Source organism: Mytilus trossulus, chromosome 8, assembly GCF_036588685.1.
Source record: "Mytilus trossulus isolate FHL-02 chromosome 8, PNRI_Mtr1.1.1.hap1, whole genome shotgun sequence".
In the NCBI taxonomy this organism is placed as follows: Eukaryota; Metazoa; Mollusca; class Bivalvia; order Mytilida; family Mytilidae; genus Mytilus; species Mytilus trossulus.
This window is the reverse complement of record NC_086380.1, coordinates 76746132-76889642: the sequence shown is the minus strand read 5'-3', so window position 1 is coordinate 76889642 and position 143511 is coordinate 76746132. Positions and strand designations below refer to the sequence as shown.

Genomic DNA, 143511 nt, shown 5'->3' with positions numbered 1-143511 from the left:
CTGACATCATAGTAACGGATTGTCATGAGATAAATCTCACGGACAAAAACATGAAAAGTTCGCCAGAAAAAGTCGTTGTACCATCATCATAGGGCATTGGCATGAGACAAATCTCACGGACAATAAGTTCAAGAAAAGCATCGCTATACAGAGATTAATAAATTGTCATGAGATAAATCTCACGGACAAAAAGGTCCAGAAAAGCATCGCTGTACAGAGATTAATGAATTGTCATGAGATAAATCTCACGGACAAAAAGGTCCAGAAAAGCATCGCTGTACAGAGATTAATAAATTGTCATGAGATAAATCTCAAGGACAAAAAGGTCCAGAAAAGCATCACTGTAAACATCCGGGTAACTTGTCATGAGATAAAACTCAAGGACAAAAAGGTTCGAAATAAAAATCCTCGTCAAGCATTAAAGTATAAATTGTTCAAATTGGCAATTGTCTTGAATTTTACAACAAAATTCGTTTAATATGTACAATATGAGCATTCCATAAAATTAAACACTGAATAAAACATTAAAAAACGGTGTATCATGAGGTAAACCTCACGGACACAAAACGACTCATAGAATTTGTGGAGGTAGTCGGCGTTTTATCAAATCACGGGTTTTCTTGTCAAAATCGGTCTCCTTTAGCCAACGGACGTTTTGAGCCGGTTCTCCAATAAAATAAACTAAATAACTCATTGTTCCGTCCATAATTTTCCTGGCAAGTATTCGTTTAACTTTGTAAAAACGATTATCATCACTCGAAACAGTTTTGTCTCCTGGATCGGTGAAACTTTCATCTTCAAACCGAGCTGGTTTCTTTTTTAATCGGGTTGATTTCCGGATTGGAAACTGAATACTTTTCCCTTTTCACTTTTTTGTTTGTTCGTCTGTCGCATTGTTTTAATTATTATTCATCAAATGTTTTCCTGTGTCGTTCTCTGTATCATTTGAATCATTGTCATTAAATGAAAATGTTATTTCTAATAATTCGGACACACAAAAATATTGTCAATGAAAAACTGTCTATTTTCGGTATATCGGGCACAGAAAAAAAATTTGACCACCCGCGTGGTTTTCCCACTTCAGTGAAAATTATGGGAAAAAAATGTCAGTTCACATGGTTTCAGTTCAGTTTTACACAAATAAAGTCCTTTGAAATTATATTTAGGGTCCTCCGTCATGTAATAATCCTGTGTTGGGATACTAGAGGCAAAATATTAGGAACTCATAAAATTACATCCTTTAATGGCGCTTGCAAAACGAAAAAGAGACAGTACCTGTGATTACGATTACATAAATGTATATAACAAAATCATATACGGACTGAACAGTATTTCCGGAAACGCGGATTCAACCCCCTATATATTACATCGTTCTCTTATATATTCAAAAAATTGTCATCAAATTAAATGTGAATTTTTACCTTTTATTTATTGTCTTATCAAATTTGTGACATTATTATACGTCCAGTGACTTTCGGTCCGTTAACCTAAAATAAGTAGTATCATTGATGTCATTGATTAAAATAAACAAGTAACAAACGCAACAATTTTCTGAATTTGTTGATCTGAGGAATGTTTCTCATTTTTGTTAATTTCATGTAAGGTAAATTATCATTCAATTGGGTTGTTATTCGATCGTGTCTGATTTCTCAAGTAATTAATCGGTGAGATTCTCATTCTGGCTCGCAATAATTAAAGTGATGTCACGATGTTTCCAATTTTATGTATATATGTGTATAGAAAATTGAGAATTGAAATGAGGAATGTCTCAATGAGACAACAACCCGACCAAAGAGAAGAACACAGCCGTAGCACATCAATGGGTCTTCAATACAGCGAGAAAATCCTGCATCCGGAGGCGTGCTTCACCTGGCCCCTAGGCAAAAATATGTACTAATTCAGTGATATATGTCTATTACAGAAATATATATATTGAGATTACTCAGTGTTTACTTCATTCATAAGATAAATTAAATTTTGTCAAGTATCTAGCACATGGGCCACAAACAAAACCTGAAGATTCATTATGTTTGAAACAAATATGCTGATAGGCAAAGGTCTGTCTTTCGTCAGATGATTTAAACAGTACTTTGCTATCCTGTCCATCTCTTGATATTACTATTATTCTATCAGACTCATAGTCTGCTACAATCACGTTACCATAAGAATCTGTGCAAAGTCCATGCGGTCCTAATAAATCCTGTTTATATTGCCAGATCTGTTTACCTGATACATTGAAGCAGTATACGGCCTTTTCTTCACTGTCACTATAAACAACTCTGTCATTGCAGTAAACAAGGTGAAAGATTTCGTATTTGCTCTGAACTTTTATTGATTTTATGGTATTGCCTTCCAAGTCTATGATATGGATTTCATTATTATCCAAAGCTACAGCCAGAGAATTGTTAGAGAATGATATACCGTAGCCAGATGTGATCAAAGTGATAACTTTGGTAACTTTTTCAGTCTCCATATTGAAGATCTTAATGGCTTTCTCATCAGGATAAGTTATGGCAATAATATCCTGATTGATCTGTGTAACAGCCCATGATCTTTCAGATATAGGTAACGTTTTAAAATGTTTTCGATCCGAAGTCAGAAGATAATGGAAACTAATTCCCATTATTAGAAATCTTCCATCCATCAGACAAATCATGTCATTTACATTATTGCCAAAGTAGATCTCTTCCTCTGCCTCTATATTCATTGTCATGTTGTTTATGTTGCATTTTTCTCGCGAATGTACTTGTGCATCTTTGCTGACAGTTGTTTCTCTGGTCATTGTTACTTCTGTTTTCTCAACTATTATTTCACCTAAGGATTTGACAGATTCTAAATTGCTTAGTAACTTTTCAATTTCACCATTTTGTTTCATTTTGATCATAAAATCTTTTGATTTATCATCTTTATCCAAATCCTCAACATATCGTTGACATTCGTGTACTCGTTGTTCAATCTTATGTACACCTAGAAATGATTGGAGATTCGAGTCATGTGCTATGACAGTATCTAAGTTTTCTGACATTGTTTTTAACTCTTTTTTTTGTCGTTCAAATTCCGTTATAAAATCTAAAGCTTTTGTTTTTTGCTGAACCCAAATTGTATCTATTTCTAGACATAAATTTGTCTCGAGTTGATCGAGATGTTTATTAATTTTCTCTCTAATCTTAAGGATTGATTGTTTTATACCTTCACATTCTTGTTTTCCAGTTTGTATATTTTTTGATTTGTTATTTACCATTTCATCTATAAAATGTAAGACATTTGTGATTACTTTCTCTACAGATTTTTTCGATTTTTCAAACTTTGTTTTCTCCACAACACTAGTTAAGCTCTCAATTCCTGTACATCTTGAATGACTAGTTGAAATACATTTATCGCAACATGGCATTAAATGATCAGGACAGTACAATTTCAGCTGTAGTTGATGCTTACCACATTCAGTTGGATGGATTGATGGTTTATAATTTTTTATGTTAATTGTCTTATGATGACGTTTTCCTTTTGATTTTTTGTGAAGACCAGAACATTTCAAGCATAACCCTTCGTCACAGTTATAACACCAGATGTCAGCTTTAGTCTTCCTTTTTATTTCTTGACAAGGTCCACATGGTATTGGATTACTAGATGCCATAATCTAAATGAACAAAAAATTAACTAATGTAATTATCATTGTAGACAGAGTCAATACGGTATAGGTCTTAGATGCCATGATCGGAAAAAAATTAATATAAATATTTGTGGAGAACAAAAACAAAGAACTCAGCATTTTTATGATTATAAAAGGCATAACTTAAGAATAGTAAAAGTGACGCCATCCAATTTCAAACCTGATCTGTATTAATTGGTAATAAGCATTGTGCATAAGTTTTATAATATTTGGTTGAGACTAAAGTGCACAAGGATAATAGTTACGCTGAACGGTGCCCACTGGTCACCTGAACAGAAACGGTTAAAATTGAGTCTATACGCGACAAAAAATAGTACAGGATTTCCGGTTTAAAGTGAAAGTACGTTACTAAGGGGATACAAAGTTTATAATTGCTGCTATGTAATACGGATATTAGCTTAATGCAAAGTTACGGAATTACCATATTTCAAAGGATTCTGTTGAGAGACATACAGAAAGTAAAGAAAATACACAAATAATCAATTATCATAATGATTCACTCAAACGAAACAATTGAAAATGAATAGAAGAGTCACCCTTTACTCTATTAATATCTTAAAGCGAGTGACATGGCTTATTTTTTAGAAAAAAAATAACCTAATGGCCTATATTGCACTCTCATGACATATAACTAAAAAGATGGTATGCCTCGCACTCAGGCTACTTTAAACTGCTATTGGTTACCTCTGGTCTCCCTACACAGAAACTAATTGTGCTTACAGTTACACTGGTCATTTGATACAAATACATAGTTACTTTATTAACCTTACTCCCTTTGCAGATAAATTTATAGTGGTTCTTCCAATTACCTGACACAAATATAGATATTGAATGCCCCCCTACACAGATATTGAATTTCGTTACATCTTGTCACCTTTTACATAATTAATTGTGGTGACCTCTGGTCACCCTACACATATATTGAATTTGGTAACCTCTGGTCACCCGTCACTTTTATTGAATTTACCTACAAATTATAAGATACTGAATTTGGTAACCATTGGTCAACCTCGCCATCCTAAACATATATTGTATTTTGTTACATCCTGTCACGTTTTAGATAATTATATGTGGTGACTTCTGGTCACCCTACACATATATTGAATTTGGTTAACTGTGGTCACCCAACACATGTATTGAATTCGCTTAAAAATTATAAGATATTGAATTTGGTTACCTCTGGTCACCCCGGCAACCTTTCACAGATATTGAATTTTGTTACATCTTGTCACCTTTTTTATTATTAATTGTGATGACCTCTGGTCACCCAACACATATATTGAATTTGGTAACCTCTGATCATCCTTTACATATATTGAATTTACCTACAAATAATAAGATACTGAATTGATAACCTCTGGTCACCCTTCACATATATTGAATTTATCGACAAATTATAAGATAAAATTTAGATGGGAAATGGGGAATGTGTCAAAGAGACAACAACCCGACCACATAAAAAAACAAAAGGAGAAGGTCACCAACAGGTCTTCAATGTAGCGAGAAATTCCCGCACCCGGAGGCGTCCTTCAGCTGGCCCCTAAACAAATATATACTAGTTCAGTGGCTTTTACTACCGTGTGTAACCCTAAATAGGTCTTGATTTTGGTAATCTCTGGTCCCTCTACTAAGACAAAAACAATAAAAACCGAGGAGTAAACAGATATACCAGAAGACATTTACAACATTAAAAAAGTAAGGAACAACAGGCATCGTCTTAATCATGTGAATGATGTTAGATGCCTTGAACGCTCCCATCTTGTGAGTTTTTTCGTAAGTCCCGTAATAACGAAAGTGTACTGATGACTGTGGAGTTTTTATATAATTAATTATACATGTTTTACTAAAATATTGAATTTGGTGACCTTTGGTCACCTTATACATATATGAATTTTAAATACCTCAAGTGACCATACACATATATTGAATGGGGTTACAGTACCTCTGGTCACCCTTCACATATTTTGAATGTGATAACCTCTTTTCATACACAAATATAAAATTTGGTTACCTCTAGTCACCGTGCATCAATATTGAATATGGTTACGTATATTTAGCCTACTTATATTTAATTTTGTAAACTTCGGTCACCCAACTCATATATTGAACGTTGTAACCTCTGATCAACCTTCACACACATTGGAAAAGGTAACCTCTGGTTAACCATTACAGATATCGAATGTGATTACCTCTGGTCATCCTTTACATATATTGACTATGGTCACCCTACAAAGATATTGAATATGGTGACCTCTGGTCACCCAACCAACATTTTGAATATGGTTACCCCTGGTCACCCTACACAGATATTGAATGAGGTTACCTCTGGTCACCTTACAAAGATATTGCATATGTTTATCTTTGGTCTTCTAAAAAGATATTGAATGTGGTTACCTCTGGTCACCCTACACATATATTGACAATGGTTACCGCTGGTCACCCTACACATATTTTGAAAATGGTTACCTCTTGTTACCCACACATATATTGGCTATGGTTACCTCTCGTCATCCTTCAAAGATATTGAAAATGGTTACCTTTGGTCAACCTTCAATAAATTGGCTTATGTTACCCTTGATTACAATTTACAAAAATTGAATTTGTTTATCATCGGTTATCTCGATTCACACTTTTTGCGCTACTTTTATAATAAATATATTTATCTAGTAACTTCTGGTCGCTGTACACATATATTTAATTATGTTGCCGTTGTCAACAAATATATATAGCAATTGGCTTTTTTGGAATGTGGTTACCTTGGATCACCATACACAGATAAAAAATAATTGCTTTAGACATCATGCATAAATATTGAATTTAGGTACCTTTATTTACCCTTCTTAGATGTTTAATTTGGTAATCTCTGGTCCCACTACCAAGATGTTGAATGTGGTTAGCTCTTGTCATCCTACAAAGATATTGAATATTGTTACCTCTGGTCACCCTACACATATATTGACTATGATGTCCTCTGGCCACCCTACCAAAATTGTGAATATGGTTACCTCTGGTCACCCTACACAGATATTGAATAAGGTTATCTATGGTCACCTTACACAGATATTGAATAAGGCTACCTCTGGTCACCTTACAAAGATATTGAATATGATTAACTCTGGTCACCCTAAACAGATATTGACTATGGTTACCTCTGGTCGCCCTACATATATTTTAAACATGGTAACCTCTGGTCACCCACACATAAATTGGCTTTGGTTACCTCTGGTCATCCTACACATATATTGAAAATGGTTACTTTTGTTCACCCTACAATAAATTGGCTTATGTTACTTATGGTTACAATTCAAATATAATGAATATCTTTGGTCAACTTAAAAGATATTGAATGTGGTTACCTCTGGTCACCCTACACAGATATTAGCTATGTTTGTATGTTTCCCTCCGGTCCCCTTACACAGATTTCGAATTTGGTAACCCTTTCATATTATTGAATGAGATTACCTCCGGGCATCGTATACATATATTAATTTAAGTTACCTCTGGTCACCCTTTACAGATTTGGAATGGGGTTACCTTTGGTCAACATACACAGATATTAATTTTAGTAACCTCCGGTCACCGATTAAACATATTTGCTTTGGTAACCACTGGTCACAATGCATGATTAATCAACCTTTATTGGAATATAATGATCATGGTATTTGGAAAATGTATGTTTTATATATTTCATGTTAATCTAGTTGTTTGCATTTTCTATTGTGTATTTTATTCTAAACTCTTAGTATGTAATAAAGATGCCAAGAAGACGATTGCCTTTGTAGCCATTATAGATCCAATGTTCGTAAAATCTGAACAATTGAATTCCCCTCAAACACTTACTTAGTTTTTTCAATGTCACTCTTTTTTGGGGCAGATATCACTTTCATTTTTCGGCATACAGCCTTTTTGGTTGATTCTTTATCGACAAGAGTCTCGGTTAAAGTATTTAACATGTTTAACTTGATAGTCAACTTCACCTGAAAATGAAGTGAAATACAGTTGTGATCTTTTCTTGCAGTCAAGCTAAAACAATACATGTAATAAGACATATTAAGCATCGTTATGAATATTCTTACAACTTAAAAAAATGTTTTACAGATTGGCAAAGCGACATGTATATGATTCACAGTAGACATATGATTTCTAATGATACAGTAATATACCAAGGGATCCTAAAATCTAGCATGAAAAATATTATGGGCACCGCATAGGGAGCTAACCATTCTAGGTAACATGAGACCACCCTGGTTTTTGGTGGGGTTTATGTTCCTCAGTTTAATTTTTCTATTTTGAATTATAATGATTGCAATTTGAATTTCAATCTTTTTTTTTTTTTTTTGCCCAGCTTTGTCAGTTTGTTCTCCAAATTTCAGTTTGATTGTTCCTTTCGACCCATTCACCATTCCTTACCTACTACTCTATAAATGAAATATAAAAAAAAAACACGAGATCACCAATTTATGTATTTTAAACAACTTACACTGTTTTCTTTGAGAATCAAGTGTATTCACTAATATACAATAAAGTTTAGTCATGCTGAACCAGTAATGTATATCAAACCTGTTCTTGTTCTTTTTTCCTGCTCTTCGATTGTCTTACATTTCCTACAAATGATAAAAAAAACATTACCTGACTAATGTTTTTATGACCAGAGGTAACCAAATCTTAAATCAGCATAACGTGACCAGAGGTAACCAAATCCAATATTAACATGATGTGGTCAGAGGTCACCAAATCTGATAACATAAGGTAACCAGATGTCACCAAATCCAATATATGAATTTGGTGACTAGAAGTTACCCCATTCTGGCATGTTAAGGCCACCACAGGTTAACAAATCCCATTTCTGATTTAGATGTAATCAAATTAAATATTTATGTAAGGTTATCAAGAAACAAACAATGATTTGTTATATCAAGCCTAAGTGGCCATTTTACCAGAAACGATTGCAAGATTTAAGTTCAAAAAGAATTATATTTGCAGCATTATATAAGCATAGTGCATTTTTCCATCATATTAAAGATTTGTCACCATAAATTAAATGCATGCATACCGCTCTCGTCTACATTTTCTGAGGACTTCTGAAAAAAGAAGATAAATATATGATAAATGTATTAGTAAATTAAATTTTATTTATCCGGAAGTATCTTATGAGGATCAGTATTATTTTACTTAATTATCAACTGTCAATGATCTTGACAATGTTTGCAAGGTCAAGGATTTTCCTAAGATTTGTTTGAAGATGATCATGAAAGATAATGTTCATTGTGTAAATTTTTTAGGCATATCAAACTTAATGTAATAATATTATATATTCTTGCTGAACCCAAAATGTATATTAAACCTGTTCTTCTTCTTTTTTTCTCTTTCTTTGATTGTCTCAAACTTTCTACAAATGATATAAAAACATCAACTAGTTGTATGTAAATGTTAATTACCAGAGATAACCAACTCTGAAATCTGCATAAGGTGACCAGAGGTAACCCTAATCCAATATTAACATAAGGTGACCAGAGGTAACCTTCATCCAATATTATCATAAGGTGACCAGAGGTTACCTAATCCTATATTAACATAAGGTGACCAGAGGTTAACAAATCTAACATTAACATAAGGTGACCAGACGTAACCAAATCCAATAATAACATTGGGTGACCAGAGGTAAACAAATATAATATAAGCATAAGGTAACCAGAGGTAACCAAATCCAATATAAACATAAGGTGACCAGAAGTAACCAAATTCAATATTAACATAAGGTGACAAGAGATAACCAAATCCAATATAAACATAAGGTGACCAGAAATAACCAAATTTAATATAAACATAAGATGACCAGAGGTAACCAATCCAATATAAATATTAGGTGACCAGAAATAACCAAATCTAATATAAACATAAGGTGAACAGAGATAACCAATTCCAATATAAACATAAGGTGACCAGAGATAACCAAATCCAATGTAAACATAAGGAGACCAGAGATAACCAAATCCAATAAAAACATAAGGTGACCATAAGTCGTCACCAAATCTAATATTAACCTAAGGTGACCAGAGGTAACCAAATCTAATATTAACAAAAGGTGACCAGAGGTAACCAAATCCAATATAAACATAAGGTGATCAGAGGTAACCAAATCCAATATTAACATAAGGTGACCAGAGGTGACCAGAGGTCACCTTATCTAATAGTAACATAAGGTGACCAGAGATAAGCAAATCCAATATTAACATAAGTTGACCAAAGGTAACCAAATCTAATATAAACATAAGGTGACCAGAGGTAACCAAATCCAATATAAACAAGTAGGTGCCCAGAGGTAACCACATCTAATATAGACATAAGGTGACCAGAGGTAACCAAATCCAATATAAACAAGTAGGTGCCCAGAGGTAACCAAATCCAATATCAACATAAGGTGACAAAAGATAACAAAATCCAAAATAAACATAAGGTGACCAGAAATAACCAATTCCAATATAAACATAAGGTGACCAGAGATAACCAAACCCAATGTAAACATAAGGAGACCAGAGATAACCAAATCCAATAAAAACATAAGGTGACCATAAGTCGTCACCAAATCTAATATTAACCTAAGGTGACCAGAGGTAACCAAATCTAATATTAACAAAAGGTGACCAGAGGTAACCAAATCCAATATAAACATAAGGTGATCAGAGGTAACCAAATCCAATATTAACATAAGGTGACCAGAGGTGACCAGAGGTCACCTTATCTAATAGTAACATAAGGTGACCAGAGATAAGCAAATCCAATATTAACATAAGTTGACCAAAGGTAACCAAATCTAATATAAACATAAGGTGACCAGAGGTAACCAAATCCAATATAAACAAGTAGGTGCCCAGAGGTAACCACATCTAATATAGACATAAGGTGACCAGAGGTAACCAAATCCAATATAAACAAGTAGGTGCCCAGAGGTAACCAAATCCAATATCAACATAAGGTGACAAAAGATAACAAAATCCAAAATAAACATAAGGTGACCAGAAATAACTAAATCTAATATAAACATAAGGAGAACAGAGGTAACCAATCCAATATAAACATAAGGTGACCAGAAGTAACCAAATATAATATTAACATAAGGTGACCATAGGTCACCAAATCTAATATTTACATAAGGTGACCAGAGGTAACCAAATCTAATATTACCATAAGGTGACCAGAGGTAACCAAATCCAATATAAACAAGTAGGTGACCACAGATAACCAAATTCAATATAAACATAAGGTGCCCAGAGATAACCAAATCTAACATATGAATAAGGTGACCAGAGGTAACCAAATCAAAAATAAACATAAGGTGACCAGAGGTCATCAAATCTTATATGTGAATAAGGTGACCAGAGGTAACCAAATCCAATATTGACATAAGGTAACCAGAGGTCACAAAAAATCCAATATATGATTAGGGTGACCAGAAGTTACTAGCATGCTAAGGCCACTAGAGGTTATCAATTTCCATTTCTGGTTAAGACGACCACATGTAATTGAATTAAATATTTTTGTAAGGTAAGCAATAAACAAAAAATGAATTGTTCAATCAAGCCTAAGTTGCTATTTTACCAGAAGTAATTGCAATTATTAAGTTCAAAAAGAATAATAGTTGCAGTATTATATAAACATTGTGTATGTTTCCATCATATTAAAGGTTTAATACAATAAAGTAAATGCATACATACCTCTCTTATCTACACTTTCTGACGACTTCTGAAAAAAGAAGATAAACATATAATAACTGTATTAGTAAGTTCAATTTTATTTATCCAAACGTATCTGATGAGTATAAGTAGAAATTGACTAAATTATCAACTGTCCATGCTCTTGGCAATATTTGAAAGATCAAGGATTTTTCTTAGATTTGCTTGAAGATGATCGGGAAAGATAAATGTTCATTGTGTAAATTTTTATCGATATATCAAACTTTATGTAATAATTTTCTATATTCTTGTTGAACCCATAATGTATATTAAACCTGTTCTTCTTTTTTTCACTCTTTCTTTGGTTGTCTCAAACGTTCTACAAATGATATGAAAAACATCAACTAGTTGTATGTAAATGTTAATTACCAGACATAACCAAATCTGAATTCTGCATAAGGTGACCAGAGGTAACCAAATATAATATTAACATAAGTAGACCAGAGGTAACCAAACCCAATATTGACATAAAGTGACCAGAGGTCACATAATCTAATAGTAACATAATGTGACCAGAGATAATCAAATCCAATATTAACATAAGGTGACCAGAGGTAACCAAATCTAATATTAACATAAGGTGACCAGAGGTAACCAAATCCAATATTAACATAAAGTGACTAGAGGTAACCAAACCAATATAAACGTAAGGTGACCAGAGATAATCAAATCCAATATTAACATAAGGTGACCAGAGGTCACCAAATCTAATATTTACATAAAGTGACCAGAGGTAACCAAATCTAATATTACCATAAGGTGACCAGAGGTAACCAAATCCAATATAAGCATAAGGTGACCAGAGATAACCAAATCAAAAATATAAACAGAAGGTGACCAGAAATAACCAAATCTAATATATGAATAAGGTGACCAGAGGTAACCAAATCCAATATTAACATAAGGTGACAAGAGATAACATAATCCAATATAAACATGAGTGACCAGAGATAACCAAATTCAATATTAACATAAGGTGACCAGAGGTCATCAAATCTTATATTTGAATAAGGTGACCAGAGGTAACCAAATCCAAATTGACATAAGGTAACCAGAGGTAACCAAATTCAATATTATCAAAAGGTGACCAGAGGTTACCAAATCCAATATATGATTAGGGTGACCAGAAGTTACCCCATTCTAGCATGCTAAGGCCACTAGAGGTTATCAATTTCCATTTCTGGTTAAGATGACCACATGTAATTGAATTAAATATTTGTGTAAGGTAAGCAATAAACAAAAAATGAATTGTTCAATCAAGCCTAAGTTGCCATTTTACCAGAAATATTTACAATTATTAAGTTCAAAAAGAATAATAGATGCAGCATTATATAAACATTGTGTATGTTTCCATCATATTAAAGATTTAATACAATAAAGTAAATGCATACATACCACTCTTATCTACATTTTCTATCTTATGAGGATAGTAATATATAAATATAGATATATCAAACTTGATGTAATAAAATTCTATATTTGTTGAACCCATACTGTATATCAAACCTGCTCTTCTTCTTTTCTCCCTTTCTCTGATTGTCTCAAACTTTCTTCAAATGAGATGAAAAACATCAACTAGTTGTATGTAAATGTTAATTACCAGGGATAACCAAATCTAAAATCTGCATAAGGTGACCATAGATTACCAAATCCAATATAAACATAAGGTGACCAGAGGTCTCCTAATCTAATATTAACATAAGGTGACCAGAAGTAACCAAATCTAATATTAACATAAGGTGACCAGAGGTAACCAAATCCAATATTAACATGAGGTGAGGTCACCTAATCTAATAGTAACATAAGGTGACTAGAGATAAACAAATCCAATATTAACATGAGGTGACCAGAGGTAACCAAAATTAATATTAACATAAGGTGTCCAGAGGTAACCAAATCCAATATAAACATAAGGTGACCAGAGGTATCCAAATCCAATATTAACATAAGGTGACAAAAGATAACCAAATCCAATATAAACATAAAGTGACCTGAGATAACCAAATCTAATATAAACATTAAGTGACCAGAGATAACCAAATCAAAATATTAACATAAGGAAACCAGAGGTCACCAAATCTTATATATGAATAAGGTGACCAGAGGTAACCAAATCCTATATTAACATTAGGTGACCAGAGGTCACCAATTCCAATATTATCAAAAGGTGACCAGAGGTAACCAAATCCAATATATGCTTAAGGTGACCAGAAGTTACTCCATTCTAGCATGCTAAGGCCACTAGAGGTTATCAAATCCCATTTCTGGTTAAGATGACCACATGTTATTGAATTAAATATTTGTGTAAGGTAAGCAATAAACAAAACATGAATTGTTCAATCAAGCCTAAGTTGCCATTTTACCAGAAACGATTGCAATTATTAAGTTCAAAAAGAATAATAGTTGCAGCATTATATAAACATTGTGTATGTTTCCATCATATTAAAAGTTTAATACAATAAATTAAATGCATACATACCACTCTTATCTACATTTTCTATCTGATGAGGATAGTAATATATAGATATAGATATATCAAACTTAATGTAATAATATTCTATATTTGTTGAATCCATACTGTATATCAAACCTGTTCTTCTTCTTTTCTCTCTTTCTTTGATTGTCTCAAACTTTCTTCAAATGAGATGAAAAACATCAACTAGTTGTATGTAAATGTTAATTACCAGAGATAACCAAATCTGAAATCTGCATAAGGTGACCATAGGTAACCAAATCCAATATTAACATATGGTGACCAGAGGTCACCAAATCCAATATTTACATAAGATGACCAATATGAATAAGGTGACCAGAAGTTATCCCATTCTAGCATATTGAGGCCAACAGAGGTTATCAAATCCCATTTCTGGTTAAGATTACCACAATTAAATGTGTGTGTAAGGTAATCATGAAAAAAAATTGATTTGTTCAATCAAGCCTAAGTAGCCATTTAACCAGAAACAATTGCAAATTTTCAGTTCAAAAAGATTAATAGTTGCAGCTTTATATAAACATAGTGTATGTTGCCATCATATTAAATGTTTGATACAATAAATTAAATGCATACATACCACTCTTATCTATATTTTCCGGTCTACGGTATATTGCTAAATGGAAAGAAGAATTGTCTATTTTTAGTTTTCTATTTTTAGAACTACAATATCACTACATAGAAGAGTACTATTTATAGGGTGACCAGTGGGCACCGTTCAGCGTATCTATTATCCTTGTGCGACTAAAGTCGAGACTAAAGTTAGAGGACGGAAACGAAAAAAATCAGCATTTCCCCTTCGTAAAGGGGCCTAACTCTAAAACAGTTATAGTTATGCCTCCAAAATTCTAACTTGATCTGTATTATGTGATTGTGTATGAGTTTCATAATATATGGTTGAGACAAACTAAAGTTAGAGAACGGAAACCAAACTTGAATAGATATAGGAAGATGTGGTGTGAGTGCCAATGAGACAACTCTCCATCCAAATAACAATTTAAAAATTAAACCATTATAGGTTAAAGTACGGCCTTCAACACGGAGCCTTGGCTCACACCGAACAACAAGCTATAAAGGGCCCCAAAATTACTAGTGTAAAACCATTCAAACGGGAAAACCAACGGTCTAATCTATATAAACAAAACGAGAAACGAGAAACACGTATATATTACATAAACAAACGACAACTACTGTACATCAGATTCCTGACTTAGGACAGGTGCAAACATTTGCAGCGGGATTAAACGTTTTAATGGGCCCAAACCTTCTCCCTTTTTCTGAAACAATAGCATAACATCACAACATATAAAAACATACGATAAAATATCAATTAGCAGACTTAACTCAATCAAAAAACGTATGATTACACAAAGAACGAATAAATTTGATCTGCGATATCTGAATACAAATGCACAGTTAATTAAATATTAGAGACAAACAGTCATGACCAAAAGGCTATTGAAGCCTTTTTCAACTGATTTTTATAGTTCGTTCTTTTGTTGTACTGTTATACCACTGTCCCAGGTTAGGGGAGGGTTGGGATCCCGCTAACATGTTTAAACCCGCTACATTATTTATGCATGTGTCTGTCCCAAGTCAGGAGCCTGTAATTCAGTGGTTGTCGTTTGATTATATGTGTTACATATTTGTTTTTCGTTCATTTTTTTTTTACATAAATAAGGCCGTTAGTTTTCTCGTTTGCATCGTTTTACATTGCCTTATCGGGGCCTTTTATAGCCGACTATATGCGGTATGGGCTTTGCTTATTGTTGAAGGTCGTATGGTGACCTATAATTGTTAATGTTTGTGTCGTTTTGGTCTTTTGTGGATAGTTGTCTCATTGGCAATCATACCACATCTTCTTTTTTATATTTGGTACGTACAGACGGACAAGGATAAAACATAATTCCCCCTCCGCTACGGCCTCCCACTCTGGATGATCTGGCTACTTCCCCCTCAGGATCTGCCACTGCCTTATGTTCTACTTTGAGATATGTCGGCCATCTTGTTTTGTAGGCGATGTCATCTGCCATATTGTTTAAAACAAAATACCCCAATGATGTTTTTGCCCTTGAAGTTTCAGAGGGGAACATTTTTGTCAAGTTAACGACGGACACCAAGAAAAGCTCCGTTGGTCATTTGGGCTAGGTCAGCTTGAAAAAGACGATGAAAATATTCTGTTCTAATACTTGATACATTAACTTCATTAAATTATTATAAAGAACGATATATAACCGGTTCGCCATGACGTTCATATTTTTTCTAAAATGCCATGTTTTCTTCATGAAAGAAGGCCTGCATAAATATTGTAGTCAAGTATATTTAATAAGAGGTGTCAATCTGTTATGTTTAGCATGATGTGAAGGAATCTATGAATATAATTTATTTTACTTGATAATTTTGTTTAAAGCACATCAAAAGATATATTTTTCTGCATGTGAAAATGCATTTTTTGTTTTTGCTACATAAAAATCTGCTTTTCTGTGCAAATTACTCAGTAACTGGCCAATACAATGATTCAGTGAGTTTTCATATTACCAAAAATAACAACTTTAAAGAGACATACCTTTCTATTTGATAACAAAAGACAATTCAGATCATTTTGTAAAAAATTGTTCTGTTTCCATAAATATCTGCTATCCAGTCATTGTGTTCACTTTAGGTAGCCAGGTGATTCAGGTAAACATTGTTTTTTAAATGACATAGAATATTATGTCTATTGATATTACCTTTAAATTAAATTGGATCTTTTATTTGCCAAACATGTGTATGGAAATAACCAATAATCGAAATAGATCTATCGCATACACTCACGTTGACTTTAAAATCAAATGTATAATTTGACTAAGTTTTCTTTTCGAGGCTGTCGTCGGGTATACTCAGATTTTTTTCCGTAAAAATATCGTCAAATATTGCTATCGAAATGTATATTATACTATTATTTAAAAAAAAAAGACTATTGAGGGGATCCTTCAGTATTTTCTAATTTGTATAAGACTCAAATAAAATATCAATATCAAATGGAACCAGGTGCTCCGCAGAGCGCAGCTTTATACGACCGCAGAAGTCGAACCCCGAACAGTTGGAACAAGTATGGACACATTATTCAAGCTTAATGTAGCTCTGAATTTGGATTGCGATCGAAATTTTGTCATAATATGAGTATCTGACACAAAACAAATGTCAAGATCTTACAAATATATTGAGCAATATTGTGCAATTAAAGATTTCTTCTTTAACTTTTCAAAAATTTGGAATTTGAGAAATTTGAAAGAGAAAAAAATTTAAAACAACTACTACCCTTTTTTTTTGCAATTAGTCCAAAACCTGACATTTCTTTACTTTAACATAATATACAAGTAGTGTAAGGGAGGTAAATCCTAACATACCCAACATTGTATGTTAAATGTTTTAGAATTACCTCCCTTACCCTGCTTTTAAATTGTCTTAAGTGTCCATTTACCAGAAATACCTAGTTTTTCCCCTTTTTTGCCCCTAATTCTGAAACATTTTGAACCATAACCCATAAAGTCATAACTAACCATCCCTTCATGGTATGAAAACTTGTGGTTTAATTTCAGAGATTCATACACTTAAACATAAGTTATTGTTTGAAAACTACAAAAAATATTATTTTGGGCCCCCTTTTCGGTCCCTTAACTATTGGGACAATAACCCCAAAACTTCTCCTAACCTTCCTTTAGTGCAATCTAACTAAAATTAAATCTCTCACTCGCTCATTTTTAATGCTAGGTCGCTGCGAGTGAGAGATTTAATTTGAGTTTTAATTAGATTGCCTTTAGTGGTATTGAACCTTTTTGTAAAAATTAATTGAGATCCATGCACTTTTAAAACACAAGTTATTGACTGTAAATTAGAACCAGATGCTCCGCAGGGCGTAGCTTTATACGACCGCAGAGGTTGAACCCTGAACGGTTGGGGTAAGTATGGACACAACATTCAAGCTGGATTCAGCTCTAAATTTGGATTGTGATTAAATAGTTGACACAGCATAGGTTTCTGACACAGAATGAATGTGTTCTAATGAACTTAAAAATTTTTGTTTTCTCTTAGAGCAATTAACTACTGTTGAATATCAATCCTCTCAAAAAAATGTTTGAAGAAATTTTCTTTTTATTTATGAAATTTCAAATGAGAAAAATTGAACCCAATTTTTTGTAATCACATCCCCCTTTCCCTTATTCCAAAAACTAATCTCAATTAAAATTTCTAATGGAGTTTGCAACAATAACTACTCATTTAAATACATCATAAAATATTAAGATGTAAAAAAACTGCTTGTTATCACTGAATGGTAAAGATTATTTTAATTTATCAGTTGGTAGTAAAAAGTGAATATACATTGTATATTGTATATAACAAAGATTGAAGTTGATTCTGGACAAAGAAAGATAACTCCAATTAAAAAAATTTCTTCCTATTGCACAATATTGTGCAATTAGATATTTCTTGCTTACTATTCTGGACAAAGAAAGATAACTCTAATAATGTTTTTTTAGCTATTTCACAATATTGTGCAATTAGATATTTCTTGCCATTGCGCAATACTGTGCAATTGAAAAGACTTGCTATTGCACAATACTTAATATAATAATTTTAGATCCTGATTTGGACCAACTTGAAAACTGGGCCCATAATCAAAAATCTAAGTACATGTTTGGATTCAGCATATCAAAGAACCCCAAGATTTCAATTTTTGTTAAAATCAAACTAAGTTTAATTTTGTACCCTTTGGACTTTAATGTAGACCAATTTGAAAACAGGACCAAAAATGAAGAATCTACATACACAGTTTGATTTGGCATATCAAAGAACCGCATTTATTCAATTTTTGATGAAATCAAACAAAGTTAAATTTTGCACCCCGATTTGGACCAACTTCAAAAATGGGCCAATAATCAAGAATCTAGGTACATTTTTAGATTCAGCATATCAAAGAACCCAACCGATTCATTTTTTTTCAAAATCAAACGAAGTTTAATTTTGAACCCTTTGGCCCTTAATGTAGACCAATTTGAAAACGGGACTAAAAGTTAAGAATCTACATACACAGTTAGATTCGGCATATCAAAGAACCCCAATTATTCAATTTTGATGAAATCAAACAAAGTTTAATTTTGGACCCTTCGGGCTCCTTATTCCTAAACTGTTGGGACCAAAAGTCCCAAAATCAATACCAACCTTCCTTTTATGGTCATAAACCTTGTGTTTAAATTTCATAGATTTCTATTTACTTATACTAACGTTATGGTGCGAAAAAACAAGAATAATGCTTATTTGGGTCCCTTTTTGGCCCCTAATTCCTAAACTGTTGGGACCTTAACTCCTTAAATCAATACCAACCTTCCTTTTGTGGTCATAAACATTGTGTTTAAATTTCATTGATTTCTATTAACTTAAACTAAAGTTATTGTGCGAAAACCCAGAATAATGCTTATTTGGGCCCTTTTTGGCCCCTAATTTCTAAACTGTTGAAACCAAAACTCCCAAAATCAATCCCAACCTTTCTTTTGTGGTCACAAACCTTGTGTTAAAATTTCATAGATTTCTATTCACTTTTACTAAAGTTAGAGTGCGAAAACTAAAAGTATTTGGACGCCGACGACGACGACGACGACGCAGACGACGACGCCAACGTGATAGCAATATACGACGAATTTTTTTTCAAATTTTGCGGTCGTATAAAAATGCTTCTTTTTGGCCCCTTATTATAGGATTAAGCAGATTTTTCTAGAGGCTATTGATGTGTAAACCGGGGCGGTTAACACACAAACTGAATAAAAGTCCGAAGAATAAAAGTAAGAACTGGTTTAAGATTGTGGATCTCGACCGTTATAAATTCTCAAACAGAAAGGGGTAGCGTGGGCCCACGAACTCCATCTATATTTCATATGAGTTGTTATATTGTCCCATACATGAATATACATGGTTTCGGGGTGGGGATCTTAACTGTTACCAAGTTTTGGTCATTTTGGTTTCTTGTGGATCATTGGCAATCATACCACATCTTTTTTTTATTTAAGAAACTCCGAGCTATTTTAACTGACCTATCAAAATTGAGAAGAACAAAATACCCCTTGAAATTGCAGTAATATGTTTAACTTGAAAAGCATTTAACATGGATTACCAACATTTATCACTGATAAAAAAATTATACTGTTACCAGGAACATATTTATATATATTGTTGGATTAACTGTTCCCAGCTGTCGCTTGCATGACTTCAAGGACGTATAACTAACATACGTCCTTGATGACTTGAATTGGATTTTGACATTAAAATTGGTGTACAAAATATTTTCTGCTTTTTCTTTCTTTTAAACAATTTTGGTTTTCAATTCTAGTGTTTATATTTATTTACCATGCATAGATGTATTTTGTCACCTGTATGGATTTTTTTTAGTTGATAGCCTCAAAACCCGGGATTACCCTTATCTGCATCCGGAATCGGATCCGATATTGTAATCTCGCGGCAGTCATTTTGTTTACGATGTTAGTTTAAACATATTTATTTATAGTGGATTGGGAAACAAGTTATGCAACTTATATAAATCCCTTTCCACTTTGCGGGAGTGAGTGCTGTCTTGTAGCGGCATTAGCCTACTCTTTTTCGAAATCTACAAGGGTGTCTTTAACGTGCAAGAGATATGGCTCTCATGTTTACGATGTTGTTTTTGACAGAAAGTGAGATACGATTTTACTCGGATCTAAACATTATTTATCGGCGATTTTCTGTATAAAGCTAGCGGTTGAACAAATTGAACATCGCTGTCATGAATAGTCATGATGAAAATAAGTTTGAGATATTTTTTTAGGAAACTTTGGTAAAAATGTTTGCAAAGTTATTTTTTTTATTTTCTTTGAAAGTCCGTCGGGCGTAGCTAGTAATTAAATAGAAAGTCTGACTACAAAAGTGGAAGGTCACAGACCTCGAACTACCGCTAATTTGAACCCCTGCGTCCAAATTAAAAAGATACGAAAATTTACTCTTCTAATTCAAAATTGCCGCCAACAGAGTGATCAGTTGAACTTATATTATAGACTACTGACGTATATATACGTAGTTGGCTACGTATTGACGACAAACAATATTCCTACGAGTTTTGCAATTGTGAAATCTTAACTACTTGTTTTTAGAGATTTTCGGCGATTGCATATTTCATACATTTGTTCGTTGACATCTTAGCCAAAAGTTCAGGGGAGAATAAACTACTTAAAAATTCGAATGTGCTCTACTTCCTATGTGCAACTTCAAAACTTTTGGGAAAATCGACGATCATTTCAGGATTTTCTGGTCATATTTTTTGTAATCCAGAATGAAAAGTATGAAAAAACTGTCCAATAAGTTTTAAATAATATAGTAACCAGCTAGATGATAACAATGGCACGTATTTCAGCATTTATTGGGTAGCACACAAATCCAGGGTGCTCGCATAAGGCTGCTTAACTGCCTAACAATAAAAATATGAACAGGGCAAAATGTTTTATTCTGTGAATAAAGTATGTAAACTGGTTCCCGGTTGACTACTACACATTAATGATAATAGGCCACAGACCACAATTAATTTCTCTATTAGTTCTTTCAGAGACATATAATACAATTGTATGTCTCCTTTATAACTTTTTGTCCCATTAAAAAAATTGCACCGAATCTTTTTGTCCAATTTTTTGTGTGTGTAATGTATAGTTTAAGTCCAAAAATATATCCAAAATTCAGAAAGATTGCTTTCACACATCTTACAAACTTAGCCAATACACATCCATACCCCTATTGACAAGTCAAGAGATGTTCCGAAAACTGTAAATATTACCTTTTTGCACTTGGCCTAATCACTCATTCCATATCAAAATCAGTTTAAATACAACATCCAAAAACTTATTTCACCTCTCTTCTTCCATTTCCACCCATAAAAATCTAAGAAATGAGTGAGGAAGTGAAAGATTTTTTTTTTTTTTAAATACACTCTAATTAAAAGGAACTATATTCGTGGACAACGGAACATTTGTTCTAGGTCGGGCTATGCCCGGTTCGCCCTATCAAGTGACCGGGTTAAATATGGCTGAAAATAAAACGAGTGGAACCGGCTGATTTAAAGATGGCGACAGGAGTTCAAATTTATACTTTTTTGCTTTCTAAGCTAGGGAATATAAAAGATGAACCTATTAACAATAAATATATATTTTTAAGATGCAGACTTTTTTTCATCACAAAACGTTTCTCCGAGATAATTTTATGAATTTGAAAATAAAATATAGCATGGCAATTTTATATCGTCGTAGTGGACTAATTTAGTATCATGTATCATACTCGTCTCATTGACAAAAATCAATATTCACCTTTTAAATTCCGATAATTTATCTAAAATTGCACTTTCCGCCATACTGTTATGACCGGCCGATTACTTGCCGGTTAGTGTACACCGGCGAGAGCGGCGTATGCCTATTTTCGCCGGCGGCTGATTTTACAGCAAATGAAGCGACTGTGCCTATACCGGAAGCGTCAACCGGGCTAAGCCGGACTAAGCCGCTGTGGCAAATGAAGTACTACCAACGAAAAGCGGGGTCATTAATTGTGGTCTTGGGCCAATACAAGCAGATTCCAGTCTGGCCCAAGACCACAATTAATGACCCCGCTTTTCGTTGTCCACGAATATAGTTCCTTTTAATTAGAGTGTATTTTGCCTTAAATTTTTTTCTTTCCCTTCCTCACTCATTTCTTAGATTTTTTTGGATGGAAATGGAAGAGAGGTGAAATACATTTTTGGATGTTGTATTTAAACTGATTTTGATATGGAATGAGTGATTAGGCCAAGTGCAAAAAGGTAATATTTACAATTTTCGGAACATCTCTTGACTTGTCAATAGGGGTATGGATGTGTATTTAACTGGACCCCTGCTGTTGTTTCAACCTTATCTACACAAAGTCGAAGTATCAATCAGCGGGTGGCCAGTTAAGATGTGTATCGGCTAAATTTGTAAGATGTTTGAAAGCAATCTTTCTGAATTTTGGATATATTTTTGGACATGAACTAAACATTACACACACAAAAAATTGGACAAAAAGATTCGGTGCAATTTTTTTAATGAGACAAAAAGTTATAAAGAACTAATAGAGAAATTAGTTGTGGTCTGTGGCCAGTATGTAAAATATAAATACGAAACCAAGCGCGGTAGACGGATAAATGTAATGGAAAGTAAATACGAACCAAGCGCGGTAGGCAGAGAAATGTAATGGAAGTTCAGGTCAGCAGTATCGGAAACATGCATGCCGCTGAAAGCAAAATTTTCCAAAAATTGCCAATTAATTTAAAGTCATAGGCCATGTCGTAGTGGGCAATAGCTAGGCATCAAAATAGTCATCAAACTGGCATGTACTGATAGTAATAAATATCAATGATTTATCATCAAACCAACATCTGAATCAGCAGAAAACCTAACAATTGTTGAAGCCATTGATGAAAAAACAATCCCTTTGACCGTAATTAATACCTTTCAGAAACTTTCATTGCAGCAATGCAAGACAAAAAAAGTTTCAAATAATAATATATCCTTTCAAAATTTGTATACCTCATTTTCTTCATTCTTGTCATTTGATTCCTCATTGACAATCATATTATATCTAATTTTATAACATTTTCTTCATTTTGCAGGTTGATTACAGTCACTTAACATGCTTCATGAGGCTCGTGGGTATAAACAATTGAGCAAAAAATTAAACATTTGTTTTTTCATTACAAATTTTATTTATTACACTATTAGTTATTACTTTATAATATGGTACAAAAATCACCAAGACAAATCGATTTGGTTTGGCCGCAGATTACTTTAAAAGTGTTGATATCATTGAAAAAGCTCCAAATTATCTCCCTTTGGTGCAAAAATGTCATTTTTTGACGTTTAAATTAAAATATCTTTTAAAACTCATCGGTGACCTATATTTCTTATTGTTGTTTTCTAACAAGATGTACATACACTAATTAATTGTAAAATTTAAGCGATTTCTGTAATTTAGTTCTTTTTTTTATTTCGATATACATGTATATTACCAATATTTCTCCTATTTGTTCAACAGAAAAAAAGGACATTTGCAAAAATGGATCATGGTTCTTTCTGAGCAAGATTGTGCGCTTAAATGAACGGTGACCCCATATTATTATTTTATATTTCTTTAAGGTACATGTATAAGATAAAGTTTAATCAAAGAAATAAATAGCAAAATCCTATATTAGAAAAAAGAGTTGATTCATCTTTAGACCTTATATAGCTGACTATGTGGTATGGGCTTTGCTCATTGTTGAAGGCCGTACAGTGACCTATAGTTGTTAATGTTTGTGGTCTTTTGTGGATAGTTCTTTCATTGACAATTATACCACATCTTCTTTTTTATATTAGACCCGTGAGCCCCCTTAAGCATTTTATTTCAGAATTTGATGACCATTTTCTCGAAATCTTCACAAATATGTAGCCATTGCACACTTCATTTTATTTTTAATCTTAATATTTTTCTTCGATTTTCAACATCACAAAAGCATGGAAGAGATTGGTGAACCTTTTATGAAGTGTTTTCCCAGTTCCTTTAGTTTTATTTTTGTCTCAATTACAACACATATTGGATAAATTTATTCCAAATTTATTCAATAAAACATCACCATTATGGAATATTCTGAAAACATGAAAACCTGTGGTTCATTGCAGATCTTACCATAGGTAGGCTAAGACTTGGCAAAACAACCCCACACCCACAAAAGACAGCAGCTAAGTAAAGGGTATCAAGTTGGGAAATAAAGAAAATGTAAGACTTATCTATGGCAAAATTAAACATGAACCATGAGATATTATGCATTTTTTTAATTTAAAAAAATAAAATGCACCAAATACATATTCCTATTCATTTAAGCTGGAACAAAGCTGCAAACATGTCTTGACTATTTTATGTAAAAACTTATTGACATGATTATAGTGCCATCAATTTCTGTATTTCAAGATCCTGATGATTAAGGTTGTACCCGACACCTTCACTTATAAATTAAATTGGGTCGTTTAATTTTCATAAAATTTTGACAAAGACTTTGTCAAAGTGTTATAGTAAATACTTTAAAAGTATTTACTATAACACTTTAACAAAAATATAAAAATTTCAAATCATTTGAACCAACCGTTTTATCAGAAAAATTACATTGATTATATAGCAGTTTGAAAAACACTAGTTTTGATCAATGAGAAGCTTAATATTCCCTTAACAACACAACGTAATTAAAACGTTTAACTGATTTTACGTAATTAAAACATTTAGCTGATTTTACAGAGTTATCTCCCTGTAGTGTTAGGTACCACCTTAATTGCGTATTTTCACTATTTTGTCATGGAATAAATCATGAAAAGAAAATACATGTTATTTAAGAATTGAATGCTTCTTTTTGTAAATTTATTGGGTGGTAAAAGCGTTGACCGAAGTACATTTTGTATGAAGCGCGGAAGCGCTTCATTCTAAAAATGTACGCACGGTCAACGCTTTAACAACCCTATAAAGTTTCAAAAAGAAGTATTCAATACTTATAATTACATTTTTTTAGCTAAAATCATCAAAACACGATTTTTATCCAGTTTTATTTAATTCACCTGTGCACTTTTTTGTCGGACCTCGTGTCATCATGCATGATAAATGTTATTGTCTGATGCAATTGTTTACGGAATAACATGTTAGCCAATCAGAATAACGTATTATAATGAAACTTACATCTAATGTAATTATATATATATATATATATAAATAATACTGATTTATTATATTACCCAAACCAACATATTTAATTAAAGTAAAATGTATTTAATACATGTATTTAAAGTAAACTATATTTGATTAATATTAATTAAGTAACTATACAATAGATGTAAATTCAATAATGTTTTTATTCAAAAATATTTTCTTTCAGAAACAAAAATGCATAGTGACGAACTGACTGAGGGAAACTATGCTCTCTATTATGAATAAGCTAGATAAAGGACGTGATTGAATATGAAAATGAAATAATTCTAGAATAGTAAAAGATATGTTTATGTAAAGCAAAAGAGAGTTGTTTAAAAAAATTTAAGTACACAATTTTAAAGCTCTTTATACATGTACAACCACTTGGTGTACGGTGGGTAAAATACCTTAAACATCATCTTGTTAAACATGTTAAATGAAAATATAAGTACGCCCAGAAAACTTTGATCAGACACAAGCTCAGCATAAAACAGTATTACAAAAGTTAATACTTTTCAATATAAACAGACAATAATTAATACATCTACTTCCAAATCATACAAATGTACATGTAAATGATGTAGACAAAGGGCACTTGAGGACAAAAATCAAAATTGAAAATAACAATTCATATTTGTGCTAAATCAACAGTACAAAATCTAGACTAGTAGCAAAAAAACAATTCATGGATCAAACATGTCAACTGTACAAAATAATTATCCAAGAATGTACTCAACAAAATCAGTACATCACTTAACATTACCCTGATTACATTTAACATTTTTTTCAAAAATTATACATACAACCTTTGAGCTGACAGAATTATTTGAATAAGTAAATTTGTGTAAAACTGCATGTTAAAAATCAATTTAGAAAATAAATAACTTCTTCATGTTCTTAATCATGAGCAATCATGGTTATCATTTCTAAATATCAAAATTAATGCTCTTTTTCCAAACATCAATACTTTTTGTGTGTAAACAAATTGTCATCTAATAATGTCAATCAACAACAACGAACAAGAATTATTCAATACATAAAAAAATGAACAATGCCAATACAAAATGACATATTTTAAGGAAAGTAATAGCTTGATTATAAAGAAAAAGTAATTGTTTCCCGTACAAAATTTGATTGTTGAAATGATGTGCAATGTTTGGTGTACTTTGTCTTTTTGAATCTGAAATACAATCTATACATTGCAAGATACTCAAATACTTATATAATAACATGATTAATAGAATCATTTCCTATCTTCATATTGGCAAATCTTGCCTCTATGTCTTTTAAGTGCAAGAGTTATCTCTCTTCTGAAAAGGTATTTTGGAAAGTTAAATATATGTATAGTAATAGTAATATTTTATGATGAAATTGTAGAAAAAAAATAAAATTAAAGCATAAATAAAACTGCTGCATTAGTTATGGTAGTATTTGGAATAAAATAAAATTCGAAAAAAAATGTTATATATATATTATTTATAATATAAACTACATGTATACATACAGTGACATCTATGAGAATATACAATGTATCCCTACCCCAAATTAAATTATTTAACTATTCTTACTGAATTTCTCTTTTTCAAAACTGAATAGTAAAAAAAATCAATAGGCTTTGAACCTTTCGTTTGGAACTGGAATGTACATGAATTGTCAAGGCTTTTTGAAATTTCATTCATTGGAATAAACTTGAAATCTAAAATACACCTGAATTTCAGAAATGCTAGTGTGCATTTATGACTAGAATGTTGAACAATGAACAAATCAAGTTAGATAAATTATTAAGCTAGATTTCAGTATATGCTGCATACAAACAATGCCATCAAAATATAAAATGTTATTTCGAGCTTTTGTCATGTTTGTGAAAGCTATTCTAAATACAACATGCCTCCCCATCTTAGAAATTACTTTTTCCACAAAACATCTCCTGGCCATCTCTGAGCATTTTCTGGTTTAAGTTGAATTAGTGGATTAGCTTTGGGATTGTATGCTTTATAATTCCGTTTCAGAAAAAAATCCAACAGCTGTTGTAGATCGTGAGCTCCTTCGTGCCAGCGCCATTCCATAAGAACCGCTTTTACATCTACAGTATCAAAAAAATTGTTTCCGCCATTAAAAACTTTGGTTTCATATCCTTCTACATCTATTTTTAGAACAACTTTTTTTAAATCAAAATTTGGAAGTTGAAGGATATCATCCAATTTGGCTGTCATGACAACATCTTTGTATTTTCCAATAATTGTACTACCTTGAACTTTTTTCTCATTGCTATCTTTCAAGACGTATGTTCCACCAACATTTTGAAAATCTTTCCCGAGCTCTACTTTTTCACGAATATCTGAAAGAGCATTGTGTATAATAGTGACTTTTTCAGAAAATGGCTTGCCGTCTGATGAAACACCAGATTCGACAGACTTACATAATCTCTGTAAATTAATTGACAATGGTTCAACTGCTATCACTTTCCTTCCTAGCTTTGCTATAGACAGCGCAAATACTCCAATGTTCGCTCCTAAGTCTACAAACTGTAAATCGTTGTCTGTTTTGAGAAGTCGTGACACTAGATTCACTAATTCTCCTTCCCAATGTCCACTATTCATCAGGTCCTTACTGATCCATTTGTCATCAAGTGGACTATGAATATAAATTGGTGTATAACCCCAGGAATTTACCAATGAAGCTTTTATGAAGTGATCTTTTGTTTGACAAATGCTGTTATCAGGAATCCAATCTTTTCCATTATGAGAGTACACTTTCAAACCATTGTTTACATTGACATCTGTGACAACAGGCTTAGCTTTTCTTATTGCTTGTTGAATGTTTTTGGCATTAGGCTGCATTTTAGCTTTTACAGCTGATATAAAAGAAGGCTTTTTATTTGTTTTTCTTCCCTCACTGATTTTAATACTGTTAATAACCTTATCATTATTTATAACAGTGTTCATCAAGGCATTTCTATTATTTCCAGAAGATTTTTGATTTTGTTTTACAGAGAGCTGTTGATTTTTATCTAAGTTACCTCCCTTTGTGGTAGATATTTGATTTTGTATAGATTTATCTCCCTGTTTCAACATTTTCTTTTGTTCAACAAAGCTGGTCTTTTCCACCACTTGTCCATTTTCCGATTGACCAGTTTCGTTGTTCGCTCGAATAAGTGTATGGTGTCCAATAATCCATCCTGCAACCGTACAGCATACAACGACAACAACAAACACAATGGGCCTCACGTTCATATTTAAAGCGTAATAAGACTACAAAAATAAAAGACTAGTTTGTAAATTTGAATGACTATATTCTTTGAGAAGATAATGTTATATCCATATGGCACATATAATATTTAAAATGAGGAAGCTAAATTGACTTTGTATGTTAACTGAGGTAGAAATGGCTTTCAATCATATAATACTTGTACTGGAAACGATGGTTACACAAGTCTCACATTTAAGGATTACATCTCTTTTGTTTCAGTTGTAAAGCTGACTGGCAGCTATACCAAACCATCTTTCTTGCTTTTCTTTACTTCACATCACTCAGACATGTCAGACTAAGCCAAGTAATCTTCTAAAGATGTTCAAATTCTGTACAGGTACATTGTAATGACTGTGTAATTTATTCAACTGAAATCAGAGAAATAAATCTGAATAATTTTTTTTTAAACTAATTTTTTCAAAAGAACATAAACATGTTATGATGTAGTAAATGAGGAATGAGATTTTTAACAATAATTTGTTTTTTGTCATTGTAGTTTTTAAAACTATAAACAATTACAAAAGGTACATGTGTACAAAAGGTACATAGTAACATAAATGTATATCATTTTGTGACAATAACATTTATAAATGGTTATGGTTCTCAGGTGACTGAATTCCAACCAGAAATGAACTCTACTTCTACCATTTAGTAACAAATTGAAAATTATGTCAAAGGAATTTCGAAGACACTAACAACATGTACAAAAAGACATATATTAATAAATATATATACATTGTATATATATACAAATTAAAAATACAGGAAAATGCAATGTGTAATTAGTTTGATGTAATAGTTGAGTTGATATTTTTCGCTTTGAAATTAAAGATTACTTTTAAAAAAACACCAGTTATAATTATTATTATAAAAAAAATGTATGCACAGGCACTTGAGTACAAAACTTGAATATATTTTTCTTGTTTACAAAAAGCAGCTAATTGAATTTTCAGTGCAATCAAGGGAAAAAATTCTGAATTGTGTACACATTTTAAGGAATCCCCATCTGTTCGTGTCCAATCATGTTTGCGACCATTCAGGTTCGCCCCCTTTCACTTTTGCACCCAAAGTTAGTTAGCACCCTACACGTTCACACCCAATATTTATTGGTTTTGGGTGTTAATAATTTGTAAAAGAGCTTTGGTAAGTGTAATGTTATAAATATGTTTTTATGCCCCACCTACGATAGTAGAGGGGCATTATGTTTTTTGGTCTGTGCCTCCGTTCGTCTGTTCGTTAGTCCCGCTCCAGGTTAAAGTTTTTGGTCAAAGTAGTTTTTGATGAAGCTGAAGTCCAATCAATTTGAAACTTAGTACACTTGTTGCTTATGATATGATCTTTCTAATTTGAAACTTAGTACACTTGTTGCTTATGATATGATCTTTCTAATTTTAAAGCCAAATTAGACTTTTGACCCCAATTTCATGGTTCACTGAACATAGAAAATGATAGTGGGAGTTTCAGGTTAAAGTTTTTGGTCAAGGTAGTTTTTGATGAAGTTGAAGACCTAACAACTTGAAACTTAGTACACATGTTCCATATGGTATGATCTTTCTAATTTTAATGCCAAATTAGATTATTTACCCAATTTCACGGTCCATTGAACATGGAAAATGAAAGTGCAAGTGGGGCATCCATGTACTTAGGACACATTCTTGTTTTTTCCATTGTTTCTAAAAAGTGAAATTATGTCATTTTTGTTTTTTTTGTGTCATGGTAAGTGTTGCTTTAAACATTTTTTTTAATCAAGTCAAATTCTGACTACCAGTATTATTTTTTTTTGTGTTGAATAATTCTTAATCATGTCAGCATGTTTCGGTTAGTTTATTGTAATAAATATTTTTTTCATTGTTTCTAGTAAATAACATGAACATCAATGAACATGATGAATAAAGTGCGAATCTGACAATGTTATTTTGGTGTTGAAAAAATGGTAAGCACGCATGGTATAAGTGTATAATATTGCTATAAATTATATTTTGTTCATTGTTTCTAAATACTATAATGAATATAATGAGATTCTGACAAGTTCTTAATCAAGTTAATGTGTTGTACATGTTGTATAAATATATTTTTCCTCGTTTTCTAAAAAACATTTACCTACATTCATGACATTGTTTTCACTAGTAATATATATATGTTTAAGGTTCATCATAACCTTTTGGATAATATGGCCGTATTTACACAACAAATTTTACTCTGAGTACAGACAAACCTAGTCACTTGCAAAAGTTTACAGGGACACTGTACATATATTTTTTTTAAACACAAAGAAAAGTATGATTTAATGGTACAATATGGCATACACATTTATTTATATGTTGCTAGTCGGATATCATGAAACATGACCATTTCGATACATTGGTGAAATATACTTTCTTATTTCATATCGGTTGAGAATAGGATTCTCTTATTGGATAAAAAGGGGTCACATGACATTCATTAATCTTCAGTAATAAATTCCATCGGTCATTAACAAAACAATACGGACCAGAAAACCGGTCGTTAATGAACTTTTACATGATATGGACCGGTGGGGCGTGGTTTACGTCTGATAATGACCGTTTGGGGCGTGGTTCCCATTTGATAATGACTGTTGGGGCGTGGTTTCTCTGTTAATGACCGGTGGGGCGTGGTTTCTTTGTTTAGAAAGATGTACCTTTTATAAAACATGTTCCTGTTTTTAATATTACATTTAAGTTGCTGAATTGTTTATTACATTTTTTCGTTAATTGTGAAATTAAAGAGAACTTAATTAAGAATTTATATACTGAAAAGTTGCACTAAAATAAATGGCAGTATTACTACGACTGGTCTTCACTCTTTGCTATATAAATCGTACAACTACTCGAGTTCGCTTTAGGCGTTTTGAATTTATGAGAATTTTCCAAAACATGGTTTCTCAATGAAATAAACATAATAGTTCTTGAAAAACTGGTCAGTATCGTGATACATGGGCAGTCCATATATCACGATAATGACCAGTTTTTCAAGCACTATTATATAATTGTGTATTAAAATGTGTTTCAAATCTTAGATAATGTAAAGTTCACAAAATGATTCTTCAATTTTTGAAAAAAAGATTGCCAAATAAATTGTTTTATAGGAAAATGTAGGACATTAATAGAATAAATACAGTATATATAGGGATATGATGTGAAAATCCATGGATGGTTCTAGCGGGATTCGAACCCTCAATCTCGGGATCTAAAGGCAGCGCTCTAACCAATTGAGCAAAAGAAGATCTTCCCTAACTCAACTAGCTGGACTACCTTTATATCTCCAGGTCTACAACACTCCTCCCCTTTTTCTTTTTTTCGGGCTGCGTACCATCCATCCGAGCAAATCACAGGTCCACTACCTGTACAACCCCGAGATATCTACTCGGAAATCCTCAGGCCAGTTCCACCTAGATATGTCATGGTCATCTTATGACCGCTGGTCAACCACCATGACCCCATATCAAACTGCCAGGCACCTATATACACTTGTTAGTACAAGTAGTAATTGCTCGCAGCGCCAATGATGAGAAAATCCATGGATGGTACCAGCGGGATTTGCACCCTCAATCTCAGGATCTAAAGGCAGCGCTCTAACCAATTGAGCCAAAGAAGATCTTCCCTAACTCAACTAGTTAGACTACCTTTATATATCCAGGTCTACAACAGATAGTAGATCTTCCCATGGGCATGGATAGAAAACAAGTGCCTGTGGTTTTACTCATATACGAAGCTAAATACATGCAGTGCTTACATCAAAGCAATTTAAAACAACAATCATGATTTTCAAATTATTCAACTGGAACTTGTTTTTGAATTGGGTGCGAACGTGCGAGGTGCGAACGTGTAGGGTGCGAAAGAGTATTGGGCGCGAACGGACCTGATACCGAGTTTTGTATGGGGGTTACTCTGGATACTCCAACTCAGTGTACCCAAAAGGTATCCTTTCCATAGCTACTTTGGGGTAGGATTTGTAAACTCACTATATTAAGTTCGTTGTAGAAACCAGCTGTGTTGGATTTTCAAAACAGGAAGTTAACAAAGATATCAAATTTTTATCAAAGAAATCGGTCTCGGTTAACTTTAAAAATCCGGATAAGTAAAAGAAAACAGAAGTTGATACACTTTTATAGGTGACCCCGTGTCACCCAGGGGTGGATCTAGATAGGGGACCCCAACCCAGGACAAAAGGGCATAGTCTTAATTATGTGAAAGACATGTAAAGACATGGGAATCACGTGATGAATGGTGGTGGTTGACACATTTTTGCGGTGCAGGGAATATTCTATGATTTTTGTGTTGTATAGTGTGTTATTGAACATATAAAACAAACAATCTTGTGACATTTATGAAAAACTACAAAACAAGCCAATATATATACACTTTTTATCTGAAATAGAAGCAGTTGAGACGAATATCACACAACTCAATTTGACTTTCGCGGGGTCCGTGCACTTCCTGTCCGCGAACTTCAAAACAAAGTTAAAGTTACTTCATACCTTTATGATTACAATACCATAAACAGAAACATATATATTCTATATTATATCTCAACATACATGTTAATTCAAAGAAAATTAACCAAATTTCTGCAAAGGAGCAGGCTCGCCCCCCTTGGGACTAAAACATATACTCCCATTATAATCACTGACAGTAAGGGGTATAACTTGGAATCCCAAGCATCAACAACTACAGAGCGAGATTTTACTTGGTTTTGTAGAAAAGGTGCTAGAATTAGAGAGTGTAGAGAGTGGCTGGAGAGCTCCATAGACGACCTAATACAAGAAGAGGGAAATATATGGGTATATGTATGGGCTGGTACATGTGACTTTACTATAAATATCATTAAGAACCCATGACGATTCAGTTGTAGACGATATAATAGCCGAAGCTAATTTAATTTCACAATGCATCAAAGCACACCCAGGGTCTAAAGTAACGATACTGGAAATACCTTTATATTCAATTGTCAATTGGAATTGGGCTGCTGGAATAAGTAAAAATCAGATTCAAAGTTTCTATCAACACGACAAAGATTTAGAAGAACAAATAGTCAGTGTTAACAGAAAAATCAGAGAAGTTAACACAAGCAATATCTCCTACTCTCCAAAATTTAGCTCTGATCTTACATTAATACAAAAGCACAGGAAAGGTGATCGCCACAGAGTCACAAGACGGGTGCAGCATAGGTTTGAACTGTACTTTGATGGTGTACATCCACGACAGCTACTGTCAAAAGTTTGGTTAAGAAAAATTGAACAACAAATAATTAAGGACTGTTGGGAAACTTCTAATTAAACAAGCTGTGTACCTGCATTGTACAATACAGTAAGCGTGGGTTACGCCACACTACACTGTATAATATATTTTAGATACAACCAATAAATACAACATTTAGTTATGCTGCTTCCTTATTTATAGTAAGCGTGGGTTACGCCACACTGTATTGGTACATGTTCAAAACTGTTATTAACATCTGTATCCACACTTGAAAGATTTTATTGCTATATATATATATGTGTGTACATAGTTTTTAGTCTACCAACAGGAGTTTGGTCAATAGATACTTTTGCTGTAAGCTATATGCAAAGCTGTGAATAACCTTGAATTATATTCCCTATTCGTACTTTAGAGCAGTGAGCGTAGGTTTCACTACACTAAACTGCAAAACGACAGAACTGGTGCAAAAAAAAAAAAACCAAAAAAAAAAACCAAAAAAAACCAACAAAATAAACCAACAACATAAAGTAAGCGTGGGTTATGCCACACTTAGCTGAATAAAATTATTCTACTTTGAAACAGGTTACTTATCAGAATGGCCTTAGTCACTAATAACAGTGAAAAAATAGTTGGTGATTCAAAAACTATACAGGATAACAACCATGTCAATCAAGTACAAAATCAGACTAAAACCAAAACATACTCTCTTGATATAGATAAAGTTCTACAAAACAAACTAGAATCAGCAAAGAGGACTGATATCTCATATAAAATGACTAGTGGAGGGCTCACAGTTACATTAGATCTGGCAACATTCGAGTTATTTATTGCTGCAATATCTAGCTATTATCAATGCTATCCGATTTCGACAGGTGAAGTTACATTTCAATCTGAACACGATAGAAGAGGTGTATTAGTCCAAAAAACATTTAAGGTTCAACTAAAAAGCGGTCAATCCTATACCATAAATGCCTATACAACAAAAGCTACCTTATTGATTAATGGAAAATCCATAACTCATTTTATTGAAAATGAATTACCAATAATCCACGGCATGATATGTAATACCTATGTAAATAACCAACAAATGAATACTAGTACTATTAATAAATTGCTGGAAGATCAATTGCAATACATATTAGATAACAGATCAACCGATAACAACATGAAAACCAGATGTAGAAAATGCAATAGAAATGTTGTCACAAGGGCTGTACAGTGCAACAACTGCCAAATGTGGGTGCACTATATGTGTGAAGGTCTTAGGCGGATTGATATTGACAAAATTGAAAGTAATAACAACACGTCATACATATGTTCATCCTGTCCAAATCCAACTAGCACTGCTATTGAAAACACCTGTTCAAGTACATCACTCCAAACTAATACTCATGAAATTGACAACATTAGCATGATGAATACAACACAAAAATGTTTAGCCTTAATAAATTCACAAATACCAACCAGTGCAGAGATACTACTGAATGAAGAAAGAATTGAGCAAATATGCTCTAATTGTGACAATAATATATTAGAGTCAGATGAAACTGTCTGTGATAGCTGTAACAATATTGTACACTTAACATGCATAGCTACAAACTGCACAACACAAAAATGTCAAGCATGCTTTGGCCTAGAAATACAAGATCAGCAAGTCAAGAAAGACTCAAGTTATGATACATCAAAGGAACTTGATAATGAGCATGATGAAACAATCATCAAAACACCATATGGTAGTCAAACTGAAACTCCATTAATCTGTATTGACAATGATATGACAGTAGAAAAAGCACAAGTAGACAATATTTCAAGAACAAAAAAAACAAAAAAGAACTCAAATACAAGCAGCAAACCAAAAAAACAGCACAATTGCTGAACAAAGTATAATACCTAATAACAAAACAGAAGATGTGTGTACAAATCAGAACAAAGTGTGTACAAATCAGAACAAACCTACTGATGACCAACAAATTAAATTTAAAGACTTAAGACAACTAGAGTTAAAATTAAAGAAACGAGAAGACGACATCCGATTGAGGGAAATGAGAAATTCAGAACTTAACGCTGAAAATATCCGCCTTCAATCTACCATTCTCATGCAAGAAACTAAAATAAAAGAACTAGACAACACAATAAGAATTCTTAACAGAAAAATAGTTGTACTAGAAGATACCGAGTCTGAAGCCAAAAGAACAGATACCAACTCACCAGTACAAAACTGCTGTCACCAGAAATGTGTCACTGAAACAGATAATTTACTACTAGCTATGCGAGAAAGAATGACAAAGCTCATACTGCAGAAAGTAGATGCTCAAATAAACCAACTCGAAAGCGAACAAATACCTGTACAGTCAACCGTAATAAATGATATGCTGCCAAAAGGGAACACAAATCAAACACTTGCAAAGGAACATGTGTATACCAACACAAACACAGTACATAGAGGCACTGTTGGAAATTCTGAGGCTACTCCTCTGGCAATGAATGTCATACATCAGCCTCCACAATATCATGTCTCTCATCCACCACCGACAATAAATAGAGCACATCAGCCTCCGCAGTATCATGTCTCTCATCCACCTCCAGCAATAAATGTCGTACAACAGCCTCCTCAAAATCGGGTATATCAATCATTGCAATATAATTATTACACACCAAGCAATAAAGAAGGGAAAGCAATGCAAAAACATCAACCTTCTTTAACGAATAACTCAGATATGATTACACCGGGTATGATAAATTTGCAAGATAGATCGAAACTTGTTCATGGTTGTCCAATTTTATACACACCTACCGAGGTCCCCAGGGATCAAAATTTTTTTCATCAGGAAAGACTTTTACACAACGGAAGTTAGTACCTACAGCAACGAGAAATGTAAATAGCGATTTTAAAGTTTACCATTTAAACATTTTATCTTTTAACTGTAAAAATATTAAAACCTGTGATCCACTATTCTCTGAAATTCTTTTTAACTATGATATTGTGTTGCTGCAAGAACACTGGCTATTCGACTGTCAGCTAACACTTTTAGAAAATATTCATGTTGATTTTAATGGTATTGGAAAAGCAGTTGATTCCGATGATCCGCTACCACCTACCCACTTACCAAGAGGATACGGTGGAGTTTGCATATTATGGAAAAAGACTATCGATCACAAAATCACTAAGGTAGACTGTACTAATAACAGAATCCAATGTATTGAAATAACAAATACATGTGGTAAAGACATTCTAGTGATTTGCGTTTATATGCCATGCAAGGATAATAGAGTTGAAAAATTGATTGAATTTCTAGATTGTACTGAACAACTTCATTCGCTCTGCTCTCAATACAATAACACACATCATATTGTTATAGGTGGCGATATAAATGAAAACATAATTGACAAAAGTGAATCAAAACGCTACGAGGCAGTCAAAGCACTAATGGAGGACCATAGCTTATATACAAAAGATCTGGGCCGAACATTCATAAACTACAAGCATGAAGAAATATCTTCTATCGATTTCATATTACTAGACAAAGAGCTGTTTGAGAACCATTCCAGTTATCTTAAACTTGACTCCTGTAGTTCTTTAGTCTCTGATCATTATCCTATAACCTGCAGACTAAACGTCAAAATAGAACATAGGCAACAAAGTACAAAAATATTGCCTACCAATAGAAAAATTAAATGGAGTACTATTGACGTGAATCTATACGAGGAGAATATTAACAAGTCACTAACAGCCATTTCAAGTGAGATTCAATCGGGTGATGAGCTAACTAAAGTTATGACACAAGTTAATACCATTATGAAAAATGCAGCAATAGAATCAGCTCCTAAACCCAAGGTATACAAGAGAAAGAAACAAAAACCTAAGATAAGATCCTTTCAAACAAATCAAGCAAGTAAAAGATGTAAAGAAGCTTTTGCAAAATGGAAAGCAAATGAAAGACCGACATCACCAAACAACAAAATATACTGTGATATGAAATCTGCGAAATATCAACTTCGAAAAACATGTAGAATAGAGATAGCGATGGAAGTCCTCAATGATAGACAAGAAATTTTAGATGCTAGAACTAAACATGATCAAATATTTTACAAGTTACTTGGTAAAAAAAAAGGAAAGCTGAAGAATTGTATATCCGAACTGAATGTACAAGATAATATCTATAAATCTGACAATGAAATTATAGTTGGATGGAAACATCATTTCAACAAATTAGCTCAACCAGCAATTGATCCTGAATATGACGACGAATATTACAAACAGTTAGCATTAGATCTAGACAATATAATTGATATATGTAACAATCAAACTAATACCATCTCTGTAACCGAAAAAGATGTTCAAGACGCCATAAATGGATTGAAAATAAACAAATCTCCAGACATTTATAATATATCCTCTGAAAATATCAAATATGGTGGGGAAAAGCTGCAAACAGTAATAACAAATATGATAGTATCATCATTTAAATTAGGATTAATACCTGAAATACTTATAATGGGTCTCCTCACTCCTGTATTCAAGAACAAAGGAAGTAACAAGAATGCTACCAACTACAGAGGGATTACTATCATGCCAATACTGCTGAAACTAATTGAGTCTGTAGCAAAGGCTAAGGTCCAACCTAAAATATTGAAAGAACAAAATAGGCTACAAAGAGGATTTACTGAGAACTCAGCTCCAATGAATTGCTCCTTCTTCATTGAAGAATTTATTAGAGAATGCAGGGATGCTGGTAAAATAATATATATAGCGCTTCTAGATGCTAAATCAGCATTTGATGTGGTAACGCACGAGAGTATCCTACGAAAGCTGTACATAGCAGGTGTAGATGGACTACTATGGAAACTTATACATAGTCTTCACATGGACTCTAGCAGTGTAGTTAAATTTAATGGTCTAATATCTGAACCATTCTCAATATGTCAAGGCGTAAAACAAGGTGGTATACTGAGCGCTGACCTGTACAAGTTGTACATCAACAATCTCCTAACAGATATCGAGTATTCTGGATTAGGAGCAAAAATAGGATCTATTTGCTGCGCAGCTCCAACTTGTGCAGATGATGTGGCACTAATGAGTGACAACCCCGAGGAACTACAGGTACTCATTAACATGGCATACAACTACAGTCGAAGGGAGAGATATAAGCTTCAACCAGTGAAGAGTGTTATTCTACCAGTATATCCAAATCGTAGAAAACAGAAAGAACCTTCCTTTCCATGGAGTATAGGTAACTCAATAATGCCAATAGTTAGCCAAACAACCCATATGGGGGTCTTGCGCACATCAAAACCAGATGATCCTAATCCGTTGTATGAAAACGTTAAAAAGGCTAGACGAGCCATGTACAGTCTTATGCCAGCTGGTTTGCATGGGAAAAATGGACTGGACATACAGTCATTACTACATATATTTAACATCTATGTCATCCCTGTACTTCTGTACGGCCTGGAATTAGTAACTCCTACAGGAAAAAACTTTGATATTATTGACATATTCCACAAAAAATGTATAAAGCAGTTACTTTCTTTACCAACAAGTACAGCTACGCCCGCCATATACATTCTGTCTGGACAACTACCAATAGAGGGTCAAATACATAAAAAGATCTTGTCATTATTTGGAAATATATCTAGACAACCACATGATAGTTTAGAAAAACAAATTGCATACAGACAACTACTTATGAAAACGGATGATAGTCACAGCTGGTTTATCATTGTTAAAACGATTCTAGCGAAATACAACTTACCATCAGCTTTACATGTATTAGACAGTCAAATTCAAAAATTAAAATGGAAGACCATGGTAAATAAAGAAGTATCAAAGTATTGGAAACATTTTATCGAGGGTCATTGTAAACTATACCCCTCACTAAAATATTTAAATATTCAATATATACCAGGGAAGACACATGTATTAGTAAACCTATCTGCTAGTAATTCCATGCAAGAAGCTATGAGAATACCCGTAAAATTAAGAATAGCAACAGGAAGTTATATACTCATGGCTAACAGAACAAAGCATTCAAAAAACAAAGGATTATTGGGAACTTGCCCTTTGTGCCAAACATCAGATGAAACCTTGGAACATTTCCTACTGCTTTGTCCTGCGCTGTCGAACCAGAGAAAATCAATCTTGAGCAATATCCAAATGCTACACGAAAAGCTCCGTATTCAATTCAAAAACAACGGTAGCGAAGTAGGCCTTATCCAAGTGATAGTTGATTCAAGCACAATTGGATTACTGGAACCCAGATGTGACAAATCAATCCTAATGGACATAGAATTTCAATCAAGGAGACTGTGCTTTCTACTACACACAAGCAGGTCAAGAATTCTCAATGATATCGATCGAACATGAAGTTAGCTTAATAGATACCTTGAGCGTGGGTTACGCCACACTCTAGGGATAAAACTACGAAGCAACCTCAATATTATTGCAAAATGAGCGTGGATTTCGCCACACTCTTGGAACACAACTATGAAGCGACCACAACATTATTACAAAATGAGCGTGGATTTCGCCACACTTGTTAACTGATCCATAATGCCTTCTTATACAAACACATATACGTCAACACAACAAAAGCGTGGATCTCGCCACACTTTATTGAAGAGGCTAAATATTTGTCATTGTTTATAACAGAGTAAGCGTGGATCTCTCCACACTTTACTGAAACTTACTACAACTTAGCCCAATAAAATCCTTTGAAGCAGTAAGCGTGGGTACGTGGCCACACTACACTGTGGTATACAGATAAAAGCTAACTATCTTAAATAAAACCAGCAAATATACAGAAGACCGATTTCCGCGGATCAACATGTAAATAAACTGTAAATATCGAGAAAATATATTTTATATTTTAAATGTCATGACATTGAATTACCTCACGTTTTTATGCCGATACATATGTATATACAACCACTTTTAATATTCCTTTTAATGATGATAGATGTCTACCAGTGCGACTTTTATATTTTAATCATTTAGAGATAAACATGTACATTTACAAGGTGGTGGAATACTCATGATTGAGGTGCTCCTTTATTGGAGGAAGTTACGATATACAAGTTACAAGTTACAACAAGAAGCCCAATACGCTAACATTAAATCTGATAATGATCGTTTGTAAAGTATGGAGTCACGGCCTGAAGGTTCTATTTCAGTAGGTCCGCTGTTATTTTAATTATAATATATAAATGATTTACCACTTCATGTTAAACAATTCAACAAGGGTGTATATGCTAATGAGTCATCATTGCATTACATGATAAAAACATTAAATAAACAGCTTTATTTCAGACTTAGAAAAAATTGAATTTTCTAAAATAATAGATCAAGATGATATAAATCAAGCATATTCAGATTTTGAAAAGGCTGTGGTAAATGTTTTAGACCAACATGCTCCATTGAAAAAAAGAAAACAATGTAAACAACCAGCACCATTTATGAACCAGGAGCTACGAAAAGCAGTATACAAAAAAAGACAACTGTACAACAGGTATAACAAACAAAAATCAGGTAATACCTGGGAACTCTATAGACAACAGAGAAATAAAGTCAATAAAATAAAGAAAAAAATCCATTAAAACATATTTTTACGAACGCTGCATAGGCGGACCAAAAACATCTGATTTCTGGCCTACTATTAAACCTTTTATTACAAACAAAGGTAGCAACTTCACAAAAAATATCATTCTATGTGATGAAGAAAACATAATAAGTGATCAAAAGAAAGTAGCAGAACACTTCAATGACTTCTTTATAAATGTGGCTAAAGATATTGGCAATAACACACCTGCTAATAATAACCATCCAAGTGTTAAAAAAATACACGAAAACAAAACTGCCACACAACAACTAGAATTTAGTGCCATCTCAAATGAATTTGTAGATAAACAACTTAAAAAAATTAAACATAAAAAAGGCAACAGGAATAGATGGCATATCAGATAAGGTTCTAAAACTAGCACAACCAGTTATCACAAAACCAATAACTGAATTGATAAACAAGACTATTAAATCAGCCACTTTTCCAGACAAATTAAAAGAGGCACAAGTTGTACCATTGCATAAAAAGAACAATGTACTTGATGTGGGCAACTATAGACCATAGTCCTATAATATATGACTTCGCATTATATATTCACTATTTAACGTTTTCATGCTGATATTTTCATTTTTTATTTTTTGTCTAATGCGAAGTCATATCGGAATTGATCATTTTCCTTTAGCACTTTCCGCCCTGGTTTGACTGCGGAAAGAATATTGTGAAAATCTAAACTAGCATTTACTGTACATTAGAAGCATGAACATGTATTAATAAAAGACAAAAAAAATGAATGAAAAAATGTACTTACATTGTTGTGAAAGACTAAATTCCTTAATTAATTATCCATGTTCATACCGAACTGATCGTTTGTTTTCCTCCGCCATATTTTAAATTCTGCTGAGTGTATAAATCTAATCGTGACGTCATAATCTTACAAAACGAACTTTTTCGACACATTAATTTTTTACAAGTAATGTATTTAAAAATTTCAATGTTTTTACGGGAAATCTGTATGTTTTACATCTATCCACTTGGGAAAAGTCGGCGAGCGAGGCAATCCTCATTCACCATGTCATAAGGCAATCCACTTTCACCATGTTAAACGGAAAATCTGTATGTTTTACATCTGTCCACTTTTAATAAAATCGGCGAGCGAGGCAATCCTCATTCACCATGTCATAAGGCAGTCCATTTTCACCATGTTTAACGGAAAATCTGTATGTTTTACATCTGTCCACTTTTAATAAAATCGGCGAGCGAGGCAATCCTCATTCACCATGTCATAAGGCAGTCCACTTTCACCATGTTTAACGGAAAATCTGTATGTTTTACATCTGTCCACTTTTAATGAAGTCGACGAGCGAGGCAATCCTCATTCACCATGTCATAAGGCAGTCCACTTTCACCATGTTTAACGGAAAATCTGTATGTTTTACATCTGTCCACTTTTAATAAAATCGGCGAGCGAGGCAATCCTCATTCACCATGTCATAAGGCAATCCTCATTCACCATGTTTAACGGAATATCTGTATGTTTTACATCTGTCCACTTTTAATGAAGTCGGCGAGCGAGGCAATCTTCATTCACCATGTTTAACGGAATATCTGTATATTTTACATCTGTCCACTTTTAATCAAATCGGCGAGCGAGGCAATCCTCATTCACCATGTTTAACGGAATATCTGTATATTTTACATCTGTCCACTTTGAATAAAATCGGCGAGCGAGGCAATACTCATTCACCATGTTTAACGGAATATCTGTTTGTTTTACATCTGTCCACTTTTAATAAAATCGGCTAGCGAGGCAATCCTCATTCACCATGTTTAACGGAATATCTGTATATTTTACATCTGTCCACTTTTAATAAAATCGGCGAGCAATGCAATCCTCATTCACCATGTTTAACGGAATATCTGTATGTTTTACATCTGTCCACTTTTAATAAAATCGGCGAGCGAGGCAATCTTCATTCACCATGTTTAACGGAATATCTGTATGTTTTACATCTGTCCACTTTTAATGAAGTCGGCGAGCGAGGCAATACTCATTCACCATGTTTAACGGAATATCTGTATATTTTACATCTGTCCACTTTTAAAAAAATCGGCGAGCGAGGCAATCCTCATTCACCATGTTTAACGGAATATCTGTATATTTTACATCTGTCCACTTTTAATAAAATCGGCGAGCGAGGCAATCCTCATTCACCATGTTTAACGGAATATCTGTATATTTTACATCTGTCCACTTTTAATAAAATCGGCGAGCGAGGCAATCCTCATTCACCATGTTTAACGGAATATCTGTATGTTTTACATCTGTCCACTTTTAATAAAATCGGCGAGCGAGGCAATCCTCATTCACCATGTTTAACGGAATATCTGTATATTTTACATCAGTCCACTTTTAATAAAATCGGCGAGCGAGGCAATCCTCATTCACCATGTTTAACGGAATATCTGTATATTTTACATCTGTCCACTTTTAATGAAGTCGGCGAGCGAGGCAATCCTCATTCACCATGTTGCATAAGGCAATCCACATTCACCATGTTTAACGGAAAATCTGTATGTGTTATGTCTGTAACTACGGAGGTGTTTAACGACTATGAATATCCATGAGGGTCATTCACAGTAATGTTTCTTCTTCTTTGTTAATTGTCTTTGTAAGGCTATCGAGTGTCCATATGATACATGTAGTACATGTCCGATTTCCACTAAAAATTTTATAGCAAAATTTACAGTCTATAATTGATGAACTAAATAAAATATTGTTTTCATTGTGATATATTTCTACCAGAATTTCCAATAGTTGTTTGAAATAGAGAAATTGTATATTTCGAACGAATAATTAATTTCGGCGAGCGAGGCAATCCTCATTCACCGAAACGAGAAATTAGAAATGGAAGAATTTAAATACCTTAAAATTAAGAAAAAATATCTTCAGTTAATCCTAAATTCCAAATTTTATTATTAAAATTAAATGAATATTCAGTAACATTTTTTAAGAACAAGTTGCTGGAGTTTTCGTAGCCAAACTTCCGCCAAAAGGTTTATAGGGTGAATGCCATCTTTATACAAGTCTTTAAAATTATATGAGTATTTCGTCCTCATAGAGGACCGGTCGCGACCGCGCCTTACTTTGCTGGACTTTAATATGTCAAGAGAAAATTTTGGTCCTGTATCGGCCGCATTTAAAGAAATTAGTTCTTCGTTTAACTGATCAATTTTTTCAGCTAATACATTATCATCTCCATTTGAGCTAGATTCTGTGTGAACTTGTTTGTCATTCCACAATTTAATTGAAAAATGTGGACAGTGTAAAAATATAATTTCAGTTGTCGGATTAACCTCCAAAATTTCCTTCTTGACATCAACCAAATCGGCCAAAACGTTTGCCACAGATATTTCATTTAAAGAAATACTTCTATCACCCGGCGAGAAATTGGTGAAGTCACAGGTTCCTGTCCAAACCATTAAAAGCGGCGAATCACACCCTCTAACAGAATCCTTTGCTCTTCTAAGAAGTGATTTGTTACTGCTTTTTGCCCCCTTTTTAAACAATATCTCAATTATATCTTCATCACGATTAACAACATCTTGAAGGTATTTCCCCTTACTGTCCGTCATCAGAATAGCTTTTCTGCGAGGATTATTCCTGTTAGCCAAATTAAATTCGGTTTCAAAACGGTCAAGTTGTTTTCTTAAATTTGAATACGACATTTTGTCAAATTACAAATGTAAAAAGAAAGCCACGTGGTATTTTCCCGCCAAATAAAATCTAAGACATAAGTCAAGTAATCAATACGTTTTACTGCTGTAGATACAAAAATCATATATGTATAAGGCTGCTTTATTTCCGTTAATGTCATGTCGTGAGGCAGTTAATCGTGATAACGGTATAATATACTATTTAAACGAATTGTGAGCAGACTCCCCCCCCCCCAAAAAAAAAAAATCTTATTGCATTTATTACAAATCGGTTTCTTGGGAAGAATTTATCGGTTATTTATAATTTGCATTTATTCTATACATAAAGGTGTCTACTCTTAATCAAGTGATTGTACACGTACTCTTTTAAATCCGGGGATGTATATCAATACATCGGATCCCGTGCCTTGTCCACTTTGATTCTTTTTATTACATTTGTCATGATCATTTCGGGACCTTTTAAAACGGACTATGCGGTTTGGGTTTTACTTATTGTTGAAGGTTAACCGATATTTGCTTACATACTATTTATTTGCACTTTGATGGATAGTTGTCTCGTTGGCAAACACACCCCAGTTTTTTTTTAATTAGTGAAATAAATATCGACAATTTAGAGTTTTTGTTCCAAACAATTCATACATTAATTTTTGGTTTAAATAATGTTATGCATTCTTCCATTTCTAAACCTATGATATTTTTGTATGTACTCAAGCGTCAACTATAATCCTCCTGCGTTTGTCCAATCTTTTTGAGAGCTGTTTCATTTTTCCTTGAAACTTTCCAGGAAATTTTGGATTTTCGTTGTGAATATACTCTAGAAAAGCTCTATGATGACGACCAGGAGTCTGTGAAAACAAAGACTCACCACCAAGAAATGTAATCATTCTGCTGACGTTTAAGTCCCGGTCTGCATTTCGCCGCCTATGTCTATAAAGCTCGTTTTCAATTACTTTGGAATCAAATACAGAGTCCAATGCCTCACCAAGTGGTCCTACAATCTGACTACATCTTTGTATTGTATTATTGGTGTACCTACCCTTTGCGGAATCTAGTAAATCCTTAAATAATCTGTTTAAAATTTCGTTCATGAAATCCATTGGTAAATTTCGACCAATTCCACCCCCGTAGTTAACTGTTCTGTTGTAAATTAAATCGTGCTTCAATTTATCTGGAAGCCAACCATTTATCGAAACTAACAGTCTATGTGCTAATATGACATATTTTGGATGTTTTGTCGAAAAGAAGTGTACGAGGTCTAACTTCCAGTGCGACATCATGGCCTCACCGTCCGCCTCACGAACTGCATCTCGTCGGCAGAGCAGATTCAGTCCTGTCCATGTTATAGCCCTACTGTAATTGTATTTGAAATCGTCGGACTTGTTTACAGTTGATCTTGACTTAGATTTCTTTCGGCTCTTAGACTTTTTTGACGATTTGCATGCAGATCTACAGTACCAATTGCCTTCTGGAACGTCTGTCATGTCCAAGCATTTAGTGTGGTACCATTCGTCTGCCGTGCACTTGGAACCAGCACTACACCCAATCATTGGCTCATCATTACCGAGATCTTGATGACAGGTGCAGTAAGGGTAGGAGTCTTTCTCGTTTCTGCATGTGTCGCTGCAGAACCAATTATTAGGGAGATTTTCAGTATCCAGTCCAGCACATGAATAGTGAAAGACTTCACCCTTAGTACAATTCCTACCAGCCCCACACAGTATGACTTCCTCTTCGATGTCTTCTCCACAACAGAATTTCTCCGGCTCTGTCTGGTCATCCGTTTTCAAAGATTCTGTTTCCAAATGGTGCCAAACATTTTGAACAACAGAGCTAACAACAGACTGTAAATACTCTTGTCTGTCGTCAACAGACGAGTTTTCTATGGATTCAGGGGCTGTTGATGGTCTATCGCCCTTTTCTGCCATTTCCATAAGTTCCATAGTTAATAAGCAGACATATCCTTCTGTTACCAAACACATTAACTCCCATGCGTGGTTAAAATTGTCCGATATGTCTGATTTAACTTGACGAAAGTTGAAAATGTTTTTCAGATGATTAAGTGTTCCTCTGTCTGCAGCACTGGAACCCTTAAAGAACTCATCGAAGTAGTCCTGTAATAAAATCATCTCTTTGTGAAACTCTTGTACTGCAGGCTCGCAGCCTTCTAATCTTTCCCATGGATTCAAACCATTTACACGTGCCCTGTGTGCATCATTTCCTCGTTCACAACTGAGTCCATCGCCATATACTATCGCAGTGTAAGGTTTGTCCTGTATAGATGGTATATACCTTTGCAAATTTTCATAAATTGTAATGGCCCCTTGAGTAGAGGAAGGATCGACATCAAAAACTCCAAGGTTAATTAGAACACTTCTCTTTGATGAATCCAGTGAATATTCATGAAGCATATGAGAAGTGACACAGTCGGAGAAGTTGGCATTAAACCATGGTAAGTATCGGGTTATAATGCGAGCGACCATAACTTTCATTCTGTTTGATAGAAGTTCAAAATCATTCTCATTTGGAACAAAAATGTTTGATGGTAGTTCAGCTGCCTTCTTCAACTCTTCATCGAACTTCCAGTTCAAATGAGTGGTTTGAAGACGGTTGATGGCTATGTATCCTAGAGCCATATTCAGATACGTATTTTTTTAGGTTTCAGATGGATGTCTACTGGTAACCTTTTTTCCAACATTATCCCAACACATGGAGAAGCCGGGATGTAGATCAATTTGTTCTTTCTCTTCGTCAGATTCATGTGAAATTACCGACTGTTCATCGCCGTCCGAAATATCATCTGCATCATCTGACGATAAATGTATACCATCACTATTCGAATGGTCACTAAGGGAGTCATCTAGAACATCATCGTCATCTGTGTCTTCCATTCCATATGGAATTGTATCGTCCATGTTCATTATTATTGTATCCTGGCTGCTAGCTGATAAACTGTTGACTTCGTCCTCTATGTTAGGAACAACAGCAGCTATAGCTACAGACAAGTCTGCATCTTCATTTGTCACATTGATTCGTCTAACATTTTGTTGTTGATGTTGTTCCTCAATTATTATTTTACATGTTGTTGCAGCAGAATCAAAGCCTTGCCTGATTTTGTCCAAGATAGATAAGGTGGTATCATACCCTTTACATATTCCGGTATGTGCAATTTGTTTCATGACATTGCGTTTTAAGCCACCTCTCCAAAACTGTACTGAAAACAGAGACGGAAGAAAGCTAGCAGTCTTAGGAGCTCTAGCGTTGAGAATGCAGGCAATAGATGTTCCAATCTGTGGTCTTAAGTTTACAGATTTTCCTCTGATTAGACTGTTTTCATTTGCCCGTTTGGTAACTGCCCCTCTTAGGACATTAGACAGCAATGGACATGCCTGTTCAAAGTCATTTAGAGTCTTTGTCCACGAAAATTGTTCCAAATTAACTATGTTGACATCTTGGAACAAGGGGAATAGTTTTTGTCCTAGCAATGTCAATACTTCTCTTCGCACCAGGTTCACAACAACTTTGGTGAACGATTTTTTGCTGCCTTTTGTTGCGGTGTACATACCTCTTATTGCCCTACCATATTGTCTAGCTTTTACTGCTGAGATAATAGATTCCAACTTGGTACTTTTTGAAGCTTTTTTGGAAAAAAGATTCTTTGCGACTCCTTTTTTCTGTAATGAAACATTTTGAGCTAAGTATCAATATCTAATTATGAATTTTCGTTACAGCTAATTTCCTAATGCTTGTAGAGTAAAACTTTGGTTGGCTTGCTGTCTTTGTTTGTATATTTGTTTATTCAAATTTGTAATTAAGATTGATATCTCCAATTTTTTGGATTTTTTATGAAAGTTTGTTTCCAGTTTTTGGAGAAAAAATAATTTGTTTTCAACATGAGAAAAAAATGTTTGTTTCACCCTCAGCTGCCACTATATGTAATGCAAAAATTAAAAGAAAAAAATAGTTGTCAACTTGTCGCCAAAAAAATAGATTGTTTTTTCGCCAAAGTCGAAAAAAAGTTAGTCCAGAAAAAAAACCCTATAGCCCCCCCACCCCCAAAAATATCAAATGTTGCTGCCTAACCTTCATACTAAGTCTTCATTCACATGCATTAGGAAATTAGCTGTAATTTGTTATTGCTTATCACCCCACCCCGAATCCGCATGTGAAAACAATAGTGCAGCATGGTATTATTTGCAAGTCTATAGAAACAGGTCAATAAGAAGATCTTGAGCATTGAATTTAAACAGTGATAATTAAATATAAAGTTGTACAGGTTTTCCATTTTAAATGAAGTGTTCCCCTTTCCACGAAATGTACCATTACGCACGCAAATGAACTAGCCGGGGCTGAATTGATTATATATACTAGCAAAATATACACCCCCTCTCTATCTGTCATATAAAGAAAGGAATACTTTATGAAAAAAAAATCACTTGTCATTCATAAATACCACTATTAACTTTTCTATATTAAGTGCATATTACCTGGCATGGTGTACTAGTAAATCGAGCTTTCTTGATAGGGGAAGTCTTTGTAATTCCAGTACTGTGTCTTTTTTTCTGACTAATATAAGAATCGGAAAATGTCCATCCCCAAAATTCATTCAAGGAATTTTGGTATTTTGCAGTGTCATTAAGTCTGGTCCAACATTCTGGACACACAAATTGTCCTAAACGTTTGCTGGAAACAGGGGTAAAAGTTGCACCCGTAACATCTGTTAGCAAATCTCTGGCACTCTGATCTCCAGTAAGGGAATTCTCTAGCGAAAATCTAAAGTAACCCTTATCTCCTTTTTTTTTGGAAAACGCTTTGTTACAGTTTGCACATGCAGCCATCGTGGTTTCAAGCAGACGTGAAAAGGGCGCCAAAACAATAATCCGCCAAAAATAAAGAAATGGACATCAAAAGTATCAACGCAAATTTTGAATCAGTTAAAGCCAGTTACAATATAGAATATGAAGCTAAAGTGGAGCAGCTTCAAGTTGTTTTGTCTGTGCTGAAAGGACGAAATGTATTAGCCTTACTTCCAACTGGATTTGGAAAAACTTTATGTGTAGCCATACCAACCATGCTGTCAGAAGATAAAGATTGTATAACGATAGTCATATCTCCATTGACTTCGCTGATCGATGACCAAATATGCAGACTTAATAAACTGAATGTACGCTGTGCTAAAATAACAGGAATAGGTGAAATGGAAAGGCAGACAGTAACAGGTACATTGAACTTTATTTGGCAGAAATGGGGGGGGGGTATTATAAATTATTATGTGTGAAAAGAATATAACTGCCGCCAATTTTCCTTTTCAAAAAAGGAATCCATTCTATAACTTTTTATTATCATATATTCACGATCATTCACATATAAAGAAATCAACGCCATACGATCAAATTCCCGTCATGTAAATTCATTTTTCGATTTATTGTATTGAAAATATTTATCTCATTCATCTTTGGTCTGTGCCCCTATTCTACTAAAACTTTTTTTTATGTCAATTATAATTTCATAATACTTATTAAAGTTAAACGACGGTGGGAGGGGGGAACCACTGAAGCGTGACTGAAGCAGCCACTTAGGTCAGTTAGCCTTAGGTCAGTCAGCCTTAGGTCAGTCAGCGGACCCCCTTTCCTTACAAAAAGTAATGGATCCGCCACTGCACATATAAACAAGTATACACAGACTTTTATAGTTGACTATGCTGTATAGACTTTGCTCATTGTTGAAGGTCGTATGGTGACCTGTAGTTGTCAATTTCTATGACTCTATGGAGAGTTGTCTCATTGGCATTCATACCAGATCTTCTTTTTTTTGGCCAACAATTGTACGCGGTTGTAATTTATGGTCAATCACCTTCTTGATTTAAATATTCATTTTTTCAGAAATAACCAATGGAAAGTATTCAATTGTCTTCTCATCGCCTGAATCAGTTTTAAAGCCTTATTGGAAAACTGTCTTCCTCTCAGCTACGTGGCAAACTCACTTGAAATTAATTGCAATCGATGAGGCGCATTGTATATCCGAATGGGGGGATGATTTCAGAAAAGATTACCAGCAGTTGTACGAGCTAAGAAGCTTCTTTGGAGCTCCTTTGATGGCATTGACTGGGACTTCAACAAAAAAAGTTAAAAAGGACATAGTGGAACACTTGCAACTACTAGACGAAGACACTGATCTTGTATACAAGTCACCAGATAGGCCAAACCTATATCTACAAATCTTAAAAAAAGAAAGCACGGATTACGATTCTTGCTTAGACTGGTTAATAAACCATATTCGCACTAATGGCAAGAAATCGAAAAAAATTATTGTTTACTGCAGATCTATTGACGCAGTATCTGAAATATTTTGTTGTTTAAAAGATAGTCTCGGTAAAATGGCTTATGTTGACGGAATTGTGGATGGTAATCAAGTACTTCTGGAGATGTATCACAAAAGCACACACCAGGATTCGAAAGACCGAATTATCAACGAATTCAAGACAAAAACTAGTCGTATCAGGTGCGTTATTGCTACCGTGGCGCTAGGCATGGGTTTGGATATTTCAGACATAGACTTAGTTGTCCATATTGGCTGTCCAAAAACAGTTCTTTCCTATTGGCAAGAGGCGGGTCGTTGTGCTAGGGATGGTCGACAGGGATATAGTTTGATCTTGTATGACAACTTTACTCTTGCCCTCAAGACAACAGACAAAGATATTGCTGATATTGTAAAAAATAAAGACGGGAAATGCATTCGAAAGCAAATTTTAGATGTATTTTCTGATGAAGACAGCAATCAAGAAATTGAAAAAGAATCTTGTGAAGGTTGTGAATTGGATTGGTGTCAATGCAGCATGTGCAAGTGTTGTACACTTTGTGCCTCTAAATGTCAGTGTCACACAAGATGTAGTTTTAGTGTACAGAAATTTTTAAATGAAATTCAGAATGTAAATACTACAAATACAGACTGAAATATGGTATGGTAGACGGTGAATGAGGATTGCCTCGCTCGCCGGGTATAGGAGACGTATCTATAGTTGTACATTTCTGTGTCAATTTGATATCTTATGGAGAGTTGTCTCACTGGCAATCATACCACATATTCTTTTTAATATTTCTGATCCATGTATAAAACAAAAAATATTTGTGATCCATGTATAAAACAAAAAAACCAGACTGAAATGTAGTAGACGGTGAATGAGGATTGCCTCGCTCGCCGAGAATGGCAGTCTATTTCTGTTCCAATGAAAATTACAATGTACATACCACAGACTGAAATCATAATAGACGGTGAATGAGGATTGCCTCGCTCGCCGGGTATAGCAGTCTATTTCTGATACATTTACTAAATTGCAATGTATACTGTTACAATCTTATCCTGATCCATTTTCAGAAATGCAATGTAGACGATTATTTACAGAAGCTATCAAATTTTCAGATTTTCTGTTAAGGACATATTATATACATAAACTGTATATGGTTATCTATATATAATTTTTATATCTATTTAAGAAAATATAGTATTGATAAAGATGCCGATTTTTTTAATTCATGATCATCACTTATAACTTCACTTTAGTACCATTTTGGCACTGGTGCTCCAATAACGGAGGAATATAATTTGGAAAAAATTCGTTTTGTTCCCAATTTCGATTTTTATGTTGACCAGAGTTTTTGAATTTCACCGGTGTCAACATCAATGACCTGGATAAACTTTTCTTTCTTTTGGATGATTTAAGGAGAAACAATCAATATAACTACCATAATTCAGGTAAGTAATCACTTCTTAACATATTTAAAACATTTACGTGGCTGGTCAAATCAGAATTAAATTTTTTTTCATGCTACGCGTTTTTGGCCAATCGCGATATGACCTCGGGTGGCACATTGATAGGAAAAAGAAAATATCAGAACAGCAAATGTAAATAGTGAATAAAGCCTCCGAGGTCATATGTTATAGGACTACTATAGACCAGTAAGTATACTTCCAGCAATTTCAAAAATTTTTGAACGAGCAATTTACAACCAGCTAGTTGAATACTTCAATACACACTTTCATCCATACTTATCTGCATTTAGACCAAAATATGGATGTCAAACTACTCTACTCAGGATTATAGAGGACTGGAAAATGGCACTTGATCAAAATAAGTTTATTGGCTCAATTCTAATGGATCTATCTAAGGCTTTCGATTGTCTCCCTCACGATCTTCTACTGCTTAAGCTTGAAGCATATGGTCTTTCAACTTCCTCATTAAAACTCATTAAAAATTACTTATCTAACAGGAAACAATGTGTTCGAGTTGGCTCTAGTCTGAGCAATTGGCAAAACATATACAAAGGAGTACCACAAGGTTCTATTCTAGGTCCTATACTGTTTAACATCTTCATTAATGACATATTTCACTTCACCACAAACAGTTCACTCTACAATTATGCTGATGACAACACATTATCTTATGCAAATAGAGATATAGACACCGTTATCTCTACACTTGAAAAAGACAGTTTGGCTCTAATAGAATGGTTTTCTTCCAATCAAATGAAGGCAAACCCTGAAAAATTTCAAGCTTTGGCAATTGGCAAAAAAACAATGGGCAAAAACATTACATTTGATCTAGCAGGTAACAAAATAAAATGTGAAAAAGAGGTCAAACTATTAGGCATCACCATTGACTTTGAACTAAATTTCAACACGCATATATCAAACATCTGCAAAAAAGCATCCAGACAACTAAATGTATTAAAAAGACTTGGCAAATACTTAAACAAACTTGGAAAATTAACAATATATCACTCCTTTATCATGTCAAACTTTAATTTCTGTTCATTGTCCTGGCATTTCTGCAGCGAGGCCAACACTAAAAAAATTGAAAAAGTACAAGAAAGAGCACTTCGCTTCATTTACCAGGATCACAACAGCACATATGAAGACTTAATTTTAAAATCAAAAATGCCATCACTTAAAGTAAGACGCCTAAGAACCATGGCAATAGAGGTCTTTAGAACACTCAATCATGAAAGTCCAGTATACCTTTATGACCTTATAAATATTAAAAAAACAAAATATTCTTTCAGATACCAAAATTTAGCTGAAATACCAGACGTAAGAACAACAAGGTATGGCTTGACATCTTTCAGATATTCTGCTGCCAAACTATGGAATGAGTTGCCAAACCACTTTAGAACTGAAACATCTTTTACCCAATTCAAGAGTCTAATAAACTCATGGAATGGCAACTCATGCCATTGCAATGCATGTGCATAGTTTTATATATTTTATGTTATAGCTTGAAATATAATAGTGCTGCTTCTTGTGAATGTTTGCTAAGCTTTTTATAATTTGTGAATGCTGTGCTTTAGTTTTTATGTTTGCTTTTAGTGCTTATGCATGTGTATAATATAGTATTTAATAGTGCAGCCTAAATGTGCATGAAATGTATGTTCTATGTCTTTTATGTTTTAATATTTGTATTGTGTATTATTGTTATGTAAATGTATGCGTTTGTCGGTTATAAAAGCTCAGAGAGCTTATGTTTATTTGTTATATGACATGCCGACTATAAATAAAGCTTTGAATTGAATTGAATTGAAAGCATATTGCAAAATGATTTAAATGCTAACTTATATACAATCTTGGTGTAAGAATGACAGTATGAAAATAATGCACAACAAAACTTTCTTTTTTATGAAATTGGGTTTAAAACAAAAACATACACAACTATCAGAATTATGTATTACCGTCAACGACTGAACATGAATTGAGAATGTCCGTTCTTTCAAATTACTTGGAATTGACATTAATCAGAAATGAAAATTAAGCTGGGAAGATCATGTTGATCGGATATGTAAAATTATCTCATCTGAAATATCACTTTTATAATAAAGTATATTTGCCAATACGTACAAGGCAAGCATTTTATAATGCATATATAGTCTACCATATATAGACTATTGTAGTTCTTTGGGGAAAGGAGAAGGGGCTTTAATGGCCTAGAATGGCCCCAGATTTACAAGATAATAAAAATTCTAACAGAGCAGATTTTTCTCCGTAGATTATTAGAATATGAGTCAATGATTTTAAAAAAAGTGTTTTTATCTAACAAAAAAAGGTTCAATGACGTCACAATGGTAGGTGCAAATGACGTCATAATTTGGAAAATAAGCAAAAATATTGAAATTTGGATGGTTTTTCTAAATTTTGACCACCGCACCATGCTTGCACCAATTAGAAATTTTAACATTTTGACAAGTTCATACATATCAAACTTCGGATAAAAAATCTTTTTGGTGCAAGGTTGGTGCGATAGTTTATTTTATATTTTTCATAGCCAAGCGGAGCAATAAAAAGCTGAAATTTGCTGTCCAAATTGGACCTTTTCATCTGACAAAGTTTAGTTTATACATTCTTATGCCTATAGAAACTTATTTTTTTGTTTATGAATGTAACATGTATTCCTAATATTATTTCTGTAAGTATATCTAGTAAAATTTCTTTAAAAAGTCGAAAGCAATGAACTTCATGTGTAAAGTAGTCAATAATAACTTTGAGGACATTTTTTTTTTAATTATGAAATTTTAGATAGACCTTTAATATAAAATAATCTGTACATTTCTTATGTTTCTGCTAATTATCAGTTCAAAATCTGGTGTTTGAATGGGGCAATCTCCTCTTTCTGGTATTAGGGTCGATCCATGATTTATGTTATGAAAAAGGGGGGATTTAAAAGATTATTTTGCTTAAATTTCCATAATTGGAAAATGAAACTACCTATATTCCAATTGGATGTGCCTTTGTTGGTAATGAGCACAGAGAACAAGTTCTATAAAATTATATGGTAAAAGAACGGAAACGGCATAAGATAGACTATCCAAATATCTGTATATACATGTATATATATAAAAGTACGTCTGAAATCTATTAAAAAACAGATTTATCTATAGGATCACCAGCAGTGATGGTGATACATGGCTGTGTACATTATGTATATACAACTCGTCTTAACATCAACCTAACATTGTTAGATCTGTAAATTTGCTTTTGCAAATGTACATATATATGAGGGGGGATAGGAGGGGTCCTCATCCCGAAATCCCGGGCTTAAAAACACTAAATCCTGAGGTCCCGAAATTAAATAAAGTAAATCCCTGCATCCCGAAATCCGAAAAAAAAGAATTCCCGGATCCCGAAAGTGTCAATCCCGAAATCCCGAGCTTAAAAACAGCCGATCCCAGAGTCCCGATAAAGGTCCTATCCCCCTCATATATACATGGATAATTGACCTTCCCATGCAGAGAAACAAAAGGCTGAAGTCTGTAAGCATCCTACATGTCTGTTACCGTTTTAAAGGTTATGTTTTGAATAGTTTTCTAATCATGCGTAAAAAAAAAGTGTAAATTTTAAAATGTGACCCTGATTTGTTGTTACGCTCGATTTGTGAGCATTGTGATTACTGGTCTGTGCGTCCGTTTGTCAGTGCGTATATTCGTCTGTCCGTCCGATCGCTTCAGGTTTACGTTTTCAGTCAAGGTAGTTGTATCTGACATCAGACTCAGACTTCTTTTGAAGTAAATTTTACTGTGGGTATTGTTGTGTTTGAATTGTTTTTAATTTGGCTAGAGGTAAAGGGAGAAGGGGTTTGAGATCTCAAAATATTACATGTCTAAGCCTGCAGATATTTTGCGCCTGTCCCAATTTAGGATTCCCTGGCCTTTGTTAGTCTTGCCATTTGGGCATCCATGTACTAAAAACACATTCTTGTTTTCAACTATTTTGACGTATATATAATGCATATTGTCATGATGATCAAAGACCAAGTCAGATGACACTAAGATTAGTGAAAGCGAAAAATAAACTAGTCACATTGACAAGATTAACTACAATAAAACAAATAATATATATAATGATTTTAGAAAAATTTTAAGAATACAGATTTATTTGAGATTATAGTAGCATGTACCAGTTTTGTAATGCTATAGAATGATATAGGCCAGGTGAGCTAAAAATAAGATGAATTTCGAAAAGTCAACCCTCTACCTATGTCTTAGTGTCTAGAGAGGGTGGGGGTGTACTTCAATACTTAATTGATAGGTGGTGCCGCTGTTTTGTTACCTCACCCTGTTTTACATTTTAAAAATATATACCTAAAAACTATTCCAAAGGCACAATCTATCACCTTGTAAATAGAAGTTCCCCCTCCAACCTCAACCCCTACCTGCATGAAACATAACAACTGTAATGGAAATTATATATATACACTGACATTTGAAAAAAAACCTTTAATGTTTGGGTCTGTATCTATTTATTTAAGATAATTAATATAAAGATTTCTTAGCGCTAAATATGTATTCTAGTCTTTATATTATTCTTCTTGTCGCTGATAAGTGAGACCCCACCCAGCACTAGATGCACAATCTGTATATATCAGTAATACGCGGTGTTTTGTTTTGTTTGTTAATGCTTCAATATTGCTTTCTTCCATAATATTTACCTTGGAGTTTGTTTCTTTTTACAATTTGCATCTTAAATTGCCTTTCTGTTGCAACATATTTAAAATTAAATCTTGTAAAATAGAAAACAAATTGCGGTTGCCATGGGCACATATGTGTTGCTAGGGAGAAACAACAGTGAATTTGGCAAAAAATGTGCATTTAATTATGTAATATTTAAATAGTGTACAAGTGTAAAGTTCACTACATGCTAAACAGGTTTAATTTCAAATATAGATATATTAAAGCTGTATAATAATCATATTTAATGAGTTTAACTCCGCCATTATATTGGTTGCTAGGCAACAGAATAAACGAGCTAGACCCAAAATTCAACTATTTTCAGAAGGTCTATGGTATAGACTTACAACATGACAAATTAAATGAAATTTGGGGGTGGGGCCAAAAATGGCCCTTATAGTCCCTAGTCCTTTATTAAAAACAGATTCAGATGGAATCATAAAACTTAAAAAAAGAGTAGCAAGAATTATACTGGAATGCAATATTTCTATTCCATCTAATTTCGTGTTTTCATCTATAAAATGGCTTTCTTTTACCAAAAGAATAAAATACCAAAAATCAATTCTAATGTAAAAAATGTGTTCGAGTGTAGCGTAATACAAGCGGATTGCAATTTTAAAAAAGGGGTCTAGCCGTAGCAACCTCACCCCAAACTCTGGATCCGATAAGTGAGGTAAAACGGAAATATGAAGTAAAAACAATCATCTAAATTGCTAGATCATAATTTGTTTTTTTTATCTAAACTAATTAAACTTTTTTTTTCTTAAATTATTGTAATTATGTTCAGATATTATTTTTTCCCAAGTATGTACCTTCTTGTAATCTTAAACATATTGAAGTTAAGAAGTATTTTGTAGATGTACAATGGCAATTGAAAGTGAACGGTGCAAAAACTTTGTTTTAACTGACCCCTATCAGCACACTCTTTGTCAAAACAACAATTTTGAAATCAGAATATAAGATTTGACCCAATCGGATAAAAATTCGACCATGTGTTTACACAGGCTCGTCCAACCTCATGATATGCACATAACAAAATCATAAATACATATATATATATATCGGTAAAATTGCACTGAGAACTATTAACCCTTCGCTATATATATAGTTCTAGTATTATACCAGATACTTCAGCCTCTTTTTTTGTTGCTTGTCTGTTCCAAAAGGTAGATCAAATAAACAAGTCAGTTTAATTATACCTCCAAGGCTTTCTAAAGAATTTACAAGACAGACAGATAGAAAGAACAAAACACTAGTAATGCATAATCAAAATAAAGAGAGAACAGCATTATACTGGTGCACTATTACAATAATGTCTATAATGTGTGTAAATGATAAGATGAGCCAATCTACGAAACAAAATAACTTGTTAACGTTCTTCATCTCAAAGTTAAACTGATACTTTCAAGATGGATAAGGGGACGACCATTTGATATTCTGGGGGGTGGGGGGTTGGGGGGGGGGGGAGGATTTGTTTTTGATCGGTTATTTATTTTTGTAAACTGAGAGGACAGATTATTCATTTTCTGCACTATTGAAGCAAGATTTTTCATTTTCATTAAAGCAAGGGACTGATTATTCATTTTCACAACTATATTTATGATAGTCGAAAACATACATTTTTTTAAATATTTGTTTATTATTATGAATAATACATGTATAGTCAAGTCATTATGTACCATTTAATCAGAAAAGATCAGTATCCCCTGCAGAAATTTTAAGATTCAAGATTTATTTCATAACCTCAGACACATACTTGCATGACTTGTGTACAAGAGGACAATATATATACAAATATACTAAGATAATACATAGCGAGACAGGACTAACGAACCACAAATACATAGTAATAAGTATATTATAAAAGACAATTGGTATAATTAGATTAAGTATTTTATAATTTTCTTCACGAAATGAATCATTTATATTCCCAAGCAATGTCCCAAGCAATATACATGTATTGCATACAACACACATACATAGTATTAAAGTTAATTTAGTTTGGTTTTATCTAGCCTTTTATCAAAAGTATTGTTAAACATATTTTGCCGAGCGGAGCGAGGCAAAAAAAAATTGAAGGGTTTTGATATCGCTGAAGGCCCAAGAAGCTATAGACCTGCTCAGTTATTTATTTTCAATACATTGCAAGTCAGGTTATTTATTTTCAAACTACCACAGAACAAACCATTTATTTTTGTGATTATCAAGGCTGAGTTATTTATTTTCAAAATCCTCCTGCCCCCCCCCCCCCCAAAATATCAAATGGTCTATCTGACAAAGAAATAAAACATTTCTTTAAGATTAACAAAGAAGCAATGAAAACCACTGGACATATATTTTTTTAAACACAAGAAAAGTACTATACAACGATATAATGGTACAATATGGCATACAGTAACACATTTATTTATATGTTGCTAGTCGGACATCATGAAACGTGACCATTTCGATACATTGGTGAAATATACCTTCTGACTTGTGTATTAAAAATGTGATTCAAATGTTAGATAATGTAAATTTCACAAATTGTTGCTTCAATTTTTGCTAAAAAAATTTCCAAACAAATTGTTTTATAGGACATTAAAAGAATAAATGCTCCGTGATTTCATCAGAAACCTTACATAAATATTCTGTATTTGCGAAACATACAAAAAACAATTTTGGTCAAAGACAAAACAAACATAAGAAAAACGTACAAAAAGTATACAAGTATATAAGTCTCGAATAATATAGAGCTTTTCAATCACAGTAGTTATATATAATCTTTTATCACTTGTGAGGCCCCTCATGGGGGGGGGGGGGGGGGGGGGGGTCCTAGTAATCACATAATCACCATTTTTTTGCCAATATAATCACATAATAATTAAATATTTGCTTATCTTTAGTAATCAAATAATCATAAACTAAAAATACAGTCCTAGGTAATCAAATAATCATGAAATATTTGGCTTAATAATAAAATAATCATTAAAAAAACGGCCAAGTAATCACATAATCAAAAACCCCATGAGGGCCCTCACTTGTAACGTAAGTAAGAAATGACTCCAGACTAGAATTGAACGTTTTCCGGTTCTTTCAGCTTCCAGGCTAGCTCAACGAAACAATGTTGAATGTGCGAGACGATATAGCCACGAAAGCTGAAAGTGGCGGCAATAAACAACAATTGATCAATCATATAACTCCGGACCTAAAAAAGTTGAGAATGGAAATGGGGAATGTGTCAAAGAGACAGCAAACCGACCAAAGAGAAGATAACAACCGACTTCCACAAATAGGTCTTCCACAGGCTCGTAGCCAGGAATTTCCAAGGAGGGGTTCGTTTGACTCACAAACTCGACTTTAACAGTCACAATTCGAACAGAACATAACATAACAAGACTTTAACCATGCTTATTTGTTTTCAAGGGGGGTTCTTCCGAACCCCCCCCCCCCTTGGCTACGGGTATGCTCCATGTTTGTATTTGATACTTTTTGCCTTATTACATCCAAATAGAGATCTCATAGTCACTTCTTGTTCATATTCTCATCTATCCTTATTCATATACTAATACTATTTTTTTCGTCATGAACATGTATGAAGTATTTGCCACTGGACGTTAAATATTAAACGAATTTTCAGCAATAAGATTATCTTCCTTGTTTACACAGTCAATATGATAAGAAATCTTTCAACTCTCCATCAACTATTTGAGGTGGTAGCATGAAAACGAAAGTTAATCAGTGACGTCATCATGTCCTTTTATAGCAGCCGACAAATCCAATCAAGCTATCGTCTGCATCAATCAATTATAGAGATAAATACACATGCGCAACAATCGCTGAAGAGGTTACTGGCACTGATTGTCTAAACCCTTTGACTTTCTTCAATTTTGATATGAGTGGAAATAAAACAGAAAAATAACAGGTACGTCAGTTCATAACTTACTATCAGTTTTAATTAACCTTAAGAAAATAATAAACCTATTTTATTAATCTCCTGTGAATATATTTATCAACTTTGATTGACGTTAAACTCAAGAAGGAAGCTGCCGAAGAGAGTTTTGTCTTAATTTAACATCCTGTACATATATATACTTTCTAATATACGATTTACACTTTTAATATATATATATGAATACTAATTAAAGACACCTTTGAAGAATTCGAAAAAGAGCAGGCGAATGCCGCTACAAGGCAGCACTTGCACCGCAAAGTGGATAGGGATCAATATAAGTTGTAATAACTTGTTTTCCATTCCACTATACAAAAAAAAATATTTACGCTATATTTGTATTGCAAACTTTAATTGAACTTGCGAGATGATAAAATGGTGGCAAATCAGTGGCAGATTCAGGGGGTGAAGATGGCGTACCCCTAATTTTGATTGAAAAATGTATAAGTTTAAGTATAAAATTGTACCATTCATTGTGCATATTCCTTTTTTGTTGAATGGCACCCCTTTGAAACATTCTGTATCAGCCCCTGCAATTTATAGTTGCAAATTATTCATATTCTTGTTAATTCAAATATTTTGCATGTTACTTTTGTTGTGTGTCCTCAAATACTTTGCCTTGATGAAACTACCCATATCAAAATTTGTATTTGAAACTTCAGTATAGATGCATGTGCCCGGCCTTGAATCGTAGTATCAGTGTTGACGTAGACATCATTTTGTCTGCTTGCCATATGAACACTTTCATTGATTGATAAAACACATGAACTTTACAAGTAAACATATGATATAACCTACACCCTAATAATTAAAGAAAGGAATTCACAGGTTCAAGCATCCTGAATCAATACAAATATTCAAAGTATTTTTACGATAATTTCTACACATACATGTTTTTAATTAAAACAGGTATAAACGTCCGGATAAAAAAGTATGTATATAATCGGCAATTAATAATTACGAAACACTTGATTACTTCACCCACGGCTCCCCGTAGTTTCTAAGATTCTGTCATCACTCTACCACTGTGGAGAAAAATCGGTTTCCACGGTGATAACAATATATTTAGAATCACAGTTTGTGTATACATGTGGTTTGTGTTTACAGCTTCACTGTTGATTAATTACATATCTTTTGTTTATCTACATTGCTAAGGTTTTCGTCGAATTAATTTTGTACGAATAAGAAAGATGATTTACAAATATTACAAATATTTTAAATTCCAAGTAATTTTTGATAATTTGAAACTCTTTTTAAAAATTGGACGTACAATACATAAATAATAAGTACAAATAAAAGAAATGGATGCCAAGAATTAAACATGTCACAACCTAAAAGTGGGGAAACTATGGCACCAAGTTGTTGTAATGACAAAAGGTATATAGATACATAGATATAGGAAGATGTGGCATGAGTGCCAATAAGACATGTTATCAACATCTTATTGGCACTCATACCACACCTTCCTATATCTATGTATCTATGTCTCCATCCAAGTCACAATTTATAAAAGTAAACCATTATTGGTCCAGGTACGGTCTTCAAAACGGAGCCTTGGTTCACACCGAATAGTAACAGCTTTAAAGGCACTCAAAAAAACCCGGTCTAATCTATATTTAAAAAAAGAGAAACAAGAAACACATGTAATTGTAAATGTGTGGTTAATTGTCCAAACAGGTATTCCTCTAGAAGTTAACAAGTCTGTAAATAATTTGATAGAGCAGTACCGACACCCACCAACCAGACGGACACCAACATCCCGGCGCATCAATGACAAAATAACTTACAAAGAAAATAACGAATTACCAAACAAACAACAATCTAGCAAGACGATTTGACAGCCTGTAATACCTATACGAGTTGACCTTATTTTCATGTGAATAAATGATTGTGACAGTTCATACTCATTTGATTTGAAGGATACACCAGCCTTTAACCTACAAAATAAGTTCTTTTTTAAACTGAGTGCCGCTTACCTCACACACGTTTGGTCTCGGTCGATACCAATGACGCTTTCTCAGAAATACGCGTAACACGTTTCTCAAATGTATTAGTCGCGAGCGATCTTGATGAAGTTTTTCTCGTAAACTTAGTATTAACAAGAGGCGAAAGATACCAAAAGGACATTCAAACGCATGAGTCGAAAAAAACTGATAACGCCATAGCTAAAAAAGAAAATAAGAAAAACAACAGTACACAAAACACAACACAGAAAACACAAGTTTAAGGCAACACGAAAACCACCAAAACCGGGGATGATCTTAGGTGCTCAAGCTATATCTTGAGCCAAACGTAATTTTTCGAATATTTGGAGTAGCCAATCGACCACTTTCAATACAAATAAGAGTGATACATATCACAAGTAAATCCCCATTTCAACCTGCTAAATAAACCCATGTAATCGGTTCGTCTCTTATAAATCCATTTATTATTCCATTATGATTAAAAATCAAGCAAATGGTTACAACTGTGATTCAGACGTACACTTTATAAATAAACGTTCCAAAGAGAAGCAACCGAGAATAAATACCTCATACATTAGCTGAGTTTTAAATTAACCATATCATTCCTTCCTCCCTTTTACAAATATGTTTGATACTCTTTACATATATAAGTTTAGCATACATCCTTTCGCATGCAAGTGAATATGCATGGCGATTTGCCTAGGGAAAATAAATTGCCCCCCCCCCCCCCCTGTATATGGTACTAGAACACACCCGTGATATCGCGGGTCCGTGACTGAATTAAAGTATATAACTATGCGCAGGCCTTATTTTAGTATTAGTATTGTCATCTGATAAAGTCATGCCGACTATAAGATACACAGTTTTCTCTGCTTTCAAATCTTTCTCAGGGCGTTTGAACCCGTCGAACTGGAACTTATCAATTATTGGTAATATTAATTATTTTGAAAACAAAAGGTCCTGGAATGGAGTATTTTTTTAATCAACAGCATTGTCCTATATTAGTTATAAATAAAGTTTAATTCTTTGATTCGCTGTTTTACGTCATGCCCGCTAAAAATTGAAAACTGTACATATAGGCCTTATTTTTAGTCCAGATTTTTAGTATTCGTATTGTTATCTTAGAAAGTCTTACTGATTAAAATACTACAATAGGTAACAATTGGAGTGTCAACCATGTGATTATGACCATATAGCATATTAATCCTGAATACTAGTACACCCTTTGGTGGTGCGCCTGTCAGATGCGTAACAGGTGGATATACTATTGGTATCGGTATCGGACTCAACCCGGAACTTCTAAATTATTGGCAATATTAATCAGGAAAAAAAGGGCCTGGAGTGGTGTTATTTTTAAGCTACACCTTTGTACTATATTAGTTATATATAAAGTTGAATTCTTTGATTCGTCGTTTTTACGTAATTACGGCTGACAAATTGGACCTCGTCTTTTTAGTATTATAGATAGAGCGCCATTGAAAATCCAATAGCGTTAGATCGATACAGTATGTGTCGAGTTCTAGTAGAGTTTTGAAAAGATAGGAAACCATCGAATGTGAACCAATTTAAATTCCATGCATGAGTACTTTTTTATTCTCTAGCCTTTTTCACTAACTCTGATTTCAGGAAATTAAAGCATGACCTGTATATACTAGTATATCAATATCAAACATAAGACACAGAAGATGCATGTATTACCGAACGCTTGCGTTGCATGTATCATTTATGTGAACTGTGAATTCGTGAACAAACAAAAATATAGATGAACTGATTTTGTATGACAACCGGCAACCATCTTAGCATAGGACATTTAAGAGTGTTTACCAATTGCTTGCGTCCATTCCGACATGTCCACCCATGTGGTATTTTCCACTCTCAGTATCCGCCTGTTAATGTATATAAACAAAATTTGCTTTGATTTAAACAGAAATTCGCCATCTAACGATGTCAAAATCTTCTCCCGTCGATTCTGAGGAAGTTCATCACCCAGAAAAATCCAGGTAAGTTGACAATCGAGTGACCGAATGATTCCAAAACCCTTTACAGCTATTTGCATGGAGTGTGTAGGTAAAGGTAATATCTATGAGTAGCCTGCTTGCTACATGAACCGTGAAGTCATTATTAAGTAAGGTATTCTACCCTCCTTTTGAAGTAGTCTAGTCCGACAGACAGATAGATTTGTTAAATGTCGAACTAGTCTACTCTTAAAGGAGGGTACATTAACTGACCTAATAATGACGTCAATGTTCAGCTAACAAGCAACCAACCAAAGATATTACATTTACCTACACCCCCAATACAATCGACTGTAGACATCCCACCTTCCCGTAGATGAACGAATATCCACCTGCCAGGATTTTATATACCGTTCCCTCCCTTTACAGATGAACAACTATCCGTCTACCGCAAATGCAAGCTCATAGAAAGACATTAATTTTTTGCATGGTGCTTAATTTAAGAAGATATATTTTGGCACCAAAATTGGCTTCCACCCTATTCCATATGTTTGCAAATGTTTGCATGGCTATCACTGGCTAAAGATCAATAATATATGTTGACTTATAATGCAATGATGTTTTCAGTCAAATAGTCATACCATAGCCTTTGACAGTTAACTACCAGTGTTGGTTTTGCTTGTTATTGAACATGTTGAAGCACAACGACGACATATTATGGTTCACATCTTTGTCATTTGGTCCTTCGTTGTTATTTGTCTTACTAGAAACGACACACACATATATATATACCCCAAATTGTTATTACAATTATTAATGCAATTTACACAAAATTGACACTTTCACAGGCTAAGTTCATATTTTATGCTGCATGCTATTTGCACTTTGAAAGCTAAAAACTTATAACTTTAGATATTCTAAATCTTGTAAGCAAATATATACAGCATCGGAGCAGATATTGTGCATTGACACAGGCCAAAATAGGTGTTGCAGGCCACAGAAAGCATCACATTGTATGCCCCTGTCATGTCTTTGTACATGGCGCTATCTATCTATATATGTATTTAGACATTTCACGCAGACATACGGACGTACGAGTGCCGTCCATTTCACCATATATTTCTATACCCAAATAGACCATTGGTGTTGATGTATGTCCGCCTTTGGCATTAGACCCTTGAAAACGCTGCATGCTACCAGAGTTTATACAAATGAACATTAAAATATACTTAAACCAATTCTAAATGTAAAATAAAGGAAGCATACCCATTACACTTGAATGTGATCAGACTGAGATAATACATACAGGATGCTTTTAACTGTAGATAACTAATCAAAGTTAGTATCTTTCAAATTTATTTTCAGACTATAGATGAGTCATTTCGTCAGAATAAAACGTGTTGCTATGTTACTAATAGAACTGTTGTCTAACTTATTGTAAAATGCATGTATATATGTAATATGTATATGAAAATTAACAACTTGCAACAATTTCACAATCATGACGGAGCTACTAACTCCGCAGCGTGGAGGGTAAGTTGTTATAAAACCAAACTTTTATTATCCCTCGTGGTTTTCTAAATCACCTTTAGTGGTACATTTGTAATTTGGTTTACTTTTGCAATACATGTAGTCTACTTGCCTTTAACTTTATTTGGCAACACAAATTTGTTTTGATTTAAGTTCTAACTTATATTTGTCGAATCAAATCCGATGTGCTTTATATGTAACACGTTTTAGTAAAAATCTAGAGAGAAAAATGTTGAAAAGTGGTCTCCTGCCACACAGCGGACAATATTTCAGAAGAATTTCATAATGAGAACAGTTCTGACAATACATTGATTTGTACAATATGGGAAAGAGAAAAAGATAGTTGACAGTGGCTTTTTATGAACATTAATGACGGAGAACTGATGTAGTTGGAAATAAAGGATTTGTCAACTTTGAGATTTTCGTTTATAACTAGTGAGCAAAAATTAATATTAACACATGCACAAGTTTGGGCCGTTTTTTGTATGTGCAATCGCATACGATGTTGGACTATGAAAAAAAAAAATCGTAAAAAGCGTAATATTTTTTTTTTATGTTTGAAATCAATTTAATATTCTGTAGACTACGACTGCAAACGTTAGAAAAAACTGTGATAATCGCAACAGTGCTTATTTTTATATCCATCACTTGTGGAAGATTCTGTAGATGTCAGAACGTTCCTAATAGGCCTCTAATTATTCGTGATTGCATCTCCCCGCTGTGATGATTATTTATATACACCTCATGATATACACACTTCTTCAACTATTGTGATCTTTGACTGCTCCTGTCGATTCTGGTAAAATAGTTCCTGGACATTTCACTCCTAAAACATGGCAGCAGCTGTGATTCATCCGCGGTCGTCTGCTGACTAACGATTCAGATCTTGCCAAGTTTTCGTATTTCATGATCTTTGTAAAAAGTTTTGTATGAAATTTGTTGGAATAACTTATTTAAATGGACGACACTGATATAATTCAAAAGATTGGAAAGAAACGGTAAGAAATATGTCTTTAACATCTGGAAGAAGTATACTGTAGGTAAAAATAGTTTGTAAAGTAAAAGCAGATGTTGATCATTGTACGCAAGGTTGTTGAAATAGATAAAGGAATTATCTCCTTAGGAACAATACTAAATGAAATGAGAAAGAAGTTAAATTCTGAAGCACAATAAACATTCCTTGGTTTGTTTATTTAAAAACTACGGAAAGTGTAATTACAGTTAATAAAAGTTTAATTACAGGGCCAATTGGTGCATTCTGGTTCATTTTGTTCGTTCCCACTGTATTACAAGATAACATTGCACCTCTTTACCTATTAACACATTAAATGTAATTGGATATACTGCATTGTAAGGCTTAATCAAAAAAAAAAGGTCAGATTCATGATCCATCTTCGAAACTATTGATAGCTTTGATTTTGAATTACCCATTTAAAATATCATGGTGCTAATTTGATACGATTAGTCGGGCTTACGCCCTCAGGGGGTATCTAAAACTTCTGTTTCTGCATGGGTCAACATAAGTAAGATATACTATAGAAAATAGAAATAAACATTGTTTTCGATTGACATTGATTCATTGACTTTCAGTTGTTCTGTGTTTCTGTTTTGCATGATAAATCCAATCTCTTTGATGTACATGTAGTTCGCGGGACTTTTATTGTATTAAATTCAAACTACATGTACCTATAAATGTCGCGTATTGGAGAGTTTTTCCTGGGTATTGCAACCAACTGTCTACACGTCGTTCGGGTTTCATTTATTAATTCGTTTTAAAATATTTTTTTGTAGTCTCCGATTGTTTGCTAATCTCTACTGAGACTTTTAAAAGTCTTCATTGTTGAAAGTAGCAAGTTTTCACTGACCCCTCTTTTGAATAATAAAGTGACTCAATTTGAGATGTATAGTCATAGTAGTGTCATTAGGTAGGAATTTTTGGAGGAATTTACACAAATTACTTAACAATTTAAAAGCATAAGGAATTCAGACTTCTACCAGCTTTAATTTACTGTACACGAAGAGATAAGATACTTAAGAAGATAAAAATAGCTTATAACACATCTAACGTTTTATCCATCAGCGCCATCAATTTCAACAATACACTAATACCATAACTCACGCACACTTCTGACTACGTGATTCTACAGTGCAGGTTACAATGTACCAAATAAAATTACATGGGCGCAGCCATTTTATGAAGGGAACATGACATAGAGATAAAAATAGATGGCTCTCTGTGATTGGTTGTTATATCTTTTATAATTTTTTCTTCTGGAAAGCATTATGAATGAAGTTTCATGCAAGCATAAATTTGTCCTAAAATGTATAGTATTAAATGCCGAAAATAATTTTTTTATGTTGCTCAAAATTAGGGAAAATTTTCTGCGAAATCGTCAGGTATCGTGAAAAACCCCAAAATTCACCAAGAAAAGCCATGGGACCATATATATTTGAGTGCGGTAAAATCACAAATAGATATAGAGCTTCAATTAGACAACAACAGATTTTCCATAATTAGTTTTAATGAAAACGCCTTATTAGGAGATAATTGCTAAAAATAGCATTGCCGGCAACGGGGCCACCATTTAGTTCTTTATATCCTGCAAATACATGACTGGAGAAAAGGGGGATAGTTTTCGGTAAATGCACTTTGATCAAGATAATAGAAATTTGAAATTAAGTGAAAACTATTGTATAAGAGAAAACTAGGATAACATGTAACATGTGTAAAGACGCGTTATTTGGTCACATAAATACAAAACATAATAATAAAGGTGATAGGACGTGTCAAATTTCAAGCTTGAAAATATGTGGAAAGGTGGAAAAAATTCAAGAAATATATGATAGGGTCAATACAGTTACTTGTTATATGAAAAGCCCTGTATTTTTCTTTGTGTTAATGCTGTGTTTTATCAACAAATTCGCCCTCTTTTTGACAGTTTGGGATTACACTTTTCCAATATTGCACACACGAAACCCTACCAATATGGAAAATGGTTGCATTTTGACCTACGAAATTTAAAATCTCAACGATATGAAAAGGGTGGATAACAGAAGGCACCCCTATCAATTAAGCATTGAAGAGCCTCCGGTTGTGATGCGACTGTTGCAAACTATGTATTTGCTATCTCACCTGACACACGTTATATCGAATTTAAAAAAAAATCATGATTTGGGAAGCAAGATGGATATCTTTAGCTAGTGGTTAAGATATTATCATGGAGATTTTTTTTAAGGTTCTTATTAAATTCCATAGAATACACATCTCAACATGTTGACTTTTGCTGTTTTCGTAACTCCCCTTGGAACATGCCAGATACTTCAGTAACTGAATTCTTACACCGGCCTCGGATTTAATGTCTCCTTTCCGACCAGATGTGGCTGCGTATTTGTACATCCAAGGCTACCCCACTAAACTGTAGAACTTTTTAGATTTACTTTTGAATTTGAAAAAAATATCAATGTGTCTATCTTTCTAAATTCTTGTCAAATCTTTGGGAGGTCACTGTGTGTTTAAAACATCTCGCACATCCTTGATACACAAAATATAGTGCATTGATCATAACATTCTATACATCCTATCCACTAACTTTTCTAGAAATTGATCAATGTAATATATGCTCAGATATACAAGGCAAAAATAATGTTGCGCTTGTAATGTCAATAAATTATTTAACCTTTGGTGCTTGAATATAATATCTGTTCTAAACATGCTAAAAATATAAATCACGGATGTCACTGTTAAAGTTATCTTAAAACATGGAGTTATCTTCCCTTGTCTAGCAACTACAACCAATGCAATACTTAATTTTACTTCCATAGATAAATTGAAACAATCTGTATTCTTCAGTGCTTACAAGAACTTTGATTATAGTTGGTTCGTACCATGTTCATGTCAGGATCATTCAATTCACGGGTTGTTGTTTATTGCTGTACATATCATTTGATTTTCATTTGTTGATTTTTGAATATAACAGACCGTGGGTTTCTCGTTTGAATGGTGTTACATTTTGCCATGTAAGAAGTTGTTATTTGTTTTGCTCATTTTTAAAGACCATACTTTGACATGTAGTTGCCTGCTTACATTTAATTCATTTGGTGTCTGGTGGATAGTTAGTTACCCCATAGCCAGCTTAAACTGTGACACATCTCCTTATTTACTAAAATACTTTATAAAATAAAAAATATTTGGTAGACATGAGGTTCTGGATAGGGAAGGGGTCTTCAATTCTCTATTATTTTATCATTTTACGCCATTTTTCTCTATTCTTGATAAACTTTACCTGTTATTCTCTACTCTATACTTTTTTTGGCCCTTTATTTTGCACAGTTGGCCTATTTTCCTCTTTCTCATCTACACCCGCCCTCAGACATGCCACATGGTAGACACAATTACATCACAACTAGCCATAGATAATTGTCTCATTGGCACTAATACCACATCTTCTTATATCTATGTAACAGTGACCAGACATATTACGCTGTCCGTGGATATTTTTACATACATGTACTTACTTGTCTGGCACCGAGTTTCCAAACAAATGGAAACGAAATCAGATTTCATATGATATAGAAATAATACGTGCAAATTGTTCTGATTATCGCCGATCTCTAGGTCTGCGTGCAACACCAAGATAATTGGAATTAATTAAGAATATATGCAATCAGCATCATTATCTCGATCGAATACATCAGTGGATATCAAACTGATGATATAGTTCAAATTTGTTTTATCAATGTTGTTTCGGCTAAATCGGTAACATTACTTCCTCAACTTAATTTTCAAAGCAATGCCATTATCTTTATTAAAAAATTAAGATCTCTATCAACTGAGTACCTCATACTCAAACATCTACTTGCCATAGTGAATCCCTTCACATACTTGCCACTGAACTTAATTGAAACATCAACTAGTCATTGTTCTTAGGTACAGCTATATGTATATGAAGATGCAAACATATACTCAAAACATAGACATATTATTATACTCCTTCTTATTAGCAATCAATTACCAACAGAGATATACCTATCCTTGCGAGTGATTCAACTTCTTCGTTATTAGCAGGGTAAATGAACTTGATGTATTACCTGCCAAATCTTCTTTCATCTCGTCTTATAGTCGACCCTTTATGTAAATGAGAAGGTGCGTGAAAGTTCTCTCTTGAAATAGATAATTGTAATAACATAAAACCAGTATATATACAACCGATCTCAGTTTTATAAACACATATAGAATACTTGTTTCCAAGTATTGTGTACCTTCTTTTATTTCAATACCAGTAAGAGGTAATTATGTATATTGAACTTATGTTTAATAATCTTAAAGATAAACGCGAAAATTCAAAAATTCAAGTTCATAATATGATGTCTGCTTACACACATAATTTAAGTATATGATGGTACCAGCAGCAAACTGAATCTAGTTTTAGAGCAACATTCATATAGATCTTCGATTTTCTTAAAAAACATATTAAAGTACCTTGTTCTTTTCATGCTTCTGATTTTTTGTTCTGAGCTACTAGAATATATACAATTGTATACTTGTCTTATGTTGTCAGTTTTTTACACTGCAAAATCATTAACAATCTAGATTAATTTGGTGTATGCTATTTCACCTATAACTTTCAGATTTTTACATGCGCAGAACCAGAAATTGAAAAAAAACAACAACTTTGATTTCACCTTTAAAATGTATATCGTGGAGGATCGGGCTTTATTCTAACTTTCGTCGATTCACTCGTGTTGAATATCACATTAACATCATGAAATAAACCATTTCGTGAAGAAAATAAATCCTTTTAAACACTCTCGATCCCTTCTTTCTAGATTCTCCAGAATTATATTTTAGAATATGGATCAGCTGAAAGACTACTTTCATACATGTCATTTTTTTTTTTGGTAAAATTTACTTCCAGCATGCACATGTACATTAATTAGTCCCCTGCCGATGAAGGAGACTGTAAGTTTGCACTCTGTCCATCCGTCAGTCTGGCAAATCAGTTTTCCAGAATTTTTTATTTGTTTTTTTTTTTCCTTTCGATTTTCACGAATTTAGTTGTTCTTCTTGTTCAGTTGAAGCCCTTTTTCTAAAATTAAATTTGGAGGAAATACTTATCAATTAATAACTTTCTGTTCAAAGGGAAATAACTTTTTTTTTTAAAACTTTCCCTATAATAAATTTTTAATGAAATACAAATGTACTTATTAAAATTTTACTAGATCTCTGTTCAAAGGGAAATAACTCAATTTTTAAAAGACATTGTATTAAGATAAATGATATTTTGGATTTCCCCCTTTTTTAGTGATTTTTTTTTGAAGAATTTAGTGATTGGTTTGTTGGTTATTTTATAAAGTTTACACCACGACAAGTTATAGATCAAGTTAGAAATTTGTTCCATTACAACGATTGTTAAACCGGTAGAGGACTATGTACTCACAGAATGCTTGTTTAACAATGTTTAATATAAACTTGAACATATATTTGCCGTAAAGTTGTGTAAAATATGCAAAGTTATCTTACTTATTGTGTTAACAAAGTTGCATTATGATTAAACTAAAATCTGATTGGCTACTCTAAATTAAGTTTCATTTAGATTTTTAGAAACACAGGATGCTATTTAATTCATTAAAGTTTTTTTGACCGTTATACATGTACATGTAGAAATAAAATGTTCGGGTACCAAACTAATTTTCACTTCTGTATCCGGTGGATGCAATCATTATAAAGTTGCAAATTATAAAAATGTATCATGTGTATATAGACTTTAGAGTAAACAGCAATGTTAATAGCTTACCGCATTCTTTTTATAATTCCACATATTGTTTCAATTTTGAACATCTGACACGTTACAAATTATAACGATCACATAATACATGTAATATAATAATTAGGCTTTGGAAATAGTCTGCAAATTATTCATAAATCAATTAATTAGTACGGTTACTCATTGATGAGTACCTATTGCGTATAACTTACAGATTCCACAATGTTGTGTAGTATATTCTGGCATAAACTAGTTGTATGTTATGACATAGTCGGTGATTTGAGGACGAAGTATATTAGACGTGGGAAGCTATGTAACCCCTCCGTGATGATAATCGTTACCGAATCCTATCTAACGCCTAGTGACGAATAATTCTTTCGAAGTATATATACAACATTTGTGCTCGTTCTTGCAGTTTGTAAACAATATAATTTTGTTGTTGCTTAGAAAGCCATGGTTGAGTAAAAATGACAAAAATATTTCTTGAATGGTAAGGTATAAAACTATTTGCTTTGTGTCATATGCTTTGGCTTGTTATGAATTTTGCTACATGTATATGCAGATTTTAAGTTTGAAGTTCGAAACTGCGCACTCAAATTTGAAGAACTTATAGCGGAAGTTTAAAATTGCACTCCAGTATTGGAAAGATGACGCGATCCGCAAAATATAGATTTGGGAAAATACTATTAAGATCTATTAAGCTTCCATTGACATTGTTGTGACTTTTAAGCTTGTGTTCATGCTGAATTTGGTTAAGTTTGCAACAATAATCTGCTTTAGGATGGGTTGTTATTCATTGTTATTAATACGACGTGATGATGACTGTGATTGGTTTTTTTCCGTAGAGTACAAATACATAAATATCTTTATATGCAATTTATAATTAAAAGTTTTACAAAAATGCGTCCTATTCCATAAATTGCACACGACCTTTCAAAAAGCATGTAACTCTTTGTTGCATTTTTTTTGTGCCGTCAGCTTGATGTTTCATAGACGTATATATTTACCTAATTTTAATTTACACATAGAAGCGTATCTGATAAAAGTTTATGTAGTGACATCAGATAAAAAATTGTAAACCAAAATGATTATTTCGCCTATTAAGTCAACACGAATTGATTTCAGTTTTCGTTTTCTGAATTGTCAATTTATGTAAATATATAGTGTTAAAAAAAGAATTCTTCCAAGGCTAAAATTCATGTACGTTAGCATGGTTAGTACCATCATGACCACAGTTGATTGCTTTGGAATTTTGCACTGCAATGATTTGTTTACTTGTAGACTTCTCTGTTTATCTCATAGCTGTTACTTTCTAGCATATAAGATATCAACAATTCGAAGGAGGAAGTGAAAGGGTAATGATTTATAGTTCTTTGTTTTTCTGGTATTGTTTTGACAGATTGCAACTGCTAATAATAGAATTTGATTGGAGTTTCTTAACTGATCGTGATGTTTATTTTTCAATTAATATGATATCATACACAGTATATAAGTAAATATATTAATGTTACAATTGTTCAATGTCAGATAGACAATATACTAGTATACTGGTGGTTGGTAAACAGTCTGAATATTTTGATAGATTTAAGAGGGAACCGTTGACGTTGATTTCAAACTAACAAAATGATATGATGCCCGTTGAATGAAACTATTAAACTGATTTTCTACAAATGACAAAACAAAAAGACAGTTATAAGACATAAACGTTCCCACAGTACTCGTTAAGTATCTCATTTTCATGTCGTGATGGAACACTGCATCCTTTTCCATATACATTTATTTAGAAATAACATATTTATCACTTGTACATATACCGTTCGTTTACTAGTACTTTAAATTAATTCTGAAAAGTTTTGTACAACCATTTTTAATCTGAAAGCATCTGCCAAACTAGGGGAACAATTTTCTACACCCGGCCTTTTCTCTATCGTGGTTCAATATGCAAATTATAATTTAAATAGTTTTAATCATTTAAAGTCTTTAACTCCCCCTTTCTTGCTTGTTCACGAAGTACTTTTGAACCTCTTATTTCAGAGTCATTTTTATTCATTGGAGTTATTTTGGAGGTTAACATTGAGATGACATGGACTTTGCCATATCTTCACACAGTGGTGTACTCATTTGTATCCGTGTCTCAATCCAAACCTGTCATCAGAATTGGTTATAAAACTTCCTCAGGAGCTTCACCAGTAATGCCTTTGTTCAGCATCAGTTTTTTAGCAGAATAATTTTTGGGTTTTGTCCCTTTGCCATTGCTTTAATTTATCTCGACAACAATTTGCATCTTCAACGTTAACTTCTCCTAATTCATAAAACATCTATTACTCAGTATTTATATTAGAAGTTATTGAAACATTCTTAAAGTATTAACCATCCATAAAGGCATTTTACACCTCTAATTGTTTTCTCAAAGGAGTAGGTCCGGTAAGACGGTAAGACCCCTTTTCGGCCCCAAAATATAGCAGTTTTACAAAATTGTTCAAATGTAAACTTTTAGTTATTTATTGGATAGTAGAATTATTCTGTTACATAAATATGGGCTGTTTTTTTTTACAATACAATGCACATATATTGGGTACTAGCCCCAATAAGTCATGCTAAATTACTGAAGTCTTCACAATTCCAGCAATTTAGTTAAATTTTAGACGGTTTCCGAGTGAAACGGAAGTGGCCGCATTCGTGTTCATCCAAAATATTGAAATGGAAGTTGTATTTGATGATAATACATAACATATATAAAGATTGAGGATGAACACGGATGCGGCCACTTACGTTTTTGACAAAAACCATCTAACAAATAAGTCACAAGCACTAACAAGTGACATTTTTTCGCATATTTGGTAGATTTTTCATATTTGACCTTGAATCGGATCGTTTTTTATGACTAAATATAAAGTTAAAATCTTTCCAATAAATTAATTGAATCATATGAAATAGACACTTAAGTGTTTAAAAAGTGGTCAAAATCTTTCGTCAGACGAAACTGAAATTTGAGGCCAAAATCGGTCCTTACCGGACCTACTCCTTTATAAGACCAGGGGGAATAACTCTTTTGAAAAATAAATAAAGTAGGAGTGCTATTTAATTACCAGTACTACTAATTTTGTTTACATTTGAAGACAAATGACACATTTATTGTATGACAAGAAGCCACGTGTTTGAAGATTGGCTTAATTTGTGCCATGCTTATTTACAATAAACTAACGTAACATCTGTTTAATTCACAGTTAGAACTTTACGTTATGTACATGTAATTACATATAGAGCCATTAAATGTATGGAGGATGATAGTATAGAGAAAACATATATTTTTTCTTCTAACAATTCGCCTTTTGTTTTTAAAGGTCTATCTTCTTAACTCTTGCACTTTAAAGTAACGAGGACAGAAATAACCCTTATTATCATTTGATCCGTATATCTCGCGTCCATCTTTGAAGCTTTAAGGTCGTGCATTAATCAGTAAGTAACAAAGCCCTGGCTTATCAATCTGATTTGCTAAGAAAAGATGAAAGGTTATCTCAGATAAGCAGAGTTGAACGGAAACTGCTGAGGAAAATCTTCAAAAAAACAGGTGCTTGCTACTGCTGTTAGAAAGCATTCTACATAATTCATGTTTAATTTGAGGAAATACAGGAAGTGAAACATGGTAACTTATGACAAGCCTATTAATTGGTCTGTTAAACATGCTTATAAAAAAGAAGATGTGGTATGATTAGGTTATCATACGGAAATTTGTGACAGGACAGTCCTTTGAAAGTTCTCACCTGCATGAAAGACCATGATAGGGTATTGTTATAGAGTAGATATTGATCAATTCTTACTTCATAAACCATCGAGGGAAATCCTACTCCAAGGTGTCAACTCAAGGGTTAACTGAGACACAGAACTACAAATGTATGCTCATCATTAAAATTCTCTCGACTGTCAGTAAAACTCTTGCTAAAAGGGGATGACCATTTGGCTTAGCGGGCGTAGAATATGCAGTCACGGTCGGATTTAGAATGTCAAATGCCAGAACTCCGCTAGTGTAGATTGCTACTCTGCCCCTCGTTTAAGAACTCTTGCAAAAACACAGATTTAAGACTAGGGTCATTAGATGATGTGTTACATGGGTTCATATCTGCCTCTATCATATATACCCTCTATCTCCAAGCGATATCCAAAGTTGTTCTAACCTTTATTTTTTCGACATACCTTTGTATAACCTACCTGTTGTTTTCATGATTTATTTGTTTTCATCCTCAAAATGCATGTCAGATTTGCAGTGGACATTAAACACACTAAACCAATCCTTCAAAGTGTTGTTATTTTTTCTGGTAGTTGGTCCTCTCTTGTTGCCAGTGTCAAGTACTCTGTTGGCTTTCATTTTGATTTCTCTGTGATAGTTTTCCGCTTTGCTTGAAATTGAATTAAAATGATTAAAAGTACCACTACAATGTAATCCCTGTAGCTGTTAAAATGATATTCCATTTTCAACAACTCAAATGCTTGTAATCTTAAAATGTATAGAAGTATTAAGCCAAATTTTTAAAACAAACTAGCTATTTTACATATTACCACTTATTTAATATACAATAAGAAAAAAAAAATAACTTGTCATAAAAATTATGCAAGACAAAAACATTCTGAATTGGCCCAATGGCAACAAACAATACATAAATATTGCAAAAAAGTAAAAACCATAAAAATTATGACGTATGGAAGTACATTTGATTAATATTAGCTATCTTGTATCAAGGATGTCTTAGATTACGCTGTTGGTGTTTCTACCTTGTCTTATCTTAAAGTATAACAGACTGCAAAATTCTATACCTGGATTAGTCAATGCTTTATTTTGCGTCAGGGCATGACAAACAAGTTACCTGCCCTTGTATCATCTGGATGTCTGAACGTTTGTTCTGCCATTTATTAAACCTTTTTCTGCTGACTACAGTGTTGTAAAAAATTTTGAAAGACCAAAGATGTTTCGTTATACCATTGTGGTATAAATACTTGATAATACCATGATGAAAGTTGTGTCTTGCTATTTTGAAAAGATTCAAGTGAAATAGAGTGTACTGAAAGTTACATTTCGAAAATTCAAACTATCGTCATGGAAAAGTTTTATCGTAACGGTATGGCTGTTCAGCTTCCGGTTTTAAATAGGCCTCCAGTTTTAAATAAGTCATCATTTGTCAGGTATGTAATTAATGATAAGTTATGTGAAAAAATTCGACCCGTTGTCTCAATGTGACTTCAAAATGAAGAACAGCAATAAAAGCGGTGATACATGCATATCTTTTGATTTTTATCATGTGTGTGTGTCTATTCAAAATTGCTTTTATTTATTTTTTCCCAGCTTTGTAGTTTTAAAAGGCTTCGTTCTTATGATGAACTGATATACCACTGTCCCAGGTTAGGGGAGAGTTGGGATTCCGCTAACATGTTTAACCGCTAACATGTTTAACCCCGCCACATTATTTATGTATGTGCCTGTCCTAAGTCAGGAGCCTGTAATCCAGTGGTTGTCGTTTGTTTATGTGTTAAATATTTGTTTTTCGTTCATTTTATTTTACATAAATAAGGCCGTTAGTTTTCTCGTTTGAATTGTTTGACATTTTATAGCTTTTATAGCTGACTATGCGGTATGGGCTTTGCTCATAGTTGAAAATCGTACGGTGACCTATAGTTGTTAATGTTTGTGTCATTTTGGTCTTTTTTGGATAGTTGTCTCATTGGCAATCATACCACATCTTTTTTATATATTCAATTTCAAAGCAAAGACATAAAATAGCATTTCGAGACATCATAATTATTTGGAGTAGTGTGTGTCGATCATGATCTAACTGATACACCGTGTGCTTTCTTGTTGTGTTTGATAACATGTCTATGAGGCATTCATTGCTCTTAGGCTTATCATCTTTAGCACAAAGTTTGAAAGAAAACGTAACAAATGTGCTTGTGTTTGTCATAAAATTGTCTTATATTGATTGTTCGCTATTTGGTGTGCTGGGTTTGGAAATCTGGTCTTACTGTTTTGTTACATTAATTATAGAACCGAACGATTTAGATGTTCTGTAGACAGCATTTAGTGGAAGCTGTAAAATGTTCTTTTCGTGTCCTGGTTTATTTTTTAAGTTTCATGTCTTATTGATGTATATCCTCATCTTCTCCTATTCATATTGAACAGGAATGTGTTCGTAGTACTGTACACAGATGGCAAACTCGTCCTATCAATTTGTATGCACAGTGGACGTTAAATTTAGGTCAACACTCTAATTTGGCATTACAATTAGAAAATTCATACCGTAGGACAAGTGTAAAAGGTTTCAAGTTGATCGGACTACCTCGACTTAAAACTATAATCTAAAGCGGGACAGACGGACAGACAGACGGACGCACAGACAGAAAAATATAATGCCCCCAGGTGGGACATAAACAAATCTGTTATCCAACAGTGGTTCTATAACGTTTCGTTGTAGCAGAAAACGATGGAAATCAAATGATAAATTTGTTCTGTATTGTGGATTCAATTTGCTTTCACTTCTTATCATGCTTATACCCACAATGAGTTTGTAAAAAAATTTGAAAGACCAAAGATGTTTCGTTATACCATTGCGGTATAAATACTTGATAATACCATGATGAAAGCTGTATCTTGCTATTTTGAAAAAAATCAAGTGAAATAGAGTGGACTGAAAGTTACATTTCGAAAATTCAAACTATCGTCATGGAAAAGTTTTATCGTAACGGTATGGCTGTTCAGCTTCCGGTTTTAAATAGGCCTCCGGTTTTAAATAAGTCATCATTTGTCAGGTATGTTATTAATGATAAGTCTTGTGAAGAAATTCGACCCGTTGTCTCATTGTGACTTCAAAATGAAAAACAGCAATAAAAGCGATGATAGCTTTTGATTTTATCATGTGTGTGTGTCTAGTCAAAATTGCTTTTATTTATTTTTTCCCAGCTCTGTAATTAAGGCTTCAAAGCAAAGACATAAAATAGCATTTCAAGACGTCATAATTATTTGGACTAGTGTGTGTCATGATCTAACTGATACACCGTGTGCTTTCTTGTTGTGTTTGATAACATGTATGGGATATTCTTTGCTCTTAGGCTTATCAATGTTAGCACCAAATTTGAAAGAAAAAGTAACAAATGTGTTTGTGTTTGTCATAAAAAACTTGCCAAGAGTTGTCTTTTATTATTTTTTCGCTATTTGGTGTGTTGGGTTTGAAAAGCTGGTCTTATTTTTTTGTTACATTAATTATAGAACCGAGCGATTTAGATGTTCTGTAGACAGCATTTAGTTGAAGCTATAAAATGTTCTTTTCGTGTCCTGTTTTTTTTAAAAGTTTCATGTCTTATTGATGTATACATATCCTCATCTCCAGTTATTTACATTGAACAAGAATGTGTTCGTAGTACACGGATATCAAACTCGTTCTATCATTTTCTATGCTCAGTTGACTGTGAAATTTAGGTCAACACTCTAATTTGGCATTACAATTAGAAAATTCATACCATAGGGAACTAGTGAACAAAGTTTCAAGTTGATCGGACTACCTCGACTAAAAACTTTAATCTCAAGCGGGACAGACGGACAGACAGACGGACACACAAACAGAATAATATAATGCCCCAGGTCGCACATAAAAAAAAAAATCTGTTATCCAACAGTGGTTCTATAACGTTTCGTTGTAGCAGAAAACGATGGAAATCAAATGATAAATTTGTTCTGTATTGTGGATTCAATTTGCTTTCACTTCTTATCATGCTTATACCCACAATGAGTTTATGCATGTTCTATATAATAATTGCACTGAATTGTGATTATATTTTACTTTTAACCATTCTCCTATTTAAATACATGTTACTTATATTTATGGTCTGAATTTCAAGTGTTACTACTACTTATTTGAGCCTCTAATTTTTTTTGTTTTAGCTGATCTTAAACCTCTTATTATTTTGAGTTTTTATGTGTTCTTGAAGGAAAATTCGGTTATTGCTTTTATGATGTGCGGCGGGCAGCGGCCGGTCGGGCGGCGGGCGGTCGGGCAAAACGAAAAAAATATAATTAGACATCCTCCTCATTTAGTGTCAAGAAATATTATATGCAGATTAAATCTTTAACAAAACAAACATTATGTTGTACATCAATTTAAACGATAAGAGTAGTTATCATCAGTTGCATTGATTTGAATTAAATTCAAATTATATTTAATGAAGTCGATATTCAGTTTACATTATATAATAAAAGCTCCAATGAGATTGATTCGCAAAAAAGGTATTACCACATATCTATTATAGAACATACAATACATGCGTAAGTCACAGCTGAGCGTTCAGACAAGCTATCATTATCAGAAAGTCATAACAAAAGCAAGAAAGTATCAGCCTGCGAAATATTAGTTTACTGCTTCAAGTGAATAGATATATTTTTTAAACAAAACACACTATGTTTAAGCATGAAAACTTAGTATCCTTCTAGAGCCTCGGGACATACTGCTAATATTAACGAAACGATTCATGAGTATTATTTTACATATTTAAACATGATAATTTTATGCTATTGAAAATGCTGGACTCATTTTAGGGATCAGGCTTATCCAAAAACCATTGCATTTGTTTACATGTGTCTGACCATACTATCTAAATACGAATATGTGGCATGCGTACCAATGAGACAATTCTCCATCCAAGTCCCAATGTATAAAAAAGCTATCAGTTATAGACCATAGTACGGCTTTCAAAACGGAGCATTGGTTCAAACCGAACAAAAAGCTATAAAGGCTCCCAAAATAACTTGCGTAAAACAATTCAAACAGGAAAACCAATATACATTTGTTTCTTTTCTTGTGCCTGATTAAAAGAGTTTTATCATATACACAGTTGGATGGCGTAATCACATTCTTTGGCAAACTGTCAAGAACATTCATACATAAGCCGATCTTGTAATGAAGCATCGTCCTTGACGAGATTGTATATATGTATATACACTTACATTATAAATGAAATTATCAATTGCATCTAAAGATACAAAGATACACATTTTTAACCTGATTATTTATGTTTCATTATGTTGAAAGAAGAAAATTTTGCCCAATCATTCGTTTTTAATTGACACGAGGTTAATGATCAAATCCGGTAGAATTTATGTGTACTAATATTTTGTCCAACTAAATGACTAAGGTTAAATTTTGCTTTGGATTAATTCTGCTTCAAATAATGCTTTAACGAAGTGATAAAACTTCCATTACTATAAACACCTTCCTGATGCAATGGTTTATCTCCCTTATCCATTTTTAATGTAAATTCAGTTATAAATCTCTGGATACTATGAGAGGAAAAATCTGAATATATATCAAAACATTCACTTTAGAAAACTTAGAAATTAATATTTTGACCGAGCTATGGGTCAGCTTCTTGTTGAAGGTATGGCTTGTAAAAAAGAGAAAAGTAATTATAGTTGTTCTTTTTCAGGTATAGAAGAAGGTTAGAAAGAGAACGTTATCATACGACATCAATTGATTACAACACTCTCAACAATATGGCGAATACCACTACGTCATCGGCATCTCCATCATCTACAACCGGCGGAACCGGAAACAAGCTAGCGCAAGAAATACAAGATGAATTCCTCGTCTGTAAAATATGTCTGGAGGTGTATAAAAATCCAAAATGTTTGGACTGTCTTCATACATTTTGTGAGGCTTGTATTGATAATCACGTCATGTCCGAATGTACGTATAAAAAGTATAGCGATTACAGGGAGTTTACCTGTCCACTTTGTAGGAAAAGGACCCAATTACCGCTAGGTGGAGTGAAGAAGCTTCCAGATAATTTCCTTGTTTCCGGTCTTTCAGAAGTGGTTGGACGACAAAAACCTTCAAAATTCCCGTTCTGCGATATTTGCAAATTAGTCCATCATAAACACAGAGAAGCAACATCCAAATGTTTAGATTGTAATAAATTGTTATGCAAGTCATGCGTAGAATTACATAAGGATACAAAAGTAACAAAGGGTCACAGCATTTTTGATGTAGAAATTGAAAAAGATATCGAATGCAAAGAGCATTCCGAAGAAGTAGTTCGATTTTATTGTGAACCATGTGAAACATGCATTTGCGTTCTCTGCACGTTCAACGAGCACAAAGATCATGAAATAACCCAATTTTCGGAGGCAGTGATTAAATACAAGGAGACGATTCAAGAGTTGTTGGACAATTGTAAATCAAAGATCAATGGATACGACATCCAACTTGTAGCATTATCGAAATGTGATACTGTCATTAAAGCAGCTGAACAAAGTATACGTGACTCGGCCATTCAGTATATCAGCGACATAAGAGCAAAGGAAAAACAACTGATTGATGATCTTCACGAGACTTATGGTAATGACGTCATGGACTATGTTTCGAAGCGTGCTGATATGCAGATCAACGTCGATAGTTTGAAAAGTACTTGTAATTTGACCGAACTCGTTTTGAAAGGTAAAGACATTGAACTGCTTTTGTTGAAAAAACAAGTCCAGGAGAAACTCTCTTCTTTATCAGATATTGAGTTAAGGGATCTACCACCCACTGTAAATAAACAAATTGCATTTGTCCCTGGAGTTATGAATTTTGGAGAACTTTGTGAAAGCGATAAACCTATTGGAACCGTAAATACACCAAGACCAGTTGTATCTAACACGCCACAAAATACAGTGCCACCTAAATTTACTACATCAATAAGTTCACAAACTGATGAACCTCCAGCAAAAGAAGAACCTTCTATTACGGCTACCTATGTACAGACGGATCAAGGACCTGGAAATGGAAGTGATAAGTCAGTAGGAACAGATATTGTAGAAGTCATGGAAAAAGCAGTAAATACAAGATCACGAAGCCTGCAAGGATCAACATCACAAATGCAACGTGTTGCGTCTGAAGAGAACGGAAGCGGAAATGACATCATTGCAGATGGAGCAGCACAGAGACGCCAGCGGAGAAGACGGGAACGTCCAAAAATAGAGGTATCTGATAAACCTACAACTTATGCTTCAACTTTCACAATGGAGACACCATCTCGAGGCTCCACAATTAGTTATAGTAGTAGCATTGATGAAAATTAGCATAAGTTAAAGGTCAATATGCTTGGATAAATGCTCACTGGAATATGCTACGCGGCTGCCAGCTCTGTACTTATGCTTGCTAACCAAAACAATTTTCTATTTATAATTTGTGATGATTTAACCTAATAGTTTATGGATTGTGAATCTTTAAGCGTGCAACTATTTAATTTAATTTTGGATTATAAACATCATATTTCTCTCCAGAGTTCTGGATATAAACGATTGCTTACATCTGGCGCTGGCTGGTTAAACTAATGCTGCACTGCTTTCTAACTTTGATGCCTGTTTTAGTAGAAGTTTTGTTTACACTAGTGATTTTTCTCTGGCTATTTTCTGTTTGCTTTTAATAATGAAATGCACTATTTTTCAGACTTGATTAAAAGCTCAGCGATGGAGTTCATGTATATTAGTTAGACTGTTGGTGAAGATAAGTGATAGAGCTTTGGATGAAGTATATATACATGTTGCCATGACAATTCGTTTCATTATTAGTAACCATGACTACAAGACGCCTATCTCAGATTACTTACAAACCGTTTGATATTTTTCAGTCGAAAGAAGAGTCAAAAAGTTCCTGTGTTATAGCATAAACCAAGAGTTATCTACTCCAGACGTAAGTTTCGGAGGGAACGTTTCGGAGGATCTATACAAGTATATCCACAACATACAAATATAATATTGAGGAGAAAGCATATTTAATGTGGACGGAATAATATCAGATGATGACAATCATGACAATATTGATTTTAGATTTCAGGAAAGTAAAATTCCTTGAAATGGATATTTAATGATCTTACATCTGCTTTCGTTGCTAAAGATGACACATTAACCTTTATGACTCACTTTCATCCTTCCTTAAACTGTTATCGTTATTACGCGCATGCGTCTATAACTATTATACTGTTATGCTGTGTTTGTAATGTTATCAGTGGATGTAGAAATTTATCAACATAGTTAGAATCTGCTTCAAACAGCATATTGTGATATTGTGACATTACGTATATAGTATTATTTATTTATTTATTTAGACATATCCGCGTATCGACTAGATTCTTACATTAGAATGAATGAGAAGTTGTGATAGTTGACATGCAGTTCCGGTTAATATGGGACCAAACTGTATGCCAAGGAATCTTGGGTAAAACAAATATGGCGGAATATTTATTATATCCAACATTCATAACCATGTACATATAATCATATGCCAAAATTAAATTAAACTGTAGTTAAATTTTGTATATTTTTATGGAAAAATAAGCTTGCATTAACATGCACCTGAACCAAGGGGTAGCGTGAGCGGTTGCTATCGTTTGGGGTCTGTTGTCACTCCGGTCATTTGTCGTCTCCGTCATATATTATATGCAATTAGTTATCAAAGGTATCAGGATTATAATTTAATACACTAGACGCGCGTTTCGTCTACATAAGACTCGCCAGTGACGCTCAGATCTAAATAGTTATAAAGCCAAACAAGTACAAAGTTAATGAGCATTAAGCATGTTGAGGACCCAAACTTCCTAAAACGTTATGCAAAACACGGTTAAGGTATGGGATAAGAATATCATTAGTTTTTTTCCCGAAAATTTAAAGTTTTGTAGAGTGGGGTGCTCGTTTTCGCCACATCTTTTCATGTTTTCTACAGTTTATGTTCAGGTCTAAATGTTTTTGAAGAATACTGATATTTCTATATGAAGATAATTTCAAACGCAAAATATTCTCAAGCTTGAAAATGTGTTTGTTTGAATATAATCATCTGAAAAGTTAGATTAAAGGGTGTTTGAAACTTCCTGATTTTTTGTCAATGGAGTACACATATTCGCCGTTTTTACATATCTATTAAAAACCAAAAAACTGCAGCTTTAAACAACATTGATCAAATCAATTTCATTTTAGATGAATAGCAGACATTTCAAAGGTGTTAAAAGAACTGAAATTTATGGCATTCAGACAAAGTAGTACTAAGAAATACTTCTTTGAATTCGTGTTTTTTCTTCATGAAATTGGCCGAAAATCGTTGTCCATTTTTCGGTTCTTTTCAGTAGGTGCCGCAATTTTGTCTCAGTTTAAAAAAATAATCACATTTGTTATATAATATCATTTACTGGGATATGTCTTTCATTCCAGCCTTCCCTTGAAGTTTTTACACCTCAAAATCATAAAACGGCGAAATTGTGTCTCCGGCGAATATTGGCACCCCACTCTAACAGGAAATAGATATGACCATATAATTGATATTCATGTCAAGACCGAAGTGCTGACTACTGGCATGCCTGGGCTAGTGGTACCAGGATTATATTTTTTTAATACACCAGACGCGCGTTTCGTCTACATTAGACTTATCAGTGACGCTTAATAAAAACATCTGTTGTGTGGCTAATTTTCACACGTTACTGACCTTTATTTATAGAATGGCGCTGCGGAGGACTTTCAAATACCGGGCGTCGGTCCGTCAATCTTGTCTTGCCAGATTTTAATTAAACTTATATCATGTAATATGTTAGCAAAGTCTTAGACGAGTTTAAAATCGGTACTGGTAATTTTTCATGGGTTATGCCTTTATAATTATTCCTTTTATGGAAAATTATTTTGTTACATTGTTAACGCTCCAATGTTGCAATTCTTACCAGTATGTTAGGAAAATTATCATAGATATGGACCTCATCAACGAACGATAGATTTATATAAGCAATGTCTAAATATTTATTGTAATTATAGAAAATTGCCATGTGAGCACTCTATAATTATCTACTTACTAGTACTTAATACTTCTACCATGACTAAAACAATTTCCTAGGACAGTTATCGTAAAATTAATCTATTCAACATAAATGCTTCTCAAATTTTGATAGGGACTATTTGCTCATATGCATGAAGTAACACAAACACCATAGTATTGCGCAAATATACGGCTATGTCCTAGGATACAATAGTCTAGGCATTCATTATTCACCTTCAAAGCAAAAATCCGATCTGAAACAAGAAAAACACTTCCGGGGCCTTTAATAGATACAACTCAGTTCGTTTGGTCTGCAAAAATAACAAACACATTAAACCAATTAGAACGAGAAACCCAGCAACTGGACTTTTGCTAAAACAAACATTTTAGTCATAACCAACGATAAAGGTTGAAGTTTTCATCAGATCAACACCAAACAAAAACAACAAAAAGAAAAATAACAATAAAAAGACAAGAATGCCGATATTCAAGATAAATTAACTAGAGGCTCTCAAGAGCCTGTATCGATCACCTGACTCTATTTAGGTTTTTGAATTCATATAAAAAAAGATAAAATTTGGCTACAAAGTAACAACACTTGGTCAGCACCAGATAAGAAACATTCATGCTATGTTTGGTTTCATTCCATTCAGTGGTTCTCTAAAAGAAGACATTTGTATGTATTTCCCATAGGGTCCTATGTTAAACTAAGTCCCCCGCTGGCGGCCATCTTGGATAATGGATCGGCTACAAAGTAACAACACTTGTTCAGCACCTCAGAAGGAACATTCATGCCATGTTTGGTAACATTCCATTCAGTGGTTCTCTATAGCTAAAAGAAGTCATTTGTATGCATTTCCCATAGCCATAGGGTCCTATGTTAAACTAAGTCCCCTGCTGGCATCCATCTTAGATGATGGATCGGCTACAAAGTAACAACACTTGGTCAGCACCTCATAAGGAACATTCATCCCATGTTTGGTTTCATTCCATTCAGTGGTTTTCTAAAAACAGTCATTTGTATGCATTTCCCGTAGGGTCCTATGTTAAACTATGTCCACCGCTGGTGGCCATCTTGGATGATGGATCGGCTACAAAGTAACAACACTTGATAAGCATCTCATGAGGAACATTCATGCCATGTTTGGTTTCATTCCATTCAGTGGTTCTCTAAAAGAAGTCATTTGTATGCATTTCCCATAGGGTCCCATGTTAAACCAAGTCCCCCACTGGCGGCCATCTTGGATGATGGATCGGCTACAAAGTAACAACACTTGGTCAGCACCTCATAAGGAACATTCCTGCCATGTTTGGTTGCATTCCATTCAGTGATTCTCTAAAAGAAGTCATTTGTATGCATTTCCCATAGCCATAGGGTCCTATGTTAAACTAAGTCCCCTGTTGGCGTCCATCTTAGATGATGGATCGGCTACAAAGTAACAACACGTGGTCAGCACCTCATAAGTAACATTCATCCCATGTTTGGTTTCATTCCATTCAGTGGTTTTCTTAAAACAGTCATTTGTATGCATTTCCCGTAGGGTCCTATGTTAAACTATGTCCACCACTGGCGGCCATCTTGGATGATGGATCGGCTACAAAGTTACAACACTTGATCAGCATCTCATGAGGAACATTCATGCCATGTTTGGTTTCATTCCTTTCAGTGGTTCTCTAAAAGAAGTCATTTGTATGCATTTCCCATAGGGTCCTATGTTAAACCAAAGTCCCCCACTGGCGGCCTTCTTGGATGATGGATCGGCTACAAAGTAACAACACTTGGTCAGCACCTCATAAGGAACATTCCTGCCATGTTTGGTTTCATTCCATTCAGTGATTCTCTAAAAGAAGTCATTTGTATGCATTTCCCATAGGGTCCTATGTTAAACTAAATCACGCGCTGGCGGCCATCTTGGATGATGGATCGGCTACAAAGTAACAACACTTGATCAGCATCTCATGAGGAACATTCATGCCATGTTTGGTTTCATTCCTTTCAGTGGTTCTCTAAAAGAAGTCATTTGTATGCATTTCCCATAGGGTCCTATGTTAAACCAAAGTCCCCCACTGGCGGCCTTCTTGGATGATGGATCGGCTACAAAGTAACAACACTTGGTCAGCACCTCATAAGGAACATTCCTGCCATGTTTGGTTTCATTCCATTCAGTGATTCTCTAAAAGAAGTCAATTGTATGCATTTCCCATAGGGTCCTATGTTAAACTAAATCACGCGCTGGCGGCCATCTTGGATGATGGATCGGCTACAAAGTCACAACACTTAGTCAGCACCTCATAAGGAACATTCATGTCATGTTTGGTTTTATTCCATTCAGTGGTTCTCTAGAAGAAGTTTAAAATGTAAAATGTTAACGACGACGACGACGGATGAGAAAAACCAACTTGGCCCTTCGGGCCAGGTGAGCTAAAAAAGGAGAAGTACATGCAAACTGACAAAATCAAACGTTATCATCCAACGAAAACTTGACTTTGAGCAGTCATTTTCCCAAAAACAAAATGGATTAAACTGTGTTTTATATCTAGTGAAACCTCTCACTATGACAAATGTTTATAGTTGCAGTATACTGAACAACCAAACAGATACTGTGGATTCATTAATATTCGTTGGATGATTATTTTCGTTGAATTCGTGGGTACAGCGGAACCACAAATTTAAATGTTCAACGAATTACAAATATTCTAAAGGAATGTATGCAGTCTTTCCCAAAATCACGAAATTAAATATCCACGAATATTCGAGTTTTCCTCAATCCACGAAAATTGGTACCCACGAAAATAAATGAATCCACAGTATACCAGTCATAAGTTACTGTGATAATCGGAATCCATCAGTCTAAAATGTGTAAACATACATTAAACACAACCGACTTAGTAGTTGAAACAAAAATATAATAAATCTTACAACAAAAAGGTTGCTGTAGTTGAAAGTAAATTTTACAAAGATTCTAAAAACAGTTGTTGGCATGACACGGGTTATCTTCTTCTCATATATGTTAAGATGGTAGGATACTAAACCCCTACATGTAACGGGAAGGATTGTGCCTGATGTTCATATGATGAAACACATAATCTTTCAGTCAGTTTAATTGAAGTCTGGAGATGGCATGTCAGTTGGTCCGAGTACACAGTTATTCATAGTGCATTTCTTTTAGACAATAAATGAAAATTAAAAAAATCCCACCTGCGCTTTCTCAATAATATTTTTACAGTGTGTTGTACTACTTTTGGGACAAATTATATCAAAATTATAGAAAACTTCATCAGCTCTAACTCAAAATATGGACAATTTTATGTTAACGGGGTCTTGAAATCTTTTGACAGCTTCCGAAGTGCTAATTTTTTACCTTTTTCAGCTGGACCTAATCACTACTTTAAATTGATATTTATGACCAAAATGTTTTTACAGTGTCATTTCACCCCCCTACTTGCTATATGAGGCATTAAACAGGGAGAAATAAATTTGGAAGAGGTATAAAATAAATTGGCAAGTAACACACTGTCTACACTAAGGACTATATTCTTGGACAACGTAAATCAAAGGACGATAACTGTGTACTCTGACCAGTTAACTGCTAGTAGTCTGTTGTTATTTATGTATTATTGTCATTTTGTTTATTTTCTTTGGTTACATCTTCTGACATCAGACTCGGACTTCTTTTGAACTGAATTTTAATGTGCGTATTGTTATGCGTTTACTTTTCTACATTGGTCAGAGGTATAGGGGGAGGGTTGAGATCTCACAAACATGTTTAACCCCGCCGCATTTTTGCGCCTGTCCCAAGTCAGGAGCCTCTGGCCTTTGTTAGTCTTGTATTATTTTACTTTTAGTTTCTTGTGTACAATTTGGAAATTAGTTTGGCGTTCATTATCACTGAACTAGTATATATTTGTTTAGGGGCCAGCTGAAGGACGCCTCCGGGTGCGGGAATTTCTCGCTACATTGAAGACCTGTTGGTGACCTTCTGCTGTTGTTTTTTTTATTTGGTCGGGTTGTTGTCTCTTTGACACATTCCCCATTACTATTCTCAATTCAACACTATTGAAAGATTTTTAAAGTTGAGTTGACAAAGACACTGGTAACATATTCTCTTACATTCTGTTCACTCAATAGCATCCATCTGCAACAGAGACACCATAAGTAAAAAAACAACCACCCCGGGATGCATAAGTACCAAGTTACGTCATAAGACATACGACCTAAAGAAATATAAAGCTTGACGACAAATAAAGGGAAAACTGTTAAGTACACAACATATGCACAACTCTAGCATCTAGTATCTTTACTTTAGTTGAAGACAATTTATATCATTTATGAACCAGAGACATAATATATTATTAATAGTAGCTTCCGCAGCGATTTTCTGGATTTTATTTCCCCTCACACACCACGAAACAAGCCGTGTGTATAAGTACTGAAACGACACAGGCTCCTTGGAGCCTCTATAGTTTTATGAGATGTCATAACTTACTTTCGTGTATATAGCTATAGTGTGCGCATGAAGAAAAATTACAACCACTCTTAAATGATTCCGTAATTGGCATGCTCCAATGCTCACTTTATGTCATTGTGCAATATACTCTTATTTGCCAACTTCATCACGATTGACCTATATCCTATGACCTACATTTTGTTATTAATGTTTAGTTTTTTTCCTGAACATGCATGACTTATTTGCCACTGGACGTAAAACAAAAAATCAAACAGTATTCCGGAATCAACTACATATTTTATAAAATCATAATATTTCTAGCTTCTTTCTGAATCTTTCAGAGCAACTGAATTCACCGCTAAAACATGCAACAGGGGAATTGGGAATTGTGATTTCCAATACGGCCAAAGACAACAGATTTATTTATAAATGTGTGAAACATCACTAAAATACAAAGCGACTGTTTCTAACATTTACTACAGAAAAGAACTGACACAGTAGATGGAAACCAACTCTAATAATGGAATGTTGTTCGATAAAACATGGGTCATTATATTTAAACATTTTACATTAATAATTGTAGTGATCTTACCCAAAACAACAAGCGATCTTAAAGAGAACATCCCATGTATACACACCAAATAGTTGCGCCTGTCCCAAGTCAGGAATCTGAAATCTATGCTACTTTGTGAGGTTTTAAAATTTTGTTTCATTTGTTAGCTCTGCAGTTTAGTGTGACATCCATTTCGCTTATCTAGTATACGTTTCTGTTTAGAATACAACCGGAGCACGCCTCAGAGGATTGATTTTGTCGCTTCGATGAAGACCCATCGGATGCTTCTGTTGTATCTGCCTTTTAGTCAAATACAACAAATACAATTATAATTTTCTAAATATACATATCATTTACAATTTACCATGTATTCAAATTGACAACAATCGTTATGTCCCATATAATGGAATATATTATTTTCAAATACGAAGCAGAAGAAATTTTTAATGAATTCTAATGATTTTTAAAGTTACAACGTAGCCATATAACTAAAGAATGCAGATCAGAAAACGCTTCGATCACAATTGTCTTGTGATATCAACAATACACAGAGATACATCATTAATCAACTAAGCATTTCATCTAGTAATATCAACAATACACAGAGATACATCATTAATCAACAGAGATTTTCATCTAGTGATATCAACAATACACAGAGATCCATCATTAATAAACTAAGATCTTCATCTAGTGATATCAACAATACACAGAGATACATCATTAATCAACAAAGATCTTCATCTAGTGATATCAACAATATACAACAGAAATTTTTAATGAATTCTAATGATTCTTAAAGTTACAACGTAGCCATATAACTAAAGAAGGCAGATCAGAAAACGCTTCGATCACAATTGTCTACGCTCAGTTGTAAAATCATAACTATAGTTCAAATAAGTACAATCTACAAAAAGAGATGATAAAACATGGCAGAATGGTAATTAGTATATATTTCATTACAAAAGGATGCTGCCACTATACAATTACAACTTCTCAAGTTATTCGGAAAGGATCATAAGGGTAGGTGAGTTATTTATAGCAGCTTAGATGTTCAATGACGGTCTTTTATCGTTTCTGTCTAGTTTTGAGTTGCACAGGGAATCTGAAATGTAAAATAATCAATTTTGTAAGGAAATCTGAATTTGACGACTATAATATTTTATTCATTTACTCATTTCAATATATAAATTTGGATATATTGTATGGCCAATTGCAATTATCAGGACTATTTGTAGATCTAAAGATCATTCATCTCAATTTGTGTTGTTCCAATGCTGTCATATTCCAAGCATACCCAAGAATCTCGCCGTGATTTAGCCTAGCTTTCTGCACAGACGCGACATAAAGCAATCATTAATTAACAGAGATCTTCATCTAGTGATATCAACAGATTTAGCCAAGCTTTCTGCACAGACGCGACATAAAGCAATCATTAATCTACAGAGATCGTCATCTAGTGAAATCAACAGATTTAGCCTAGCTTTCTGCACAGACGCGACATAAAGCAATCATTAATTAACAGAGATCTTCATCTAGTGATATCAACAGATTAAGCCTAGCTTTCTGCACAGACGCGACATAAAGCAATCATTGATCAACTAAGATCTTTATATTGATATCAACAGATTTAGCCTAGCTTTCTGCACAGACGCGACATAAAGCATTTATTAATCAACTAAGATCTTCATCTAGTGATATCAACAATAGACAGAGATACATCTTTAATAAAAAAAAAACAATAAACCCTGTGCCTGTCCCAAGTCAGGAGTCGATTGTTTATGTATTACATATTTTTTTCGGTCATTTTTTTTATATAAATAAGGCCGTTAGTTTTCTCGTTTGAATTGTTTTATATTGTCTTATCGGGGCCTTTTATAGCTGACTATGCGGTATGGACTTTTCTCATTGTTGAAGGCCGTACGGTGACCTTTAGTTGTTTTGTCTGTTTCATTTTTGGTCTCGTGTGGACAATTGTCTCATTGGCAATCATACCACTTCTTCTGTTTTATATACAAGAGATAATAGTACAAAACGACGTCACATAAATACCTGTATCTCACAAACGCATTTTCTTTGAGTTTGACATGTTCTGTAAATTAAATCGTCTCCTGGTTCATATGCTACACAGTCTGAATTAGCACCATTACTATCTGAAAAATTAGACTCATTTTAAGCGATGAGATCTTTCGTAGTGTAAAAAAAAAGTGTAATTAACCATAGGATTAAAAAAAAAAAAAAAAAAAAAAAAACCAAAACAGAGGCCATTTTGCACTGCAGGATTGATTTGGGATATTTTTGAATGTTTTATGTTTGAATACTGAAAAATATAACACATCTTTCAAATGGAATGAGCTATTTTTCACTTCATTTTGAGGCAAAGTTTGCATTTGCTTTTAAATTAGAGGTTTTCAGGTAAGTTTCAGAATGAAAGTTGAACGCAACACGTGAACCATACGCATATTAGTTAAATACAGTTGTAGTCAATTTACTTGCAATTCCAAATGCATATAGAGAAAAAAATAATGCATTGATATTTTCGTGAATTTTTTATTCAGCTTTCTTGGAGCAGTGAAGAAACGATTGCGAAAGAAACAAATGATGGTCCTTTAGTTAAAAAACAAACTAAAGCACATAAGAACCCATTTCCTTCTTTGGCGCAAATTTTACATCACATTGACTTCCTTATGAACCATTGTCGATCCGCCTTTCCTGTTGTGCATCAAAAGCTACTATCATAGATAAGAAATAAGGAAAAAGATAGAAAAATGATTTTTTTTTCATTTGCCCGGAATTTCACGAAGAATGTTCGTTCGGTGTTCATATGGCAAGCCGTTGTGGAATTTATTCCCTATTTATTTATATTAAAAATCATTTATTAATATAAGAAAATGATTTTTTAATATTAAAAAATCAACCTGAATATTTAATATTAAATATTCATTCTTTAATATTAAAAAATAAGACCATTTATTAATATTAGAAAATGATTTTTTAATATTAAAAAATGATTTATAAATATTAAAAAATGAATATTTAATATTAATAAATAGGATCTATTTTTTAATATCAAATATTATTTTTTAATATTAATAAATCGAATATTTAATATCAAAAAATGATTTTTTAATATTAGAAAATAAAACCTATTTATTAATATTATAAAATGACTATTTTTTTATATTAAAAAATATTTATTAATATTAAATATTCGATTTATTAATATTAAAAAATAATATTTAATATTAATAAATGATTTTTTAATATTAATAAATAAGGAATAAATTCCACAACGGCTTGCCATAGTTACAAACAGTTTATCTAGATGTACTTTGCAAAGAATTCCGGTGCTAGGGACTGTCTTACACTTGCAGTGAGGTGAGAATTTTGTTTTTGCTCCATGTTGAAGGCCTCATTTTGATTTTGAAATAAAGAAAAGTTTTATAGAAAAAGCGCTCTTCCTCTTCTTTTTATTTGTTATTTTTTGCTGTGAATATAGGGATATTGTGCCATAGATTGATACGCTATATTTATTTTTTGTACTTGTATTTTAAATAGTATTTGGGACCAGTGACTCCGGTTAGCCTACAATGTTTGAGTAATGTACGAAAGATAAACTTAAGATGGTACTATCCAGATACGTTACCCTAAAATGTGATCTATCTGCACGGTGTTCATATGGAAACACACTTAATTTCCGGATATCATCGTGGTTCTATAAGCAAAGCATCTATCCAAACATGAATAAATATCTCTTAATTGTTGTCAAATTTGGCTATTTATTTCTAAAAATCGAACTGTCGTTAAATTATTTGTGTACACTGTTAGTTGTGATCATATTCCTCAACGTATGTTATCTCCCCTTATACATTTACCACCTATTTCTTTTATTAACTACACATCCTTTTTTTTTTTAGACAAATTGAAATTTAATGACTCACCAGGTGAAAGAGTCAATGCGCCTAAAGATCCAAGTTCGAAGGTAGGCGTGCCTTCATCAGTCTGATCTGATGCACCAGTCCAATATCTGTCGGCTACAACATGAACAAGTACGTAAGTACATAAATAAGTAACATATCATTGAAGTCAGAATATTACCGGAATTGAAAAACCAAAAACTGTATATTGTAATGATTAAACCAATCACCGGGGTCAAAAATGTTTTGTAAGATCTCAACCCTTCTCCTATACATCTAACCAATGTAAAGTAACACAGCAATACGCATAGTAAAATTCAGTTTTCATTTATAAATAATAATGGCTTAGAACTATCTAAGGATTTTCTTACCCCAGGAGTAGATTACCTTAGCCGTATTTGGCACAACTTTTTGGAATTTTGAGTCCTCAATGCTCCTCAACTTTGTATTTGTTTTGGCTTTTTAACTATTTTGATCTGAGCGTCACTGATGAGTCTTGTGCAGACGAAACGCGCGTCTGGCGTAAAAAATTATAATCCTGGTACTTTTGATAACTATTTACACCTACAATGAATTCGGATTCGTGTCGGTGTAGTTCAGGATCAAACTTAATAACTGTTACAGATGCTATTATGTCATTTAGAGTTCAAAAGAATACACATCAAGGTAAATGAAACCCAAAAGTTTTAGAAATCGCTTAAAAAACTCAACGTGAGACTAGGCACGCCAACAGAAAAAAAAACTCTTCTCCTTCCATGTTTACACAGGCCGGCATGCAAATCATCACTCTCAGCTAATATGTTAAAAACGAGAAAAAAACACCCCACCAATAGTTGAATCAACAGATTATATAACAATTTTGGTGTCTATAGATCTACGACAACGACAACATATTAAGTTTTAGACACTGCAGACGAATCGTATTGATCAACTAATTCATTAGTGTCGTGTCAATTTTAGGCTTTAACTTCTTCATTACCATTCGTTAGTAATTTTCGTGTCAGAATCAGGTCCAAGTTATCAGTAAAATATAATTTGATAAGGTTTCAGGTCATTTCATGAGATCCGAACATGCTTATTTAGTTTGGTTGATTGTCACAATATCATTTCTTTATAATATATAATTAGTTTCCAGAGACATTTCCCCTTGCCCTGAAGAGTTTATATCTTATATCTGTAACAAAAACATACTAGAAACACTTCATTTTTCTATTCCCAAAAATTTTGGATCAATTCATTAAACTATAAAAAAAAATGTTATCAAGATCATATAGACCCTCACTGACACATTTTTTGGCCAATAGTTATTTCTCCTTTTCCCCCTAATTGCACTCTGAATTGGAAGGGAGGCTACTCCAATGGTATCCATGAAAACAACAAAAAAAAAAATTTTGTCACAATTCTGATACACAACCTGTATGGTTTAAAAAAAAATAAAAAAAGATTTTCACAACATATTTTTCTTCCCAATTATGCATTGGAAAATATAATGTGGCCAGTAAAAAAAAGTCCCAGCTATATAGGTATAAAGGCACATACCATTTGATATTCCTTTTTTTTTGGGGTGGTTGGGGGTGATGTGAAAAACATAGACTTATGAGCGTATCATAGGTATATAACGCATCTTTTTATGATCTGTAAATAAATGTATGACCCCATATTAGAAGACTGTTTTGTTCCATATATTCATGTATCTTGCACTAGAATGTTTTTCAGAATGAAAACAAGCCAACATATCCGAATGATATAAAACAATTTTCATATTCTGCCATCAATTAAGATATGCATCAATAGTAGACGAAATAGTTTCTTTACCTCCATCCAGAACTTGACCAATAGCAGTGAGCTCTGTTGGAGTATTTGGTTCCCAAAGATATGCACCCTGTGCCCGACACTCGAACTAAAACGAAATTATAAATTATTCCGTTTTGTGAAAAATGATAAATATTCCATTGTGTTCAAATACAAGTTACAAAAATTAAAGCAACGTCATATTAAGGTGGTACCCAACACTTTCACTAAAATGAATTTGGCTCGTTTAATTTTCATAAAATTTTGACAAAGTATTTACTTTGACCCTTTTACAAAAATATAAAAAAATCAAAAAATTTGAACCAAGCGTTTTGTCAGAAAAACTAGACTGGTTATATAGCAGTTTGACAAACACTTATTTTGATCAATGAGAAGCTTTATATTGCCTTCACAACGCAACGAATTTAAAACGTTAAGCTGATATTACAGAGTTATCTCCCTGTAGTGTTAGGTACCACCTTAAATGAGTGCGAAAATACATAGGAATATAAAGTTTCGAAAATATCAACTATAGAGCATACTCTAAATATAACAATGAAGAATATTTCTTAATTCACAACCACGAAGGTATTTTTATTCAAATATTAAATCTTTAAATAGAAATCTTATAAATAGTTTCAAAAGTACACTGACTATAAAAATAAAATGAAAATAAAAAATACAATACCACTGCACCAAGCCAACTAGTTTCTGTATCACACGTATAATAGCAATTCCTACTACCCGTGGGTATCTCGGTAAAACCTGTAGGGCATGAACTCATTGGCCATTGACAATTTACTGAAAATATAATTAGGGTATTGTATTACTTTTGATCAAATAAATTGGTGATTTTATACCACAAAACAATACACCAATTTGGAGTCATTTTACCTAAAAAAAAATAATTTAAGTTTAAAGTTTGAAGTTGGAAAGAAACAAAATTAAATAATTAATTTTGTTGAAAGTCGGTCCACTGACCTTAAAAAAGTGTAATTTACAACACTACGCATTTTTACTTAATTGACCACATTATCATTACTTTCAAAATACTTGCATTGCAAATAGAAAACATATTCCAGTCTTAATATATACCTCAAGTTATTTCATACACAGCTCACAATGTTAAACTTTATGTAAAATGTATTTATTTTTTAAACACGAAAAGATAAAACAAATAAAGAAAATCAAAATAATTTACTCAGTATCGAAATTGAAATTCAGAACACGACCAATATCACATGCATTGCAAATTTATACATGATACACTTGCGTAATTATTTTATTTTAAAACTTAAAAGCATCAATTCTAATGACGTAGTGCACAAAATCTACAGATTCGCCATTGTTTAAAATGAAAATTTTCTTTAATGTTCTTTATAAAGTATACATGAAAACTAATTACCATCACAAAATGTTCCATCAAAATCAGATACACAGGTGCACACAGGAAGTCCTTGGCTATCTAGGGTACATTGTCCACCATTTTGACAGGGATTAACGGTACATGCATCCACTAACGTGCAAATAAAGTAAATGTTTTAAATACACTGATTAACAAAAATAAAAAGAAAATAAAATAAATAACAAAACAACCATATCACATAACAATAAATTATAAAACGCTATAGCGTCAAACATATCCGCTCCATTTGATTGACTGTACAATAAGAAAAATATTACATGCATTTATCATTCAGATTTTTGAAGAAAGTAAAAAATGCGAGATTTATTATTATAATGATTACAGTCTGTCCCAAAGAAGCTATGAACTTATTTTGAAAATATCGGTTAGATTAATGTCGTTTATGGTTTTCAAACTGTTTTTATTCGAGTGTCACCGATGAGTCATGTTTCTGGAGTTTTAAATGACAAGTCTGGTATCGTTGAGATAGGTTTATGATAACAATAAGGGATATTATTTCAGCAGCAATGCATTGCATAATAAATTAAAGTCCTTGAGAGTAGTTCTCAAATACTGATCTACTGTTACCAATTATAATTCAAACGTTGCAATAAACAGTGAATGTCAGGAACTGTTCGCAAACAGATATTTTTGTATGAATCAATCTGGTCTTTGGCTTTTGTTTATGTGCTTTATCTTAATACCTTTTTGTTTTTCTTTGTTGACATACTTGTGTTTTTGATAAAGTGATTAAGCATATGACGCAATGTTGACTGCTGTACCCCTATTTTGGACAACTTACCTATTATGTCTGTTTGCTTTGTTCACATATAATTGTCAATATAATGGAATTTTATGAGACTGTCATACAAGTAAGTTGTTAAGCTAGCTTTAAAACCAGATTTCATCCACCATCTTCTACACAAGAAAGTGCATGTACCAAGTCAGGAATATGACAATTGTTATCCATTTATCTGTTTGAGCTTTTAATTTTGCCATGTGATTAGGGACTTTCCGTTTTGAATTTTCCTCGGAGTTCAGTATTTTTGTGATTTTACTTTTTTAATAGTAAAAATGCTATTCAACTTTGAAAAAATTCATACACATTCGAAAAGTATATTTTTTCAAAACAGAAATTAAAAGTTGTGATATCTACAGTTATAGTAAACGAACGCTTTGATTGCAAGATTGTCTGTACTAAGTCAGGAATATGACAGTTTTTATCCATTCGTTTGATGTGTTTTGAGCTTTTGTGTTTGCCATTTGATAATGGACTTTTGTTCATTTTTGAGGCCTTTTTTAACTTGCTGTTCGGTGTGAGCCAAGGCTCCGTGTTGAAGACCGTACTTTGACCTATAATGGTTTACTTTTACAAAGCGTAACTTGAATGGAGAGGTGTCTCATTGGCATTCATGCTACATCTTCTTATATCTACTTCCATTTTGAATTTTACTCGGAGTTCTGTGTTTTTATTTTTTTTACTTTCTATTACAAAAGCATAGTTTATATGAACATTTAAAAGATCAATTTTTACACTTAAAATATCAATTTGAATGAAACATGCTTTCATACACTTCAATAACCTTTATTTTGGAAGCTGTAATGTGTTTGAACCAATGAAAGTCCATTATATAACTCCTTGTAAATAATAAAAAAATGTTTTAAATTCAAACCTAATACGTCGCAATTATCTCCCGTATAGCCTTCATCACAACAGCAACTGGCACTTCCATCACCAGTTATTGAACACGTGCTTCTTTCTGGACATGGGCTTGGGTCTGCTTCGCATGGGTTGTCTATTCAATTGTTTAATTAAAGTTAATACTTTTTTTATATTGCTATCGCCGCTTTCATGTGTATACTATCAATACTCTCGATCAATTACTAGTAGTATTCAAACAAAATTAAAGAATTTCGTAAAATCAAAGGGTGAGCAAACAATTAAAGTGTGTGTGTAAAAATAAACAATTAAAAGAAATGGTATTGCTACAAAAGGTTTGTATATTTTGATGGATAGCATTTTTCAAATTCTGTTTTGTTTTATTCAACAACACTATTTCACACGATGCTAAAACTAACCTCAATAGCGCCACTGACACAGCTATCTGAGTTAAGAACCAGAATTACAGGGAATGCTTGGACAGATGATCCGAATATTGTTAGTCGTTTATACAAATTTTAAAATCACATAAATAATTAACAATATCATTATTTTAATGTATTTATATCATCTGGCATAAACAAAAGCAAGAGACTATTTGATTTTCAAAGTTCATCTGAGATTGGGAGGGTTATTTCTTCACATTACCATTTGTTTCCGGTGAACAGTTTTTCTTGGAGTTTATTGTGAATTAGATTGTATTTCAGCTATACATCTAAATTAAACTTCAGGTATTTGAAAGATTGATAGTCATACTGTAATATAGGCAAATTTTGCAGTGTACTTTTATAGTGCATATATCGTGCAAGATTATTTAAATGGGGCAATGATTATGTAAATGTTGGTTAAATAAATACACAAAATTAGATAAAATACACAATGTTTATATCACTCACGCATCGTTTTATTCAGCTCAATTTCTTTTCTTGAATAAAGGCAACAGTAGTATACCGCTGTTTAAAACTCATAAATCCATGGACAAAAAACAAAATCGGGGTAACAAACTAAAACCGAGGAAACGCATCAAATATAAGAGGAGAACAACAGCACAACACTGAAATGTAATACACACAGAAACGAACCAAGCATCAGACAAAATCCCACGAGAACAATGGCCATCTTCCTGACTTGGTACAGGACATTTTTAAAGGAAAAAATGGTGGGTTGAACCTGGTTTTGTCGCATGCCAAACCTCGCACTTTTATAGCAATGTTAAATATAACATTGAAATGACAACATAATATAACAGGACTACAATACAAATAAATAGGAGAACATATTAGACAAAGAAACACATGATTAATAGATAACAAAAAGCATCAGGTTTAAAATTCAATACGCCAAAAACGCGCCTTGTCCACACAAGACAAGACGATACAAGACGCCCAGATATAAAAGATCGAAAGTGAAAAAAAGTTCAAAGTTGTACAGCACTGAAGATCAAAATTTGAAAAAAGGTTGTGTCAAAAACGGCTATGTTTTTATGCTTGGGATAATAACATCCTTATTTTTTAAAACATTTAAAGCTATTGCAAACAGTAAATTTTATCAACTGAATATAAAACAGATATACATAATGAAACTAAAGTATTAACTCATAACAGAAAACTAAACCCGAATACATAATGCTAAGACCAACATAGAATAGACACACCCGACACAGTCCAGGCCTCAACGCATTTCATAAAAATGACGTCACATACGATGGCGAAAAGGCTAACAAATACGTCACATTTGAATTTATGAAATTTCTGAAACAGCGCAAAATTGACGTCACAGATGAAAAACTATAATTCAAAAGTAAGATGGAATTAGGATAGATTTAAGATTATATTAAAACTAAAATACTGATATTACATTTTAACAATGCATATTGCAATAGTTATAAATAGCAAATAACTATAATATATATATGTCAAGTTTGTTATGAATCCAACTTCAAACGTAAATTATCGTACAGATTACGTTGAACAAAATTAAAATTAATAAATGAAGCGGTGATTAATTTTTCTTTCCATAACGCTTATATACATATATGGAGTCATTTTCTTTCAGAACGACAGGTCATCATTTTTCAGAATCAACCCGGACGATACCATGTTTCAATGATATATGCTCCAAGGCATAAGATTATTTTCCTTGATAAAATTGCAATCTATGATTTACATCAAACCCTTATTCTTCTTATAGTTTTTCTTTTTGCCGATTTGGAAAGTTATTTTTTAAAGTTCAATTGATGATAGGTTTAAAATAAACCATCATTGTGGTACCGCATTTTAACTTTTATTAGAAACAAGTAACCTGGGGTTTTGTTAACTTATAGCTACAATAAAGAAACATTATCATATATGTCAGATGAATTGTAATGTAGACTTTCATAAAATAAATCTAGATTTAACATATTCGTGTGTAAGATTTGAATAGGTTGATTGATTTTTGTTTGCTTGCTTAACGTCCAGTGGCAAATATATCATGCATGTTCAGAACGATACACACTGAATAGGAAATAATACTGTGACCTACATGTATTTATATTCGTCTTCGTGTCAGTTCTTAACTTTTTAAAATGTATGTATACATTTTACCCTATCAAATGATCAACTAATAAGATATTCTTATATTCTATTTAATAACATTAACGTAACTCACGAAAGGGTGGGGTGCGGAGGGTATATAATTATAACCTGATTATCTTTTAATAAAATGTATTGCTATTCAAAGGCCAAGCTTTCTGAACATTTCGTTCAAGTAAAATTGTTAAAAAAATAACCACTTTTCCGCGATAGAAATAATATAGCAAAAAAACCCCAACATATCCTCTTTCCCTTTTCCATAAGCTAAGTGGTACAATAAATAACTTACAATGTGTCTTGTATTTGTCATACACCGTTATCGGATGGTTATAATACATTTGTATCTTACTTCATACAGTTGCAGTAATATTTTTATTGTGCATGGATAATAAATTTTAATAGGTTTTTATCTAAATTATTTAGTGAGTTTTATTCTTAATGAGCTGAAGGGCGTATTAAAACCTGAACGCATTAGAAGGGAATATCTCACTCAAGTGTAGTCGGTAAAATAGGATACTAAACTTTACAAATCTTTATAAATATTTTTTTATTTTACGGTATATAAGTCAGATAATGCATATTTTCTATAACAAAAATATAATAGAAAAAGACGTCAACACATTTGACAAAATCCGATGAGAATTACAAATATAACATTAAACATTTAAACTATATACATGAATTTGGGATACCGTAACACGTCTTATAGTAATGCATGAGTTTGGTAATTAAAATATTAGACGACATAATGACACACCACAATCTACCATGTGGTAAAAATGTCCTTAGCTAGTTTGGTTAAAGACACATCGTATGGATCCAGCAATTCGTGATGGTGTCCATAAAATTACGGAGTGTCAATTTTAATCTGTCCTCCTCATAACTTTGTTGGAGCAGTTTCTGCGTAAGGAGCACACTCCTGTATATGAAGTCCGTATAATGTGAACAAGCACGTGAATAACGTTTCAATCGTAATATGTAAACACATCTTTTTTTTGTAGAATGAGTTCATTTCAAAAGTTCTACTTAAAATACAAAAAAAAAATAATATAATTTTTTCTTAATTCACACAGACAACGTACTTTGTGTATTGAAAACTTAACCGCTTTGAGTAAATTAGTATCATAGCATTGTTTATCTTTTTTTCAATCCCATATCAATTCCTGAAGTTAAAATGTGTTTCCCAATCAAAGTTTTTCTAACAGATTATATATTTCTTCCAAAAAAAAATCAAGAAAAAATATCATTTAAAAAAAAAATGTTCATTATTTTCTGTAATATTACACAGTCCTACAGTTTTAGTCCAGACACATTGATGCGAATTCTTTATCATAATGATTAATCACATTAAGGCATGACTATAATATTTTTTCTGTCTCTGAAGAAGTAACATCAAAAATGTGGTGCACACCGAATAACCGCGAAGCGTTTTATTCAAAGGTATGCACCACATTTTTGAAGATATTTCCAATCACTCAGAAAAATATTGCAATCTTTTCTTATTATTTAGTTCTATTTTTTTTTTATGGAGTAAATCATGAAAAAACGTTGATGAAATCACGGTCACTTGACAAAATTCTGTCTATGAGCTGTGAACACTTCCAGCCAATCAGAAGATGTGTTACATTCAAAATAAAGTTATTAAAGGGTAACGTTAAAGAGCCAACGATCTATTATTTAAAAAAAAAGCTTACCGTCACAATGGGCACCTGTCCACTCGTTCACGCAATCACATTGAGGGGTCAAATCTATCAGATCGACTAAAACGCATATACCTTCATGTGCACAGTAATAGTTTACACATGGATCTGGAATGATAATAGTTTATTATCAAATTGAAAGAAAAAAGATCAATTAATGATTAAAAAAAATATACAAGTAATTTATGGTGTTATATTTCGTCACATTCTTATTTATCGTCCAGAAAGATGTTTGAACTGCTTAACGACTGTTCCTTAAATCACGTGCATGCTTTATGTTTATGTTCTTTTGTACAAGGTTTCGCAATAAAATGTAGATTATTTTAAAAAAAAAACCGACACCTTAGTCAAGTCCTTATCGTTTTCATATCGGCAAAGACTTAAATCAGAAATCAGAAATACTGCAAGTGTAGCAATAAAAAAACGTCTAATAGATATAGGAATATGTGGTGTGAGTGCCAATGAGACAACTCTCCATCCAAATAACAATTTAAAAAGTAAACCATTATAGGTTAAAGTACGGCCTTCAACACGTAGCCTTGGCTCACACCGAACAACAAGCTATAAAGGGCCCACAAATTACTAGTGTGATTCAATGTCTAATCATTATTATAGGGGTTTCTTTGATATTGAGCGATGATAATTGTCACGTGATTAATCTAAACATTTTAATACTTACGAGGTATACATTTGTAATCAAGCCAGAGTTGAATATCATTGCCGGACTTTGACCCTGACCTTGCTGCAAGCATTTCCTCATTTATACAATTGTCTTCATTAAAAAGGTCACTGACTGTAAATTCACATGCTTGCCTTCCATTACATTCGCCCTTCACTTTTACTAATGACTGTGGGTCGCTACATTCATCTTTTTCAGATTTACCGCCTTTACGTCCTTTTCCATGCTTATGATATTTTTTTGGTTGACGAGGTTTTGCTTGACTGCCATAGTTTGCATCAACCACCTGGATTACTTCTCCTTCGCCACAAGTTATTGTGACTACCTCATCATCGTCGAATACGTCATCCTCTGAAAGTAATTATGAAAATAAATTTTCCAACAGTTCTTTTTGTTTTGTTTGTTATTTTACTTTTTACCATTAGAAATAATTCATTTATTTCAAACAATGCTTTTAAATTATTCACCGAAATTCAAAATAAAAGAAACAGGCACGTTAGTCAATCACAAATCGTTCTGTAAATATTAATAGCTTGAGAAAGCCTTTCGAAAAGTTCGAAAGACTAAGAAAACAACGACTTTTAAATATGTTATATGTTGATTTTGGAAGGTGTTGGATGTATTTTAACGCAAGAACTGTTTTAAAGTCTTGCTTTTTTTTGTTAAAACTTGTATAAATATATATTACTTAATTTGCACTGTATCGAGAAGGTATGTGCTATAAACGCTATGTGCTATCGACATCAAAAAACATTTTTAACGGCGTCTTTGTCAGTTACGGTCACATATACCTATCATATATAAAAAAAGAAGATGTGGTATGATTGCCAATAAGACAACTCTCCACAAGAGACCAAAATGACACAGAAATTAACAACTATAGGTTACCACAAAGGTCATACCTCATGTCTGCTTGGGGTTCTCCCTTAATGTTGACACAAAAGTGGGAAGGTTACAAAGGTAAACCATGTGTTTACCCGTCTTTTTCGTAATGTCTGAACCAAGTCAGAAATATAACAGTTATTTTGTACTAGTTCAATTGATTGATAATGTTTTATTTTGAGACAACTAGACAGCCAAACGTTAACACAAGCAACTTGAAGATATCTAGAGATCAACACAAGTGAGTAGTCATCACAAGTTTAAAAACAATTCAAAGTGGTATTTCATTTAAACCGTTGGTTGGATATGATATCTGTAATCACTGTTATATTGAATCGGATGACAAAAACATTTGACCGGACACAGCCATAAAACATATTATCTATGTAAATTGAATTCATTTACATGTATGTTTTTTTTTCTTGTCCTGGTCATATACATGACCTGTGATTCAATGTCCAATGTCTATAAACTGTTATGTATATTTTTTGTTTATATTACCTTTACTGCCGCTGCCTCCATTGTGTCTTTCCAATAATCGTTGTTGTCTTGCCACTAGAAAAACGGGGAAATGATAAGAATAAATAGAATATAGTTTTCAAAATTTAAAAGAAAAACAATCCCGAAGGATAAAATTTGAATACTGTCGCCTGCAAAACTAACAGATAATAGAACAGATACTTAAAGAATAACTTATCGACGAAATCAAAAATGGAAAAATATTAAACAAGTGTCTGAACAACTAATTACGTCACAAATACGCGTACGTCGTTTGATCAAGAGTTAACATTGTTTTTGATATTTGAATTCTTCGTTTGTATTTGTTATTTGTTTTAACAATGACCTTGTGCGTAAGCTTTTCAAAAGAAATAAAATAGAAAATGCAAGAAACTTTCATCTTTCTACGCGTTCACAAATCGTTTCGATGCAAAGCCATCGATAACGTCTTGACATCGGCCATTGACAGCGTCTTTTCATTAGCCATTTACAATGTCTTTTTATCAGCCATTGACAGCGTCTTTTGGTCAGCCATTGACAACATTTTTTTCTCAGCCATTCACAACGTCTTTTTATCAGCCATTGGTTTTTTTTGGAAAAAAAAGTTTGTTTCCAGTTTTTGGAGAAAAAATAATTTGTTTTTGACCCGGAGAAAAAAAAATGTTTGTTTCACCCTTAGCTGGCTGCCACTATATGTAATGCTTAAATTGAAAGAAAAATATTGTTTTCGGCTTGTCGCCAAAAAAATAGATTGTTTTTCGCCGAAGGCAACAAAAAAGTTTGACTAGAAAAAAATCGATAGCCTCCCCACCCCCAGAAAATTAAATGGTTGCTGCCTTATTTATTTCATTTCACTAGAAAACCACGACAATTGAATAAATTCATTGTTGCATTCTATGAAATAATTATAGTAATTATAAACGAAAGGTTTTGAGTCTCGTTTAAAGATAGATTACTATATTGGTCCTATGTACAAGAAGACTCAAATTTGAAAGATCATTGCTTTTTGAGTTATCGATTTGTCTATGATCGTAGTTCTCCTAGACAAAATTTGAGTAACCAAATATCGAGATTTTCCTAAATTTGGGATCGTAATGAAATTTAATTTTGGTTTGTATATTCTTATTTTCTTGTTAGTTTAATATATTTTTTAAAAAGGTTGACATTTAGGCTAGAGTGAGCATTTTGTTTATGACAAAACAAATGATGTCAGATTTACCATTCTGAACTTTCCGTATCTGTTAAGCAACATCATAGCACCGCAAAAATACGGCATTTATATTTCAGTTAATACATTTGTTTACAAGGAGGTTATTGAATCAAAACTTCTTAAAGTTGAAGACATAACTTTCTGTGTCACTAGTGTTCAGGTATTGCTGTTTGTATTATTGGTAACTATTTCTGTTGAACTTGTGCATTTGTTTTGCACCTATTATGTTTCGCCATATTTTTACAGTAATATACTCTTTAAAAAAAAGTAATTTAAATAATGAAATTGATCATCAGAAAATTGTTAAGTTATTGTTAATATAAAAAAGAAGATGTGGTATGATTGCCAATGAGACAACTATCCACAAAAGACCAAAATGACACAGACATTAACAACTATAGATAAGCATACGGCCTTCAACAATTAGCAAAGCCCATACCTTATAGTCAGCTATAAAAGGCCCTGATTAGACAATGTAAAACAATTAAAACGAGAAAACTAACTGCCTTATTTGTGTAAAAAAAAATGAAGGTCCTTTCGTTAACTTTTCTTGATTGACGTTATGAATTGTTATTGATCCTATTTTATCCTTTCTGCATTATTCTAATAGTTATATATCAAGAAAACGTTAAAATATATAGTAATCTGTTTAATAAAATTGCTTGATAAAGCGTGCCTAAATACGTTCTGAAATATTTAGTTCTTGTTTTTGTCAATTCGTGAATTATTTTGATTGAACTTATGAATTATTATTGCTACATTTCTGTCGTTTATTTCTTTTTTATAGTGAATTTTACTTTTGATTGGAATTAAGAATTGTTACTGGAACCTTTCTCGATTTAATAATATATAATGATGACTTTAACTTGAATATTAAAAGTGCTTGATAAAACTTGCCGAATATATAGGTGCTGTGATTCTCATATTTTGATTAGACTTAAATAAAAATGTTATTGTCTTCTTTCTCGATCTTTTTTTATCATAGTAAAATTTAACCATTACTTTAAAACGTAATTTAAATATAAAAATTGCCTGATTTCACTTACCAAAATATTTTCTGAAAATGTCTTGGTTCATACAACAAACACCACAGACAAATACCAGTACGCACATAATCTGTAACTTCATAGTTAAGATGATGTATTGGTGTTTTAAACAGAGGGAACTGAATGACGACCAATCTATATTTACTAGTTATATATCCGTCTAAATAAAGCAGCAAACTGTAGTGATGGTACTTTATTGGTTATCTCATCAAAAGTACATTAAACCAATGATTCACAATTTCTTTGATATATGTAACTGAAATGGGCGGTATATATTAGTATTGAGTGGGTGGTAATTTATTTATTAAACAAAAAATGAACTATAATTATATTTCATTATGAGTACGAATAATGCCTTATTTCTTTGATATATACAACTGAAATAGTAGGTTTCTATAAGGTAGGTAGGTGTTTATTTGTATATTAAGAAACATTTAATATTAACTATGATTTTAATTTATATCATAGATATACATCATAAGAGTACATCATTGCATTTTACCGACTTTATTTTTTTGGTAATATGTTTAGCTGTGTCAATAGATACATACATAAATTGTCAAAGTTCCTCAAAGTATAATCAGTCCTTGAATTCAAGGAGTGGTAGTGTTAAGGAAATCTAGGTAGAACATGTAGAAAGACAAAATTTGTCAATCTTAAAAATATCGCGACAACTGAAAAAACAAAAGAAAACTAATTAGCCCTCTAAATGTCTAAATATGTCTTATAGGAATATTTGCCCTTTAATTGCAAACTGATTCATTTTATTATGTATTATATATTACAAATGTATACGGAACTGCAGTAGATAGAGGGAAGATAAAGCAACTAATATGATTGTAGGAAAAGATTTACAAATACGTCAACTTCGCTGAAATCGTCAATCAACCCCTTAAAGAACTTATTATCTTGAAATTGATATTCAATAGATGATTTAAAAAAGCCAAAAAAATCTGTTAGTAAAGATCTAAAAAAAAGTCTAATAGCCAATTTATCAGTCGACTCCTTGTATAAGTTATAATTTAACGATAGTATTTTACCATTTTTAGGGTTGCTGCTATCATCGCAAAAACAATATAATATGGATAGAAGCAGTTAATAACAAAAACCACCAAAAGGACAAGATCTACAAATAATTAAATCGTTAGTTCACTCTTTGATTGAGTTTTTTAAAACTCCTTAATGACAATGTTTACCAATGTTTGCCGTTAATGACATTTGTTTTTAAAATTATCAACGAACGACAGATTTGAGTTTTCAATAACATAAATAATCAACTGGTAAATATCAACAATCATGTCAGATTTATCTAATAGAAAGAATACTCTTTAAAAGAGTTATTGTCATTAAATAAAGCCAACAGTAGTATACCACTATTCAAAAGTCATACAATGATTGGGAGAAACAAATCTAGGTGATAAACTAAAACCGAGGGAAACACACCAATTATTAGAGGAAACAACGAAACAAAAGAACACTGAAGTGCGACGAAAATGCAGTATACATGGAAACGAACTATTATAGTAGTGTTGCTCTGCGGCAGTAATGCACTTTAAAATGTTCATTTAAAGTACACATCAATGTAAATCACAAAAAATACACGAACTTCATTTCAAAGACATCAAATGACTTTTTAAATCTGTTTATGTTTGACGGTGTCATATTAGTTTAAAGTCATCCATGCATTGCTTATATATATCTATATGGAAGAGTTTTTATAAATGATCGTCACTTACACTAGAAGCTTTTATAAGCTTTTCAAATTCCAATTAAATAGCACTAGGTATAACCGGAGTAACTATTATACTAAGTTTGCAGTGTCGTTGCTAATATTGTTCTTCTGCCAAATATTTAATTAAACTTAAGGTTTATTGCTCTTGTTTAAAAACGCATCTTCTTTAAATGATCATTATTTGTAAGGATAATAATAATCAAGCTGTTTTATTCGACCAAAATAAAAAACTACTTGAAAGAATTTCGAAATAGCAAGTGAGAAGAAAGGTCTTTCGAATACATTTATGAAAATAGAAAGAGAAAATCGAGGCCACTGCACTCGTTTTCTTCCTATATAACAAATAAGGTGTGGTTATGATACGTATAATCGAACTTGTTATTCAATGTATCTGCAAACCAAGGACATGATATCGGCACATTGTATCAAACTAATTCGTTCAGTGTATGTTTATTTGTTTTGTTTTAATGTTTGTTGATCAAGTTTAGACGTGTCAATCAATTATTCTCATGCAATTGTTTTGTATCAATGATTTTGATTGGATGACAGTTAGCGTTAAATTCTCTATCTCCTTGTCTGTAACTAAGGAAGCCAACAATTTGAATTTAAGAATGTATTGACATGTAATTTCTACAATAATAAGCCAAACAACTCGAATGTTGCACCGAAAAATCTTCTTTTTATCAAACTTTATTACATTCTGAAACGGCACAGAAGCCAGAAAACTCTCGGTGTTCATGTTTGACACCGGAAGCATACCTATGACGCTACCTAGTGTAGGGACTAAAGAAGATAACATCTTTTCGCGGAATTTTTTTTTAATGAAGATTTTACACTCAAATAATGATTGAAATTTAATTATGAACTTATTTTGCGTTAGAATAGAGATAACTGTTTTGTATTTGAAGCTTTTGCGGATGTCCATCGGTAGTTTTACTGTCTCAAATACTCGTTTTCCCGTCTCCGCTCCGCGTCGCCAGGTAAATTAAATTTGCGACATAAAACTACCGATGGACGTCCTTTAAGCTTCAAATACAATACAGTTATCTCTTAATTATACTAGGTCTGTTAATGTTGTAATGCTTAACTACTGTCTCAGGTTAGGCGCATATAATTTTTTTTACACCGCTGGTTGTCGTTTGTTTGTATTGTTAAAAGGTGTTTCTCGATTTTGTATTGTATATACATGTATGTTAGACAGTAGCTTTAAATGTTTGAATTATTTTACGTTAGTTTATTCAGGGGCGTTTATATCTTGCTGTTTGGTGTGAACATATTCCCTGTGTCAAAGACCGTCCTTTGAACTTTAATTGTCACTAATTCATTTTGGCATGAATGTAGAGTTGTCTCACTGTAACTCATAGCACATTTTCTTAATTATATTAGCATGTGTTTGAGAGATATGATATATGTTCAACCTTATCAAGTCATTACTAAAAAGGTTTTTTAGTAAAGTGTGACGAAAACATTTGATGGACTAACAAACATATGAACAGACAAGAGAACCGACAGTGGGACACGGGGTTTTCAAATAAAGACAACAGTAGTATACCGCTGTGATGGTTTGCACAATGAATGAGGTTGTGAAATATGAAGTATGCCTTTTTGTGCTTCTTTGTTACATTTGTTTGTTTGTATAGTGATTAAGATGATAACATTGTTGACTTCTGTACCCCTTTTTTTTTTAACATTCTTTACCTATTGTGTCTGTTTTGTTTGTTCATGTTGTCAATATAATGAAATATGATGTGACTGCAATACACAATTTTCTCAAAAGGAAATGCCTTAAGCAAGTCAGAAATATGATAGTTGTTATCCTTTCGTTTGAAGAGTTTGCACTTTTGATTTTGTCATTTGATTAGGGACTTTCCGTTTTGAATTTTCCGCGGAGTTTTTACTCTTTGGCAATTGAAGCGTATACATATCTTACCCTTACAAATAATCATGGAGCAAATCTTTTATGTATTTTATATACACCGTGTGGAAGAGTATATATTGTTTAAAACCCAAATAAACTTTTTAATTTGGAATACAATGTTTACCAACTTGCTGTTATAGTGTTCATTTTTTATTAGCGAAATATACATGTTTTTCCAATATTCCCTTTTTTAATTCAGAAAACAACACCAACTTGCGGTTATGGTCGGTTAATTCACAAAATATTGTTTTAACTTTGATCTTTTTTCTATCTGTATGTGAATAAAAGTAAATAAAGGGTATACACCAATGAAACGTAGCACAATAACGATAACCATGAATATTTCAACAATAATTTATGCATCATTTGCGAAGCTCCCAATTTATATGTTTTCATTTGTTACAAATTAGATCCATTGTTGTGCAAGAGATAGGGTAATATGTGTGGTCGACCGTTGAATTTAGAATAACAGAAAGGAACACTAATACTGTTTTTGATCATAACGTTTCATTCCATGCATTAACCTTCCGTTTGGTATTGCACGACACCGTTTTCTGTGTTCCTAAAAGTTGGTTCCAATTTTGTTTTTCGATACAACATGATTCAGGTTATTATGTACTCTTTTTCAATATTTTAAACTTAAGTAATTGGGAAAAGGCATTCAGATTGACTTAGACAAATAAATAAAATATACTACCCTGTTATGTAAAATATACTGTCTGTGTAAATCAATCACTAAATTATTCGTGTTTAAAAGCGAGTCGGCCATAACGAACTTTTATATTTTTAGAAAGTGATTTGAAAAATAATTACATTATATAAATGTTTTACGACGTTTGTATAAGTAATCATAAACCCATAAGTCATTCAATTTTATATTTATAATGCAGATCTATTTTTATTCAAACATATCCTTTTCATAAAGTATATGTATTCACGACTAAAAACCTTATTTACGTCCACATTAGATTCAAACGATTAATCTCCATAGGAATTATCCAGAGCAGGAAACTGAAGAATAAATGTACTGTAGTGTACAACAGGAATTTAACCAGAGCAAGACACTTCTAAATTTAGTACTTTAGATTTTAAGTGTCATTAAGTGAAGTACGCGGCGTGAACTGTGCAACTATCTTTTTTTGATTTATTTCTTCTGGATATCAAGTACAAAAAAATAAGTACTTGGGATACTGAAAAAATGAAAGAAAATATACCTGATTGAGTTAAAATATGGACGCAGGAACATCAATTTGTAATACAGAAGACTTACATGTATGTACTTGTTTTTTTTCGCATATAGCTCTTCTACTGTTGCGGTTCGTATACGTCCTTGCATGTGAAATAATCGGCTTTGAGTTATCCTTATTAACATGATAAAGGCAAATCAAATAAAGTGCTTCGGATGATTTGTTGTGTTGACTTCTTTTTTCTAGTGATCTGATGTTAAACCATCTCTTTCAGCTAGAGAAAACTACAAATTAAGTTATGCATCATTTTGCCCAAATAAAAAAATCGTAAAACAAAGTATCATCATCTAAATGACTATGTTTCATTCTATCTATACAGTGATCATTTAAACGACTTCAAACAATATCAAAATTAATTCAGTTTACAACACCAACATATCTGTCTGTAACTAAATATCATGAAGCGAATCTTAATTTATTTCACATAACATGGTGTTGACTAGTATTTTTTTAACGAAAATAAACTTGTATTACCAATATTCACCTGATTAATTCAGAATATAACACCAACTTCCTGTTTTGGTCGTTTAATTTACAATATACTTTTTCGCTTTAGCACTGTGCGTGCTTTTTCTATCTTTATGTGTGTATATATATTAATTAGATCTAGGGTTAACAGTGATAAAACTTAAAACAATAACAAAAACCATCGATATATTAACAGTAAACAAATATATGTACAATATGCAAATCTCTAAATGTATTTTTTCCCATTTGCTACATAAAGGCAACAGTAGTATACCGCTGTTCAAAACTCATATAGCCATGGACAAAAAACAAAAACGGGGTAACAAACTAAAATCGGGGGAAACGCAATAAATACAAGAAGAGAACAACGACACAACACTAAAATGTAACACACACAGAAACGGACCAAGCATGAGACAAAATGCCACGAGAATAACAAATATAACATCAAAACCAAATACATGAATTTGAGATAGACAAGTACCGTGACACGTCTTATCGCAATGTGAATTTACACTAAAAAATAAAGAGAAAACAGACGACGCAACGTTAAAATGTAACACACACATAAACGAACTATAATATATCAATGGACATTTTTAAAGGAAAAACGCCATACAAGTAAGATCATCTGTTGTGCAATAGATAGGCTAACATATAGGGTTACCCGTTCAATTGAGAATTAAAGAGAAGGACAATTATTTGGTTTTTGATCAGAACGTTGATTCCATGTATTCACCTTCATTTGAATATTACACGACGCCAATCTCGGTGTTCCTTAAAGTTTGTTCGAATTTGGTATTTAGATACAACATGATTAAGGACATATATTTACTGTGTTTAAATCCAATTTCCTATTTTAAGTTTTAACTAATAATTGATAGATATTTTAAATTTTACTTTTCAGAAATAGGCATGACAGATTTGCTAGGAAAAATAAATAAAACCTCTTTCTCCTGTTATAACAAATATGCTATATGCGTAAAGCAATCACCACGAAGTTATTTTTAGTTTTAAACATATTTATTTATAGTGGATTGGGAAACAAGTTTTGCAACTTATATTAATCCCTTTCTACTTTGCGGGTGCGAGTGCTGCCTTGTAGCGGCATTAGCCTACTCTTTTTCGAAATCTACAAGGGTGTCTTTAACGTGCAAGAGATATGGCTCTCTCTTAACAAGTTATTCGTGTCTAATAACGAGTTGGCCTTAACGAACTTTTATTTTGTTAGAAAGTGATTTGAAAAAAGAATTGTATAAATGTTTTACGACGTTTGTAAAAGCAATCTTATACCCATAAATTATATATTTTCAATACAGATATTTTTTGTATTTAAACATCCTTTTCATTGAGTATATGTTTTCAAGACTAAAACCTTATTTACGTCTACATTAGATTCAGACGATTAAATCTGCATCGGAATTAAACAGAGCAGGAAATTGTAGATTACATGTACTGTAGTTTAAAACAGGAATTTTACTAGAGCAAGAAACTTAATTTAAAGGTCAAGTTCTTTAGATTTTAAGTGTCATAAAGTCAAGTAAAGTCGCATTAAACTGTGCAACTATGTTTTTTTTATTATTTCTTCAGGATATCAAGTACAAAAATAAGTACTCGGGATACTGAAAAAAATGAAAGAAAATATAGTTGCTTATGTTACAAAATGGAAGCAGGAACATCAATATGTAATTCAGAAGACTTACATTATAAAAATAACCACGGCAGAGAGGGTAAAAAAGGCATATCCTTTTGGCAAATACCCCGTTAAAAAATGACCGATATTAATTTGATAACAGTAAATTGGTTAAAAATACACTGGCTATCACCCAATAAAAATCCAGGTTTCTTACATAAGGTGTAATTACATTATAACAATGTTAACAAATATTGAAAATGAGCGAAATACAGCAAACACACTTGCAAGATCATTCATCACAGAGAAACGTACAAATAAATGATATAAAGACGACAAAGTCGACACAAAATGCTAAGAACAAGAACATACCTATTCAACACAAATAAAAGCACAAATACATGATATTATAGTTCATTGCAACATGAAAAACCACAGAATAATAGCGAACATGTTCCGTAATCGACAGCACAGCTTTTCACGGGACGAATATGTAATTTAATACTTCATACAATTATTTTCAAAACAGTACTTTAAAAACTCATCATTATGACGTTAATTGAAATTGAAATCAATGATGTGACTACGTCATAAATATAAGGACTAACACACTAAGTTATCCATGGGAAATGTACATGGGTGTTCTCTTGACAAAAAAACTTGTCAGGAGGGTTAGGATCCCGCTAACATGTTTAACCTCGCCACATTCTGTATGTATGTGTCTGTCCCAAATCAGCAGCTTGTAATTCATTTCGAGGCATTTTATAGCTGACTATGCTATATGGGCTATGCTCATTTTTGAAGGTCGTACGATGACCTATGGCTGTAAATGTCTGGGTTATTTTGGTCTTTTGTGGATATTTATCTCATGGACAATCTTTCAACATCTCTCTTTTTTTTATATATATAACATGACTAATTAGAGAAAAAAGGCTAAAATCATCATTCTATAATGTACCGCTTCCGACCACCCATAATGTTTTATTAATTTCATTGGAACATAAAAAAAGATGTAGTATCTTCTAAGTCTCTATTGACAGTTGATTTTATGCCCCCCCCCCTTCCCCCGTTGTTCACGTGATTCGCTTATGTGTGTTAAATATTGATCTATGTCTCTTCAGTTGGTGTACGAAGAATTTACTACAAACGAGATGATTTCAGCTCTCAAGTTGTAAACCCCCTTTTTCTCAGCAGCAACATATTCTTCCACATCGTTCGGCGATTACATAGGTAAAATAAGATGTGTTATGAGTGCCAACGAGAACTCATCCTCCAAATAACAATTTATAAAAGTTCTTGTTGATATATTTTATTTCTATTTATGTTTGAATTGAAAAGAAACCGTTAAACCCCAAAAAACAAAAAAGTGAAATAATGGTGAAAGATTTTTTTCTGGAAGGAACCAAAATTTCTGAATTTGAATTGCAAAATTTAACACAATATTTCTACAAAGGTCTGACGGCACTAGATTTTGAATTATATTTGTATTTTCTTATTTAATGGTATTTACAACTATGCCAGACCAATTTCATTTCAATCGTATAAGGACAAACACATGGCAGCATTGGCAGCATTGGCCGTAATTGCCTCTTATCACAAAGCAAAGAGACTTGGTATATCAAAAAGATCAAATCGTTTTTATCCATCCTTTGAAAAATGTAACCGCCAGACAAATATTTGCATTTGAGTTCCTTTTTTTCCCTGAAAAGGTTCTAATTTAATCCCGTAGAAAAATTCTATTTATTTGATTTCTTTTGGTAATTCATGACAGATGTTTTTTTAACCTTATTTGCTGAACGCCGGAAGTCCTGACAAAGGACCTCATGCTTAACGTGCTGACAATATAATGGAAATTGATATGAGCTGTCGTACAAGTGACATGTTTAACGCTATAAAACCAGGTTCAATCCACCATTTTCAACATAATAAAACGAAACATGTACCAAGTCAAGAATATGACCGTTGTTATCTATTCGTTTGATGTATTTAAGCTTTTAATTTTGCAATTTGATAAGGAACATTCCTTTTTGCAATTTCAGAATTTTCGAGATTTTATTATTTTGATACACCCATGGAATCCAGTCGTCAAAATTCGGCTGATTCCGTGAAGTGTACGGAGCGAATTTACCCGCGGATATCAGATAATTTAAATATTTGACAAATAAACTCACCACCTTTCTACTTCTAACTAATAAATCAAATAACTTTACAAATACACATAATTATGGAAAGTAAGCAGTAAATTATATAATCTCGACTACGCCCGAAGAGAGCAGATCTTATTATCAACATGCTACACATACACATAACTAAAAAATAAAAGCAGCAAATATTTATTACAAAAAGAACTACAATTATAGTAAACACACACAACTCCTAATGATGAAATGTTGTTCAACCTAGGTTGAATAACAATTTGATACTAACATTTAAAATAAAATGCATGAATATACATAGTGAACTAACAACGTTTCCTTTGATGACTGTGGATATGGATCACTGTCGTTCCAGAACGTATTTCTTTCATTAGTGTTTCATCATAAAGATGCTTACATAAAATTTATTTATAGATGATAGATACAACTACTGAAGTTATCAAAGCATCATGAAGTCTAGTTCTATAAAAGCTTGTATTTGCAATACATGTCTTGTAATGGTACTATTTTTGGAATCTGAAATGTAAAACACACAGAAATAATCCCTTATCTAAGAAGGTATTCAGCAAGTTCATTTGATAAGTAACTCGGATTTGCCACAAATGTCATTCGGTGGTTAAGGGAACACAAATTGACGGGGAAGCAAACCTAAGCATATAAAGTTTCGATTAGATTTAAGTTTTACTATTTCTAACTTTGATTCCCATTGATTGATTGATAATTGATTTCTTGGTTTTATCCAGTTAATCGGGTTTTGTTATTTGCCTTAGAGTTCAATATTCTTGTTGCAATTTGTTTCATGCACATGTATTTTTTCTTCATTGCCCTAAGATGACTTCAGTTCTATCATTTAAGTCTTTTTTGCGTCTATTGTTGAAGGGAATGTAGGCAGCCCCCGGTTATGCTATATTTGGATTTGAGTGTAGCTGAGAAAATCTAAATTCCACTCTTCTGGTGCACAAACGTAAATAGCAATAATTTAAACTGCTAGCCCTTAAAGATGGCATCAGTTCAGCAGTCGGTGCATTTATAACTATTTAAAATATATGTTTACAACATAAATATGTATAAATAACTTCATGCTGCACAATTGAACTTGAATATGTCTCTTTCGCTATTTATTTTGTTGTTATATTATACATAACGTGGATGCATTTTAACACATCCTTGGTTTCTCATTTTCCCAAATGAAGTTCATAAAAATCGGGCGCATGAAAGTATTATATTTTATTCATTGATCCCTTTTAATTTTGTATGACAATATCACAAAAAATGTAAAACATGTATTGTGTGTTATCTCAATTCTAGGTTTAAAAGAAATGTGACTGACTTTGTCGAATCGTTGGCGTAAATGTAAAAGCATTGTAAAGAAACACGAAAATCCTTTTTAAATTTTAGTCAAAAAGAAGAAGGATTTCATTTACTAATTTATGACAATTGAACGTATACCGGTTTTGATTTATACGACATTACTACGGTAACCATTAAAATACATTCTTACGTAAATTTTGCGCCAAAAAATGGGAATGAAATCGCAGGCAACAAAACATATTTTTTGTCTGTTTTTAATCTTAATATAAGCTCGTAGACCACATTCCTACGATTGTAAGTAAATAATGTTTGGATCCATCATCAATTCAAATACATAGTGTTGATATATTTAATATTTTATATGGCATACGATTCGTATGACGTACGATGCGCGTAATTCAGAACATTCTTTAACGTTCAATGTACCTGATACAATATAGGTTAAACATCATTTTCATATAATCAGGGTTTTTTTGTTTGCCTGACTTCATTATGTTAAACAGACTATACGACACCGATATTAAAACACATATACCATAAAAACTAATTAGTAAAATCATATCTTACATGTTGTACTTACTGCATAACTAATAATATCGAAGTCGTTCTCAGTGTTTGATTCCTAAAGATATGCGTCTCTTTCCAGCACCACCACCAGTACCAGGAACAGCAACAATAACACCACCACCACTGCCATCATCTGGTACAAAATTGAATAAAAATATTCTTTAATTTAAACATGTAATTAATTGATAACTTAGGTCATTTATTTGCAAACAATTCAATGAAAATTAAACCACATGAAAATAATTTTCAAAGTATGTATATTAAGTTCTGAATGAATGAAAAATAATAATGACATAAAAAGGATAAACTATTAATTGCTAAGATGATAATAATTTTGAGAAGAAGAATGTGTCCTTAATTCCCTATCGTCTTTTTTCGCATGACAACACTCAGGTTGTGGAGACGAACCCTGCACTCGAATGATACGCTCAATTCCAATCTAAACTGACTATGATTGGCAGTTTTCATGTCGAACAGCTAATAGTGCTGAAAGTGGAAGTTAACTTCTTACCAATCTATCATAGAGACTTATTTTGTTAAAAGAACATTCAATGGATTTAATAGTTAAAGATTTTTTTTTATCCTGCCTATTTAGGTACTCGAAGGTAAATGTCTATTTTAAATGTGTAATGTCGAATCGGAGGTCTACCTTTCTAAATATTTATATTCAGTATTAATCTCGATTTGCAAATTTTCCAAACGTTGAATTTCGAATATACTTTGATATCATAAATGTTCCGTCCCGGGGTTTATTTATTTCAAGGAAAATGCTTAGTACAAGGTTATAAATATATGGTATCTGAGAAGTAACATGCATTTATTTGAAATTTTCTTACAGCAGTTTTACTTTAGAATGTCAATGAACTACGGTGAACATCTCTATCACATAAAGTTGGTGTTGTTATAGTAATGTCATTATATAAATATATGGTTCTAAATGAAACGCTTAGCTTTATTTTAAAGTTTTTTTTAAGGATATCAAAAGCAAATACTTACATTGACATACTGGTCCAAACCAGGGCCACACACAATTGCACTCCGCCAGTCTATCAGAATTCAATGTACAACTTCCTTCGTTTTTACAAGGATTGACAGTACACCCATCCACTACGAATAAATAGATATATAGAAACATCTAAGCCATACTAAGGTAAATAACTTATTTTGCATTATGATTATCCCGTTAACATTTATTATAGACAATCATATTTGAACACCTAAAGATAACTTCACAAAAACTTTTCCGAGCCATCTTATAACTTCAATTGTTTATTAGAAGTACCTATATAGTGTAGTTTTAGTCCCTTCAAAAATCTTTGAGAATAGAGCTAAACATTGTTTTTCTAGGTATAATCTATTAATCCCTCATCTAAATCATTACAGGTTTATACTCGCAATATTTTTAACCTGCATTTTAAAACTTTTTAATAGAATTAAAAAGGACTTTTCTAAATATCGCAAAAATCAAAATCGCATTAAGTATAAAATGACATAATCGCAATAGTAAATGCACACAATAATAACTGAATTTACTGTATTTAATTCAAACCTAATACGTCGCATTGATCTCCTGTATATTCTTCATCACAACAACAACTGGCACTTCCATCACTTTTGATTGAACACGTGCTTTTTTCAGGACATGGTTTTGGATCTGTTTCACATGGGTCATCTTTGAAAAAAGAATTACACTGTACGCATAATTTCAAATAGTTTTATTATTTGCTATACACGAATACTATTATTGCTGTCTATAAATCACAATTTAAATAAGTAACCCTATTAGAGTAAGTTTGTTTTTATTTAATGGCAAAATGGACTTTTCCAATCTTGTTTTGTCCTGAATATGCATGGAACATTTGCCGCTGGACTTGAAGGAAGCAACACTAAATTAATTTCTTTGACACAAGATAAATGAATAAAGTGTTCGACAATCTAAAAAAAATAAGAAGCAAGCTTACATAATGTGGAAAAAAACGAATTCAAATTCAAAAAGACGATATTATTTAATGGTTTGTACGATAAATTACCAAAAAAAATCAATATCATGCTATTTTATTTAAATGTTTTTAACATAGAATAATATTCATTTTCAGGAATGAAATTATTGCCAAAAAATTAGTGAACTAAAATGTAGATAAAAAGAGGTAGGTTAAAATAATCTGTAGTTAGCATACCGTCACAATGGTCACCAGTCCAGTCGCCCATGCAATTACATTGTGGGGTCAAATCTAAAAGATTGGCTAGTTCACAAGTACCGTCATGTGCACAGTAAAAGCTTAAACATGGATCTGAAAAGAATAAAAGTGATGACAAAATGTGCAAATATAGATAAATTAATGCCTTCACAGTTTTTATCATGAATATTCTAATCATAGATATATACAAGGATCAAAATTGTGTACGACGCACACCAGACGGGTTTCTTTAATTATAGTCTTTATGACTTAATTTAAAAGATAAATATAATTTCAATGTAAAAGTAAATGAGCCTTCTGCGGGTTTATTATTAATATTCACATGACTTACGAGAGGTGATATGAAGCGATATCCTGTTCTCACGAGTCATAAACGTACAGATGGATACGAGTATGATATCTCCACACGAGAAATGAATTCCAGGCCACAACCACACGATTATTAGTTTTTACGTTTTCTCGCTCAGGAACAATTGCTCAGCTATTCCTGAAGATGTGTTTGCCTTTTTTTAAACATTGTTTGAAATTTTCTCTTTTTGAATTCCACATTAAAGGCTAACATGTTTATTTTGGAAATAGCTACAGGTTTTTCCTGTTTTTATTCTGACACTGACTCTTACCATAAATTTTTATATATTACAGCAAGACTGACAAGTTCTGAAGCATACACTTTTAGAGGAACTTTTTGTTTTAGCGATGAGGACATTGATATTATATATCTGAGTAAACTGTAAACATTTCAAACTTACTTGGTTTGCATTGGTAGCCAAACCAGAGTTGCATATTATTGCTGGACTTTGACCCTGACATTGCTGCAAGCATCTCCTCGTTTATACAATCGTCTTCATTGAAAAGGTCACTGACTGTAAATTCACATGTTTGTTTTCCATTACATGCACCCTTTACTTTCGCTAAGGACTGTGGGTCGCTGCATTGATCTTTTTTAGATTTGCCGCCTTTACTGCCTTTACCGCCTTTTCTCGGTTTATGGGGTTTTGCTGGACTACCATAGTTTGCGTTTTCCACACTGATTACCTCCCCTTCGTCGCAATTTATTGTCACCACTTCATCATCGTCAAAAATGTCATTCTCTGAAAATAATTATGATAATAAAGCTTGACGTTTTATTTTCTCTCAAACCCGATATTCGAATAAAGAATCAATCAATATATCAACATCCGAAGTACAACACAGCCGCGATATATCCAGATCGGACGACTTTTCGTTGCAATAGTCGTAACTTTATAAATATGCTTTACTACATATTTCTCACAAAAACATAATAACTTTGATCTCCAAAACGTTGCATCAACTAAGTGGTTGTAAATAAAATAATCGTAGATGAAAGGTGTATAAGAAAGACCCGCGTTTCGTCTACACAAGATTAATCAGTAACGTTCGAATTAAAACAAATTAGGAAAGTCAAATTAAGTGAAATGAGTATATTCAAAAAGACATAAACAACTAGAAGACATCAATTGATAAACGCATACTTTTAAACATAACTAAGTATTTGATTTCTTTTAAAACTATCTACGTTCTTGTATGAGCGATATACATTTGTGTATGTAGTGAATTCTAACAGAAACGTTGACCAGTGTATTGACAGGAGATATTAATTGTTTACTATTGTGGATTTTATTATTTTTCGTTGAAGACCAATTTTCGAGGATTTCGTTGGTATATGTGAACCACGAAAATGTTCAATGAATGACAAGTTTTCTAAGGCTTGTTTAAAGACTTCGGCAAATTCACGAAATTAAATGTCCACGAACATGCAAGTTGTTCTTCTTTGAAGAACATTGGTACCCACGACAATAGATGAATCCACAGTAGATCATTCTGTGATAATCAAATTGTTCATTTCTTTAACGTTTCTTGATAGTCAACATGCCAACTAACTATGCATTTATGTATTGATATGTATTTTGTTCATATTTTACCTTTACTCTCGCTATTTTTTTTACCTCGTGCCAACAATCTTTGTTGTCGTAACTCTGTAAATAGGGATTGAATGTAAATATATTACTTTAACTTCTAAAACGTGAAAAAAAAAAAATTGCAATGCAAATATTACGATTTGTATGAAGCTTCATTCTAAATATGTGTGCACGATTATGGCGTTTACAATCCTATTACTTACTAATAGAAGAATTCTATACTTATAATTGCATTAGTTTGCTATGATCATGAAAAGACGATTTATATCAATTGTGACTTTTATTTACCTGTGCACGTGTCTGTGAAAGCAATTATCATCATGAATTTAACATGTCATTGTATAATGAATGTTCATTTCAAAATAACGCGAAATAGCTGTTAGCTAATCAAAATAACGAATACTTATGACGAAATAAACATTAAATGTATTTATTATAACAATTAACAAACCCATTATGTTGAAATCATCATCTATCAAAAAATAAAAAGCCTCTATTAACTTACCTAAATATTTTCTGAAAATATTTTGGTTGATACAACTAACACCACAGATAAAACCAATTACGCAAAGTATCTGCAACTTCATCGTGTTTATGGTTTATTGCAGTTATTAACAGCAACTACATAATGACGATTTATATGTTTTCCCTCGTTATATATACTGCCTTAAAAACCAACATTTCGTCGTTATGGTAGTTCTTTTGTATCATTTCCAATCACTGACATCTTCTTTGATATAACAAAAAATACAAACATATAGAATCTAGTTAGTGAACATGAAAAAAAAATATTCTTACATCATAAGAAAGCATAAAATGAGTAATTAAATTCACACCATGCACGATTTCATCAACAAATATTGGTGCCAATATATCAGAAATCATCTCATATTGATTTACCAGATTGATGGAAATTTGCCAGACCACAACTTTTATTATTTTTATTTCTATAAGTGATTGATAAGAAGTGCATTTTCTATGCTTCCCTGTCCATTTTGTATAACATAAGTCAACTTTAAAATCATGTTATGCTTGACGTTGATTTTGTTTTGTAAAAACGTATCGATGCATAGTTTTGATATATATTTTTGGATATGTTTTTATATTTTTTTGTGAGACACATTAAACACTATTAATACACCTTTTAAATCCTATTCAGATCTTAAAAAGAGTTAACTAGAGCGTAGAGCATGTCAAGGTCGTCAAATTATAGATAGTATCATGTCGTTTTTCTGCCAAATATATAATTAAACATGCACCTAAGGATGTACTTTGGTGAAGTTTTGGAATGAGTGTCAAATTGTCGGACTCCTTGGCATTAGTCATTGAATACAAGGTAAAATATTTTGCCCCATAATAGATATTAATCTTTAAACATAAGACTAAATAGCTCATAAAAGGTCATTTGACGACATGTACGCAGAATCCTAATGTTCTTTCTTTTGATTTGAGACCCAACTAATACCAATGCAAATATAAAAGGTAAAAGTCCAAGTCAGCTTTTTTCCCGCCATATTTGTAAAAAACGAACACCATGATCTATAAATATTTTAAGCATGTTTAGCTTATTTTGATTCTTAACTGATATTCTTCCAGCAAAGAGTATACATTTTTAATTTTTAATTTATTTAATTTTACCTAAGTTTATCCTTAAAAAAATAAAAACACATGATTATCAACCGATTAAATGTGTGTAAGGATTATACACAAAATTTATTTATTGATTTTAAAGACGTGTTTTCCTTATTATTTCATTTCATTGCGGTCAGTTTTTATTTGTAGAGGGAGCTGGGCGGCCCCCAGAGAACTATTGATCTTCAGTAGGAAAACTAACCGTCTTAGGCAAATGAGATTGGAAACGAACGCATACCTCATATTGTTAAAACAGTAGTTCCACAGCTGTCATCATTGAGTCAGTGAGGACTATATACATGATATATATATGTTTCAGACCGTATGAGTTTTTGGACCGTACGCGTATGGTCTGGAGTGCATGCGTACTTTTTCAAAATACTCATACGGTCGGACCGTACGCGTACGTTCTGATTTATATTATGAAGTTTGTCATGTTTTTTTTAGATACAAATGCATACAACAGATCAACGTAACTTAACTCTCAAATTAATATAAAATAGTTCAATTTTAAATGAAATACAAACTTTACATTTTAACCTTTTTTTAAAGTCGCGCTACTTGTAATTTCAATCTGTTAATCTCTTGTATTTAGCATGTCGATCTGTAATACAATTGAATTATGATCACTGAAATTGAAGATATCAAAGTAAACATTATGTGGGAGGACAAATTTATAGAATATATAACAACTTTACAAAAGAATGCAAATGCAAAGGAACTGCAAAAATGATAATGATCGGACCATACGAGTATATGTATACGGTCCGGACCGTACGCGTACGGTCCAAATACTCATATGGTCTGAAACATGTACATGAAGAAAGTGTTTCACTTGATCATCAGATAACTGTTTACGATAACTTCGAAATATAATACCAAACAATAGATATAACAAATACTTTCAGAATATAGAAATGGCAAAAAAAGTGGTAGCTGTATTAGCTTTCTGACTAACAAATAGAACAAGAAGATATCCGTGTTATAAAGAGAAATAAGCTATGATATATTAAAAGAGTAAAGCTATTTTTATCCGTTAAATCATTAAGAAAAATAAAGGGAAATATTTGCTTTTAGAAGCCGATCTATTTTATTCTTGCAAACATAAGCTAAAAAATATTGCTGATGACTAATTCATTTGCACGTTATTAAACGACCACTGGGGTATGACAACACAATTTACCATCAAATGACAGTTTTTTCTGCATTTTTTGGGAAAACATTAAACTAAGGAATTGGTTAACATTTAATTGAATATTGTTTTAAAATATTATTTCAAAATACAAATAAGATTTGGGGCCAAGCACCTAATGTTTTCGAAAATTGTCCTATCACATTCTGTATAAGTATCGGCTCAGGATTTTAAAAGTTTTGTTTTGGAAAATGTTTAAATCAATTATCTTTAAATTTCAAGCTTTTTAAAAAAAAAATTATTACATTTTGATAGTCTTTTTTCTATGTGCAACCGTTTATATTTAATTGTTTTATTCCTTGCATAAATGGATATCTGTCGGTGGTTAATAAGATAATTTACTAATGCCAGTTGCTTACAGAGTATAACAAATCACCTATGTTTTCATTAAGTTGGGGTTCAGATTTGACGGCACTGACTGTTTGTTTATTAATTTAAACAGGAAACATTAAATAAAATACTTAACATAAGTTTACAAAATGTTTACTCCATTGCTGATAGGCAGGTTCAAAAGAGCTAGAGGATATGTTAATCGTCTTTTTTATAACAAATGTGTATAGCAACAAAAAATACAAAAAGACATGTTTTTTTTATATTTTTTATATATATTTGATAGGACAATTTTTTTTTTTTTTTATATATTTAAGCATAGGCCGTACGGTGACCTATAATTGTTAATGTTTGTGTCATTTTGGTCTTTTGTGGATAGTTGTCTCATTGGCAATCATACCACATCTTCTGTTTTATATGTGTCTTAAAACAAGATGGGTTCAACAAACTTAAATGCATAGGATATTTATTTTCAGAAAGATTAACGGGGGTTGTTAAAGCAATTACGCATCCAAGCATCATTTCAATTTCATATTTTTAAAGATGATCTTGGGGTATTCATACTTTTTTGTTTGATAAAGTACAAATCAGTAAAAAGTTTTTTTTTACTTTCACATTGAGTTTTTAAAGATAAATTATAATACGGTATTGAGCACAACAAGACATCTATGATTTAATATTTTCAACAGGGAACAACCAGAGTGAGAACGTAAATTCAATAGGTTATATGTACCACTTATGTTAAACTGATAATCGTAACTATAATTAGAACGATCCAAATGTGGCGACGGCAGAAATAGGTAAAATCTTTTCATTAATTTATTTTTCATTAAATATAGCCTGTGAAGATTTACTCAGCTGCAAGGCTTTTCTATACCGTTACCATCATATTTGAAAATTTCAATCGTAACGGTGCCCTAAAATTGTTTTAGCGCTTAGAAAATTGACTTTAAACAATTCGGGTGGATCATCGTTATTCGCTGACTTTTTTCTTGTTTGATAATCGTAATTGTAAAATCGAATAATAGAAACTGAAAAATAATAAATCTATCTTCCAACTTTTCAATGGTATTTTGTCTGTAAGCCGGCAATGTCCAGTTAAACGATGTCATTAACGCAAAAAAAAAAAAACAACAACAAAAAACAACCAAACAAAAAAAACCAAAACGAAGAAGGTAAATATCTTGGACAAATTTTTATATCTCGAGTTATAACTGGGCGTGGGTTACTCTCTATATAAAAATGTAAGTCATAACATGGATAGGATTTTTGTTCTTTGGCAATTTATGGATGGGGATGTTTTGTTTTAAATTCCATGCCACATCTTCTGTTTATAATTAATCACTAATCTGACACGCACGTTTTGCCCGACAATTACTGTCATATTTCATAACTTACTTTAAAGTTGCCTCTTCTCTCATTCCCATATTTTTTTAAACTGTCATAGTTTCTGGAATTTTCTGAATTTTAACATATTTCGGGTTTCCCCATTGCCAAATGTCCTAAAGCTTGTCCCCCTTCTTATTGTATGATATACTAGTATCTAGCTGTTAAAAATAGAACTATAAATCATATATGCACGAAAAGAAATGTCATAATATTTTTTCGTGATTAACACATTCCCATATTTTCATCATATTCTCTCCGATAGACGTTTGTAGTGTCAATACATTGTATTAATCAAACACTATCAAGTTACAATTATCTTCCCATTCTTTACATATACATAAGATGTAAACTTGAAATACTTTTTGATGGTGTAGATTGGGATTTACAGAATAAAGAATAATGGCAAACAAATACTGCCTTCGGCTGTTGTCTGCTCTATAGTCGGATTGTTCTCGCTTTAACACATTCACCATTTCCTTTCTCAATTTTAAATATAGATAAAATGATCAAACATAGAGAACAGCGAATAATGAGGTTATAAGATGTAACGAATTAAAAGATATTGGGCAAACATTCTAAAAAAATAAGAAAAATGGCCTATAAATTAAAGGATACAAAACGGAATGACCACATTCAGACCCCTATATGCTATCTGAGCATTTCTCAATCGAACATGCAGAAAATAAGAATTAACTTGATGGTGTGATTTCAAATTTAAAAAAAAATGGTCATCTTGAACAATGTCTAACAAATAATCCATTAAACGACTCAACATGGAATACTTATCATTATTTTTTTTTTATTATTATTTCATTAGATATGTTTGATGCATTTTTGTTGCTTGGTAGATAAGTCACAGAAAACGTTAACAAAATGTTAAAAAATGTTAATGTATTGTCAAAAAATTCATAATAACTTATAACAGAGGGACGAAAGATACCAAACGGACAGTCAAACTCATAAATCTACAAACTGACAACACCATGGCTAAAAATGAAAAAGACAAACAGAAAAACAATAGTAAACATGACACAACATAGAAAAATAAAGAATAAACAACACGAACCCCAGTAATATGGTACACCCATTTGATTTTCAAGTTATCTCTCTAAAGATGAAGTAACGACCCTACGTTTAAAATCTTTTGACTTCCCTGCACTGAGAATGTAAAGGCAACAGTGATTACCTCAAAATCGGATCCGAATCAATACATTTATATTTAACTGGGTTACTGGCAGAGATAAGGATAACTTTGCTTGGTTTTTAGCAAATAACCCCATGAAAGATACCAAGACTTTATTTTGTATATAAGCCAGTGCGCGATTCGTCTACAAGGGACTCATCAATGACGCGAGAATCCAAAAAAGTTAAAAAGGCCAAATAAGGTACGAAGTTGAAAAGCATTGTGGACCAAAAGTTTGGCCAAATTCAGCCAAGGTAATCTTAATATGCAAGTGTCTCTCACTTCAATAAATTTTGATTCAAATTTTATTTTCGATGACTGTATAAGAACAGTGCTACCCCTTAACATACGTACATTTTTTTTTCACTATAGCAAACAATAGAGATAACAATAAATTATTTTTTTACCTTAATTTCATTGTTTTTGAACTGACATAATATATAACATTTACAGTAGAGTGCAAAAGAGATGAAGTACGATTATCTATTTTTCGATTCATATATTTTTTTCTTAATTTCAGAAAACGAGCGGAAATGAGAATTCCGACACTTTTTTTATCAAATTGATCAAGAAAAAAATCTACGTGCATAGACAAAGAAGGTATATCTTTGATTATACAGACGCATTCACATATCAATCTTTAAGTTGATATTTTATAACACCTTATGAATTCAAAAGTTATATCACAAAAATAAAGAACTCCAAAGAATCTTCAAAACGGAAAGTCAAATGGCAAAATCGAAATCTCAAACATATCAAACGAATTCGTAACAACTTTCATAAACCTTACTTTGTACAGGTATTTTCTTATGTTGATATAATTGATTAATCCTTGTTGTATAGCTAGCTAAACTTTTTACTTATATAAATATTTGAGTTTCAATAACCAGCAAATTGTATGAAGAGAAACATGAAGTCAACTATCTTCAAAACTTGACTTGTCAATAATCCTGTCCCGAGTAAGGAACCTCGCTAGTGTCTCATATTTTCGTACTGTTTATGTTCTTTTCAGAAATTTGATTGATATTTCCTACACAAGAGGGACGAAAGATACCAGAGGGACAGTCAAGCTCATCAATCGAAAATAAACTGTCAACGCTATTGCTGCTACAAATTAAAAAGACAAACAAACAAATAAAATTGAGAATGGAAATGGGGAAAACATGTAATACACATGATACAACATAGAAAACTGAGGAATAAACAACACGAACCCCACCAACAACTAGGGGTGATCTCAGGTGCTCAAGAGGGGTAATCAGATGATCCTGCTCCACAGACGACACACGTCGAATACATGATTCATGTACAACTGTCAAAACGAGTGGAACAAAAGCTTGACAGGACACTATTTGCTGTTTCAGATTCTATAAGACTGTCATGATTGGTATTTAATTGTTAGTTCCAAAAACAAAAAACGAGGGAAAATTTTATGCTTTTTTTACTTACTAGTATATATGCAATCACTATTGCCATTGTTTAAAATGCTTGAAGTCAACCACACTGTTTCCGATAATGTTGTAAAAACAATATATAAAAGTCTCAGGTTCTTAAATGGCAAATTATCTATTATTAAAGAAACGTTATTGAGATGTATATGTTGTTTACGGTGACTTTTGTTGGTATAACTTGCATTTCACCTGTACAAAAACTGTTTATTGAACACAAATAACTAATTAAAATCTTATTTAAATGTATTCTGTACATGCATGATCCGTCGAAGATGTTTCCCCACAGTTAATGTATACTAAAATGACATCAGCCATAATATGTTTTTATTTACTATTCTACGTTTGTGAATATAGAAATTTAAAAACATAATTAAATACAGCAACTGAAAGTAGATTCTCCATATATTTATTGCAATGCAATAAACTATATCTGAAAGTGTTTATTGTGCCAATAAATGTTTTAGTGAAACGTCCACACTGAGGAATATTTTGGTCTCCAAAAATAAATAAAATGAAATGTAATTTATTATTTTTTGGAGTTCTTCTATGCAAACATTTAATGTATACAAAGTTAAATGAGAACAGTATAAAATAATATAAATACTCACTATATCAACAATTAACCTTCCGTTATAGTTTTATCGAGTTTTGAACAAGAAGGTGTTTAAATGTGTTTTCATGTGAAATGCTACGGCAATTTCACTTTTAGAATTGAAAAAAAGAATTGTGTCATCAGCCAGTTGACTTTGCGTTTTATCATTATTTTTTACATCTTTATTTTTTAAAACTTTAATCAAAGTCGCGTCGAGTTAAACTTAAGATGACACAATTAAATAATCTTATTTTATTATCATTTACGTACAAGACACAGTCATATTTGATTTGAATTGTGTTGATGCACCTCATCTTTGTCATTGTGAGCCAATTCGTTTTGTTTACTTGTTACTGGATTTGTATATGGAAAGTAAAAAAAATATATTTAGGATGTCATTTATAAACTGCAATGGCCATTACATAAGACATCAAATCGCAGGACTTACCTTGTTTGTATTGGAAACCCAAGCTTCACAAAATTTCTCATAAAAAACGATACGATGCCGGTTCATCTGCATATTTGACTATTAAGATTTGTCCATTAGATTAACAAAACAAATTTCCAAACTGAAAGCAGTTTTAAGGAATACTGTTAATTCGCGTAGTGGTATTTACCATTTGTGTATTAAAAAAAGTCTTAATAATTTCTATATTTTTTAAAATCTAGATCTTTTTTTGAAATTAGTTCTTACAATACTGTTGACTTTAAAACCTTGTATACCACCATTCCAAATGTGGAATGCATAGGTGTATATCAGAAATAATTCAATGCTTTTCAACATAAAAATAGAAGCATATATACGTTATAAATGTATTACTTTGGGATACCAGTTTACATGCATAGATTCTGACGTGAATTCTGATCTTAATAACGTTTTATAGAATTCGTTTAAAGTCTTTATTAAATGTACTTTTACTGTTTAATCTATTTTTTTGGAAATATCCATTTAAGGTGGATCTTTACTGGTAAATTGTCATCCTAACTACGTGTTACACATAATATTCTTTTATTTGTCTTAATGAATACTACTTTTACATTAAAATCTATTTATGATGATCTCCTTTTGACGTGGCTTATTTGTATTTTTGTAATGTACCTTGTGTACATGCATATGCCTTTTTATGTTTTTTTGTTTCAAATGACATGATTCTGTACTTAAACATCCCGTATACTTGGTACATATATTTTCTTTTATTAGAAAATCATGATTTAAACGTGGTTTTCAAATTAGCTTAACCTATCACTTATATGATTGTTTGCATAATGACGGGATGTATAAGTACAGAATCAAGTTGGAGAGCATTGAGGACCCAAAATTTCAAAACGTTGTGCCAAATACTGATTAGGAAATCTTTTTCCAGGATAAGAAAATCCTTAGTTTCGAAAATTCAAAGTTTTGTAACAGAAAATTTATAAACATTACTATAGAATTGATATTCATGCCAACGCCAATGTGCCGAATACTGGGTTGGTGATACCCTCGGAAACGAAACGTCCACCATCAGTGGCATCGACCTCGTGGTTATAATTTAATATAAAACATTAGAGATTCCATGATAAAAAGTGGCTATACTAATATTTATCAAAGGTACCAGGATTATAATTTAGTACGTCAGACGCGCGTTTCGTTTACATAAGGCTCATCATTAACGTTCAAATCATAATAGTTATAAAGTCAAACAAGTACAAGGTTAACGATCATGGGTTTCCTTTCATGTACAACTTAACCATCTTATTAATTGTCAAACTAAACTTGCTTTAATACACAATTCTTCAAAAATACAGAAAAAAATGCAAAAAAAATCAAAGCCAGGAAAAATTAATAAAAAAAAAATACGAAAAGGAAAAATAACAGACTACAATAATAACATAGACGACTACAAACTGGGTGTTATCTTAATTTCTCCGGAGGGTCAGGAAACCCTTCTTTACATATGGCACCCTTCATACTATTGCAATTTGCATTTTATGAAATGAAAAAAATGAGTTATTAAGTCATAAATATGCCAGTTGTTATCCATTCGTTTGACGTGTTTGAGCTTTTGATTATGCCATTTGAATACAGACTTTCTGTATGAAATTTCCTCTGAGTTCAGTATATTTTAACTCACCTTTTAACTATGTAGACAAAATTAACTGGTACATATATAACACACATCCAATTGAAAATGTATTTTCAAAGGTAAAACAATAAGTAAGCTATTTTGTTGTATTTTTCAGGTTGTATTGTTTCTATAAAAATTAGATAATACAGAAGACGAATGGTCCAGTGTAAATTACTTCTTGAATCATGTTCCTCCTTCACAAAGAAGATAAAGACTATTATGTTTAATTTAAGAATTATATATATTCATAAAACATTATTCTTGAATGTCGATGGATATATTTTAATTGTTGTAATTACAATATTATAATCTCTTCCTCGAATGTGACCTTCTAATTAAGAATTATTCTTAGGTTTTTACTTATATCAGCGTTAAGGTCGCTTCCACTTGTAAATACAAATCTGTTAACCCTTCCAGAGCGAATGGAACATCCCTTTTATTATGTCTGTTTTGTTCACGTATCGTTGTAAATATAACGGAATTTGATGAGACTGTAGTACAAGTGAGAGGTTTAGTGCTATAAAACCAGGTTCAATCCACCATTTTTCTACATTTGAAAATGCCTTTACCAAGTCAGGATTATGACAGTTTTTGTCGAGTTACAAACTAGTAATGCTGCCGGTATCGGAGCTGGTAAAACGATCAAGGTAGAGATAGCGTAGCAAGCAAAAAAGCCAAGGCACTGTTCTTATTATAGTAGCTCAGAAACTAATTATTTACACTGACTAACGTATTACATGTAAAAAAGATAACAAGATTAATTAAGCTTCACAATTTAGTATATACAAAAAATTAATACTATTACAACGGTCTACATTATTTAAAAAACGAGAAACGAGAGAACAATTATGAATCTATAAAAAAGAGTTGACGTACCACTTTGATGTATGCCGTCGCATCGACATATGAGTTAACGTACCACTTTGATTAATGCCGTCTCATCGACGTATGAGTTAACGTACCACTTTGATGAATGCCGTCTCATCGACGTATGAGTTGACGAACCACTTTGATGTATGCCGTATCATCGACGTATGAGTTGACGAACCACTTTGATGTATGCCGTTTCATCCACGTATAAGTTGACGTACCACTTTGATGTATGCCGTCTCATCGACGTATGAGTTGACGTACCACTTTGATGTATGCCGTCTCATCGACGTTTGACGTTTGAGTTGAAGAACCACTTTGATGTATGCCGTCTTATTGACGTATTAGTTGACGTACCACTTTGAGTATGCCGTCTTATCGACGTATTAGTTGACGTACCACTTTGATGTATGCCGTCTTATCGACGTATGAGTTGACGTACAACTTTGATGTATGCCGTCTAATCGACGTATGAGTTGACGTACCACTTTGATATATGCCATCCTTTTTCTTGTATGTTCAAAACCACCCCCTAAAATAGATTAACGTTTGTAGAGAGCATGTAGAGTGAAAGTAAAATCCACCGAATATATTTTTTACATAACCTTTTCCAAACACCAATTCAGTAGTTATTCCTTACACCTATAAATATATAGTCGCGTTGTACACCTTCAGTAATAAAACGACGTGTTTTGATTGTGAAACGGTGGCAAATTGATCAATACATTACAAACATATTTAAAACAACTTGTTTAGAAATTAAAAATAAAAATTGTCTTAACGATTTTTAATTCCTAATTTGTTCATCCAGCAATTGTATGCATTGAATGACTTGAAGCATTTAATAAATCATCGCAATAACGCAGTGTGCTAATATGCTGGAAAAAAGTATCTAATTTAAATTGTGTTCTGTATCTTCGTCGTCCTCTTCGTCGTCCTCAACTTCAACAATGCCAAGCCATTCTCCAAACCATCTAGCAAAGGTTCTCACCTGTTCTTGCAAAAGATCAAAACACATAGCTAATAGTGTTAATCCAAATAGCAGATAAATCACACCGATAAACTGTTTTGGTTGACTTTGCCACGAGTCTAAACTATGTCCTGGTACAACATCACCGAATCCAATTGTTGATAAGGTGATGAAACAAAAGTAAGCAGACTGTAGTATGCCCCAACTGGTTTCCCATAAATGAAAAAGAAATGTTCCTATCAGTGTATACGTTATAACAAGTACACTGCAAACAATTATTGGCACGTGCTGTGGCGGCGGCAGAGAACGAGATGGAATGTAAACTATTAGATTTTTTTCTTCGGTTATAGTCCCGTCTTCTCCTATGACCTTTTTATGCTGGATAGTTGTTGCTGGAAGTGGTAAAGCATTCCCAATACCAAAATCTCGTTTATTTCTAACAACTGGTATCCTATTGTAAAAGATCTGAAATCCTTTCCCCAGAAGGGATCCAATATTTGCAAGACACAACAATGTAAGTGGTATTCCAAAGAATGCATATATCATTGTGACAATTCGTCCCCATGTAGTTTTAGGTGTAATGTGGCCATAACCTGTAAACAGAATAAATTGATGATCAATGTTTGCTTAGCACAGGTCGTATGAAGACAAGACAGCATGGAAAAGATTTACCTTCACTTGCGAAAGGAAGACAGAAACTAATGCCTCCTTCTGGTTGGTTGATTGTTTAACAGCTACTGTGGATTCATTAATATTCGTTGGATACCAGTTTTCGTTGATTTCGTTGAAACAGGGGAACCACGAATTTAAAGGTTTTACGAATTACAAATTTTTTTAAGGAATGTATGCAGAATTAAACAAAACCACGAAATCTAATATCCACGAAAATGCAAGTTTTTTTTCTCAATCCACGAAATATTGGTACCCACGAAAATAAATGAATCCACAGTATGCAAAATTAATATTGCATGCATATTCAATATGAAAACCTTAAATGTTTTCAAATGTGGTTGTACATAGAATTGGAGGTTATCTGACTCATATAAAAATGAATAGAATATTTGATAGGGACAACGTTTTGTCTTGTTTTAATAGGCACACCCAGATGATATTCTTATTGATAACTAATTTCACAATCGGCTAGATTCCCAGAAAAAATTAGAACAACAGTCATCGCATGTGGTTGACCTCTACTGAATACCAAAAAAATCAGATTTTCCAAAATTAATATAGAATAGAGAAATATGTCATATTATTGCCAGTCAGACAACAGACATCACAATATATCAATGATAAGTATGCAAACTATATATTAAGCTGTTAAAGAACCCCCTCCTTTTTTTGATAAACGGGGGGGGGGGTGTTTATAACAAACGTGGAAAATAAGAAAGACAACTAAGACAACCACATTATCCAACAATAATATTTTTGATAAAAGTTTGATAATTTATAAGAGAGTTAAATATTTGAAACCACACAAATATATTTAAATGCCTCAATATGCATTTGAAAAAAGTATCGAAGGAAAACAATTGATCAGTTTTTTAGAAAATCCAACAAGCAAGTGTAGGAAATTGTAAAACAAAGTTCTCATCAATCAACCAAAGAAACAAATCTTAGTCTATCAGATAAAAAGATAGATTCATGATTTACCGCCATCTTGGCTTGTACATTCAGAGTACAAAATCGGTCTAGTTATTTGCTCAAATCTGCAAATTTGGACACAAATTTGCCAATTAATGCTTCGACTATTCATTTATAGAAAGAGAACTAAGTGTTTTTTTTTGTGTTATTCATAATATTTAAACAAATAACATTTATTTGTTCAAATGAGCCATTCAGGCTGAGAAAACTTTTTTCAGTAAAAAATGTATACTTGATTTTTAAATTTTTTACTTCAAGTTGTTGTATGAAAACAACTCCGGTGACACCATGTTTTCTTTTTATTTTCTTAAAACATATACTAAAACCTATCTTCTCACAATTTATTTTAACATTCTAACTCATGCATTTTTTTTATTCACACAAATGTGTTTCTCATGAACAATCTTACCAAATTAAGGCAATTTTCAACAATAGAATGAAAAAGCGCACGGTGGCTCATACTTTTCATTATATTTTTGAAAAAAAACCATAGTAAAATCTTCATTTCTGAAAAAAAGCATAGTAAAATCTTCATTTTTGGCAAATCATAAGTATAGTCAGTCTCAAAAAATTAAGTCGAATAAGTCATGGAGTAAAACCAATAAACATTACTGTTCTTTTTTGAAGATGTTGCATCACCACAGTAAGACTGTTGAATAACCTTTAAACTCGATTGATCTCGAGTCGAATCGCTGAAACTCATTTAAAGCAAAACACCTCGATATTGGTTCAAATGAACATTCATAGGTATATAGTCTCTGTCAATGAGATCACCACCTACAGCCATACAAAGGTCAGGGAGATCATTCGACCGCATTGAACACTAGATCATCAATGTCAAACAGTTATATAGTATTAGAAAAAAAAAAATAATAAAAAAATAATCAAAAGTAAACAATAGTTCCAAGAACTCTACTCAAATCAATTATGACACATTCATATTTAGATATAAGTTCAATAAAAATTTTGTATTATCTTTTTTGTAAATTATCATCTCGCTTGGCGACTCCCCTTACATTTCCGTACATTGATAGAAATTCATTATAACAACTCAACTGAAATATGCATAACGTTTGGCGTGTGAATTAATTGATCACAACATATGAAAAGCCTCCAAAGTATTCGTTTATTTGCAAAATAAGGCAATTTCCTTGATTGAAAAATATAATTTCCGTATACAATACATAGAATGAAATCATCACATATGATAAGTCAGGACATTTGACATTTCACGTATGAGTAATACTGTAAAAATTAGTTTAGATCAAATCAAAATAAATTTATCTATTTCAATTGTTATGACATAATCTACCTTGGTCGAGAAAATGTAATTATGAAGAGGTGTAAACTTAAACGTGAATACTGTGAATTCACTAATTTTCGTAGGTACCAATTTTCGTGGTTTGAGGAATTATTTGCATATTTGTTGATTTTTGATGTCGTGGATTTGGCAATTTCTGCATTCATTCCTTTAGAAAATTTGTAATTCGTTGATCATTTGGATTCTTGATTCCCATGTATCCACGAAAATAAGTATCTAAAGAATGTTATTAAAATCACAATAGTTGTAGCAAATATATCAAAAGACACACTTGAGAGGACTTGAGAGAGTGACAAAGCAGATTGTTAACCATCAGATGTAAGAATAATGTTTGGAAGTTGGAATTTTTTTTACTGAATTTTGTTCATAATTTACCTATTGTTGTAATAACAGAGACTGAATAAAACAAGGAACCAGTAAAGGACCATTGCAGCTCACCCACGGCCTCGTCTGACCTGCCATCCCATCCTAGTTGCATTGTAGCTTTGTAGATTTGCTTTTCAAAAAGGCGTAAAGTATTTTCCACCCTTTCCGTCCAATTTGGCTTCTCGAAAATATTAAGAAGATAAGTCGTATTCCAAAGATCATTTAATGTCTCCTTTCTGAGGTTTGTAGTAATAATTCTACTTTGTTTTTCATTTCCTTGCTCCAAACTTTGAAAAATGATGGCACCAAATATTGAATATCCTATGACCAAGCATGTCAAACCTACGTGAGAAAATAGGAATATCAGAAATTTCTTCAAAAGAACTTTCCCCTTTCTTTTGATTTGTGCTGACTTTGGAATATCTTTTTTATCTTTTTCTTTCTCTGTCATTGAGTTTATGACGTCATTTATGTCGTCACTTGCGCATGCAGTGTTATATGACGACGAATTTTTCCTATTTATATCATGATCAGATATATCACTGACGATACAGGTTTCATTAGATTCTGCAATTGACATTCCAAGCTTTTCGGAATCCTTCAGATCTTGTATTGACATATCTGTGGTGACACATGCAGTGTTTGAAATATCAGTAGAACAATCTGTCGACATTTTATCTAAGTACACCTGCAATAAATATAAAATTGTGGTATAAGAACGAACTGTTAGATAAGGACACAAAACGTAAATAAACTGACCACGTAATGAAACAGTAGGATTCTATCGTTTAGTCTAATTCTAGAGCAACGTGTCAAATGCGTTTTAATTTATGATAGTGGAATACAATAGTTCATTTCCCCTCAAATCGTGAATTTCAAACAATAAACCTGTAAAACCATTAAAAGAAGGAATGACCTAATATACGCATGAATCGAAAATAAACTAACATACCATGACTAAAAAATAAAAAAAAGACAAATAAAAGTACACGAGACACAAGATAGAAAACTGAAGACTTACGACCCGAACCCCGCCCACTACTGAGTACTGAGGTTGATATTAGGTGTTCCTGAAGAGTTCGCAGATCATGCTCCAAATGGGAGACAACCGTCGTGTTGCTGAAAAAAACCCAAATCCGGGTAATACTTTAATTAGGTAGGTTACATTCGTGAAGAGGGTAGGGAATTGTAGTTACGTCACAAAGAACATATTCGATAGCATCTGTGAAACGATTATTCTATACTGAGCCAAAAAAGTTTAGCAACACTTTTATTTTAATTTTAATTTTTTTGATTCTGGAAAAAAAATATTTAAACATCATTGATATAATCCTTAGTTTTACCTGTAATTCAAAACAGTCATACTTTGTTCCTAGTGATTGATTTCGCGCCATTTTAGCTTTGCACGTGTACTTGATGTTTTACCATCTGTAGCTGTTTTTTTAACGATATTACAAATTTTTTTTTCACTAACGTTCAGAAACACACCATTGGTAAGAAAAATGACCGCCATAATGCTATTGGAATGGTTGATGTCAGAATGAGTATTGCTGACATCATGGCGTAATTTAATGTGCATAAGGCAACAGTTTAGAGACTAAAAAACAGATATCGACAAATTACACTATACTCATTTTTGGCACTTTGACTCTCCCGCGCTCCATACAAAGAAACTCCTTATGAATGTGAGTGATAAACATTCAGTTTGCCTCTGACATGTCTTTATTGCATTTTGTTTTTATCAAAATTATATGTTGTTAAGATTTTGTTATAAAATAAAATTTCACCATTTTGTTGCTAAATTGTTTGGCACAGTATATATCGGTCGACCAACTCGTGATGGCGTCCGTAAAGCTTACGAAGGGATGATTTCAACTTCACCAGTTGGAACTCTTGATTTAAGTATCAAATACCTTTATCGTGGTTAATCCTTTAACAAATAACATTTTTTCTAATAAATTATAAGTTTCTACTTCACAGTGTATATAATTGTGATTTGTTCTTTTCCATTTTTAACTATCATACGCGTTTTGTAGACAATGGTCCACTTTAAATGCATACACCTTTCATGCTGACCAATAAGGGTGTTCATTATTGTTTCCCAGTGGATATATATACATGTATATATGTATCCTATCTTTGTAGCTATAGGAAAAGCAATGGATATTCAGCATTCCCCAAAAAACTCCTGATTTTGGTTGGTGTTCCTGTTGATGAACGTATAGTTTTTTGTGTTGTGTTTATATACTCTGTATGTGTTTTGGCTTTTATTCATTATTACCATTGCATAGCTAATTTGTCTTTCGACCATTAGTTTAAATATCCCTTCGGTACATTTTGTCTCTTTTTTATTCTTTTTGAAATCAGAGAAAACAAGGCGAAGTATTTGATTTAAGATCTAAGGAAACAGTAATAGCTTTAGACTTCCTATATTTGTCTTTCAGTTTTGCAGTGTTTAAATATTCAGAATGCGAATCAACCAAGAAACGCTTTAAATACTACATGTAGCATATTAATCTATTGCAATAAAAAATCATAATATCTAATAGAATTAATAGATTTAGCTTACTAAGTCCTTATATTTGTATAAAGTATCATTCGTTTATAGTGGAAAATTGTTATAAGGTTGAATAAGCTACAATTAAATATTGCTCGCCGGTCCCTCTCTGTGATTACCTGTAGATAACGCTGGTTAATTATCCAATCAATCTATCATCAAGAGGAGATACTTAATTCGATTTTCTTTCATAGTCTTTTTCAAAAATGATGAACGGTTCTTTGTATTGGTATGTAATAATTTTAAACGTTTCAAATTTATGAAATTTTATTCGTACATCAATATTTTTTATACACCAATAACAAAAACTGAAATATATTGAATTGATACATTTTGTAAGTATTCCAAATTATAGCAGAAACGTTAACTTAAAGATAAAATACTGAACCTGTTAAGGGGGAGAGAATACTCGCATAACTTTTTCGAATTGGCACATAATACAACGGAATGTCACTCTGGCACACAAATGGCATATCAAAAGAATTAATTAACTGTGCAATCGTCCGCCACCTTCAATGGTGATTCTAAATTAT

General features: G+C 32.7%; 6 protein-coding genes across 11 annotated transcripts; 2 read left to right on the top strand and 4 right to left on the bottom strand.

Annotated features, from left to right (window-relative positions):
- Positions 1-1954: 1954 nt before the first annotated feature.
- On the bottom strand, positions 1955-15927 carry LOC134728028 (uncharacterized). Its single transcript, XM_063592428.1, has 7 exons — positions 15778-15927; positions 11386-11413; positions 9015-9059; positions 8231-8274; positions 7511-7647; positions 6506-6578; positions 1955-3637 (listed from the first exon to the last, which is right to left on the bottom strand). The coding sequence occupies exons 1-7, from the start codon at positions 15925-15927 to the stop codon at positions 1955-1957; spliced, it is 2160 nt and encodes a 719-aa protein (XP_063448498.1).
- Positions 15928-24747: 8820 nt separating this feature from the next.
- Positions 24748-32961, bottom strand: LOC134681414 (uncharacterized). Its single transcript, XM_063541032.1, has 2 exons — positions 32892-32961; positions 24748-29277 (listed from the first exon to the last, which is right to left on the bottom strand). The coding sequence occupies exon 2, from the start codon at positions 28891-28893 to the stop codon at positions 27565-27567; it is 1329 nt and encodes a 442-aa protein (XP_063397102.1). The 5' UTR covers positions 28894-29277; positions 32892-32961; the 3' UTR covers positions 24748-27564.
- A 17331-nt stretch (positions 32962-50292) lies between these two features.
- On the top strand, positions 50293-52347 carry LOC134728027 (uncharacterized). Its single transcript, XM_063592427.1, has 2 exons — positions 50293-50614; positions 51278-52347. Exons 1-2 carry the CDS (start codon positions 50293-50295, stop codon positions 52345-52347), a joined length of 1392 nt encoding a protein of 463 aa, XP_063448497.1.
- A 9338-nt stretch (positions 52348-61685) lies between these two features.
- Positions 61686-86361, top strand: LOC134681413 (tripartite motif-containing protein 2-like). Of its 6 annotated transcripts, XM_063541027.1 has the most exons (4): positions 61686-61790; positions 65709-65781; positions 83493-85026; positions 85496-86361. In XM_063541027.1, the coding sequence occupies exons 2-4, from the start codon at positions 65726-65728 to the stop codon at positions 85499-85501; spliced, it is 1596 nt and encodes a 531-aa protein (XP_063397097.1). In that variant the 5' UTR covers positions 61686-61790; positions 65709-65725; the 3' UTR covers positions 85502-86361. The 6 variants fall into 6 exon arrangements, with proteins under 6 accessions (XP_063397097.1, XP_063397100.1, XP_063397099.1 ...); XM_063541030.1 differs by lacking the exons at positions 61686-61790; positions 65709-65781 and adding an exon at positions 67210-67269; XM_063541029.1 differs by lacking the exons at positions 61686-61790; positions 65709-65781 and adding an exon at positions 68054-68264.
- A 6912-nt stretch (positions 86362-93273) lies between these two features.
- Positions 93274-126122, bottom strand: LOC134682134 (neurogenic locus notch homolog protein 1-like). Its single transcript, XM_063541714.1, has 11 exons — positions 125879-126122; positions 125377-125430; positions 124183-124524; positions 123413-123526; positions 122785-122907; positions 99956-100066; positions 99239-99351; positions 98575-98659; positions 96784-96876; positions 94895-94995; positions 93274-93947 (listed from the first exon to the last, which is right to left on the bottom strand). Exons 1-11 carry the CDS (start codon positions 125958-125960, stop codon positions 93924-93926), a joined length of 1242 nt encoding a protein of 413 aa, XP_063397784.1. The 5' UTR covers positions 125961-126122; the 3' UTR covers positions 93274-93923.
- A 10887-nt stretch (positions 126123-137009) lies between these two features.
- On the bottom strand, positions 137010-141815 carry LOC134728026 (TWiK family of potassium channels protein 18-like). The gene is made up of 3 exons (XM_063592426.1): positions 141765-141815; positions 140431-141109; positions 137010-137683 (listed from the first exon to the last, which is right to left on the bottom strand). Exons 1-3 carry the CDS (start codon positions 141813-141815, stop codon positions 137013-137015), a joined length of 1401 nt encoding a protein of 466 aa, XP_063448496.1. The 3' UTR covers positions 137010-137012.
- Positions 141816-143511: the final 1696 nt, after the last annotated feature.

Bases quoted from the DNA above. Each gene is read 5' to 3' on its own strand.
- LOC134728028 (XM_063592428.1), bottom strand. From the start codon at position 15,927: ATGGCAGATGACATCGCCTACAAAACAAGATGGCCGACATATCTCAAA. The intron at 8,275-9,014 runs GTTTAATATACA...TATCATTTGTAG, and splicing joins GAAAAAAAGAAGAAGAACAG to GAAATGTAAGACAATCGAAG. The intron at 7,648-8,230 runs GTTTGATATACA...CTTCATTTTCAG, and splicing joins GGAAAAAAGAACAAGAACAG to GTGAAGTTGACTATCAAGTT.
- LOC134681414 (XM_063541032.1), bottom strand. From the start codon at position 28,893: ATGAACGTGAGGCCCATTGTGTTTGTTGTTGTCGTTGTATGCTGTACG.
- LOC134728027 (XM_063592427.1), top strand. From the start codon at position 50,293: ATGGACATCAAAAGTATCAACGCAAATTTTGAATCAGTTAAAGCCAGT. The intron at 50,615-51,277 runs GTACATTGAACT...TCATTTTTTCAG, and splicing joins GGAAAGGCAGACAGTAACAG to AAATAACCAATGGAAAGTAT.
- LOC134681413 (XM_063541026.1), top strand. From the start codon at position 79,123: ATGGAAAAGTTTTATCGTAACGGTATGGCTGTTCAGCTTCCGGTTTTA. The intron at 79,209-83,492 runs GTATGTAATTAA...GTTCTTTTTCAG, and splicing joins AATAAGTCATCATTTGTCAG to GTATAGAAGAAGGTTAGAAA.
- LOC134682134 (XM_063541714.1), bottom strand. From the start codon at position 125,960: ATGAAGTTGCAGATACTTTGCGTAATTGGTTTTATCTGTGGTGTTAGT. The intron at 100,067-122,784 runs GTTTGAATTAAA...TTTGCACGTTAG, and splicing joins AGATCAATGCGACGTATTAG to TGGATGCATGTACCGTTAAT. The intron at 98,660-99,238 runs GTATTGTATTTT...ATTTCGTTTTAG, and splicing joins CTAGTTGGCTTGGTGCAGTG to TTCGAGTGTCGGGCACAGGG.
- LOC134728026 (XM_063592426.1), bottom strand. From the start codon at position 141,815: ATGGCGCGAAATCAATCACTAGGAACAAAGTATGACTGTTTTGAATTA. The intron at 141,110-141,764 runs GTAAAACTAAGG...TATTTATTGCAG, and splicing joins ATGACTGTTTTGAATTACAG to GTGTACTTAGATAAAATGTC. The intron at 137,684-140,430 runs GTAAATTATGAA...TTCTGTTTACAG, and splicing joins CTCTGTTATTACAACAATAG to GTTATGGCCACATTACACCT.